The 144,179-nt window shown below is 40.0% G+C and overlaps 2 protein-coding genes and 1 pseudogene across 4 annotated transcripts; 2 read left to right on the top strand and 1 right to left on the bottom strand.

Moving 5' to 3' along the window:
- Positions 1 to 10,019: 10,019 nt before the first annotated feature.
- On the top strand, positions 10,020 to 39,916 carry MDM2 (MDM2 proto-oncogene). The gene is made up of 11 exons (XM_069489596.1): positions 10,020 to 10,391; positions 11,059 to 11,137; positions 14,668 to 14,742; positions 21,646 to 21,779; positions 24,202 to 24,251; positions 27,877 to 27,944; positions 28,073 to 28,169; positions 31,922 to 32,082; positions 35,634 to 35,789; positions 36,441 to 36,518; positions 39,088 to 39,916. The coding sequence occupies exons 2-11, from the start codon at positions 11,063 to 11,065 to the stop codon at positions 39,661 to 39,663; spliced, it is 1,470 nt and encodes a 489-aa protein (XP_069345697.1). The 5' UTR covers positions 10,020 to 10,391; positions 11,059 to 11,062; the 3' UTR covers positions 39,664 to 39,916.
- An 88-nt stretch (positions 39,917 to 40,004) lies between these two features.
- LOC138396376 (probable ribosome biogenesis protein RLP24 pseudogene) lies at positions 40,005 to 41,425 on the top strand (annotated as a pseudogene).
- An 11,115-nt stretch (positions 41,426 to 52,540) lies between these two features.
- On the bottom strand, positions 52,541 to 117,635 carry CPM (carboxypeptidase M). 3 transcript variants are annotated; one of them, XM_069489464.1, is made up of 9 exons: positions 117,448 to 117,474; positions 117,139 to 117,301; positions 72,729 to 72,826; positions 63,328 to 63,500; positions 61,427 to 61,611; positions 60,388 to 60,558; positions 57,073 to 57,225; positions 54,339 to 54,487; positions 52,541 to 52,971 (listed from the first exon to the last, which is right to left on the bottom strand). In XM_069489464.1, exons 2-9 carry the CDS (start codon positions 117,296 to 117,298, stop codon positions 52,729 to 52,731), a joined length of 1,332 nt encoding a protein of 443 aa, XP_069345565.1. In that variant the 5' UTR covers positions 117,299 to 117,301; positions 117,448 to 117,474; the 3' UTR covers positions 52,541 to 52,728. The 3 variants fall into 3 exon arrangements, with proteins under 3 accessions (XP_069345565.1, XP_069345567.1, XP_069345566.1); XM_069489465.1 differs by lacking the exons at positions 52,541 to 52,971; positions 54,339 to 54,487; positions 117,448 to 117,474 and adding an exon at positions 117,607 to 117,635 and having other exon boundaries at positions 57,013 to 57,225; XM_069489466.1 differs by lacking the exons at positions 61,427 to 61,611; positions 72,729 to 72,826; positions 117,139 to 117,301; positions 117,448 to 117,474 and having other exon boundaries at positions 63,328 to 63,376.
- Positions 117,636 to 144,179: the final 26,544 nt, after the last annotated feature.

Here is a 144,179-nt window from a genome sequence, read left to right on the forward strand (position 1 = left end):
TGTGAGCAGTGCTGCGGGAACAGCACAAGGCCAGGACCCCCGCCCCCCATACTAGATACCGACTTGGAGAGAAAAACAGGGATGAGGGAAATCTAAAAGAAAGACTATACATTTCTATTTAAAAGAGACTGGACACTGCCTAAATTGACTGATTAAATGATCAGATCCAACCATTTAGATGATAGATACTAGACAGGCACAGCCTCAGGAATACTCATAGGCAAAATGAAAGTGCTATTTTTTTTCTATTGGCCTGCCTTAGCTGGTGTGAGTTAAATGTGCAACCCCCACTTCTTATATAACAATCAGTTATAATACTGTTTATACGGCCATCTATGGTCACAACCAATGAGAGCTGATAAGGCAGCTATACTGTTTGCTTCAGCCAATGAGGGTAAGTATACTATGTTGCTAAGACTCTCAGCCAATGAGTGCTCTCCTGAGCTATCCTCCTCTAAGCCTGTACTGCAAATGCAAGGTGGGTCATTTGTCCTGCTTAGGCCTAACTTTCTGCTGTTTATTTTGGGTTCTAGGGAACAGATTGACCCCAGATGTCTGTCATAATCTATGTAAGTGATAGTGTTGGTTTAGAATTAAGAGACAAAGACTATCATGGCATTTTTAAAAGAGCAGATGTTACAGTGACCTAAGTTGGGGGACTGCCAGAGGTTAGTTGGCAGTCTTCCAGGTCTAGCCACTGTGGAAAAAATTAAAGATCCATATGCCTACACAGCAGCTCCTCATCAGGGAGGAGGCACGGTGACTTTTTAACCACTTTGAAGATCAACAGTCCAGACACCTGGAGCCAGTTGTAGTAGTTAGAGAGTTCCAAACACCTCATCAACCATCAATAGTGTAAAATGGAGAGGTCAGGCAGAGACTGCTGGCAGGAATTGTCTGACCCCTTCAAGGCACCCACTGAGCGTGGGAACAACCTCTCTAGCTTGCCTGGGGAGGAAGACTTTAATGCTACCAAGGACTGCTCTACAGCCCTGCAAGACAGTACTACTTTTGTGAGATTTTAATTTGAAGACCATGCCAACCTGTCATTCAAAGACACCCATCCCTGCCTAAGCTGTCAGATGTGCCAGTTTCTGAGATGTATCATGATTATTCACTCAATAAAAAATTATATCAATCATGATTCTCAGTGGTAAGTAGCAGAAACCAACTGTATTACTTTTCTAGGACTGCTCCAACAAAGTACCACAAACTGGGTGGCTCAGAACAACAGAATTTATCATTCACAGTTCTGGAGGCCAGGTCTGAAATTAAAGAAACCATGGAAGAGCCAAGGTTTCTCTGAAGGCAGTAGGGATGGATCTGTTTCAGGCCTTTCTTCCTAGCTTCTGGAGTTTCTTGGGATTGGAGTTTGTGGAACATAACTCCAATCCCCTCATGCTGTTCTCCTAGTGTGTGTGTGTATCTAAATTTCCCCTTTTATAAGGACACCAGTCATATTGGATTAGGGGCCCACCCTACTCCAGTATGACTTCATCTTAACTAATTACATCTGCAACAACCCAAATAAGGTCACATTCTGTTATACTGAGGTTAGGACTTCAATATAAGAACTTTAAGGGACACAGTTCAACCTATAATGCACCTTGTGCAATTTAGGGGGAAAAATCTATTAACAGGATATTGGGTCAAAGGACCATTGGAAAGGCTGAGGAAGCAACTTGAAAAGTGGGCAGGTACAGGGGAGCTGGGTGCAGCCAGGACCACAGCTAAAATCATGTCCCAAACCAACCCAGTGAGGATATCCTGACTTCTGCAGGACACTGGGCACCATAGCTTGCACTGTCCCAGCATCTCTGAGTTGCTATGCTGCTACTCCCAGCTACCTTCAGACACCAAATTCAAGAATGGACTTACCAAGATCTTGGCTTTTATATCACTAGTTCCCAATTTTAAGTCTAGGTAACCAGCCCATGTGCTAGCTGCAAGGGACGCTGGAAAAGCAAGTACAGTAATGTGTCTGTCACTTAACAACACAGATACATTCTAAGAAATGCATTGTTAGACGATTTCATTGCTGTGTGAACATCATAGAGTACATTTACACAAACCTAGATGGTATAGCCTACTACACACCTAGGCTATATGACAGAGCCTGTTACTCCTAGGCTACAAACCTGTACAGCATGTCACCGTACTGAATACTGTAGGCAGTTGTAGCACAATGGTAAGGATTTGTGTATCTAAACATACTTAAACATAGAAAAGGTACAGTGAAAATATGGTATAAGATAAAAAATGGTCCACCTGTATAGAGCACTTACCATGAATGGAACTTGCAGGACTGAGAGTTGCTCTGGGTGAGTCAGTGAGAGAGTGGTGAGAGAATGCGAAGACATTACGCTACGTTAGTTTAGACTTTATAAACACTGTATACTTGGGCTACAATAAATTTATTTTAAAATTTTTCTTTCTTTAATAATAAATTAACCTTAGCTTATGATAACTTTTTTTTTTTTTAAAGAGACAAGGTATTGCTCTGTTGTCCAGGCTGGAATGCAGTGGTACAATCATAGTTTACTGTATCCTCGAACTCCTGGGTTGAAGTGATCCTTCCTGTCTCAGCCTCCCAAGTAGTTGGGACTACAGGCATCTGCCACCATGCCCGGGTGATTTTTTTATTTTTTGTAGAGAAGAGGTCTTGCTATGTTGCCCAGGCTGGTCTTGAACTCCTGGCCTCAAGCAATCCTCCCACCTTATCTTCCCAAAGTGCTGTGGTCCCAGCTACTTGGGAGGCAAAGACGGGAGGACCCCTTGAGCCCAGGAATTTGAGGTTATAGTGAGCTATGATTGTACCACTGCACTCCAACTGGGGTGACAGAGTGAGACCCTGTCACTTAAAAAAAAAAAAACTAATTCCTTCATTTTGAAACTTCAATTCATATTTGGTTCAAAGCTTTCCTCCTCCTCTCACCCACCAAAGCAGGCTAGCCTTGTGAATTGGGAAGGGGGTGTGGGATGTGGGGCATGGGTCTTGTCATATCCCATTCCCTCTTCCCCGTTCTTACTTGTGGTACTAAGAATTCCAAGATGACCCCTGTGACTCTTACCCTTGTATAATCCTCTCCCCTTTAAGAGTGGGTAGAACCTGTGACTAGGATGAGATAGTACTCCCATGATTATGTTACGTTACATGGAAAAAGGGAGATGTAGGTTGATCTCATCAAATCTTATGAAACTTTAAAGACAGAGTTTTTTTCTGGCTGGCATCAGAAGACTAAGTCAGAGGTTGGAAGGCCAAGGGGGGTTGACACACTGTTGCTGGCTTGAAGATGGAGGGGGTCATGTGCCAAGGAATGCAGGAAGCCCTTCTGAACTGAGAGCAGCCCCCACGGACAGCAAGAAAAAGGGGATCACAGTTCTACAATCACAAAGAACTGAACTGGAATGAGCTAGAAAGCAGGTTCTTCCCTAGAGCCTCCAGATAAGAGGCCAAGCTGGACAACACCTTGCTATAGACTTTAGGAGACCTGGAGTAGAGGAACCAGGTGGGCTCACCTGGATTTCTGATATACAGAACTGTGAGCTAATAAATTTGTGTTGCTATGAGCCACTACATTTGTGGTAATTTGTTACACAGCAATATAAAAGTACTACATTACTCCTGCCATCCAAGTACCAGGTGTGGCAGGCAGGAGGGAGAGGAAAATTACATTTCTTTGCATGATTGCCCTTGAAAGTTTGTTGCCCTGTTATTAGCGGGACATTACCATGGTGCCATCATGTGAAGAACCCCAACTAGGTGATGGGAGACATTTCTGTCCTTTTCTGTTGGTTGTCCCAAACTTCTCTGATTAATACCAGCTGGCCACCAGTACCCTTCACATGGCAGGTATCCAAATGATAGATCTTCAAAGGGTCCTGTGACATAGTTCTGGTGAGAATTTGGACTGGGGAGATCCGAATGAGGCTCAGCTTCTGTTTCCCCAATTCAGCACATGCTCCCAGTAGACATCCTATAGTCTTTTGCTGCCAGGGTTCTTTTACCCAGCTAGTGGCCAGCCTAGGGGCCTCCAGCAAAACTGTTTGCACTCTTGGGACCACTCAACCTGCGGAAACTCCAGCAGCCCTTCCACACCAAAGAGTGGGGTGCTGTTCAACCTCACTATGTCTCTTCTGCCAGTTGAGTGGCTCGGCACCTTTCAGAAAAGAGATGATCACAAATCCTGGAGTTCGTTGGGGCATATGGGAGATTATAAAGTCTTCATTCCTCTGAAAGGTGACTTCTGTTGTTTCTGGTCCTCTCTTAAAACTCTCGATGGCAAAGTTGTCAAACCAGTTCAGCCTGTATTGCTCCTGTGGGAACCAGAGCCTCAGGCCAAGAGTTGGGCCTTATTTGAATTTAGCCTAAGAGATTTGAGTCACTGTTCTTAACGGGGCAATATTCCTATGAAATCTCTGAAATATTTGGTATCCTCTAAGAGCAGGATCAGTTCTCAGTCATGCTCCATCCTGATATATTATTTGTTACAAATTCATCAGTGTCAAAAAAAAAAAAAGACCTATTGTAACCAAGTAGGGTTTTATGTAATATACGGATGATCAATATTAGAAAATCTATAAATATAATCTCACCACATTAACATATAAAGGAGAGGCCGGGTGCAGTGGCTTACGCCTGTAATCCTAGCACTATGGGAGGCCGAGGCGGGAGGATCCCTTGAGCTCAGGAGTTCAGCCTGAGCAAGAGTGAGACCTCCGTCTCTACTAAAAAAAATATAGAAAGAAATTAGCTGGACAACTAAAAATATATATAGGAAAAATTAGCTGGACATGGTGGCACATGCCTGTAGTCCCAGCTACTTGGGAAGCTGAGGCAGTAGGATTGCTTGAGGCCAGGAGTTTGAGGTTGCTGTGAGCTAGGCTGACACCAGGGCACTCTAGCCCGGGCAACAGAGCCAGACTCTGTCTCAAAAAAAAAAAAACAAAAAAAACATATAAAGGAAAAAAGCCACATGGTCATTTCTGATGCATAAAAAAGTAACATATAGTATAAAATTGAGACCAGGTGTGGTGGCTCATATCTATAATCCTAATAGTTTGGGAGGCCAAGGTGAGAGGATTGCTTGAGGCCAGGAGGTTAAGACCAGCCTAAGCAACATAGCAAGACCCTGTCTCTACAACAAATAGAGAAAAAAAAATTAGCTGAACGTGGTGTCATAGTTCTAGCTCCTCAGGAGGCTGAAGCAGGAGGATCACTTGAGCCTAGGAGTTTGAGGTTGCAATGAGCCCTGATGATGCCATTGCACTCTAGCTCCAGGCAACAGAGTGAGACCATCTCCAATAAATAAATAAAATTGAACACTCATTTATATTAAAAACAAAAACTAAAAAAAACTAGAGGCCGGGCATGGTGGCTCATGCCTGTAATCCTAGCACTCTGGGAGGCCGAGGCGGGTGGATCACTCAAGGTCAGGAGTTCGAGACCAGCCTGAGCAAGAGCGAGACCCCGTCTCTACTAAAAAAAATAGAAAGAAATTATCTGGAAAAAATATTAAAAACAAACAAACAAACAAACAAACTAGAAATAGAAGAAAACTATTATATTGTGATATAGGGCATTACCTAAAACAGCAAACATCAAACTTTAAAAGCATTTTTATTAAAGTCAGGAGTAAGATGAGGATGTCCACTATCATTGCTACTATTCCATAAAGTAATAATTGTTCTAATGGTTATAAGAAAATAAAAGAAGAGGTATAAGAAGGGAAGAGACAAGTTGATAGTTTTTGTAAATGATATTATCTACATAAAAAAATCCAAGAGCATCTACTGAAAAATTAATAGTATATATACACATATTTTGTGTGTTATATATTTATATATAAAATAAAATGCAACAGTATTGCTGGCTATAAGATCAAAATACAAAAATCAATAATTGTCTCATATGTCGGCAATAACCAAATAGAAAATAAAATAGGAAAAGATAAAATTTAAAATAGCAATAAAAGTTATAAAGCACCTCAGAAAAAAATTAGCCAAAGACACAAGAGCTTTAAGAAAAAAATGATAAAACATTATTAAAGGATGTCAAGATAGACTTAAAAAAATAAAGCTATATGTCATAGTCTTATCTGGGAAGAATTCATACTGAAAAGATGTCAAATTAATCAATCCAATTCAATTCAAAGCAAAATCCCAATAGGATTCTTTTTACAAATTAGACAAACTGGTTTTAAAAATAACATCCAAGAAGGGCCAAAACAATATTGAAAAAAGATAAGGAGCGCTCGCCCTGTTAGATGTTGAAACTTACTACAAGGTTTAATACTCTGTGGCCCAGCAATTCATTCCCATTACGTATGCAGTCTTCTGTCCCTACTGTTTATGGATTCATAAATTTACAGTCATAGGTATGGATTCAGTGGACATGCATTAAGTTGAGCATTATGATTGCTTTAAGAGAGGGGAGGAGAACGGGATTAAGAATAACACTGGGCCGGGCAAGGTGGCTCACGCGTGTAATCCTAGCACTCCGGGAGGCCGAGGCGGGTGGATCGCTCAAGGTCAGGAGTTCGAGACCAGCCTGAGCAAGAGTGAGACCCCCCCCCCCGTCTCTACTAAAAATATAAAGAAATGATCTGGACAGCTAAAAATATATATAGAAAAAATTAGCCGGGCATGGTGGCACACGCCTGTAGTCCCAGCTACTCGGGAGGCTGAGGCAGAAGGATTGCTTGAGCCCAGGAGCTTGAGGTTGCTGTGAGCTAGGCTGACGCCATGGCACTCTAGCCCCGGCAACAGAGCAAGACTCTGTCTCAAAAAAAAGAATAACAGTGGAATTTCAACTTTTTTGTTTAATTTTTGAAATATATTTGATGCAGAAATGACAAATGTGAATTTTTGAGCAGTGGTTATGTTGGATATTAATTATTCTGTGAATGTTTCTGAATGTTTTAAACTTGTCAAAATAGAAACAAAAAGTCTATATTTATATTCACTATTTGCTGGGCTTTTGGTTTTTATTTATTTAGTTAGTTATTTTTTTCAGACAGGGTCTTGCTCTTTTATCTGGGCTAGAGTACAGTAGCACGATCATAACTCACTGCAACCTCAAAGTCCTGGGAGGGGATTATAGGCGCATACCACCATGTCTGGCTAAGTTTTCTATTTTTTGTAGAGACAGGGTCTTGCTTTTGCTCAAGCTGGTCTTAAATTCTTGGCCTCAAGCGATCCTCCCACCTTGGCCTTCCAAAGTGCTAGGATTACAGGCATGAACCACTATGCCCAGGCTGCTTTTAGTAACACTATTCAGTTCCAGATGTTTGGAAAGACATAGGGAATTTGAACTACTTCTGTAATTTTGGATAGTCTCATAAATATTGTGAAACTTTCAACATTCTAAACACCATTTCTGAGATAAATCTTGTTTATTTTTCACTGTGTGGTTTTTTTTTTTTGAGACAGTCTTGCTCTGTTGCCTGGGCTAGAGTGCTGTGGCGTCAGCCTAGCTCACAGCAACCTCACACTCCTGGGCTCAAGCAATCCTTCTGCCTCAGCCTCCCGAGTAGCTGGGACTACAGGTGTGTGCCACCATGCCCACTAATTTTTTTTTTTTCTATTTTTAGTTGCCCAGCTAACTTTTTCTATTTTTAGTCGAGATGAGTGTCTTGCTCTTGCTCAGGTTGGTTTTGAACTCTTGACCTCAAGCCATCTTCCCCCCTCAGCCTGCCAGAGTGCTAGGATTACAGACGTGAGCCACCACGCCTGACCCACCTTACTTTAGATATTAGTCAGTTGTCATTATTAAATATAAGTATGAAGTGGCCCTTGGGCCACGATGTTTATTGTGGATATGTTTACAGAGTTTATATCCCAAAGGATATATAGATATTCAAGGTATCTCCACCTCTTGGGCGTGGAGAACAATGCTATGGAAAAAGAGGCAGAAGCTTGCCCCCAGGAAAGCGTCAAGTAAGCACAATGAAGGACACAGGACAATGGTGGAATGCAGGCAAACAGCAGCTGGTCTGCATTTTTTTAATGGTAAAGTCACAAACAATAGAAACTGCTTTTAAAGTAAGCCAATTCAGTTTGCTTTCTTATTCCTCATTTTGACTTCTGCAGTACTCAGTATTCTAGTTTTTGAGACACCACTATACTGCCCTGGCTTGGCTGGCTTTCAGGTGGTTCCTCTTATTCTGTTGCTGCTTCAAGCTCTGTATCGAGCCTGAGCTTTCTATCACTCAACTCTATTCTGAGGTGCATCACCGAAAACAACCCAACTTTTCCATCCCTGCAGGCTTTTTTTGTCAACAGTATCATGGTTCTCTCTAGGTGGAAACTGAGTCATCTTGCGAGGTTCTGTTGACAGATGGGAGCATGACTATCTTGCTCACCACCTGGGGCCGTGGCAGTGCTCAGTACACAATAGTAAGTTGTGAATACCAAGTCTGTGAAAGAGTGAATGCTTGCCTCAGTTTCTCTCCCTAACACTCTAAATCCTATCACTTCTACCTTCGTTTCTGCCCCTCCTTTTCAGTTCCATTAGAAAAGGACTAATCCTATCAGTTCTGCCCTTTGTTTCTGCTCTAATAATTTTGTCAAGATAATTTTTTGGAAGCACAAGGCCAATGAGAATGGGGAAAGTCAGTCCAGTTTGAGTCAGCTCTTGGTGGTCCTGTTAAAACCGTTTGAAGCAATTACCAGTTTATATGCTCCCAATGTCTACCCACTGCCTACTCTGTCCAAAACCCAAATTCCCCTGCTTGGCATTTAAGGAGACTCCCAGTTCTTTTTTTTTTTTTTTTTTTTTTTTGAGACAGAATCTTGCCCTGTTGCCTGGGCTAGAGTGTTGTGGGGTCCTCCTAGCGCACAGCAACCTCAAACTCCTGGGTTTAAACGATCCTACTGCCTCAGCCTCCCGAGTAGCTGGGACTACAGGAATGCACCACCATGCCCGGCTAATTTTTTCTATATGTATATTTTAGTTGGCCAGATAATTTCTTTCTATTTTTAGTAGAGACGGGGTCTAGCTCTTGCTCAGGCTGGTCTCGAACTCCTGAGCTCAAACAATCCACCCGCCTCAGCCTCCCAGAGTGCTAGGCCCGAGATTGTTTTTTAAAAAGCCACATTAAATCCCTGAAGTTGATCATGTTGGCAATTAAATTAAATCAATTGAATGACCACTATGTTTAAGGAAGGTTTCTTTCTAGTAGGCTGGGCCATAGGAGAAGGGAAGGACATAATTTTATAAAAAAGGTTCTTATTTACAAGGAACTAATCACCTCTTGGCCAGAAAAGCTGTTCTTTGCAATGACTGTGCTTTTCGGGTTGAGCCACCTCAATTCTTCATGTCCTCATTAATCTCTGAGACTGCATCAAAACCGCTTGCCACACCTATGTGAGCAAGTAGGTGAGTCTTTCAGAATTGAGCGCATAATATATATATATATTTTAAATGGTAATCAGTGTACAGCTTATATGAACAAACCCAAACATTCTAAAAGCATGCACTCTTTTACCATCACCCTCTTCCTCCCCAAATCTCAACGGTAACCACCGTCTTATTTCTCCAATTAGAACACTTGCATGCACTGGTGTATAAGCCTATATTCCGTGCTATTTTTAAATCTTAAAAAACAAGTCTTAAAATAACTCATTTGTATACAATTCCAGCAGCTGGAGTGGGCTTAATATATCACACAGCTGTTACTTTTGGTTTCTTTTTGGTAGCAGGGGCACTTAGATTCGCACTCATCGGCAGTCTCCAACCCGGTCGTGTGAAGTAAACACATGAAATACAAAAACAGCACAACGGCTGAAGGAGTGTCCCAAGCGTCACGCACCACACAGGCGGGCGCCGAAGAGAGCCGAGCCCCACCCCAGGGAGCTGGCGCCCCAAGCCCCCCACCCACCTGGCGACCCGCCGAATCCAGACGCCCACCGCCCGCCCTTCGCGGAGGCGGTGCGGCCGAGCCCAGTCCCCAATTGGCGGAGGCGGCGGGGCCGGCGCGTGCGCGCGCGCGCGTAAACGCCCAAATGGGCCGCGGCGCCCCGCGCGCTCCCTCTGGGCGGTAGGGGCGCGTACCCTGGAACCTCCGCCAGGTCGGCTCCTTGCGGGGTCTGTACGGCCTGTGTGACCAGAAGGAAGAGGGAGCCAAGAGCCGAGCCTGAGGGGCGGCTCTGACTTTTCTGACCGAGGTCCTGCCCCCTTTCGCCGCCAGGAGCCTCCTTCCTCTCCGGACTAGTGCGTTCGAGCTCCCCGGCGGCCTGGGCCCCGAGAGTGGAAGTGGTCGCCGAGGCCCAGGGCCTGGGGCTTCCGCGCGCCCCGTGAAGGGAACTAGGGAGCCTCAAGGGACCCCTCACAACTCCAGGCGCGAAAACCCCCGCCTGGTGAGGAGCAGGTATCGGCCCAAAGGGAGTAGGTCAGTCCTGGGTCTGGGCCGTGACTTAGGTCCCCTCGCTCGCCTTTGTCTCCAGCCTCTTCTCCGCACGCAGCCTTTGTGTTATTCGTGGTGGGGGCGCAGGGCACGTGGCCTTGCGTAGGTTTTGTTGGAAGGTCGCCGCGGGGGAGGAGGGCGAGGGTTAGAGCTGGCGCTCCCGGCAGTTGGGGGGGTCTCTCCGGGAGCCCGGGGTAAAAGTCACGTGGGCGGGGGGCTGCGGGGTTGCTGGGCTCCTCCGCACCGGGGCTCGGGATGATCACAGGTGCCAGTGCGGTTGCCAGCCTGAGCCGGGAGCTGAGTCTGGGCGAGATTGGGCTGGTTGCGTGAGCAAGTTGACTCAGCTTTTCCTCTTGGGCTGGTCAAGTTCGGACACGTTCCAGTCCGTAGTAAAAGGAGCTAAGCCCTGACTTGTCTCCAGCTGGGGCTATTTAAAGGATACCTCTTCCCAGCTGTATTCACTGGCCATTAGGGATAGACACCTGTGGTCACAGACCTGCAGCACTTTTTCTATACCGATCCAGGTAAGGACCGACTTACTTACAGCTTTAGTTTTAAGAAAGGCAGTATTTATTTCCTTTATATATGGTGTCTTTTTCACAGATGTTTCGTTATTTCCAGGTTTTATCCTGTGTTTATTTCCTACTTGTAGGCAAATGTGCAATACCAACATGTCTGTATCTACTGATGTAGCCGCCTCACAGATTCCAGCTTCGGAACAAGAGACCCTGGTTGGTATTTTTGTCTCAAGTGTAAATTTTAAAAATAATTTATTTTATGTGGTAATCAGCTAAATTTCATGCACCCTAATTGTAGCATGGCTCTTGAAATGAAATTGTGTGTACGTAGCTTAAATTCTGCTCAGGCATAACTCTGGAGTAAAAAATGAACTGTAAGAATGGGTAAGTATATTCTTAGCCCTTTACCACATGGGCTATAAAAATGACTTCCATTACATTTCTTAAGCATAGATGCTGAAGTTATGTTTGTTATGTGATTGATTTTCTTTTCTATTTTGACCTGACAGTATTTAATTTTTTAAATGGTTTCTAAAAGTCACAAAAATAGCGCTTGTAAAGATTTTAGGCATTACAGAAATACATAAAGTAAAAACTGAAAATTTCAGTCTTTCCATCATGTTTCCTTTTAGGGTTTTTCTGTGTACATATTCACATATGTTCACACGTGAATTTAAATATGTTATTGTCCTGTTTGTTCTAAAACAGGATTAAACTAGAGGTGTTCTACAACTTGCATCCTTGTCAGTAAAATCTAGAGAGTCTTTTTGATGGCTGTATAACACAGCTGTACCATTTTTATTTATTTGTGCCTTTACTGATAGATTTTTTTAAAGTTGCCTCCTGTTTTTTGAGTATTACAAATAGTGCTGCTTTGTACATGCATCTTAACACAATTGTTATGTGACTATTTCGGTTAAGAAAGATTTTATAGAATTAGAACTCCTGGCTGGGTGTGGTGGCTCACGCGTGTAATCCTAGCACTCTGGGTGGCTGAGGTGGGTGGATCGCTCGAGGTCAGGAGTTCGAGACCCCGTCTCTACTAAAAATAGAAAGAAATTATATGGACAACTAAAAATACATATAGAAAAAAATTAGCGGGCATGTTGACGCATGCCTGTAGTCCCAGCTACTCGGGGGACTGAGGCAGGAGGATCATTTGAGTCCAGGAGTATGAGGTTGCTGTAAGCTAGGTTGATGCCATGGCACTCTAGCCCGGGCAACAGAGCGAGACTCTGTCTCAAAAAAAAAAAAAAAAATAGAACTCCTGCATCCCAAATTTTACCTATATTTGATTGCTGCTGGTAACTCTTACCAAAACGTTGTAACAGGTTTCACTCCTACCACCACTGAATATTACCAGTCTTCTTTTTTTTTTTTTTTTTCATTATTATTATTATTATTTTTTTTTTGAGACAGAGTCTCGCTTTGTTGCCCGGGCTAGAATGAGTGCTGTGGCGTCAGTCTAAGCTCACAGCAACCTCAAACTCCTGGACTTAAACGATCCTACTGCCTCAGCCTCCCGAGTAGCTGGGACTACAGGCATGCGCCACCATGCCCGGCTAATTTTTTTTTTTGTGTGTGTGTGTGTGTGTGTGTGTGTATATATATATATATATATATATATATTTTTTAGTTGTCCATATAATTTCTTTCTATTTTTAGTAGAGACGGGGTCTCACTCTTAGCTCAGGCTGGTCTCGAACTCCTGACCTCGAGCGATCCACCCGCCTTGGCCTCCCAGAGTGCTAGGATTATAGGCGTGAGCCACCGCGCCCAGCCTACCAGTCTTTAATTATTATTATATTTTTGCCTTTTGCAGAGTAAAAGGTACTGTGCCATTTAGATTAGTATTTTCCTAGTCTCTTGGTGAGGCTGGGCATCTTTCCATTTTGTTAAATCAGTTGTTTCCTCTGGGGTTTGCCTGGTCTTATCTGTCCATTTTTCTTTTGAGTTTTTTGTGTTTTTCTTAATTGGAGTAGTTCTATGTATTTTAAGTGCATATGACTTTTGGTGTTTACTAATGTTTCATTTAACTTTAAGTTTTTTTTTTCCCCTACTGAGAACATTCTTATGAAGTCAAATTTGTAGACTTTTGTTGGCTTTTGAATTTCATATTATGCTTTGGAAGAACAATCCCATCCCAAGGTCTTACAAATATATTCCTATATTTTATTCTCGTATTTTTAATTTTTACATCTACATCTTCACCTGAAATTTATCTTTGTGTTCATAAATGTGAGACCATGAATGGTATTGTCTTTTATAATTATTTTCTTATTAATATATGTTTTTTAAGTCAGTAAAAAACTGACGACTTTCCCTTGTGGATTTTTACTTTGAGTTATTTTATGTAATTTGTCGTTAATACACCATACATAAAAATTTAAGAGAAAAAGTAATTTTTTAATCTTTTCTGAGAGGGTTCATTCGTTAGCCTGAAAGGACATATGTAAGCACATTTTTAAAAAGTGTGTGATCAGAACAATTAATACTTCAATTCTGCATTTATTATGTATTTTAAGTTTTTCAATTAAAGAATATTTTTGATATTGTTGATTAGCTGGGAACAGGCCATTTTTAAAAATCTGGTTTTGAGAGCTCCCAAATGCTGTCAGATTTCAAAGTTAGATACAAGACAGGGGCATCTTGAGAGGTACAGAGCTACCAGTCTGTATGGGGTGACAAGCTGTAAAGATACTCAAGTTTTGCAGATTTTGATTCAGCAACAGGAAGGGAGAAAGGGCATAAGCACATTACATTCCTCCGCCATGTGGGTTATTTTCTCAATACCACTTATAAAACCTCTAGATCAGGGTCAGGCATATAGCCTGTGGGCCAAATTTGGCCTGCTGCCTGTTTTTGTAAATAAAATCTTGCTGGTTTACATGGTATCTATACTTTTGAGTTGGATACTTTTCATCTGGCATGAAAAGCTTAAAACATTTACCCTTAACAAAAAAAATGACTGCTAATCTAGTTGGCAGGCTTCTTGAAATATAGGTCCTATGTCTCATTTGTAATTTTCTTTTTGCAGTATCCAGCACTGTCCAGTGCATAGTAGAAGCTCAGTAAATGTCAAGTAGTTTTTTGAAATGTAGACTCACTAAGAGGCAGTGTGATATAGTAGGAAGAAAATGCTGAGTTGTAGTTGAGGGACATGAGTTGCTGCCTCAAATCTGCTTTCAGTTACCCTTGTCAGTTTGGGTTAGTCATTTTAAGTTCTCTAGCTTTCAAGAACCTAATCTGTAGAAAGTGAAGATTGAGAACAGGACCCACCCTAAAGATGTATTCTTTTCTATTGGATTCTCTAAGTTAGCTTGCAATAAATTCATTGGATCAGTACAGTAAGCTCATCGGATCTCAGCAATTTATGGTTGTTTGCAAGGCAGTAAGCACATGATAAAAATAGCTGGAGGGAAAAATAATCTTCACTATCTTGGGATAGGTACTGTTTATGATCTCAACTAATGATACTTGATAATTTTGTCATATTTGCATAATAATTCTCCCAGAATTTTTTTTCCAAACCCTCTTGACTATCTGTGGTATTCAGTTTACATAGTCTAACCATTACACTTAGTAAAAACATTATAACCTATTTTTTGAGGTCCAACCTTGTGAAATTGTTAAACATAGTACCTGCTACCTTTATTGAACATCTTTATGGGCATGTTTGATTCAGGGCTTATGGTTCTGGAATAATTTGGACAGTATAATAGTAGCTCTTTTTTTCTTTATAGGTTAGACCAAAGCCATTGCTTATGAAGTTGTTAAAATCTGTTGGTGCACAAAAAGACACGTACACCATGAAAGAGGTAAGCTGAACTAAGAGAAAGAGATAAACTAATGTCTTACTAATGGTATGTAGCCATTACAGTTTTTAAGACCCTGGGGATAAAATTGGCCACATAGAGGGATTTTTAATTATCAGCAACATTAAATTTTGTGGTCATTTGCACTATATTTAGAACCTGAAAATCCTAATTATATGTCTAGTTTCATTTCTCAGCTAGGAACTCAAAGGGAAGCCCTGTATGCATTCTTGACCCTTTTATGCTGTGAACCCATTTGTCAGACAGGTAAAAGTCTTCTCAGACTGGTAACTCCTCCTCGGAATCTTGTTTTTAAATGTATGAAGTAAATTTACAGGATTACAAAGGAAAGTTATGTTTAAATATAGTTATCAAAAATAGTAAACAAGTTTGTGATATATGTGCTTTTGTTATTAACACATTAAGTACTAAGATATAGGAACAGATCTAATAAATATAATTTTGATGTAGTGAGGAGTATAAGTAATATTTTGAGATGTTTGCTGTATGCATAGTATGATATGAAAACACTTGTGGTTTTTATTGATGATTAAATCACAGGTATTACAAATGCTATTGATTTGTTGCCTACATTTGTGATTGAAGAAAAAGCTAAATTTCAGTTAGAAGTTAGTGAAAATAAAGATAGAAAAAAATTTTTTCCCATCCAAATTAATAGACCCCCTAAATTCTATCCAAGGACTTCTTGGGCATCCCTGGATCCCAGGTTAAGAACTTCTGCACTAGAGATACATGAGTACAGTATACTGATCTTTCTGGGATAGAGGTGAGCTGATTCATGAACATATGTTCTACTTAATGGATACAACATTTCAATGCATTCTCTAGCTTTCAATTTGTGTACAAAACATTTTCAGTGAGAGACTGAGCCATCTTAGGCAATATTTCAGTGTGAATGCAATGTGCCTATTCCCCATCTGTGCCGCTTACTTTATGGGGCTCAGATTACTTAAAACGGTAAAGTTTCTCTGTCACAACAGAAGGGTGGAGCAGGAAGAGATTCCAGACCCTTTTCCTTTTCAGCTACACTTTTACAAACTTCCTTAAGGGATCTTTGGTAGAAGCAATCTAGGTTCTCTTCCCTTTCCCACTGCCCGTCAGCCATCTCTCCAATTCATAATCACACAGGAATATTCCTGTAGGGCTGACATGCTTAGTGCTTTCAGGGAAGTGCCAGGTTAAATGGTATTTTTAGGGCTGTTAATTGGGAATTGACCTTATTATTATAATCAGTTTGTAGGGACTGTCCCTGGGCAAGAATTGGCTTGAGCCCAGAGTCAGCGAAGCTGGACTTGCTTGTGCTTCTTGGGGCCAAAGGTCAATGGGTCCGGACATGGCCTGTTGACTGCTGAATGCTTCTTGGAGCTAGAGGTCAATGGCCTATTGAATAGACAAACTGTTCCCTATGGCAAATAGCCAAGGGCCTTAGGCGTGTCTCATTGTCCTGCATGCAGGTAATGAGGTCCAAAGATTAAGATGCAAACGACTGCCTTCCATGAGCAATTTGCATAAGAAATGGAACATGTCCCCTCAGGGCTCTAAAGATAGTCAGGTACCAGGAAGTAGCTGATGGACAAAAGGAATATAAAAATAAAGCCACTGGTGCCCACCGTCTTTGTGTGTCTGTGTGTTTCTTTGTGTGTCTGTATGTTTCTTTATGTGTTCATCCCCCGTTCTGTAATCGGGCCACAACACAGTTAAGGAAACAAAGTATGGATTTGGCAGTAGGTAGAAATGAGAAAATTAATCAAAACCATCATAAAGACTTGGAATGCATATGTTAAACTATGTAACTGTAATGTGTAAATTGTCTGATGCTGTTTTCAGTTATAGGCTCTTTGTTCTGGGACACGTATGGGAAAGTGAAAGCTAGTATGGGGCAGTAGAAGGAGCATTGGACTAGGAGTCAAAAGACCTGGGGTCAGTTTCCCCATTTCTGATACAGCGATAACAGTTCTATGAAATATCAGAAGGATGAGATACTCCTTTTTAAAAATTTGTGATGATTATGGGTACATAATAGTTATATTTTTATCGGGTACATGTGATGTTTTGATATAGGCATACAAAATGAATTAATCAAATAAGGGTAATTGGAGTATCATCACCTCATGCATTTAATAATTTCTTTGTGTTAGAAACGTAAGTATACCATAACTTACTGTTGATTGCAGTCACTTTGTTATACTGTCAAATATGGTTAATTCTAACTAACTATATTTTTGCATTCATTAACCATCCCCACTTTATCCCCCCTCCCTGCTACCCTTCCCATCCTCTGGTAACCCTCATTCTACTCTCTATCTCAATGAGATTAATTGTTCTTAATATTTAGCTGCCACGTATGAGTGAGAACATGTGAGATTTGTCTTTCTGTGCTTGGCTTATTTCACATAACATAATGTTCTCCAATTCCATTCATGTTTCAAATGGCAGGATTGCATTATTTTTTTGTGGCTATGCAACATCCCATTGTGTATATGTACCACAATTTGTCCATTTATCCATTGATGGACACTTCGGTTGATTCCCTATCTTGGCTATTGTGAATAGTGTTATAATAAACATGGGACTGCAAATACCTTTTCCATGTACTACTGAGTTCCCATACTTTGGATATATGCCAAGGAGTGGGATTGCTAGGTCATATGGTAGTTCTATTTTGAGTTTGAGGAACCTCCATAGTGTTTTCCATAGTGGTTGCACTAATTTACATTCACATTAACAGTGTGTGAGGGTTCTCCTTTTTCCACATCCTTGCCAGCATTCATTTTTGCCTGTCTTTTTGGTAAAAGCCATTTTCACTGGGGTGAGGTGATATCTTATTGTAGTTTTGGTTCACATTTCTCTGACTAATGATGTCGAGCATTTTTTTTTTTTTTTTTTTTTTTTTTTTTTTTTTGTTGAGACAGAGTCTCACTTTGTTGCCCAGGCTAGAGTGAGTGCCGTGGCGTCAGCTTAGCTCACAGCAACCTCAAACTCCTGGGCTCAAGCGATCCTACTGCCTCAGCCTCCCGAGTAGCTGGGACTACAGGCATGCGCCACTATGCCCGGCTAATTTTTTCTATATAGATTTTTAGGTGTCCATATAATGTCTTTCTATTTTTAGTAGAGACGGGGTCTCGCTCAGGCTGGTCTCGAACTCCTGACCTTGAGCAATCCACCCGCCTCGGCCTCCCAGAGTGCTAGGATTACAGGCGTGAGCCACCGCGCCCGGCCTGATGTCGAGCATTTTTTCATGTACCTGTTGGCCATTTGTATGTCTTCTTTTGAGAAATGTCTGTTCAGATCCTTTGCCCATTTTTTAAGTTGGATTATTTGATTTTTTTTTCCCCATTGAGTTATTGGCGCTCCTTATATACTCTAGTTATTAATCCCTTGTCAGATGGGTAGTTTGCAGATATTTTCTCCTCTGAGTTGTCTCTTCACTTTGTTGATTGTTTTCTTTGTTGTACAGAAACTTTTTAGCTTGATGTGATCCCATTTGTCCAATTTTTCTTTGGTTGCCTGTGCTCTAGTTGTATTACTCAAGAAATCCTTGCCCAGACTGATGGTCCGGAAGCGTTTCCCCCCCATTTTTTTTTTTCCAGTAGTTTCATAGTTTCAGGTCTTAGATTTAGGTTGTTAATCCATTTTGATTTGATTTTTGTGTATGATGAGATAAGGGTTTATCCATTCTTCTGCATATGGATATTCAGTTTTCCCAGCACCATTTATTGAAGAGACTATCCTTTCTCCACTATATGTTTTTGGCACCTTTGTCAAAGATAATAAGTTTACTATAGATGTGTAGATTTATTTCTGGGTTCTCTGTTCTGTTCCATTGGTCTATGTGTCTGTTTTTATGCTAGTACCATGCTGTTTGATTATTACAGCTCTGTAGTATAATTTGAAGTCAGAATGTGATTCCTCCAGTTTTGTCCTTTTTGCTGAGGATGGCTTTGGCTATTCTGGGTGTTTTTTTGTACCATATAAATTTTAGTATTATTTTTTCTGTTTCTATAAAGAATGTCATTGGTATTTTGATGAGGACTGCATTGAATCTGTAGATTACTTTGGGTAGTATGGACATGTTAACAATATTGATAATTCCAATCCATGAGCATGGACTGTCCTTCCATTTTTTTGTGTGTGTACTCTTCAACTACTTTCATCAGTGTTTTCTAGTTTTCATTGTAGAGATCTTTCACTTCTTTGGTAAAGCTTATTCCTGAGTATTTTATTTTATTTGTAGCTACTGTAAATGGGATTACTTTCTTGGTTTCTTTTTCAGATTGTTTACTGTTGGCATATAGAAATGCTACTGATTTTTTTGTATGTTGACTTTGTGTCCCGGAACTTTACTGAATTTGTTTATCTGCTATAATAGTTTTTGAGTGGAATCTTTAAGTTTCTCTAGATATAAGATCATACTGTTTTAAAAACAAGTATAATTTGACGACTTTTCCAATTTGAATGCTCTTTATTTCTTTCTCTTGTCTGATTGCTCTAGCTAGAACTTCCAGTAGTATCTTAAATAACAGTAGTGAAAGTGGGCATCCTTGTCTTGTTCCAGATCTTAGAGGAAAAGCTTTCAGGTTTTCCCCATTCAGTATGATACTAGCTATGGGTCTATCACATGGCTTTTACCATGTTGAGGTAAGCTTCTTCAATACCCAGTTTATTGAGAGTTTTCATAATGAAGCGATGCTGAATTTTATCGAATGCTTTTTCAGTATCAGTTGAAATGATCATATGATTTTTGTCCTTTGTTCTGTTGATATATTACATTGATTTGCATATGTTGCACTGTCCTTGTATCACTGGGATGAATCCCACTTAATCACGAAGAATAATTTATCCATTTCTTCTAGGTTTTCCAATTTATTGGCATAGAGTTGCTTGCATTAGTCTCTAATGATCCTCTGGATTTCTGCAATTTCAGTTGTAATGTCTCCCTTTTATTTTTTTTGAGACAGTGTCTCACTCTGTTGGTCTGGTTAGAGTACAGTGTCATCATCGTAGCTCACTGCAAACTCAAACTCCTGGGCTCAAGTGATCCTCTTGCCTCAGCCTCCCTAGTAGCTGGGAGTATAGACACATGCCACAATACCTGGCTAATTTTTCTATTTTTAGCAGAGATGGGGTCTTGCTTTTGCTCAGGCTTGAACTCCTGAGCCACCGTGCCTGCCCTTTTTGTCTCTGATTTTATTTATTTGGGTCTTCTCTATTTTTTTTTTTCTTAGTCTGGCGAAAGGTGTGTCTATTTTGTTTATCTTTTCAAAAGACCAACTTTTTGTTGATGTTTTGTAATGTTTTTGGTTTCAATTTCATTTATTTCTGCTCTGATCTTTATTCTAATTTGGGGGTTGGTTTGCTCTTGTTTTTCTACTTCTTTGAGATGTATTGTTAGGTTGTTTATTTGAAGCTTTTTGACTTTTTTGCTGTAGGCACATATTGCTATAAACTTGGTGCTGCTTTTGCTGTATCCCATAGGTTTTGATGTGTTTTCATTTTCATTTATTTCAAGAAATTTTTAATTTCCTTCTTAATCTCTTCATTGACCCACTGGTCACTTAGTAGCATATTGTTTAATTCCCATGTGTTTGTATTGTGTTTGTATTCCCAGTGTTCCTCTTGTTATTGACTTTCAGTTTTATTCTGTTGTTAGAAAAAATACTTAGTACGATTTCTTTTTGTTTTTGTGTTTTTTTTTTTTAATTTTTTGAGACTTGTTTTGTGGTCTGACATGTGGTTTATCCTTGAGAATGATCCATGAGTTGAGGAGAAGAATGTATTGAATTCTGTAGCTGCTGGATGAAACATTGCAAAAATATCTATTAGGTCCATTTGGTCTATAGTGCAGATTACATCCAATGTTTCATTATTGATTTTCTGTCTGGATGTTCTGTCCAGTGCTAAAAGTGGAGTGTTGAGGTCTCCAGCAATTATTGGATTGGGATCTATCTCTCTTTTTAGCTCTGAGTGCTCCTTCAGTATTGGATGCATATATATTTAGAATTGTTACATCCTTTTGCTGAATTGACTCTTTTATCATTATATGATGACCTTCTTTGTTTCTTTTTACAGTTTTTGTCTTAAAATCTATTTCATCTAATAGACTTATAGCTACTTGCTTTTTTTGGTTTCCATTTGCATCGAGTATCTTTTTCTCTTTATTTTCAGTCTGTGTGTGTGAGATGGTACTTGTAAAAGTTTGTTGTAAACTGTAAAATGCCATACATGTTAGGTGGCTGTTAATGAGTTTTTATCTGGATATCTTAAAATGTATTGCCAACTTTTGTGTCTCAATGGAGCACATGGAATGTAGTTTAACTTTATATTAATGGCTCAGGGTCATTGATTATTTATTATTGCATAGATTATATTGATATCTTTGATGGTTTATTTCATTCACTGAATTCTCTCAAACTGTTATGTAGATGTCATTGGCCATTTCCTTATCTTTCTCTGATGAGCTCAGAGGCTACTGAGGGTGTATGGTGTTTGTGACTATTTACAAAATGGCTCCAGGTCACTGCCTTTTAGTTGATTTTTTTTTTTTTATTCTGTAACTTTTTATTGCTCTCAATGGTTTTTGTATTTTGCTGTCTTTTCCTTCCTAATACGTTAGCATTTAGATATCTGGGTAGAGTTAAAGTCTGAAAGGCAAAAAAAAAAAAACATTTTAAGGTTTAAGTAAATAGACGAGCAATTATTTCTATTTCCATAAAGGGAAAAAATTTTAAAGTAGTTTCTTTTAGAGTATAAAATGGTTGTTATTCTACATGATTGTGGATGTGCTTGCTGGTGGTTTAACCCTGTTCAGATAAATGGGATATTATTGAATGTATTTGAAACTAACATTTAGTTTTCTTTAATGCTCAGAAATCATTTCTATTTCAGGTTATATTTTATCTTGGCCAGTATATTATGACTAAACGATTATATGATGAGAAGCAACAACATATTGTATATTGTTCAAATGATCTTCTAGGAGATTTGTTTGGAGTGCCAAGCTTCTCTGTGAAAGAGCACAGGTAAATTCTTCAGTTTAGTCTATTGTAAAAAGCCAGCTGGGCAAACATTTCAATTCACCTCCACCCTTACTTCCTTTTATCAGAGAAAAATTGTTGAGAGAGATATATATATATGTATATGTATGTATATATATATATATATATATGATGCTGAAATTTAATTTGTTGGTTCTAGAATATTTGAAAACGAGGTAAATTGACTTAACCTAACTCTTAGTTTCCCATTTATAAAATATGGATTATATCTATGGATATGTATCTCATGTGGAGGTTATATTTCACGAAAGACATTTTATAAAAAGCATAGTGTTTGGCACATAGCATTCAAATGTTAGCTACAGTTATATACTATAAATTATTATTTCAATCACCTTTAGAAATAATCTTTATTACCACCATGTGGTAAAGCTTAAACTTGAGCCTTAGTTACTTTGGAAATCATTTTCTTTGTCATATATCATTATGGCACTTATTTTAACCCAGGTAACATTTCTAGAATTATTCTTCTGGGAACTCAATGTTTTTTTAGTCATTCTTACCTTACATTTGGAATTGTCGTGTTTGATTTAGTGCTGTCAATCTGTGTTGAGCCTTACCATTTGTATCTTAATAAAGGGATGAATACTTTTCACCTGAAACAGTTAACTAGCTTCTAGTATTGAATGTTCAATAATACAGCTAAAAAGATGGTAATTAAATGGGATATTTTAGCTTTACTTTATTTTTTTTATTTTAAAATATTTTTCCAGGCTTTATGGTTACAGATATTTTAGCTTTAAAACAATTTCATTAATATAAACATAATATGTTATTGAACATTAAGAAAAGACAGCTAAGAAAAGTAGGGAAAAAAATGACTGTAGTTTGTCACTAAAAGGAATTTTTAGTAGTCACGTTCATACTATGTACAGATGTATGTTTTAATCAAGTTATGAACATAATACTATATTTAATTTCATCTTCTTAAGTTAACATTATATAAACATCTTTCCATTGACAAACCACTTCTATTTAACATTCATTCATGTTGTCGTTTTATAGTTGGCTTTGGGATATAAGATTTACTTTTATAAATTTAGTAAATATATGTTTTTCATCCTATGAATATTTAATCTTATAATGTTTGGAGGTGTAATTTGTGATAAAATTATCTTTGACTTGAATTCTAAATGTTGAGAGATTAGAAATTGAGGAAATTGCTGACTTGAAAAAGGATATGGGTGGGCCACAGTGGCTCATGCCTGTAATCCCAGCACTCTGGGAAGCCCAGGCAGGAGGATCACTTAAGCTGAGGAGTTCAAGACCAGCAAGAGCGAGACCCCGTCTCTACTAAAAATAGAAAAAATTAGCCAGGCGACTAGGAAAAAAGAAAAAAAAAGCCGGGTGTGGTGGCATGTGCCTGTCCCAGCTATTTGGGAGGCTGAGGCAGGAGAATCACTTGAGTCCGGGAGTCTGAGGTTGCTGTGAGCTAGGCTGATGCCATGGCACTTTAGCCCAGGCAACAGAGCAAGACTATCTCACCAAAAAAAAAAAAAAAAGGATATGGATAGGAGTATTGTGGGGTTTGTTTCTGTGTGTGTGTTTGGTGGGGTGGGGAGGTTTAGATTGCTGTATCATCTTTCCCAAGGGTGAAAAGAGATAGTTGGGGTTGGTACTTTCCCCTTAACACTGAGAATTAGAAATGGTATTTTGTGACAAACATTCTCTAAAATAATTAGTTTAAAAACTTAAGAAAAAGAAAAATGTCTCATGACATCAATGAATACTGGGATAAATGAATTGTTTTCCTATTAGGGTATAAGCTCCATGAGACAGAGGTTTGTTTCTGTTTTATTTTTTGTTTTTCCCCAGTGTCTAGAGTAGTTTGGACTGGTACGTAGTAGATTCTCAGTCTGTATTTATTGAATGAATGAATACTACTTAATATTTTAAGATCAAGAAAGAAAATCCGTTAGATGATTGATCCAAGGTTGATTAGAGTCAAGAATATACCAAGTTCCTCTTTAGTGGGTTTTGCATAACTGACTACTATTTTAGGCAGTTTGCTTCTAAGCACAGAGCTAGAAAAAAATTAATTTCCATTTGAAAATAAATATACTAACTTGCGTCCTGCTTGCACACCCATTTTTGGGGGGACTTTTGGTAAAGTCCAAACAAAGTGCATTTCGGGAAATGGAGACGTGAGGTCTTTCGCCCTGAGAGACCTTAGTGATTATTAAAAGTAGCTGCATGTAATCATTGTGCTACTTTTTACTGGTGCTTTCAAGGGTCTAGAACCTTGCCAATGATGTAATTTGAATACAGTGACTTAAAATTTGGTTTTGAATGTGTGCAGTAGTTCATATCAAATATGCATTTAAAAGTCTGGTTAAATTCAATTTAATTTTTATTTTAAAATCTTTTTTTTTTTTTCTCCTACAAGGAAAATCTATACAATGATCTACAGAAACTTGGTAATAGTCAATCAGCAGGGTAAGTTAATTTTAAACATCATAAATATATACGATAAAAACATTTTAAACACTCTAGGAGGCTGAGGTGGGTGGATTGTTTGAGCTCAGGAGTTCGAGACCAGCCTGAGCAAGAGCAAGACCCCGTCTCTACTAAAAATAGAAATTATATGGACAACTAAAAATATATATATAGAAAAAATTAGCCGGGCATGGTGGTGGATGCCTGTAGTCCCAGCTACTTGGGAAGCTGAGGCAGGAGGATTGCTTGAGCCCAGGAGTTTGAGGTTGCTGTGAGCTAGGCTGACACCATGGCGCTCTAGCATGGGCAACAGAGTGACACTGTCTCAAAAGAAAAAAAAAATTTAAAGACATTTTTGTTTACGTACATATATTTTATAATTATGATTCTCTTTAAAAGTTGCTATAAAAGTTATAAATTTAACAGGAAGAAGTATGTATGGAGCTAAACATAAAACTAAGGTTCTATTGTAAAGCTAAATATCGTATTATATCAGTTTAAGCCTTGAGATATCAGAGTTAGGATTAGATGTGAAAGGTAGATAATTTCAAAAGCTCCTGCTTAATAGAGGTATGATCAAACCTTGAAAAATGTATTGAAAGGCATTGGAAAATAATGCAGCACCTAGGTAGACCCATGGAGGATAGTTTTTTTTTTTTTTTTTTGGTAATAAATGATACTTTGTTTACCAATTTGTGTAGGTAAATGGCATTTTATGTCCCCCGCTTGATGTTCTTAACTAGTCGTTTTTAGACTTGCAGTTCTTAAACTGGTTATTTTTGGGTCACATCTCCCTTTGATAATCTGATGAAAACACTGGGTTCTTGTTTCAGAAAGATACACATATACATACACATTGATATGTTGGTAAATGTTTAACAACCCACTGTCCATGGGAGAAAGCCCTTATTTGTGTGGTTGCTGATTTCCATGGTGTAAATACTCCCATTTTCAGGATACAAACATGGAGTTGGGATGAGATGTACACAGTACTGGTAGGAGCTATATTGAATACACTACAGCCTTTAAGTTCATCCTCAAATTGTAATTAAAAACTGCTCTCTCTGGGAGGCCGAGGCGGGTGGATCGCTCGAGGTCAAGAGTTCGAGACCAGCCTGAGCAAGAGCGAGACCCCGTCTCTACTAAAAATAGAAAGAAATTATATGGCCAACTAAAAATATATAGAGAAAAAATTAGCCGGGCATGGTGGTGCATGTCTGTAGTCCCAGCCACTCGGGAGGCTGAGGCAGTAGGATCGCTTAAGCCCAGGAGTTTGAGGTTGCTGTGAGCTAGGCTGACGCCACGGCACTCACTCTAGCCCGGGCAACAAAGTGAGACTCTGTCTCAAAAAAAAAAAAAAAAAAAAAAACTGCTCTCAGAAGCTTGGTTAGTTCCCAGAATGAACTGACCACTCCCTTGTGCTCCCTCTCTCCATGTTCAGATTTTATTGTTATGTTGGTTTGTTACACTTGTTTATATTTCTGTTGCCTGTGTCTAGTCAGGTTTGCATTGTGTATCACATAGCATAGTGTTTTATTAATACGGTGTTTACTAAATTTGTTGAATACTTATTTTTCCAAAGTTAGAATTTACAACCCAGAAAATTCTATCATCATCCCAAAATAAAAGAAGTTATTAGGCTGGTGACTTGGCATTTTATTGTTTTTAAAGCTCTTCAAGAAATCATACGATGGCAAAATATACAACTATAGTATTTGCAGCAATATTTTGAGTTTTCTGATGTTTCCCTGATATGTTCATTCATTCATTTAAATAAACTTTGGCAGATTTCTAGGAAACTTATATTAATGAGATGGTAACATGTAAAGTACTTATTTCCATTCTGAGTTCGTTGTAGGTTTCAGTAGAATTAACTTCAAAAGTCCTATATCTGTGTTCTCAACCTTGTCACACCTAATGCTTCCTTTTTATTACATCTGTTTTGTATCATCTCCTTTATTATACTAAACCAAAATTCCTGGATAATAAAACCTATCTATATGTGCAATTTAAGAAAATCAATATAGTGCCTTACCCATAGTATAAAAAGAAAATTAATACATGATAATATATCATTTTAAAATGTTAATGCTCAGGCATGACTTCACTATTAAGATGAAAATGTTTCTGAGGGTGTAGTAAACGGTATTTGATTATGATCTTGTATGTATTCCAAATCTGAAACTTTGACTTTTGAGCTCTAATTCTACATATCCAGCTACAAAAGCTAAATCTGTCTACCTGTATAACTCACTTTAGTTCGTTATCTTGCCATCCAAATCTGTTCACTTTTCTGACATTTCTCTCTTAGTGAATGATACCACCGATTTGTTCACTCAAGATAGAATCTTGGAGTCTTAACTCCTTTCTCCTTTGCCTTGTACAGCAGACACCAGACCAGGTCTTGTTGGTTTTTACTTTTTTAATTTCTCTTGAATTATTTTTTCCATGCCTTAATTTAGGCTTTAATACTTTTTTGTTTGTTTTATTGCAGCTACTGTCTAATACTGATTTCCCTGCCATAATACTGGTTTCCTTGCCTGTACCCTCTTTTTCTTCTATTTTCCCAGAGTGATTTGTCATTCTTCTGCTTAAAATTACCATTTAGGGGTTCATTATTGCTCTGGATATACTACCTTCTGTGAGCTAAGAAATCAGTTTTATTTCTTAGACTAAAACCCTTTTTAATGGTGAGTGGCTACAGCATTGTCTTAGGGAAGATTCTGAAGTGTCCACTGGGAAGAATGCAGTAATGCGGGAGTGACATCATGAGTGTTGCTTGTTGACATCCTTGTGCTGTTTGGCTAGACACACAGAATCCTTTACAGTCTGACCTTGCTTACGTTCCAGTAAAAATGAACTACCTGTAGTTCCTTCAACAACTGTTTGCCTCTGGATTCTTTTTCCCATGCTATTCCCATAGTCTGGAATGGCCTTTCCTATCCCTATTTCTACATTGTACTATGAAACCTTTCCTGATTCTTTGCTCCTTAGACCCTTCCCATCCCTACCAAATAGTTACTATTCCATCTTCTCTGTGAATTTATACACACAGAATTTATGTACTACTTTTAATGTGTTTATTCTACTTTTTTTTTTTTTTGAGACAGAGTCTCACTCTGGTTGCCTGGGCTAGAGTGCTGTGGCGTCAGCCTAGCTCACAGCAACCTCAAACTCCTGGGCTTAGGTGATCCTACTGCCTCAGCCTCCTGAGTAGCTGGGACTATAGGCACGCGCCACCATGCCCGGCTAATTTTTCTGTATATATTTTTAGCTGTCCATGTAATTTCTTTCCATGTAATTTTTAGTAGAGACGGGGTCTTGCTCTTGCTCAGGCTGGTCTCGAACTCCTGTGCTCAAACAATCTGCCTGCCTCGTCCTCCCAGAGTGTTAAGATTACAGGCATGAGCCACTGCGCCCGGCCTATTATACTTTATAATTACTCTTTCATGTATCTTCTGTATTAAAATTGAGTTATTTATATCTGTAGTATTTAGCATGGGGCTGGCATCTGGGAAATACATATTTAATGTTTGTTGAAAGGTTAAATTGTGTAAGAGTTTATGTTGGACTGGTATCTATTGAATAGCCTAGTTTGTGATTCTTTGTTTTCATTTTCTCTCAGAATCATCAGACTCAGGTACATCTGTGAGTGAGAACAGATGTGACCTTGAAGGTGGGAGTGATCAAAAGGTAATCTTTAAGTAAATTTTTCATTCCACTATAATATTTCTTAAAAATTGGAAAGGTTATTTAAAACACAGAATTTTAGTTTCCTGACATGTTTAGTTTGTCATACTTGTTTTTTCTTGAATGCTTAGGACCTGGTGCAAGAGCTACAGGAAGAGAAACCTTCATCTTCAAGTTTGGTTTCTAGACCATCTACCTCATCTAGAAGGAGAGCAATTAGTGAGACAGGTATATATAAATATTTATTTGGCACATTCAAACAGCTTTTTGGTGTTCTGTCTTTAATGAAGTTAGTGCTTTTAGGGTTAACGAAATTGTTCCGCTTTTTTGGTTTAGAGGAATGAACTTCTGAGTTTATTTTTTTATTTTATTTGAAATGTATCCAAATTGCCTTTTTAGCAGTATTTTTCCTACTGACTACAGCAGGCACTGTTTACTGTGCTCCACTGGAGTTTGTAGTTAGCCAGCTCTCTAATATGAAGATAATACAGGGCAAGGGTATAAACTCTTAGCCATTATTCTTAGTTAGCTTTGCAGTTAAAATTTTTAATAGTTTTTAATAAATGATAAAACATACCAATGTGTTTTAAAACAGAGAAATAAGTAGCATCTTAGAAATGAAAGAGTCCAACCCATGGAGAAGAGGAATAAAAAAAAAAAGACAAAAAGAAAAAACAAATAAAAAAATGAAAAAGAAATGAAAAAGAGTTAAAATAGCTGAGAACATTTTTCTAGAGAAAAGATAGCGGAGGAGAAGACTGTAGCCTGATGAAGTCACAATAGCTAAAACTGTATGATTCAGGTGAAAGAAGGATCAGTGAAACAGATAAACCCAGACCAGGATTTTACACATGAGGGCAGAGGGCAGAAAGGCAGAGGATGTTTTATTAAATATGTGGAACTAAAACAAATGAGTAGTTATCTGCAGAAAAGATGAAATTACATCTGTCCTGTATGTCAAAATCAATTCTAAATAAGTTTAAAAGATTTATGAAAAAAATACAAGATATTTGAAAGATAGTCACTTTGTTTTTTAAAAACTGAGTGGGCCTGTGGAAGAGATAGTCACTTTAAATTTGACAGTGTTTATCTTCATTACATAAAAAGTTCCCAAAACACAATACAGAAAATATTAAAAATTCAAATAGCAAAAAAGACAAAAAATGAACAGAAATTTTTCACAGTAAATGCAAATAGCTAAATAACTATGGGAAGGGGGTGAATTTTGGTGATTTTAGCTTTATAGATAAAAATACAAAAAAGGCCAAGTGTATTGGCTCATTCACACCTGTAATCCTAGCACTTTGGGAGGCAGAGGCAGGAGGATCACTTGAGGCCAGGAGTTCAAGACCAGCCTGAGCAAGAGACCTTGTTCCTATAAAAAATAGAAAAACTAGCTGAATGTGGTGGCAAGAGCCTGTAATCCCAGGTACTCGAGAGGCTGAGGCAAGAGGATGGCTTGAGCCTGGGAATTTGAGTTTGCAGTGGGCTATGATGACACCACTGTACTCTAGCCAGGGATGACAGCAAGACCCCGTCTCCAAAAAAAGAAAAAATACCAAAATGGATGTCTTTTGGTCTGTCCAGTTAACAAAGATAAATTTTTTACTCATCCTTGCAACTTGTGTATTGGCACTGGTACACTATTGGTGTATCATTTGGTATAAATTGGTTAAATCTTTATGGATTATGAAAGCTTAGAGTTATTAACATCCTAGTAATTAAATAAGTGAAAACCAGTGAGTTATGACACTAAAATATTAATAGTCTCTCAGTGGTAGCATTACAGATGATTGACATTTCTTTTTCTGTTTTCTTTAGATTTCTACAGTGAGTAATGTATTACTTTAATCAGAAAAAAGCCCCCAATTTTTTTCTTTTTTGATGGAGGGAAACAAACATGGTTAAGAATTTATATCAAGAACTTGTGATCGGCCAGGCGCGGTGGCTCACGCCTGTAATCCTAGCACTCTGGGAGGCCGAGGCGGGTGGATTGCTCAAGGTCAGGAGTTCGAGACCAGCCTGAGCAAGAGCGAGACCCCGTCTCTACTAAAAATAGAAAGAAATTATATGGACAACTAAAATATATATATAGAAAAATTAGCCGGGCATAGTGGCGCATGCCTGTAGTCCCAGCTACTCGGGAGGCTGAGGCAGGAGGATCGCTTGCTTGAGCCCAGGAGTTTGAGGTTGCTGTGAGCTAGGCTGACGCCACGGCACTCACTCTAGCCTGGGCAACAAAGTGAGACTCTGTCTTAAAAAAAAGAAAAAAAAAAAAAAGAACTTGTGATCTAGTTATGGAGATAAAACACAGTATAGGATGTAAGAGTGTTTTGGGAATTCATAGGAAGAAGAGATGGCTTTTTTTTTTTTTTTTTTATGACTTCTGACTAGGTAGGTCAAGAGACGGAAATGGAATGAGCAAAGGTGTGAGAATTGTACTTGTTTCAGGCATACAGATTATATTTTAATCCCATAATCCTATTGAACCCCCTTGCACATACATTCTAAATAATTATGTAGGTATTTCTCTAGATAGAGAAATTGTTCACAAAATGTTGCAGTATTTTATATTCCTATGAACAGTGTATAAAAATGCCCTTTCAAATCTTCTGTGATAATTGTCTCTCCTTTTAATTTTTGTCATTTTCATGGGTGAAAAATAATACATTTGAATTCTCATTTCCTTGATTCCTAGAAAACAGATTTTTCATGTGTTTGTTAATCATTTGTATTTGTTCTCTTACTTGCTGTATGTAATTTTTGATTTTTTAAAAAAATTGAGTTTATCTTGATTTGTTAGGAGGACTTTGTATAATTAATATATATGAAGTCTGGATATTTAACCATTATCTATTATATGTTGTGTATATTTCCTTCTAATCTGACATTTGCCTTTTTTTTTTTTTTTTGGACAGAGTCTTGCTTAGTTGCCTGGGCTAGAGTGAGTGCCGAGGCATCAGCCTAGCTCACAGCAACCTCAAACTCCTGGGCTTAGGTGATCCTACTGCCTCAGCCTCCCGGGTAGCTGGGACTACAGGCATGCGCCACCATGCCCGGCTAATTTTTTCTGTATATATTTTAGTTGGCCAGATAATTTCTTTCTATTTTTAGTAGAGACGGGGTCTCGCTCTTGCTCAGGCTGGTCTCGAACTCCTGACCTTGAGCAATCCACCCGCCTCGGCCTCCCAGAGTGCTAGGATTACAGGCGTGAGCCACCGCGCCCGGCCTGACATTTGTCTTTTAACTTTTGTTTATGGTGTTTTATTTTGCCATGTAAATCTTAATGTGGTCTAATATTGATAGTCTTTTTTTGAGGGCTTTGTAGTATTATGAAACACTTCTCCACACTAGTATTATAAGAATATTATAGGTACTTGATTGGTTTGGTTCTTTATGTTTGGCTCTTTAATCCACTTGGAATTTATTTTCATGTCTCTTACTAGGTAGGACTGTCATTCGTATCAGACAGATTTGCCTAACATTTTGACTTCTTAAGTCAGAGATAATTTTTTGTTTAAAATAAAATGGACACAGTTTTCACTGGTTTTGATGTCTGTTGAAAATACAGGATACGGAAGAAATTGAAACTTAATAATACCCTCTGAATCTTAAATTCAGCTGATGGAAAAAAAAGAAAAAAGAATACCCTCTAAATAAATTAAACATTTTTGGTTCTTTTCAGAAAAAAAGAAATCTTGTATTGTTTGATTTTGACAGAAAAATCTTAGATTGACTAATAAAAGTTTTAGATTGATTAAATTAATTGTGCTTTGTGGAGATAAAGCTCTAAAGGAAGAATAGAAAGCTTTTTAAGATATAGTTCTATAACTCTCAGTTGGGCAGATTCTATAAAGCAGTGTTCATTTTTGAAACAGTAATAGTAATTCACCATTTTTCTGTTTAATTTTGTTGAAACTAAGCTCAATTTCTAAATCAATCACAGTACAGTAATTTACTTTTTTCCTTTACATATCCAGAAGAAAATTCAGATGAATTGTCTGGTGAACGGCAAAGAAAACGCCACAAGTCTGATAGTATTTCCCTTTCCTTTGATGAAAGCCTGGCACTGTGTGTAATAAGGGAGATCTGCTGTGAAAGAAGCAGTAGCAGTGAATCTACAGGGACTCCATCAAATCCGGTAATGGTCTCATTTTAAGTAAAACAAGAGTCTTATTTTTAAAATCTAGTCCTAGCCATCCTAATGTGGCCTCTGGATCTTTGAGTGCAGTCTTTTGACTGAATCCAAATTTTAAAGAACAGTTTCTTTTAATAATAATAATCCTTTTGCTGCTGCTAAATACAGTGGTGAATTTTACTTTCAAACAAAACTTCTGTATAGATCTTTTCCACCTCCAACCCTGGCTTTGAGACAAATGGTGGGAGATGGTGGAGTAACACTGGTATTGGTAAAAGTAGTCCCAATATTTTATAGTTACTAATGTCACCCTGTGTATTAGAGAATCTTTGTGGACCACTGCACCAATCATAAATTCAAATAAATTAGACTAGCATAGTCTGAGAATTTGGAAGTTACACTTTTTTAAAAATAAGGGAACAAAACCCAAAATTTGGTTCAATTAAATATCTTAGGATTCTAAGACAAATTTGTCTTTAATATTTAGAATATATATTTTATTACAGCTGTCAGCAGATAAGTCAGCATAGTCTGAGCTTAACATTTGCCATACATAGGTCTAGACACCAGGGAAGGCCTTTTTACTAATGCTGTGAAACATGGGTATATTACTGCATGGATGATGGGAGAATATTAGTATGTTCTGATTACTGATACAGAATTTCAAAGTATTAGCCAGAAATAAAACTCTTAAGAGATGTCACTGAAGGAAGTTTGATAAAAAATTTTTTGTTAACAAGAGTGCTTGAAAAATGGAACATTTTCTTTCTTATCGTTAAACATTATGTATGAAAGTTGGAACCTTTTTTTAAAATACGGCAGTGTCTCATCGTCATTATTTCTGGATATTAGTGATCATTTTATATAGTTCTCTAGACGATGTAGGAGAGTGACTCAACTGTGATAGTAACCCTATTCTTACCTTTTACCTATTATTACCTCCTGTATCATCTTTGCATTTTTCTCTTCTGAAGCAGTGATTGTGTGACTACTGACCTGCCTTCTTGAGTTAGTGCTGTACTTAACAGAGCTGTTACTTGTGTAGGCCACTAGATGGCACCGTGAGCTCCTGTGCCAGGTTTCATACAGTGGAGATGGCCTTGGAGATACAGTGGTAGTCAAGGTATTAATAAATATGGTTCCTGCCCTTGTGGGGAGAGGGACCAATAACAATTAAATGATGAAACATTTAATGAATCCTATACAAAATACAGGTTTTGAGAGCAAATATGTATGATCTGAAGATTGACTCCAGTTAAAGAAAATTTGATTGGATACATAAACTACAAGTTTGGTTAATTTTATTCTTTACAAATGGTTTAAAAAAGAGAATTACTTCACCCCATTTAACTTAATGGTATTTATTTATTACAGCTAGTCAAGTGAAGCAGTGGGTTAACTTTTACAGTCTTTTTAAAAGTTGTATCAGAATTCTAGCTAAATGATATTTAGAGTCCTTGTTACTGCTTTGTACCTGGGACACTGCCTTGTTATCAAAACAGAGTATAGAAGGGTATTTCCGTTTTGATGTTGTCAGTCCTGTCCCACACTCTTATAAAAATCCTAATAAAAAATTTGTTGTTTTTTAGGTTCAGTCCCTAGTTGTAAATGCTTTTGGTAGGGCCAACTTTTTTTCCTTCATTTTAGTTTGCTTCATATGAGAATGTTATAATCATCATTTAGTGTCATTATTCACCAATTTATGAAGAGAATTAAAGTATATTCTTCTCTCATCTTCTTTCTTTTATGTTTAATAAATTGGGAAGCTATGTTGTAAACTTAGTTACTAGACAGTTTATATTGCATTTCAACATCTCAGCAGCCTCAAACTTCATTTACAGGTGGGAAAATTAAGATTTGGGAGTTTTAAAAAAACTTGTTTAAGGTTCCTACAACTAGTAATTGTCACAATTGGAATTGAGACAAAACCAGCCATCTTTCCAGATTAAGCCTATCTGATAATTTTTAAATGTATAGTATTTAACAATTTCTGAGTCATTCTTCTTTAAACATTAGCCAGAACTTCTTCAAACTACTCCCAGTTTTGCAGTCTTCATTACACCTTAGAGTAGGGGTTGGCAAACTTATGAGCCAGACCGTTAATTATTGGGCTCTGTGGGCCATAGGATTCCTGTTGCAGATGCTCAGTTCCACTGTTGTGATGCACAAGCAGCCATACACAACAAATAAACAAATGGACATGGCTGTGTTAAATAAAACTTTATAAAAATAGATGGGCGATGGGCTTACAGTTTGCAGTCCCGTACCATAGAATATGCTTTCTGAGACTTAATTTTTCTTGTGATGTATTCTAAAATTAATGCACTGAAGACTTTAGTTAATTGAAGCATCTGGTTTTTTGAGTTAAACTTTATTAGAGATGTTACTCTATTCTAGCTTGATGTGTCATTCTAACCTGATTGCTAATAGAGCCCTTGTTAGGAATTAGAGCTGCATCTTGATGAATGTTGCTTTTACTACTGCTTCTCTAACATCACTCTAAAAAGGTATTTTGACCTCAGAGGTCATAAAATAATATGCTTTGTTTTTATTTTTAGAAATGATGGAGATTGTTTAGAGATCACTTAATCTAAACTCCTTTTATAGGTGAAGTAGTTGTAGTGTTTAGAAGTTAAATGATATGTCCACAGTTAAGTAGCTACTTAGTGGCAAATCTAAAATAAGAAAAGCGTGTATCCTTACTCCTAGGCTTTTTCCAGTTGTAGCCTTCTGCTTAGTATATGGGCCCACCTATAGCCACTAACAGCAAATATGGGCCTGAAGGTCTTCCTGGGCTTAAAATCCTAAAAATGAGGTGTCAGATGAGCAGCTACAGAATTTTAAAGATAAATTTTAAAAAATTAAGTCTGAAAACTCTTCAAAAGAAATTATTTTCGAAGTTCATTAAAAAACAAATATCATAAATATGTCTTGTTACTAGCATTCTACCAATTTTGATATGTAAAGATGGTTATGACAGGTCTTAGCTCTCAAAGTACATATAATTCAGATGAGAAACATGCATGCAAAATTGTTTTGCATAATTTTTGTGAGAATATATAATCAATATCATACAAGTAGTAAAGATAATTAAAGGCGGAAGATCTCTTTCAATTACGGTATTGATAGAGGCTTAGCTAACGAAGGATTAGTAAGATTTAGACACTTACGGGTTATTCCTGTTATAGGGTGAAAGTGTGGAAGTTGAAGTGCCAAGATTAATTTAGGAAGCAATCTAGATCTTGCTGGATTGTCCATATTTAGTAAAGGAGGAGGGGAGGGGGTGTCTAGTTGAAGATAAGATGAAGATGTTAATGTAATCATACTGTATGTAGATTCAGTGCCACAGGGCTGTGGCCCTTTTCCTTTATGCAGTGGGGTTTTGAACAGGGGAAATAATAATGTATTAATAGTAGTGATAACCTTGAACCTCAGTCTAGTGTCAGTGCATGGGATGGATCTGAGAAGAAAATAGAAGCACAGGGATGAATTAGGAGGCTGTTACAGAGGCTAAGAGGTAATGTATATTGAATCATGTTTTTTTCTTATTTTAGGATCTTGATGCTGGTATAAGTGAACATTCAGGTGATCGGTTGGATCAGGATTCAGTTTCAGATCAATTTAGTGTAGAATTTGAAGTTGAATCTCTTGATTCAGAAGATTATAGCCTTAGTGAAGAAGGACAAGAACTCTCAGATGAAGATGATGAGGTAGTTTTTTTTCCTTCCAATTATATTAGAAAATTGTTAAATATTTTCCATGTTCATTCACTTTGATGAGTTTGAAATAATATATTCAGAGCATTTAGATTTCACTTGAAATCTTTGCCCCTTGATTTGTTCAAATTAGAGTATTGGATTGTAGACTTGAGGCTTTAATAATTCTTATCGTTGATTTATATATTCTTATATTCCTGCTGATGCCAAGAAGTCAGTAGGCCTTAATGAACATTCTTATAATGGTCTGTTCATTTTTTAAAATATTCAATTACTCTCTTTTGATATTAACTTTCTATAAAAGTGAAACATACACACAGTTAAAGTCAAATAGTACCTCAGATCTATTTTCTGGAAGTGGCTGCCTTCAACATTTCTAGGTATTTCCCTTCATATTTATAACATAAAGCCACTTATGCTGACTGTTTAGTTTTGTTTTAAACATCTATCTATTGACTTTTCCCAGGGTGGGTGAGGATTTCACTGTCCTCCATTTATTCCCCCTTTATTCTCACTTCATTTGACCATTGTCTCAGAATTTTTCATTTATAGTAAATACACACTGTTTAGGACCTATCACTAAGAAGCCTTCTTTGTTGAAGGAAAAAAGGTGATGAATTAATGCTAATGAATTTGTTTTATTAGGTATATCGAGTTACTGTGTATCAGGCAGAGGAGAGTGATACAGATTCATTTGAAGAAGATCCTGAGATTTCCTTAGCTGTAAGTATATATCTGCTTTTTTAAGGAATCAAAAAATAACAGTGGGGTCAAGATTAGGAAACTATGTCTAAAAGTCTTCTCTCTGAAATCAGGTGGTTTTTATAAAGTTAAAATCTAAATGATTTAAGGCATTTTTCTTCTTTTATTTGTTGTGGTGAGATCTCTTGCTATAATCTTTATTTTTATGTGCTGGAATTTGAACTTTTTAAGATTTTTAATATGGAAAATACCAAGTATGTATTTAGAGAGCGGTATAATGTATCTCCAGTGTACTCACCCAACTTTAACAGTTACCAGCATTTTGGCAATCTTGTCAAATGTAAACTTTCTTTTCTTTTTGTAAATGTAAACTATTTTTTTTTTTTTTTTTTGAGACAGAGTCTCAGTCTTGCCCAGGCTATAGTGCCGTGGCGTCAGCCTAGCTCACAGCAACCTCAAACCCCTGGGTTCAACCCATCTTCCTGCCTCAACCTCCCGAGGAGTTGGAACTACAGACACGCACCACCATGCCCCGCTAATTTTTTCTATTCGAACTCCTGTGCACAAGCTATCCTCCTGCCTTGGCCTCCCGGAGTGCTAGATTACAGGTGTGAGCTACCGTACCCGGCCTAAACATTTTTAACATTGACTCATATTATAGAATATGGTAGAATTTGCCATTTAAGAAATTAAGATTTAAATATTTACATCTCATGTGTGTTTCACTGGGTTCCTGAGGTATTAGAAGGTTTTTGTTTTAATTGAGTATTACTGCTTTAATTTTTATTCTTAATACTGCCTTTTATTATATTCAAATGAGAAATACCATTTTTTCTGAGTTGGAAACACTAATTATCCAAATGCAAAAAAGATGAAGTGTTAAGATCTTTTTCAAAATTTTTGCTGTATTAGTAGAAAATAAGTAATTGACCCACATGATGATATCAAGTTGAGCAAAATATTTTAGATGTAGATCTTGCAATTTGTTACACTTTTTGAAGCATTTTCCGTCCCATATCGCAAGACCTTTGTCTTTGGTTTTAGGGGAACCACCTGTGATAACTTGAAAGAACCAATGTGGGAGAATAACCAATCTCTGCCCTTATTACTACTGTCTTATGTCACTTGTCAGGCAGTTTCAAAATGGTTACATTACTCATGTCACAATAGAAAGAACCTCTCATGGCTGTTTTACCTGTAAAGTGTCCTCAGACAAGAAACATGCTTCAGTTAAGGCAAGGAGATAAGGATACATTCAGTAAGGAGGCTGGAGATGTGGGAGTTTATTATTCAAATTGCATGGTGGAAAGGTTTGAGAGAGAAAAAGCTGGGATAAGGAAGCAGCACTGAGCAGTTACAGCTTTGGAACACAGGAAAGGATAGATAAAAGGGCATGCATACATTACGGATAGTGACCAAGGATGACAGGTTTTGCTGAGAAGAATGTTGTAGCATTTCCCTCGTGAGTGGAATTAAGGAGCACTCAGTTGAGCCATGGTTTAGAGCATTGCTAAGGTAGTCCTGGCCACTGGTGGGTTGGGAGGCTTTCTCTAGGAGGCACGTTTCATCTAGATTGATTAGGTGGATTCTAGGGGTGGTGCCCAGGGTTGAGGCTTTGAGGGAGTGGGTGCAGGCTTCTTTACAGAGTAAAATACCCCGTAGCACTTGCTTCAACTAAATGAACTAACTGTATGTGTGTCCTGAAACAGATAACTTTGTAGGTATTAATATCACAGTAAATATATTTTAAGTTTTAGGATTTTTCAGGCTAATATGGCTGGAAAAAAATGTGCTTACAGTCTTACACTTGTGGAGAGACTGTTACATGTTGACTTTTTAAAATCTTTGTTTTATTGTGTGTGTGTGTGTGTGTGTGTGTGTGTGTATATATATATATATATATGAGGCATACAAGTGTGATGTTTTGACATACATATAGTGAAATAATTGCTACAGTCAAGCAAATTAGGTATCTGTTTTCTCTAATAGTTAACCTTCTTTGTGTGTGTGGTTAAAGAACCTAAAATCTACTCTTAGTACATTTCCAGGATACAATATTATTTTTTATTTATTTATTTTTTTTTTGAGACAGAGTATCACTTTGTTGCCCTGACTAGAGTGAGTGCCGTGGCATCAGCCTCGCTCATTGCAACCTCAAACTCCTGGGCTTAAGCAATCCTACTGCCTCAGCCTCCCGAGTAGCTGGGACTACAGGCATGCGCCACCATGCCTGGCTAATTTTTTTTTTCTATATATATTTTTAGTCGGCCAGATAATTTCTTTCTATTTTTAATAGAGACGGGGTCTCGCTCTTGCTCAGGCTGGTCTCGAACTCCTGACCTCGAGCGATCCACCCGCCTTGGCCTCCCAGAGTGCTAGGATTACAGGCATGAGCCACCGCGCCTCGCCTAGGATACAATATTATTAACTATAGTCCTCATGCTCTACACATTGACTATTTTATATAAAACATGAAATGCTGAAAATTGAGCTGTGTGATACATTTTACCTTAGACATATAGAAGTTGCTAGTATTGGTATGACTAGTAAAGAGTTACAGAAACTAACTCTGTCTCTTATTTCATTGAAGGACTATTGGAAGTGTACTTCATGCAATGAAATGAATCCTCCCCTTCCACCACATTGCAACAGGTGTTGGGCCCTTCGTGAGAATTGGCTTCCTGAAAATAAAGGGAAAGATAGAGGGGATATCTCTGAGAAAGCCAAACCAGAAAACCCAACACAAGCAGAAGAGGGCTTTGATGTTCCAGATTGTAAAAAAATTACAGTGAATGATTCCAAAGAGTCATGTGTTGAGGAAAATGATGATAAAATCACACAAGTCTCCCAGTCACAAGAAAGTGAGGACTATTCTCAGCCATCAACTTCTAATAGCATTATTTATAGCAGCCAAGAAGATGTCAAAGAGTCTGAGAAGGAAGAAACACAAGACAAAGAAGAAAGTGTGGAATCTGGCTTTCTCCTTAATGCCACTGAACCTTGTGTGATTTGCCAAGGTCGACCTAAAAATGGTTGCATTGTCCATGGCAAAACAGGGCATCTTATGGCATGTTTTACGTGTGCAAAGAAGCTAAAGAAACGGAATAAGCCCTGCCCAGTATGCAGGCAACCAATTCAAATGATTGTGCTAACGTATTTCCCCTAGTTGACCTGTCCATAAAAGTAGAATTATGTTTCTAACTATATAACCCTAAAAGTTTAAACAGCGTGAAACTTATTTTTATTTACATATATCAAAGTGAGAAAGTGTCTCAATGCGTGAAGATTTCTTCTCTTTAGTGTAATTTACCTACTTTGGGAGGGGAATAGTGACTATTTATTTCCTTTTAGGAAAATTTCACTTCTGTTTATATTTGGCTTTTAATGTAATTTGAATGGGATATATAGCTCCATCCCTTACCCATACCCCTCATTTTAAATAATTTCTACTTTCTCTTAAATGAGAAGTATCTGATTTTTAAAAACAATATATGTAGGACATCTAAATGTAACTTAGTACCTTTCATGTAAGGAGAAAATGTGTGGACAGATTTGCATATTTAAAATTTTTGATACTTTTAAATCTTCTGATCTTTAGTTTTTCTCTTTCTGAGAGCCGTAAAAAAAATAGCAGTTGTATTTGGTGCTATGTAAGTAAAAATGTACTTCTTATTCTAGCCTCTGGTTATACTATAGTAAAGGGTAGGTGGTAATGACATCGTCAGTGAGAATAGCCATCATTTACTCATAAGACAAAACTTTTTTAAGGCTCCCTAGTAAAATGTGGAATTGTCTTGGAAGACTAACCTAGTACACCAGGCCCTTTGTCACAAAAGATCCTTATCAGGATTTAGTGGAATCTATTGTTGCCCCTGCGTTGAAAAACAGCTCTAAGATGCTTTGAAGGACCTTCGGCTGGGTTATGTGGTTCCTGGTAGTTGCCTAGGTTTCGGACCTTTTCTTAAGGCCAGTTTTAGAAACCTGTGAATTCAGAAATTTGATAAAAAGAATTGCTCATTTTAAAACTAGCTGAAAAGATTGTAAGTTCTCTCTGAATTGTGCCGAAATTAGGCATCACTTTCCTTCAAGAAAGGATAGGGTCAGAACATGGGATTCTAAAATATCTCTTGGTTTCCTCTCAAGCTTGGTGTTGGTCGGGAAGGACCATGCATATTGAGAAGTGTTAGTTCCCTTTGGGGCCTGTCTTCCCTGGCCATGGCATGATGTTTGTCTGCGGCTGTTGTAAGCTGTTCAGATTCCATAAGTCCAAATGTCATAAAAACTTTAAAATGCAATCCACACAAGGTTAGGTAGACTAAAAAGCATTCCGTAAAGCAGCTAGCATAAAGACCTAATTCATTTGAATTTGGAAAACATAGAAATGAATCTGTCAAATACCAGCAAGAGCTACAGAATAAAACTGATGACGCAATGAAGAGATCAAACAGAAATGCCAAGCTCAAGTTATAATGAACAAATTGAAGAAAAATAAAGAGCAACAGAAACTTCAGGACATCAAAGAAGTCAAGCAGAACATCTTATCTGGGCCCCTCTTGCAGTGCAGGTAAAGGAAAGCAGCTGAAAGAAAAGCTACAGCAGGATGTGGACATGGAATATGTTTTTTAAAAAAATCTCGTAACCATTTCTATATGTACATTTAAAAATCTTCCTTAGAGACTGAGAACTTCTAAATTATTGATTTATTTTTTACATAAGGTCACTCAAGGGTGATTAAAAATACATTGCTAGTTGCAAAACGTGCTATGGATGTTAGATTGTGTGTCAGTGTTAAATCTTTACTGATAGATGTGTGAATCGTGAAAATTCTGTAAATACAGAAATGAATTATGGACATAAAGTGGTTATGTCCTTTGGGTAATGGTACCAGGTAGCATTTATGTAATAACTAATGGCAAAAATTCATGGCTAGTGGTATATAAAATAAAACGTTATTTGTAGTAAGATGTCTTAGAAGGTAGGATACAACAAGGAACTAACAATTTCTGTGACAGTGAGCCTCAAATAATATGTTTTAATTTGATTTCAGTATTTCCTGTTTGGGTTTATTAGCATCTTAGAAGAACATAATGGCCTTATATAATGAAGCCTGGTTATGCTGGACTGTTTTGACCTGGTTTCACTGTTCTTATAGGTAGTTGTGGACATTGGAGATGAAAGCTGAATACTTTCGCCCAAAATGGCTCTATGTAATTTCCACTTTGGCAATTACTCAGTTCTAACTTGTGATTCCTAGTAGTAGAGCAAGGTTTATTTTTCTAGCCTAGCAATTAAATCTAGAAGCAGAGGAATCCCAGTGCCTTTTAAGATTTATGTGGTTTTTCCTTTAAAAAGCTTCTGCTTCTGTGAAACAGAATTTATGGGTAGAACATCTGTCCATTATTTGTACTTAAAACTCTTCCTAATGGGTAAAAAGTTACAATTAGGAATAAGTTGTGGTGTTCTATTGCACAGTAGGGTTACTATAGCTAACAATAACGTATTGAATATTTCAAAATAGGTAGAGGAGAGGATTTTGAATGTTCTTACTACAAAGAAGTGATAAATGTTTGAATTGATGGATCTGCTAATTATCTTAATTTGATCATCTCACAGTGTATACATGTATCGAAACATCACATTGTGCCTCATAAATATGTACAATTATTGTAGGTCAATTAAAAATTCTAAAAAATTTCTAAAGTAAAAAGTAGACTGTGTAGATTAACTTCTTAATTTATATTTAAATAAGAATCTTCAGCAAAGTATTGAAAGTAACCGCCTTGATTTAAGGTGCCAGTGTTTTCCTCCTGTGTGTGAGTTGTTGTACATCCAGGTGAGGACAATAAAATCAACTGAACTGTAAGTTTAGACTCGACCTGAGGGATGATTTTGCATAGCAGCTTTATATGCCAGTTACTGTACATTTTGTTTCAAAGCCACATACACACATCACGCACACAGGACTTACCCACTGTGTAAGTAGGACAAATGGCTGAAGTGATCAGTACAGCTCTGGAGGTCCTCACATACAATAAAGCTTTATTTGGAATTTATAATACTTCAACTAGAACCAAGTAGTAGCTATTTTTTCTGAGGAGAGTTGGTAGTAGAAATGAGATTATAAATGAAGTACATTTAGGTTTTATGTCTGCAATGACTGCTATTTATACAACACTTTAAATTTGCAAATGGAGTCTCTACATGCTTATGGATTACTAATGATTGTCTAAATTTTTAGGTTTAATATACATATATTTGCAAATAAATGATTAAGAATTGTTTCAAGAATGTGATTATTGGTTCTTAGAAACAATTTTCTCATAATGAGTTGTTAAAAATAGAAATTGTGTGAATGTCATATTTGGGTAACTAAAGACACAAGTCTGAATGTGTTTCTTTTTTTAGAATGGTCATGCCTGCCCACCCTGAAAGCACACTTATCACTGGGTAGCTTGATGTAGTCGGGAGCCTTGTAGGCATTGAATAAGACCAACTTGAGAGAATAATGGTGCAGGTTAGTAGGGCTAGGAAATGCTGTTTTCTCCCTATCCTCACTTGGGTAATCACATGGCAGCTTGGCTTAAGTGGTTTCCTAAGTGATAGTGAATGGTCTAGAAGGGATATAGCTGGGAGCAGGGAAGGGAATTTAGGCTAATCATCATGCCACTTGTCTGCATTAAAAGCACTATTATAGGTGTGGCTCGACCCTGTAATCTAGTACTTTGGGAGACCAAGGCGGGAGAATTGCTTGAGGCCAGGAGTTTGAGACCAGCCTGGGCAATATAGCAAGAGCCTGTCTTTACAAAAAAAATTAGCTGGGTGTGGTGCTGAGTGCCTATAGTTCCAGCTATTCAGGAGGCTGAGGTGGAAGGATTGTTTGAGCCTGGTAGTGGAGGTTGTGTTGAGCTGTGATTATAATTGCACCACTGTACTAGCCTGAGCAATAGAGCAAGACCCTGTCTCCCAAAAAAAAAAAAAATCCCTATTGTAATTATGTCATCTTTGACACTAAATTCCAATAAGCCAAGACATCTTGATTATGAGGCACATATGTAGGTGTTTAATAAGAATTTATTAAATGAATAAAGGCATTGGGACCTGAGTCTTGAAGCTGGCTTTAATGCAGGAGCCTGTGGAGACCCCTAAGCCAGATGAGAGTTAGCTCTTGGCATCATATAATTTAGATTTTTTTATGTTTTTTAATTAGGGCTTTAAGGATACTAGTGTATAGGTCTGTAAGTTTATGATGGTAACTATAAGTTGTTATGGCATTGGATTGTGACAGGTTTGTAGTCAGTATTTTCTGGTTGGATGCAGAATTAGGTTTTTGATTTAGTATTTGCAAAAACAAATTTCTTCAACTTAAAGATTACCAATTATTTAAATGTTTGTGACAATATTGTCTATCATAGCTGACTTTCAATTATAAGCTCATTAAATATGAGATGTCAGATTTCAAATCAAAAGTATAGTTTATTATATCTCAAATAAGCAGTGTAATTAAAGTATGTGCCTAAACTATCAACACAGCATTGCCTTCTTAACAGTAGCTTGTTTATGCCAGCAGCGAAGAAACCTGGAGAGCAAGTGGCGATGAAATTGCAAAAGGTGTCTTCCAGAGCTTGTTGAGAATTATTTTTCTTTGCAAGAAGTGGTCCAAAGCCTGGAGGAAGTGGTAGTCAGTGGTGCAAAGTCTGGTGATTACAGTGGATGACAGTGTTTCCAAGTCCAGGTTCTGTAGTTAGAGAGCAGCGTTGTTTGTGCAACATGGGGTTGAGCATTGTCTTGCAAGAGGATTGGCCTGTCACGTATTGACCAATCTTGGCTGCTTAATTGCAAACATCCTCATCATTTCATCCATTTGGTTGTAGTAGACATGTGCTGTAATTGATCGATTGGGTTTCATGAAGCTGTAGTGGATAATACCAGCACTAGACCACCAAACAGGCACCATTAGCTTTTTCTGATGAATATTTGGTTTTGGACTGTGTTTCAGCACTTCGTCTTTATCCAACTGTTGTGCCAAATGCTTGTGATTGTCAGAAAGAATCCATTTTTCATCACGTAACAATACAGTGCAGGAATGGTTCGCTTATATGTTGTGACGGCAAAGAAAGGCAAGCTTCCAGAAGATGTCTCTTCTGAAGCCTATTTAATTCATGTGGAACCCATCTATCCAGCTTCTGTACCTTGTCCATTTGTTTCAAATGGTCCAATATTGTTGGAATAGTAATGTCAAACCTTGCTGCTAATTCACACATAAGTTGAGATGGATTCATTTCCACTGTAGCTTTCAGCTCATTATTATCCACTTTGGTCTCAGGCCGCCCACATGGTTCAAGATGAAAATCGCCAGAATGGAGCTTCTCAAACCATCGATGTACTGTGCATTCATTAGCCACATCCTTCCCAAACACTTCGTTGATATTTTTAGCTGTCTGTGCAGCATTGGTACCTCGATGGAACTCATTAGAAAATAACACAAATTTTTGACTTATCCGTGGTTTCACAAAAATTGCTCTAAAAAATTTTTGAAAGATTAATCACAAGCCAAAACATGCATTTGAAAAACTGAGGCTGTACCTTCACAATAAAAATAAAACAAGAAGTGTCAATGTGACCTGTCAGAGATATCAGTGGCCAAACTTAGTACTTAAGGAGATCAGACATTTCGTACTTAATAACCTCATAGGGTATTTTTTTTTTTTGACATTTACAAATAATGGTCTAAAAAGATAAATATCTGCTGGGCGTAATGGCGTGTAGTCTCAGCTTTGTGGGAGGATCCCTTGAGCCCAGGAGCTCAAAACCAGCCTGGGTGATATAAATGTGTGAAAGCACCACCATATAGTAGGTGTTCAGAAGTAACATTGTAAAATGGACAGCTAACAGTGGAACTAATGAAAAGCAACATAAAGCAGAACAAGAGCAGGAAAGTAACAAGCAGAGGGAGACTCCCCATGTGTTCAGTCATTTATACATATGCATCTGAAATTGCTGTCTTTAAATACTGTTACAGTAACATTATTTTGAATAAAAAACTGTAATTGATTGTTTTGGGGAGAGGGCTGGTACTGAAGCATACTTGCATTCTTCCTGTTTTCAAAGCTCTCTCCTTTAAAGATTCGTATTTTAAAAAATTGATAGATTCTTCTGTTTCAATCCCACATCTCTACTGCCCTCAGAATACTACTACTTAGATGTCCTGCCCACAGCTTAAAGTCAGTTGATCAAAACAGTATCTTTCCTGATTTCAAAATTTCACCTTTTAAATTTTTTCCATTACTATCATGTTCTAGATGAATTCCATTTATTTCTCAGGGTTAAATTTTAGTACTTTTGTGTGTATCTATTTTTGGTTCAGACCTTCCCAGGCCACCATCCTGTATTAAGTAGGCCTTACTTCAAGATCACGGTAACAGCTCCCTAAATAGACTGTACTGCCTTTGGTCTCCCCTGTTTTTAGTTTATTTATAGATAATTTACAGATATCATTTTGCTTTCTTGATTTAAATACTGAATTGGATATTTGTTGGATATCCTATTTGTTGGTATTATGTCTGATGTTTTGCTGGGTCATTTTAGACCTTCAGGGCTCTCTATGAAACGGATGCTTTCTTTTCACCCTTTCTTAAACCATTTTTGCTGCAGCAAAGTTCGTAAGATGTAGTGGGAAGGGCTAAGTTCAAATGAGACAATACATGTATAGAACCTAGGAAGTAAGACTTCTAGTAAATGGAAGTTTAATAATATTCTCTGCATAATTTATGACCATAACCACTTCCAAAACCCAATTTAGGTAGCCCCCTTGAATTAACCTTTTTTGATACATTGTCTGAACTCTGAGACACTCTATTCACACTGATAAGTTTCTTTCTATCTTCTCTCCACATTATAACATCCTTTGTATCTCCTTCCCCCAACTGCCAAATATGGTGCATTGTGTATACAGTAGGCATTCAGTAAAGGATGTTGATTGGCAATGAAAGCAACTATGCAGTTTTCTCTGATTTAGAAGAGGACAAGAATTTTTTAAAAACATCCTGGGCTGGGCGCGGTGGTTCATGCCTGTAATCCTAGCACTTTGGGAGGCTGGGGAGGGAGGATCTCTTGAGACCAGGAGTTTAAGACCAGCCTGGGCATAGCAAAACCCCGTCTCTACAAAAAATTAACCAAAAAAAAAAAAAAAAAAAATTAAAAATTAGCTGGTGTGGTGGTACATGCCTATAGTCCCAGCTACTCGAGAGGCTGAGGCATGAGGATGGCTTGAGCCCAGAAGTTTGAGGTTGCAGTGAGCTATGATGATGCCACTGCACTCTAGCCTGGGTGACAGAGCTAGACCCTGTTCCCCTTTTTCCCCCAACCCCCCACCAAATAAAAAACATCCTGAAAAAAATACTGCGTGTACAGTAAATGACAAAAATATCAAAAAGTCTTTAAAAGTTGATAAGGTGTCAGAATTGTGACAATTGAAAAAGCTTTTCTTTAACAAAATCCCTCCTATAAAAATAATTTTTCCACCTTTCTCACATTTGTTTCTTTTTATAGGAGGCTTATGAGAAAACCAAGTCTCTTCAGAGTTATACACTTTTTAACCACATGGTGGAAGCAACACATTAGGAGAACTCAAGGTATCCACTAATGGTAGACCCCCTAACAGTGCTGAGAGAATACTTCAAGAGAAATTGCTGGCCTAGAGAGCAAAGAAATGTTGGGAGTTCTATTCTAAGTTGTTAAACAAACAAACAAACAAGCAAACCACTTCACATTCTGGTCCTAAAATCAGAGATCATAAGACAAATACTGCACAAAAGTACTATGCTTTTTCATCCCTTTTTTTTTTTTTTTTAAGAGATGGGGTCTTGCTATGTTGCCCAGGCTAGCCACGAACTCCTGGGCTTGAACAGTCCTTCGACCTCAGCCTCCCAAGTAGCTGAGACGTCAGGCATGTGGCACTGTGCTGGCTCAAAAAATACTACGCTTTAGTGTTGAAGGATGAATGTCCATAACTTCATTAATTAGGAAAAAATTATTACTTTTGATATTTTAGTATAAACTCTGAAAAACTTTAATATGTAAGAAGGTGTAGCAATCATTTATGTAAATTGGTGATTCTAAAATTTGAGGTTCTATTCTATAAACCAGTTGCTTTTCTTCCATTATAAAAGTAGCAGTAAATAGAAAATCTCAAAAATGAAGGAGAAAAAGCAAAAGCACATAATTCTGCCATCCAGAAATGGACTAATCACTTATTTATACACTTACTTTTCCCCTGCATATCTAATATTTGAAAATTTTAGTTCATTTTAAAACTGTACCTTGCTTTTGTGGAAGGGGGTATTGTAATGGATGCTTTAAAGAGCTGCAAATTTAAATATTGAAGTCTAGTTAAAATTTGCCTGTGAGTTCTGCCTAACGGGTCCCCGTATCATGAATTCTTTTGAAAATAGAAAAACTGTTCCAAGTTTATTTTCTAAAATGAGATATGTATCACTTTCAAAAAAATCAGTATCTGTACTTTAGCCGTTTCCTACTCAGCCATGTCTCATTTAAACTATTATCTGTGTAGTTTGTTTCAGAGGGCAGATGTAAACTTGAGCCCAACCTCTGTCCTATGACTAGGTTGATACTAGCAGGGGATTGCATTTGACCAGGGTTAGGCCTGTTAGTTTTCCAGTTCTGACTGGAGGCAAATTCTTTGTTCACAACTGTGCTCTGTGGTTCAAAAGCACTTAGAAATCAATAAAGTTTGTTATTCAGAACAAAAGACTTCTCTATCAGTATTTCCCAAAATGTGTTTGCAGATTCAGGAATGTTAGTTCAAAGAGCTGGTATGAGGCTAAATTATTTAAGAAAGTGGTTCCATAGCTACGTATGTTTGGGAAATCCATTTATTTTCTGCATAGTTTCTCAGACTCTTTACTACAATAATGTAATTGTGAATTTTCTAAAATTTTTTTCTGACCAGAAAGCACACTTTTCATCCATCATCTTGTCCATGGCACAGACTGCCCCATGATACAAATTAATTTGGAATATATTACATATAATATAAATAACATATGGCATATATAAAATGTTCTAGAGGCACTATCTGGACTTTGAAGAGTTGTTGCAATATTATTGCCTCATAAAAGGTCATTAAATCTGATCTCTAGGCTTTATTTGGTGGCAATCAGTTCTCTCCAGTGGACTTTGTTACACTTGTATAAGTATCATTTTCAAGGTAATAGAAAGAAACAGCATTCATTATTTTATGAATAATTAGTTCTTTATTAAGAATCAGAAATATTCTAAATTTACTAAACTAAGAGGTAGTTGTGGCCCCTCCCCAATAAACTTTACAGTCTTCGACAACTTGTGCATTTTAATAAATTCTTAATTATAGTACAAAAGAAAGTCACCAAGAAAACTTGTAAAATCAGCTATGAAACATCTATAAAAGCCTGTGGAGTAGTTCATATGCTAAAGTAGTTCATATGATAAAATGGTCTGTGAGCAATACAGTATAATATCTGCTTATTAGTTGGTATAACATAAAGTCTGTAACAAACCCAAACTTCTATTTTAGGTACAGTATTGTGAACATCTGGTGCTCTTTAACCAACCTGGCCATCGTTATTTTCTTCCCTTTTCCCATCTAAAGTCATGAGGAAAATATAAAGTATCTGTTATAAAATAAACATCAACTGTATTATTCTCATATAGAGTAAAACAACCAAACTTCTCAATAAGCAAGTTATCCTGTTGTAATAAGACAATGTGCTATGCTTATTTTTTCTGGATTTCCTAGGAAAATATATTTCCAACCCAGCACCAGACATTTTTACTTTCTAAACATAGCGCTAACTCATACCATTTTTAGAAACAGATCACAAAGACAAATTTGCTTTTCGAACAAAACACAACATTGATTTCTTAGAAAGACTTTCAAAAATGTTGAGAAGAGGCTTTTATCATTTCTGATACATCCAATAGTTCAGGTCTGAATGTGATAAGCACCAAAATCAACACTGACAACTTGCCTGCAGGGACTTAATATTTTTCTAAAATATTCCCCACTATTTGTATTCATTCATGTTAACATTTACCAAAATTTGAACAGGTACATGAGAAAAAGCTATAATACTTTATGAAAATTTCCTTAAATATTAGATGATCATTCCAGCTAACCATTGTTTCAGTTTTCAGGTCAATTCCGTTCATATCTGAAGCAACAGATTTGGTCTTTAATAAGGTGTATTATACTACCTTCCAAACATTTATCAACCTGAGTGTTAACTATCGTCCCTCCACTGGGACAAGCACCAAAAATGGTACCAAAAATGTGACAGATCCTACCACTGTTTCTGACAGTCACAGAATCACTGATGAGTAGGGATCTTCATTTTACAGACAAGGAAACTGAATGTATGGTGGATTAGAACCCAGGGCTCCTGCCTTCTAGTTATCATTTGAAAACTTTTATTATGTTGGTGTCTTTCTAAAAGGAATTATGCCCACACTTGGAGCCCCAGGAGCATATGGCTGCCAGTCTCAGAGGGTGGGGAGCAGTAGGAAAGGTGTTAGGCAGGGAGGTTTGGGGACCCGGTCTGACCACAGTCAGAATGCTGTGGTTGTGTTTTGTTTAGTCTTTATATGATTTTAAGTTTGATTCTGATACAAATGTCTGATTTTAAAAACATTATTTCAATAAGAAATTTACATTCAGGCTCATGAACCAATTCAGATTTTAGTTCATGTCCCTTCAAAAACTGCTATCCTAAAGGAAAAGTTACAATGCCCGGTTGAAAAAATTGGGGGATGATGGCAAATCAAGTTTAGTTTTATATGCTTTCATTTGTAACATACGAAAATCATTTTCTGCAATATTATATTAATATTAATACATACTTTCAAGTCTAAAGTACTGCTTATTTAAATAAAAATGATCAAGATATTCAGGTTATTGCCAGATTTTATAAGTGGTTTAAAAAAAGAGTACAAATTCTGTTTATATTAACATGTATGATTTTGTACATGTAGAATAAGCTTGGCACAGAAATGCCTCCTAAATGCCTATATTTTTACTCATTCCTGTACGGTTCTCAAGCACTCACCATGTACAAGCCCAGTATGGTTTTATTTCTGGATCCTTTGAACTTTCCATTTAAAGTAAGAACCAAGGCAATTCACTTTCCGTGAGTGATACACAGCACTTAGAAATCTGCTGACCAGAGTTGCTATTGTTTTTTTTCTGTTTAATGACTACCCCCCTCCTCCTCCCTATTTCTTACATGTAATGTTTTAAGATAGGGTAACTCTCATACCCGAGAACTTGAAAACTTTTAGTGCTTCAAATTGAGTACTAATGGCAAAAATTTTGTTTTCTGATAAAAAAAAAAAAAAGGTAGTTTGTAGTGCTGTTAATAGGTAACATAATACCTTTACTACCAACCTTAGGATAAATTCAAGGTCGAGTAAAAGCAATGTATGTGGAACTTTTTCTTGATTATGTACATGAAAACACTCTTCTGTCAGTGTTACTAACGAGCTGAAGACTGCTCAAAGCATAAGACCTAGTTTCATAAAATGACTCAAAGCCCTAGACAGTTTCTGGTAGGGACTAGGAGTAACAGGTTTCTGGAACCCCCTGTTCATTCATTCATTCAGTACCTACTATGTTCTAGGTTCTGAGGATACAAAAATGAAATTTTTAAACAAATTAACAGATCTTGGCCTTGAAGGGCTCATGCTCTATTAGAGAAGGCACACATGGAAGTAGAAGATCACAGCACAGGGTTGTAAATCCAATAATAGAGATAACCAGTTTACTGTGGGGAGCAAAGAGGAAGGGCCCCTAACCCCACAATGCCGGGAGGAGTGGAATGGAATTGAATGGGACGGTGGTCAGCCAAGACCTCCTAGTGGAGTTGATTCCAGCACTGAGTGTGAAAAGGCGTGAAAAAGGAAATGTAGTGAGTCAGGATGGCATTCCAGATACAGGGGACAGAAACAGCATGTTATTTTTTGATGAACTATTAATACAAGCAGTTGCTGATTTTTGTTTCAAACAGCTCCCCTTCCCCAGGGCTGGGTGGAGGATGGACTTGAAGAGGAGAAGGCTGGGAGCAAGAGGCTGAGAAAGCTGTTGCAGCGGCGCAGGGGAGACACGAGGGCACCTGTGGGCGTGTAACGTGAGTTACACCTGTGGCAGTCGTCAGCGTAACAGAGGACTGTGGCAGCCAGGTGCAGACAGGCAGGGTCGGGGCTCTGCAGGGAGAGAGACTGACTTGATCGACCTGTTGCTCTGGGGCTCTGTAGACACATCCCATCAGACACATCCCATATTTTCTTGGGCCACTGAGACAGGGTTGCCTATTTTCTCTCATTAGAACATTTACACAACTAGTCCCAGTCCTATGATCATTTCTCCCTTTGCGGAGAACTAATCATATATGGCACTTACTATCTCTCCACATGCGGCACTCATGGCAAGGTCCTGTACATAGTAGGCGATCAATAAATGTTCATCTTTATTGCTTATATTCTTCTGGCTCTCTGTATACAAAATTAGCTCATTTTTTTCTTGCAGGAACTTTTTTTTTTTTTTTTTTTTTTTGAGACAGAGTGTCGCTTTGTTGCCCAGGCTAGAGTGAGTGCCGTGGCGTCAGCGTAGCTCACAGCAACCTCAAACGCCTGGGCTTAAGCAATCCTACTGCCTCAGCCTCCCGGGTAGCTGGGACTACAGGCATGCGCCACCATGCCCGGCTAATTTTTTTTTTTTCTATATATATTTTAGTTGGCCAGATAATTTCTTTCTATTTTTAGTAGAGACGAGGTCTCGCTCATTGCTCAGGCTGGTCTCGAACTCCTGACCTTGAGCGATCCACCCGCCTCGGCCTCCCAGAGTGACTAGGATTACAGGCGTGAGCCACCGCGCCCGGCCAGGAACTTCTTTTTTGATTCTCAGGTTTAACTTCTTAAAAATTCTAAGCTACTTCAAGATTAAGTGTAAATAAGCAGTACTTGCTAGGTAGGTGTCTTCCGTTCATCATCAAGACTGAATCATTCCTTTCATTATCACCACGTGTCACGTATTGCAGGGTTTGGAAACATCCATTTCTCTTCTTCGGGAAGACCATGGAGTTTATCCAGCTGAGATCCCACTAGAGGGAGTCAGGGCTGTAGTAACCTGGTGTGAGTAATCCCTGATTCCAGGAGGTGACGGGGTTGAGTTTCACATTTTACTTTATTTGAAAAATATGTGCAAAAGAGTCACTAAAAATAAGAACAAACTAGGCTTTGTTGCCACTGAGCGGCTTGGCAAATTTCTGTATAGAGGAATCATTGGGCATGAAAGATTTGATACTTGGATAGAATCCAATTGCCCTTGGAATGGAAGTTGAATATCCTTTTTAAGAGCACTGAAGTTCTGGGATTTCTCTGGAATAACCACCTTTGTGAGGTGTGGATCATGTCCAGGAACTGTAACCTGAGAAGAAACAGGAAACAATTGTATGAGTGATTTCAGCTGTTTCGTGGTGCCAACTCTGAAGACACTGATATCCACCACTAAAACGCAGCCTTTGTGCAAAGCTTGTCACAATCTGCCAGGCCTCCTGGGCTAGTACCAGATTTGGTCCTGATCACTGGGTTACCCAATGCCTGTTGATAGAGACCATTGTTGTTAATGTTGTTGCCAAGAATTACAACGTGAAGTAAAGACGGAGACAGGTACCTTGTCTGGGGATGGAAGTCAAGAGGAGGAGGCAGCAGAATGATTCTGCCACCAGCATTTTTCATGGAGTGCAAAGGTGAAGCGTTAGCTGTTTCCCTTTGTCCCATGTCTGTACTTAATATCCTCACTGGATATTCCAAGATTATTTATAAGTAGAATTATTTCCTCAATTTACTCCATTTTCTTTGCTGATTTAAGTGTACAAATCTAGTGTTTCCTTAAAAAGGTTTGATTTCACCTAGTTTTGTTCACATGAGTTAGAATCTTCAGCTAGATTTGGTTTTTTGGTGGTAGAAGTGATCAAGAAAAATAAGACAAATGCTAAACTAACTATAGGTGATGTCTACTGAGAAATGCTTTCATTGTATATGGTGGGGAGGGAGAAGGATGCGGGAGTAACATTGACATAACCATTCACTGGCGTGTGTTTTAGCCGTTCATTTCAGCTTCTTACCTTCAAATCTCGTCCCTGACCTAAGACCTATGGTCAACACCACTGCGGTAGTCTAACTAATGGTAAATGAACAATTCATAATTTTATTCCATAAAGGTTGGCTTATTTATGGGACTGCATAAAAATAATTTAGATTCAATACATGGAAAACTCTTTTTTTTTCCCCCATAGAATGGAAATATCACAGCAAATAGAAGAAAAATAAAGGGCTTTGTAGGCAAAGATTCACAGTGAGTTGAGATTTTTCACGCCATCTTCTCAGTAGGAGTGGAAGTTCCCAAGAAGAGGATTAGCAGTTGACAAGCCCTCCTGCCAGGCACTAAGGGGAAAAGCCATGGAGCTTGACATTGTTTTCATTTAGGATCTTACAGAATCTACCTGATGGTAATGTGGCAGTACAGTTTGGTGATTGAGTGAACAACTCAGAAATGACAGCAATGGATCTTAGATTGTCATCTTTGTTCTCTCACTTTGATAATATATGCTATTAATAAAATACTCAACAACAAATTTCAGCTGTAAATCAGATTAGTAGCTTGCTTGTATTTTAAGTTACATCAAAAATAAGTTTACTTTCCCTTCTCTAACATTTTGTTAAATCAAAACAGTAATAAATATTGGGCATATGTTTCTTAAATATATACAATAACTAGTGTTACATACTTACATTTATTATATAGGACCCAGGCAAGAGAAGGAGATAATACTCTCCGAATTTGTTGGTTCTATAGGGGCAGATATGTTTTCTGTCTTGGACTTCTACAATTACATTGGGCAAAGGATTTCCATTCTGATCAAAAACTTGACCCTTTACACCTGTAAGATGAAAAGAAAATTAAATATAAATACCACGTTTTATGGCATATGAAAAAGATTCTTGTATATATTTAAGACTAGCTTGTGCCACATAGCAAGACCCTGTCTTTACAAAAAAATTAAAAATTAGCCAGGCATGGTGGTGCATGAATGTAGTCCTAGCTACTTGGGGGGCTGAGGTGGGAGGATTGCTTGAGCCCAGGAGTTGGAGGCTGTAGTGAACTGTGATCGCACCACTATACTCTAGGCTGGGCAACAGAGTGAGACCCTATCTCTAAAAAAATAATAATTTCCGGGCCGGGCTCGGTGGCTCACGCCTGTAATCCTAGCACTCTGGGAGGCCGAGGTGGGCGGATCGTTTGAGCTCAGGAGTTCGAGACCAGCCTGAGCAAGAGCGAGACCCCATCTCTACTAAAAATAGAAAGAAATTATATGGACAGCTAAAAATATATATAGAAAAAATTAGTCGGGCATGGTGGTGCATGCCTGTAGTCCCAACTACTCGGGAGGCTGAGACAGGAGGATCGCTTGAGCTCAGGAGTTTGAGGTTGCTGTGAGCTAGGCTGACGCCACGGCACTCACTCTAGCCTGGGCAACAGAGTGAGACTCTGTCTCAAAAAAAAAAAAATAATAATAATAATTTCCTTAAACCACTGCAATACCAATAAAGGGATGCTTGATCCCATCATCCACAAACGAAAATACTCTTTGGCTCCTGTGGGGCACTAATAGGAAAAGAACCTTTCTATTAAGTAATAATAACCTCACTGTATCTGTATTTTGAAATATGGTTTCATTATTAAACCATATCATGCCTTTGTTTTAGACCACAAGGGGGCAGGGTTGATGTGCTAATATACGTGTGTGTGTGTGTGTGTGTGTATGTGTGTGTGTATGTGTGTTAATATATACATTTTTAAGTGAGTCATTTACATCTGATTGCAGAGACAAGTAGATTAATATTCTTTATGAAAACTAGTGTAAATGGACTTGTAAGCCCTCCAAATTAATAATAATTATGCTGCAATTTATCTGTTATTTATCAATTCACAAAGCTCCTTCACTGGCACTTCTTCTATCAACACGATACTTCAAAGCCCACCTTAATTCAGGGCTTGGCAAATAACCTTTACAGCTAGAATGAATTTCTGAAAATAGCAGTGCAGGTACATAAAGCATATTTTACATCCAGTTGCACTCCCAAGTGATACCGATGAAGGATGAATTTCAAAATGAACAGGCAGAGTAACCCACTAAAGACCAACACGAGTAGAAACAGAATAGAAAGGTTACACCAATACGTCATACCTCACGAGGAAAATCTAATGGAGAATGAAATACCAGATACTAAGCAAGAGAGGAGACAAAACAAAGTCTGATGACATAATGAGAAAGGAGAAAGACCCAAAAATAAGTTTATAAACTTTATCAAGATGCTGGTGAAAAAGAAAGTTGACATTTAAAAATATCCCCTATCAACCTACTCCACGAATGACACAGCCCTGTGAGTTTACCAATCATCTCGTGTATGTCTGCTCAGGCCGGGGGACGCAGGTGGGGGATACAGGCACAAAAGAGGGCAGAGGCCTCCGAGTAGCCCAGGGAGGGTCCCAGTTATCTCCATACTCAGCCTCTGGCCCTGTGCTTCCTCTCTTACCCTTCTCCATCTCCTTTTTAGCAGGTGGAAAGCTTTAGTTTGAATCATGAGAAAATTCCAGAAATGATGCCATTATGCAGTAGGCCCATGCAGCAAACCTCCTAAATGCGTATGTGTGCAAACGCGCACGCGCACACAGTTAATAAACGTGACCTGCGGGGGATTCCATCGTCATCACAGGTGGTGAGTTTCTCTAGTGCAATGGTTTCTAGGCGTAGTGCCTGGGCCAGCAGCATTGGCAGCACCTGGGAAGACGCTGACAACTCAAGAACCACTAAATCAGAAATTCTGGGCTGGGGCAATCTGTTTTAACAAGCCCTCCAGTAACTGTGCTGCACGTGTTTGAGAGCTACCACTCTTTTGCCACATTTAGTTTGCCCCTCTGTGATAAGAGCCAGGCAGCTTTCAGAAAACAGGCTGAGAAGATTCCTAGCGCCAGGACTTTTGGTAGAGTTCAAAGGTGTGAGAGGCTGAAGCCAATGGTGTTAGGTTACCACCCCGTTGTGGAAAAAGTGCTAAATGGTATGTCCAATGTTCCCAGGCTCTTGGACACGTGGCGAGGGACAAGCAAACATGGCAGTTTTCTAAATGGGAAATGATGTAACACAGTATGGCATCCTGTTTTCCTAATCTTTTGTCAGATTTCCAGATCATTCAAGTTGCAAAATTAGGGATACTCTGGATTTGTACATCCCCACGTTAAAGTAACACGCATCGCGCTTTCCCTTCTACGAACAGATGGGCGCTGCCTTTCTCACACACTGCAGATATTCACGCAGAGACAGTTCTTAACCATCAGTTCCGGTACCGAAAATGAGGCTGTGCCCAGAAAACATAAACAGCGGCTTGCATTTGCTCAGCCCAGAGTTCTGGCCAGGTGCTGTACTTTGTATTACTAACAAGGAATTAATAAGAAAACCTTACAAACCTAGGTGCACCTGTTTCATATATTCAATGAGCGAGGCTTTGTTACTATTCCAGAAGGATGGAAGCTTCTCCTCACGAGGGTATTTGCAGCATGACAGCTCCAACGTGATTTCAAAACACTGGGCCCAGATGTAGTTGTAATCTTGCATTCCACCTAAACACAAGCATATTTAATTTTTGTTAAGGTCTAAAATTGGAGCGGAGCCAAGTATCATATATTGGGGACGAGTGAATCAGACAGTTGCAGGGAAAGTACACGTAAACAGGAAAAGATGAATCTGACATACTGGCGTGTAAAATCGGGGCTCGACATTTTACTACCCAGGCATGACCAGGCAACGCTAAATAGTCCCATATGGATAACTGGGTCAGAGCTGACTGAAGTTTAACTGTGCATCAAAGTTAAGTGAGGGGTGAGGGAAGGGTCCTTTTTTATTTGTATTTTTTGAAATCCTACATTACAAAAAAGATGCTTTAAATTACATTTTAAATGGCTGTAAGCTAGAATAAGATTTCTTTAAAAACATTTCTACAAACCATTTATAAATATACTTATTATGTAAAGCTAATTTTTCACTAATTTGGGGGATAATAATGGCCAATATTTACTGAGGGTTCACTATTGCTAGATACTGTTCCAAGTGCTTTGTATCAACTCATTGACTCCTGACAGCAAGTATTACCCCTGCTTTACAGATGAGGAAATGTGGTCACAGATGTTTTGTGGGGTTTTTTTGGTTTTGTTTTGTTTGTGGTTTTTTTTTTTTTTCTTTTTTTGAGACAGAGCCTCGCTCTGTTGCCCCGGCTAGAGTGAGTGCCGTGGCATCAGCCCAGCTCACAGCAACCTCAAACTCCTGGGCTCAAGCTATCTTCCTGCCTCAGCCTCCCAAGCAGCTGGGACTACAGGTGCACAGCACCATGCCTCGCTAATTTTTTCTATTTTTTAGTTGGCTGGCTAATTTCTATTTTTTTAGTAGAGATGGTGATCTCGCTCTTGCTGAGGCTGGTCTCGAACTCCTGACCTCAAGCAATCCTCCCACCTCGGCCTTCCAGAGTGCTAGGATTACAGGGGTGAGCCACCATGCCTGGCCTGTGATCCCAGATGTTAAGGAACGTGTCCAGGGATTCCAGCTAGTGTGGAACTGGCACACAGGTGACCTTGCACACGCCCCATCACGCCAAAGGGCTCCTGGGCCCGAAAGAAGGGTGGCTGCTGACTCTCGGGGCGTAGAAGGCCCAGCCCCTTGTGGCTTCTGGGGTTGCCACGGCTCAGGCTTGCTTTCCAGTCCTTACCTCCGGACCCCCACTTTCAATAATTTCATATTTTCTAAAATGCAAAACTTTTCATATTTTAGTATCTCTGAATTGGGATGTCTTAAAGTTTATGGCTGGAAAATAGCATGTTTTTAGTTTAACTAAAAACTATTTTTTTCAGCAATATGTGGTGTGTTGCAATCAATAGCTTCCTGGATTTGGTGAAATACATTAACTTTTAAGGAAGTAGTTTCTGGCAGATTTTAATTTGTTACACTTGATATCTGCCCAAGAAAATATGTATTATCAATTCTATGAGAGTATTTAGGAAGTACTGAAGGAGAAAACAATACTAATGCTAAAAAAATGGTCAAATTATCATATCAAAATATTATTTAAATACTAAGTAATCACTATGTAGGCTCAGGTTCCAACCAGGAAGAATTTCTCTGTCCCATTTCCCTTACTTACCATATAGGTTTTGTATTTCTCTCTGACCTCATCTTCACCAAAAAAATAGAAGGAAAAGGAAGAAAGAAAAGAAAACCAAGCCCGTGGCTAGATAAATATGTCTCAGGTAGAAAGAATGAAAGTGGCAGGCTGGGCACGGTGGCTCACACCTTTAATCCTAGCACTCTCGGAGGCCGAGGCAGGAAGATTGCTTGAGGTCAGGAGTTTGAGACCAGCCTGAGCAAGAGTGAGACCCCGTATCTACTAAAAATAGAAAAAATTAGCCAGGCGTGGTAGCGTGCACCTGCAGTCCCAGCTACTTGGGAGGCTGAGGCAGGAGGATCCTTTGAGCCCAGTAGATTGAGGCTGCAATGACCTATGATGATGCCACTGTACTCTAGGCAGGGTGACAGAGTGAGACTCTGCCTCAAAAAGAAAAAGAAAGAACTTTAGTGGCAAAACAGGTGTGCATTATTGATCCCTGGCAAAGGATTGAGGATGCCAAGTGTGGAGAGTGTACACAGTTCTGGAAAGCCAGTCGGGCCTAGAAACAAAACATCCAGGCTGGGCCAGACACTGTGCTCTAGGCTCCTCAAGGCAGCTGGCTATGCCTGCTTTTTGTCTGAGAAAAATACACAGCTCACACACAGGCACACTTGGGAACAATTCCCAGCAGCAACTCTTCCTAGCTAATTTCCTACACATCTGGATTTGTCTTGAAAGTTACAGACAGTGAGCATAAAGATAGTTCTGCCACTGGGCAGGAGGGGCCCCTTCCTAGCTAAGAAGAGTGGAGAGCAGGGACTATGCTGGAGCCCTAAGTGTGGGTCTGGGGCTGTGTCTTGGCCAAACAGAGGGAGGTTTGGGAAGCTGTGGTGTCCAGCTGTATCTGCTGCCTATCAATGGTGGTCTATGTTTATTTACATTACCTGCAAAACTGGCAGAGAGCTGCCCAGGCACAAAAGTACTATATCAACTTGTGCAAGATTACTTGACAGCCTGCGCATCCAAAGTGATGACGGGGAACGGTGCCTTTGGAAGTGGCCTGCATGCAGAAACGCAGCCTGCAGCCTGCTCTTGGCAGGGTCAGGCTCACCAGGCTGGAAGGGAATGCTTTCCACTGGGCAACGAAAATGCAGTTCCAGCCCACTGTCTCCCCTCTTGCCCTTCTGTCCTAGGTGCCTCCTGCCCCTGAGCATCTGTTTATATTATTCCTTCTGATAATCTCTCTCCTTCCATGTTCCCCATTGCTAAAGCAACACATGACTGTATTTATTTACATGTCTTTCTCCTCTATTAAACTTGAGGGTAAGGTCTCAAGTTTAATAGAGGTTTCTGTGTCTCATTCATCTTTCTTGGCACGGTTCCTGGCTCATAGTAGGCAGATGCTGAATAAGCATTTGAATGAATGAAGGAGGCCCTTGGCAGTGAGGAACATGTCTGAGCATTTTTTCAAACTATCAGTCACCTCCACTGCTCTTGTGATGCTAGCTGATGGAGACACAAATGAAGAGACTGCATTGTGCCTAAAGATCTTTTGACAACCGCTGGGTCAATTGGCACCTCTGGGCGAAGGCAATAAGGAGAATGGAAGAAACGAAGAGAAACTCACCTTGGAGTGGATACCAAGAATATCCATTTGTAACACCATTAGGAAAGTTCATTTTATTTTTACACTGATCTCCTTTTCTCATGTTGATGTTTCTTGAGGCGTAGGTATATGCGAGGTATTGAAAAACATCATCATCAGGAGTTAAGCTTCGGGAGAGTAATGCCCCAGTGGCTGCATTTGAAAAACAAGCCAAGACCTTTCAATTGACGTTGGAGTGAGAGGAAACACAAATACTACATTAGGAAATACATAATCACATCGCACACAAATGCTCTCATGTCCCTGGAGAGAAATCCTCTACCTATTTCCATAAATGCTTCCTCTTCTTTCTACTTTTTAATGATACATACAAGGTGGTAGTTCACAAAATAAGTCAGATACCCGTTGAATATGCTTTATCCAAAATGCTTGGGACCAGAAGTGTTTCAGATTTGGGATTTTTTTTTTTTTCAGATTTTGGAATATTTGCATTATACTTACCATTTGAGCATCCCTAATCCAAGAATCCAAAGTCCGAAATGGTCCAATGAGCATTTCCTTTGAGTGTCATGTCAGTGCTCAAAAAGTTTTGGATTTTCAAGCATTTCAGATTTTGGATTTTCAGATTAGGGATGCTCAACCTGTACGTACCCAAACTCCTCCTAAATCAGCTTAAAAATTAAATATCCTCTTAGTCACTCTTGCTAATTTCTGGAGGTTGGTGAACTTTCCTTAGGTACTGCAGGGATTAAATGGAGCCACTGTAATATTTTAAGTCCTTGGTACATACCTCATCCCACAGAGTTCTAAGAGGAGCCAGCAATTATTGTTCATATAATTAGCAAAGAAAGGTGAGTTGTTCTAGCTTTATTTTCTTTTGGCCATGTTGCCTCCTGTGAGATAATCGAAATCTGATTTCACTATTTCACTGAGACAAGTCAAGCTGTGTGCTGTCAGCTGGGCCACACTGCCCATCTACTGTGTAAGAATCACAGGTAGGACAGCTCAGGGTTGGGAAGATGAGGCTCTTTCCGCCCCTGCCTGGGCTGCGCTTGCTTACCTTGAACGCCATTATCAAACGGGTAACTGGCCACGAGGGCACCACCGTGCATGTTTGCAGAGAGGACAAATGTCTCCGTTTTCAGCCACTTCATGACTGCCACAGTTTCAGGCTGCCTTGAGACATTATTAAATTCAAAAGCATCGGGGAAATTTCTATTCAGGTCATAGTTGTTATAATTTTCCCTTTAAAAGAAAGAATTTCTTAGGGTTATTGTTGGTGTGTGAGGGAGTGAATTCGCACACCATACAGACCTTTGGTTTGGGCTCCAGGTGTTTTCCCAAATGTGAATACAGGTATGGAGAAGGTTGCCTTGGTGGCCTCCAGTGAACCACTCCTAGCATTCACACCCTATGTCGTCCCCTCCCATGTGACTTGCTGTCCCCAATGCGACATTAGCTATTATGACGCAAGCAGAGGTTTGATAAGTGTTTGCATTTGGGGACTTTGCTCTTAGAACACTCTCTTTTAGAACCCCGAGACCCCAGTGGTAGCCACATGGAGAGTCCACATGGAGAAATGACGAACCCAGGTGGCAGCCAGAGCTGAGACTCCAGACACAAGGCCCAGGCTAGTCGTCTCAGACAGACCGGAGCTGAGGCCCCCGGACCTGTGGCATAGAGTTTAGCCATCCCTGCTCTGCCCGGCCCAAATTCCTGACTTACAGATTCGACAGTCAATAAAAAGCCTGTTGTTTTAAGTCACTAAATTTTGGGGTGTTTTGTTACATAGCAACTGGTAACAGAAACAACAGTAAACACACTACTTCATACAAACGTATTTCTTTTTTTTTTTTTTATTTTCCAATTTCTGCTCAGTATGAACAAACGTATTTCTGAAAAGTGGAATGGCCTTGCTTAAATATGCTAGAAAAACTTAACATTGGGGGGAATCAAGGGGTTAGATTTCATTTATTTATTTTTGGCAAAGAAAACAGATTTATAAATTGTACACATTATAAATGTATAGTAGACATTTGAGAAATTCTAAACTTCCCAAGGCAGCTTGAAACAAAATAAACTGTTTAAATCAGAATTACTTCAAGACTCGTTCTTCTTTGTGGTTAGTTCTTGGACTACTGGCTTAATCATCAACTAGAGGTTATCAAGGGCCCGGGTACCATGGTAGCACCAGGGACTTAACACCGATGGACGATGGGACACAAGGGACAGAATTACTGCCCTCAGGTAGCTTGCAGTTGAGTGGGGAGAGAGACATTAAATAAGAAATTAGACATTAAAAATCGTGCTAGGAAGGTAAAGTGCCAGGTAATGTGAGAGTATACTGGGGACCTAGTAAACGATGGGGCGGGGAAGGCGTCCTTGAGGAAACGCTAGGTAGGCAGTGGGAGGGGGTGGGAAGCGCCCATGCACCTGGAGTTCCAGGAGGTGGAGGCAGCCGGAGGGGCTGCAGCAGGGGCAGGCGCGTGAGTGGCAAGCGAAGGCGGAGAGGAGAGGTGAGGCGGGTACAGGGGCCAAGCAGCCTTATTCAGGATTTTCCATTCCAGCCCCCAAGCCACGGGCAGCCCCAAGGATCAACTCATCAGCAACATGACAGGCTCTGAGGTCTTGCACTATTACGTAACTCCTCTTGCTGGGGCCAAGAGGTGCCTGATGGGAGCCTTTGTGCTGTTTTGTTTTTATTTTATTTACTTACTATTTTAGAGACAGGGTCTCACTCTGTTACTCAGGCTGGAGTGCAGTGGCGTGATCATAGCTCACTGCAGCCTTGAACTCCTGGGCTTAACAATGATCCTCCGGCTACGGCCTCCTGAGTAGCTGGGACTACAGGTGCCACCAAACCTGGCTGAGTTTTTTATTTTTGGTAGCGACGAGTCTTGCTCTATCGCCCAGGCTAGAGTTGTTTTGTTTTTGAATAAAGATAGATCGGCCTATCTTTACCTTCCGTTACTGTAATAACAGTCAGGCTTTTTGACAGCTTCGAATCCATCTGGGTTCATGGAAGGCATGATGTGGATCCGGGTACTGTCGATCAGATTTGTGATTTCAGGGTCTTTCCCGTCACTGGTCACGAGATAGTCGATCAGATGCAACAGCAGTTCCCGCCCGACAGTCTGCGTGTGTTAAAGAGAAAAGGGGAATTATCAGGGCAGAGGCGATACGGAAATTCCCCAACAGGGGCCTCGGCATGTGACATTTTAGACCCCAACTAGTTTTTAAGGCCACTGCTTCTCAAGTACACAGACACCCTGGCAAGTGGCAATCATGGGGTGTGCTGAAAATTATCCCTCAGTAAAAGTTAAAGTACCAAACTTGAATTTGAAATTTGAAACGAAATTAAAATTTGAAATGTGTCACAAAAAAAGTTAAAGTACCCATTTGTAAATACTCTCTGAAGAATGGATTAGTGCGAAGTAAAGGTTCTTCTTATTACAATGTTTATCACTTGTTTGCCTTCCAAAATATTAGTACTTTCTAGAATGGTAAAGAAAGAGGTGGAGTTACAGAGAGGGCATGAGAACTGGTATCTCCATGAGAACGCATGGTGGGTATGAAAGCCATTATGTATGTCTTGGTGGGTAACAGATGGAGAACCACTGCACTGTAGCTTTTAATAAAGAAAAATACAAGTTTGTAGTAAGCATAATTTAAATAGATTTCTGACTTCTACATTCCGCTCTTTCCAAATTCCCCTATTTCAAAGTTCTCCTATTGCACATTTGTGCAAATTTTTGTCATATTTTGTGTACTTCTGAGTTCCACATTCTCTTGTTTTTGAAACTTTTAGTCATTTGCCCATGATCCTCACAATTTTTTTCCATATCTGCATATTATCCATAGGCTGTTTTTTACTTTATATTTTCTTTAAATGAGTTCACTTTTTACCTACATTAAAAATGAATCTTTGTATCATTACCACTTTGCTAGATACATATTTCTAATACATAATAAGTAAAAGCAGGACTATTAAAATTTTAAAAACTATCGTACCCATCTAAAATTATCTTATGTATAAGACAGATTCCCAATTCAAGGACTGGGAAACTGAAGGCCTGAGAAAGATCTTGTTTTATAATCCCCAAGAGAGAGATTGACTATTTTTCTTATTTTGTAAAAAGGTAATTCACATTTTAGCCTTAAAGGATGATTTGATTAGACTGTATCAAGTTCTTCCTGCAATGCTGGGTTGGAGGAATCTGCTTCTGAAGACCGGATGTTGTTGAGGGCTTAGTAAATGGGAGATCGCTGCAGCAGGTGATTTGAATAAGGAGAGTGTTGCAAAGAAATTAACATAGACGCTGCAAAGGTAAAGATTTAGCAGACCTCAAAGGAGCTTTCAGTTACAACTCCGCTGGAGGAATTAATTCATTGTGTGACAAAGGGTGTGTAATCCTTGAAGGGTAATCCCTCCCTTTATCCCCCTCGTTGGCATGTAAAGAGGCCAAAGTTTATAAATTTGTTATCCAAATGAACATAGAATAATTGAAATTGGGATTAAGAAAATTTGAGGATATGTGAATTATATGTTCATAGGTAGCCATAAAATTTAAAGTCAAATTGTAGTCAATTCTGACTTCAGTTTTTTTCTACTCATTTTTCTCCTCTTCTACTACATGGATTTTTGTTTTTACAGTCAGAATTATCACTGGAAAAAGTCCTTACAAGCTAATATCCAAAAAGTCACACATGCCCCACACCTGGTTCCAATTCTAAGATATAATACAAACTCAACCAGCTACTTACTGGCTTCCCTAATGCCAGCAGGGGAGGAGCTGGGGACTTAACTATGTGAAAGGTGACTTTAAATGTGAAAAGAGTAATTGGTTTAAGGAGCTTTCTCAGAAGGAGGTTGAGAAGGAGAAATAGGTAAAGAAAAGGGAGGAGAAAGTGACCAGGAGTCCCTTAAATATCTAAATGCTGGTAAAAGACCATAGGACGGTTTAATCAGGAAAAATCCTAGGCCAATCTGAGTCCTGAGTCAAGTACAGAGGAGGAGAGATATCAGAATCCCCACGTGGTTCTAAATGTCAATTTCTCTCTTAACTACTGGAACCATACATTCTTGAACATGGGAGAACTCAAGACATGAGTTCTTGAGTTGAATATGAGAACAGAACTTAATATGAGAGTTAAGGTTTACCATTAACAGAGGGGGTAGGGTCTGGGGGAGAGGGAAGAAGAGGGAGGAATTTTCAAAGTGCCAATTTCTTTACTTTTCATAGTAAGGAGTCATAAGAAACTATCAAAAGTTAAAATGTATATACTTAAAATGACTACAATCTCAATGTTTCTCATAATCTTTTTTCTTCACTTTAGAAAAATCTTCTGATAATTTCTTATTTTGAGAAAATATCAAGTTCACCGATCTGGTTTCATTTCAGTTTTATTCTTGTTAATAAATTCAAATAAAATTAAATTTTATACCTCTTATCTAAAGATAATATATGACACACACATTTTATTTTATATTCTTTTAATGCCTCTCATTCTCTTACTATAGAAATATATGTCTAGCAAACATTAGTGATGGCTATTTCTTGGTGAGAGTATTCTGAATAATTTTTATTTCCTCTTATTTATCTAGTATAACTTTTTAAATTAAAGAAAACCTGTGTTGTTTTTACAAAAATAGTAATTTCAGGGAAACAAGTGTGTAACCAAAGTATTTTCTGTTTGTCTCAATATTACACAACAGATCTCAAGTCCTTAACTGCAGGGGCAAATAAAATCTTGGAAATATGATCAAGAACTAACTAAGAGTCAGATAATTTAAAAAATGCTGAGGTAAACAGATGAAATTTCAAAGGGAGTTAAATAAAATCCTCTTTTCTTGTTGGGACATATTTTGCTGCCTCTGTAATAGTAGATTTATGCTGAATATTATTCAAATTAATTCTTCCCAACCTTAATATAAATATCTCAAACACTCATTCATGTTTTATGTATAAACTTCCCTTCACTTAAAATTAATTCTTTGAATAGGAAACCTTGGATTGCCAAAGGCTTAAAACATTTTTAAAAAGAATGTGGTCCAAATAGTCTCCATTGGCTTAACTGGCCTTTCATTTAGCAAACTCACTTCCTTTTGTGTGGACTTAACGAAAGAATCCCTAATTAGAAGACTGAAAGGCCTGACCAATACACCAGCTTCTAGAGCCTTTCACTGATAATTCATCCAGTAGTTAAATGGCAATAACCCACAAAGCAGAAAATACTTTCTCCCTCTGTTTTAGCTCAATTCAGTCAAGTTGGAATTTGCCAGATAGGTAAAAGTGAGTGTTCTAGCTCTTCAAAGAATGTTTATAAACAATAGAAAAAATTTTGAAGAAACAAGCCACAACAAAACACACACACACACACACACACACACACACATACACACACATTCAGCTATACTAACGATAGCTGGGATATGAATTGATAGATTGCAGCTTCTGGGGGAAAAAATAAGTCTGTCAGTTCTGGGGTTCCGCAATGATATGTTAACAGATTTAATTAATTTGTCTGACTGCCCAGCTAATCCTTCTTCTTCAAATATCAGCCTAAATGTTACATTATCTAGCATACTTTCCCTGCCTCCCCAGTCTGGAGTCAGTGACCTGCCTGCGTGGTTCCGTAACACGCCACACCTGTGCTAACTACCTGTGCGTGCACATTGCAATCACCTGACTGACCTTGACCGGCCACTCCTCCCCCCCATTCCACCACCTGAGACTTGCAGGCAGGGATCCTAATAGCTTTCCTCTGTCTCCCTGTGTTCCTGGTATATCTTGCTCAGCTCCTGGTGTATCATATATTCAATAAGTAATTGTTAATAAATTACTACTGGACAAATCCATTAAAAGGTCAAGATTATTCTGAGGAAGAACTTTCTGAAAACATGAGGACTTAAGGTGCTTTGTAAGGGGAACTGTACAAATAAATGTTTGAGTTATTTTATTTGAAGGGTTTTCAATAGTGAAAATTGTGCTAACAATTGTGCTAATGTCAGGGACTCAGATATCTGGTCACCCTGGCCCAGCCTCATCAAAAAGGGAGATAAAGAAAAAGGTAGTAATTTGAGAAATTTAATACATGCTTAAAATGAATTAGACACTTCACCTGGAAAACAATTAGCTCAGTCTAAATCCAGAAAGGCAGAATTTATCCAAAGTCATCCTGCATAAATGAGGACATTTTGCTGTCATCTGGGATACTGGTGGAAAAAGGAGCTTGGGAAGTGGCATTTGGAGGGACAACCTTTAATTTTTTGATTTGTTCTAATGATAAATTTGTAGTCTTTATTGCATGTGGACTACACATCCCAGATTTTCCAGGACAGGCACAATTTCGGTATTATGTCCCGTTGTCTGTGTAAACCATTAGATACCCTCTAAATACAAACATCTGGACATACAAACTACATCTCATAAATTGCCCCTTACACCTAGCAGGTGTGCAAAAATCATTTATCCTTTATTTTTTACTTTTAGGTTGAAACACATGGTATATTTTATGTATCCTTTATGGAATAGAATAAACTATACACCAATGCTACTGAATGTAGAATTTTAAATGTGATGTGGATTTTTAAAAAGTCAAAACCCAAATAAACTATCATAGTAGAATTCATTGATGTTTAAGAAATGAAAGCTTTAAAAAAATTCCTAGCAAAAAAAATCAGAATTGCAATTCAGTTAAATATATTAAATGCCTACTCCCATGTACAGTATTTAAGACTATGGGCCCTGACATCAAGGGAACCTGAGTTCGAACTTGGGCTCTGACCAGTACTTTGCCTGTTACTGGGTTAGATTAAAACTCTAGGTACCCAGTTCTTTAAGCACATAGCAATACCTCGCTTCAATATTTCCATTAGAGAGGAAGTAGAGCTGTCTTACCAACCTAGTGTTTACCCAGGCAAAATAATTTTTTCTACAAAATTTAAAAAATATCTGATAAAAGGCACAAAACAAAGAGTGGGGAGGGCTCAAGGAAGGAGCAAGGGGTGGAGATTTTCCCAGGCTTCTCTCCTGCACCCACAATTAGGTTGAGGATATTAGATGTTCTTGGTTTCAGGGCATGGTCCCCGTTGTAAAACTCTGATTTTCAGATTATCAGTTGCAATTTACTACAAAGCAAGGCAGTAGCAGAATGAGGTGACGAGGGAGGGTGAGGGGGACAAACATCCCACCCTCAAACAATCCGAGTAGTAAGGCAATATGTGCATCAGCCTCTCCAATTAAAGAAAACTGATTAAACTTCAGGTGTGTCAAATGCTGCCAATTGAGAAGTTGCATAAATTAAGCCTAGAATTGGGGCTTCTACTATTCAACGTGCCAATGCGTGTGCCTGGATGAACTAGAGAAACACCTACTGGCCTTATTAAAATGAAAAAGGGAGAACCTCAGAAATGTTGCTCCCATGCTGTTCTGAAAACAGAACAGGTGACAAAGGCTCATCCTGAGTGCTTGGTCTGTTAGCTCCCCAGGGTGATCCCACAACAGGCAAGGAGAGAAGGTGGGGAGAAGGAAGAAACAAGGGACAGGGGACTTGGAGATATTTATTCCAGTGTTGCTCTAAGAGCTTTTCACTCGTTTACATGGTCAGTGAGCACAAATCTCACCAAATGGTGCTGGAACAACTGGGTATCCATCCAAACAAAACTAATTTGAGACAGATCATAGATCTATACGTAATAACTAAAACAATACAACAGAAATTCCAAAGACAAGGAGACAGAGGAAGGGGCAGGTCCACAGCTGGGCGAGGCTCAAAGTCCAGGCTCCGGGTTCAGACAGCTGAGGGTCAAACACAGACCTGGACTCCCTCCTCGGTACACGGGACTAATAAATATGCCTTCTGCAGAGGTGATCAAAAGAAACAGCGCCCACAAAGCACTTGGTGTAGTCCTGGCTCCATAAATGTTAGCCATTGTGATTATTTTCTCATAGAGCACTATACAGAGGATGACTTAGCTGGATTCACGTGCATGGTGAGTCAGTGTCATGAAAGGATGTGAGCCAATGGCAAGGTCACTGAAAACAACAAGGAGAGTATCTACGATGTGGGCCTTGCCCCAGTAGAACAATCTGACCTTTGTAAAAATAAGAGAATACGTGAAATTCATACAAAAGAAGGAGTGGGTTTAACTTCACTTCTTTTGCAACAACACATGCCTGCAAATCGGCCGTTTTAAGTTCACTTTGCTACCCATTTGCTTTTTGCATTCCTGAATGTAGTCACACGAATTAGCCTAGACCCTCAGCATCAAAATAACTTATCTTTACAACTCCTAAGATGTGTATTAACCAAAAATGTTTCACCCAAATCCAGCAAACATTTTAGACCTAACTTCCAGTCTGAAGGAAATAGAGTGACTAGAGGCACAAGCTCCATGATACTTAGAAAGGAAGAGAACAAAAAATCCAGAACATGGGACATTCTGCAGGACAGACAATGGATTGGGTCTCTTTACTAAGTTGGGTATCATGAAAAGGTACTTTAAAAGCTAGATTAAAAGAGATCCAAAGGATCCAATGTATCAACCAAATGCAAGGTTGTAGACTGAATCCTAATTTGGACAATTTTAGGCACATTTTGGGGACAATTTGAGGACAATTAAGGAACCAGAGAGAGGAAGATAAGATACAGACAGGATAAACATTCATTGACCCAAGAAGGTAGCTGGTATTAACTTTACAAATGTTACAAATATCAAAACAGCACAGTCTCATTTGGTAAAAGTACACACACACAGACATCTGGAAGGAGAAATAACAAGGAATTAACAGTACTAATTCTGGGAAGGTCAGTATATAATGTTCTCTTTTTTTGTTTATATTTTTTTCTGTTTATATTTTTTCTGTTATTACAAAATAAATGTATGTTGTAAAAATTTCAAAACATGTAATTTTTAATTTTAAAAAGGGCCCAATTCTAAACAAACAAACAAAAAAGCATGAAGAGGTGAAATAAAAATATAAGGGGGAAGATGGCAGATACGAGCACCAGCACTGGGCCTCCTGATGCTGCGGTGCTCACTGTCATCTGGCCACGGCATTCAGTGCGGGAAACACACACCAGCGGGGTGGGTCACCGGGAGAGAGGAAACACTTCAAGAAAAGTGTGGTCAGGCCGGGAGTGGTGGCTCACACCTGCAGTCCCAGCTACTCAGGAGGCTGAGGCAGGAGTACTGCTCGAGCCCAGGAGTCTGAGATCAGCCTGAGTAACACAGTGATACCTGTCCCTAAAAAAAAAAAAAAAAAAAAAGCACACATACACATACACACACACACACACACACACACACACATACACACAGTGCAGTCAATTCTGTCCACCATGAGGTCCATAAACTCCTAGAAGATCCAGAGACTCTGAGGTCTGAGGTCAAGTTTATACCAGAATAGCAAGGAGTACATTCAAAGAAGCTTAAGAACCACTGCCCTAAAATGTTATCTGTGTTGCTTTTTAATAGGGGGTTCTTGAAAATGCTTTCAATTTCAAACCGTGTAAGGGAAGATCAAGGTGGTGGCTAGACCCTGTACTCAGAATGACTTCTCTGCTCCTAGGTCAAGCTATCACTTGCTCCAGCTCCTAACAGCACTGGGAGTACAGAATATTCAAGATCTCAAATTCAGATTAATACATTTCTTAATAGGCTCATAAAGCCCCCAGACAGTGCTACCATCTGGGACACGTAAGAGGGTAACAGTGCTTCAGATTCCCACCCCAAAATATACTGGGACTTCTCCCCCTGCTAGTCCTCAGCATTCCTTAAGAATCAGAGTGAAGTAGGCAGCCTGGTTTGGTGGGATACTCCGACTACCCAGAGAGCAAGGCACCAGAAATTTGGGAAAGTGCCTGGAAAGAATAAGCAAATTCGTGGGTAGGTGAGGGAAAGGACTCTGGGTTTATCTTTGGAAGTTTCAATTCTGAGGACTAATTTCTGAGTAGCAGGCTGCAACCTCTGAAATGCCAGGAATTCAATAAATACACTACTGAAGACAACGACTGCCATATGTTTCTTATTAAAAATAGATTCTAAGGGACCTTGATCAATAGACTAGATAGCAAAAGGGAAAGGAAGTCTGGGCTGCTGTAACAGTTGTTTTATTAAAAGCAACTTTGGTCAGATTCCCAGCAATGTAGTCTTTTAAAGAAACAGCCCAGTAAGCTCAAAAGTCACAGATTGAATTTCCACCCGCCCAATAATCGCATTCAAAGACCTGTTTCTTTCTTAGAGGCAGGTGCTTGCATCTTAGCTACGACTGCAAGAAGTACCCTCTCTGCAGGACAGGTTGGGCAGCATGCCCAGCAAGGGCAGGCTGTGTGTCATGAAGGGTGGATCCAGTTCCTACAGAGCCCGAGTCTGGGGAGGGCTAAGGCAGAACAGGAAGCTCGGCCTTGATCAGAGCATGCCACCCACGCTATTGCAAATCCGAAAGTGTTTTAACAAGTCAGCAGGATATACTTATTGGAATATGCATTTACCTTGGGATTTCTTAAAGTTAAGTGTGTTTCATAGGGTTATTACTCATATTCCTATGCAAACTTTCCTTTCTGTATGGCTGGGAGCTATTTGGTTGCCCAGTTGTATGGAGTCCTGATAAACCGAAAATGCAGCAGTTGTCATGTCCTTAAAATATTCAGAGGAAGGAAGGTGAGAACTAGAGGTGAACATCTTCACCTGCCTGGCAAGAATAGTTGGGTAGGGAAGACTGGAAAAAGGTATTTCGCAGGATACAAAATAAAAATAGAGTTTATCTCTGCTAAGGTAGAAAAGAGGCAAGATATTAGCAATGAACTTAAGAGTGTCTGTTGATTAGTGGGTATGAGAGAACCCTAAGTGTGATTGTCTAAACTGGAGCATTGGAAACATTGAGTGTTAAATTAAAAGAGAGAGTGAAAAAGCTTTCAAAAAAGCCAGATAGGAGGAGTTTAGATAGCTATTTGGGATCTCCTGATTGTTTTGAGATCAAATATAATATAGCTCCTTTGCTGGGTCACCTTCATGCTGACCAGGAGGTAGGAAAAACCAAGCCAGGAAGGAGTGCAGAGATTAGCTGGCAGCGTTCAGAGCTGGCTGCGCTTGTTCTTCCAGCCCCCAATACAGAAAAAGCTCAAGCTACTCTCACAGGGCACTGGGCACACAACCAAATGGCCATGATGGTTGCTGGACCCTGATTTCTTAAATTCTCTCGGAAGGCCTCCCAGGAAGACCTTTCAGGGCCTTGCTTCTTTGCTGCCATGTATGCTGAAGGCTTCTCTGTGCTTCCTCTTTAGCATTTAAGAGAACTCAAGAGACCTGAGAGGGAGCTTCTCTGGTGACACTCCAGAAATTCAAGCCACGTACATACCTCATCTCCATGCATATTTGCCACGTATTTGAACTCCGGAATCCCAACTCTGTGTGTCTTTGGAAATCGCCCCACAACAAGAACCCACAGGTTTCTACCTTTACAGGAAAGAAAAAGATAGAAAAATAAGGTATTTTTTTTTTCATTCCTTATAGACATCTAGCAGTAAGTTATCTTTTAAAATGACAAATGAACTCCGGGAGAATGAGAATAGGAAACAAACACTGTTTTAGCATTTCACGGTGACTTAAATTCATGTGATTAACACTTCCGTGATTACAATGTTTCTCATTCACTGCTAGAATTTAAGGAAACCCTTTCAATTTGGCACAAATATTTAACTTCTTATTTTAGAATGTGATTTTTTTTAAACTGAAGACTTGGTAGGTGATGTAGCTCTTATTCTTCCAAATGTGTTTATACTTTGCTCTGAGATTCTAGAGCCTCATAGAAATGATGTTGCTAATTCACACAATTATACAAAGTTAAGTTATAGCTGATGGTTGACTGGGAGGGTTTCCTAACTTGCAGCACAAGGAAAGTGAAAAAAGCAATAGCAATAAAACATGTAACTCAGAAGGGAGATTATTTTTAAAGTAAGAAATCCTGAATCTTGTATTTAAATGCTGATATGACATAGCCCTTTTGCAGCATCCTTCGTGTGCCTGAGTCCTGTCAAGTAAACTGGGAACCACAACCCATCCTGATAATGGAAGGAAAACTAAGTCCCAGCTCTGCCATAGACAATGTGATTTAGGCAAGAAAGGGCAGAGTCTAAAGATCACTGAGGATTTGCTTTGTGCAGATATTACAGGTGCTAGTCTGGTTCACGTAATCTCAAGTAATCCCTTGTCATGATCCACTGAAATGGATTATTAACCAAGCTTTACAAATGAGAACACTGATCTTCAAAAATGTTAAATAAACTGCTTATGATCACACAACCAGTAAGAGGCTGTGATTTGAGCCCCAGAGCCAAGAATTGAACCCTGGTCTATTTAACTTCAATTTTGGCGCCCCTCCCACCAAAAAAACTGCCTGTCTCTCAAAAGGCTTGATTTCCTAACCAGTAAAAATGAAGTCCCTTTCAATTCTAATTGTCTGGCACTTTTGGGGGGTAATTTTGTTTTTGTTTTTTTTCTTTTTTTTTAATGTTGCCCAGGCTGGATTTGAACTCCTGGGCTCAAGTGATCCTCTCGCCTCAGCCTGGCACTTTTAATACAGTTTAAAGTTAGAGATTGGGGTATGTTTGATATCTATCATGTACGTACAAAGTTCAAATATCTGTGATAACTAAGCCTTCTATGGAATTTAAGAGCCCAGGAAAGGAATTTAACAGCAACTAATGGGCTAATGTTGAGCAGATTCTGCAGAATTTCAGATCTAGCTCCTTAAATCAGGCTGGGGAGCATTCAGTTGCCATGAGGGACCCAGGGAGAAGCAGATGTGGGACTTATCTTTTCCCACATTTATTCATAATTTACTGTAACAATATTTTAGGGAAACTGGTTAGGATAGCGTGATGTATTAAATTCAGTAACTGCAGGACTTCTCAGAAAATACCCACAAAATGCAGTTTATGTGATCGATGCCCCTGGCCAGTGCAGAATTCTCACTCAGTCACTCATACATCTATTTATTGACTACTATGATGGACAGGCATTGAACCGGATCAGACGGTACAAACAAGTCACATACTCTATGCTCAGTGACTTCCTAATCTAGTGGAGAATAGTAACACGCAAACACACAATCACACTGGAGTGTGACATATCACAGATGAGTGTGTAGAGTACTGTTGTGGGTGCAGAATAAAAGAAGAAATGGTTAATTTTTCCCAAGGAGGAGGATCATGAAAAGCTTCCCGTATGTAGGGTTTAATATAATAGATGATGCTTGTGAACAGGGTCCTGAAGCATGATTCCGAGTTTGCCGTGTAGACAAGTACACTCTACCTGCTGATACCCTACCGGAGCATTTGATTAACCAGAACCCTCCATCCCCCAATGCTATCAATTCTTTGTCATCTGGAGCTTCACTTCCACACAGTTGACGTTTTCACGTGAAACAAGGAACTTTTCACACGTGAGCTGTTAAACTCGGCTTTTTAGGTTTGCTTCTGGAGAATTCTTTTCTGTAACTAGGAATGCTTTTAAAGCTAGAATAATCGCAGATTCATACAGAATATGGTGTAGTCCCCTCACGGGCAAAGGGAAAGTTCAATATCTTCTCAATATTTACCAATTGTTATTTATAACTCTGCATCTGCAACAGCTGGCCTGTTACATAAAGGATCGTGTAAGACAACAGAAACCTGACTCGATATGGATATCCAGTATTATTTAGTTGAAGGAAGGAGGGAAATCAAACTGATACAACCTAAGGGAAGAAGTACTTTGATGGGTAACTCAATCTCAATTTTAGCATGAATGGCCCCTAAGTGAACTGCAAGATGAGAAATTTACCTTGCACGACCTCAAAGGCACAAAGTCTGAGAATGAAAACCAACCAATAGGTCTGAAGAACACACACAATCCTTTTGGAATGACAAACCTCTTGAAGGGTTTTAACCACCCTCTCCAGCTAATACTGGCTATCTCTGGCCTAGACCAGAGTAAATGCACAAAGGACAAACTATTTACTTTTCACAACCTGATTGCCAAGGTAAGAGTAATTTAAACAAGCTTTTTTTTTTTTTTCCTATCAAGGTGAGAAAGACTACCTTTATTTCCAAAAGTTCTTGTTAATAACAGATGTGCTAAAGAGTTCTGAAGTGCTCAGCTTCTCTCTTGCACACAAAGTAAACGAAATTTGGTTTCTAGATATCTCAGTATCTATAGTCAGCAACACACTTAGGGTCTGACACAAATCTGGGGCTGTGACATAGGTACCCAGCTGGGTTTGTTTGAAGGCTCATGAAAAATTTTACAATTTTTAGAGGGATTCACTAAGATCTATAAGACAAGAAAGCAGACAAGTGCTACAAAGCACTATAGGAGTTCAGGAGAAAGTAGGAGGAGAAGCTTGGAAAATGAAGTATAACTTCAATGGGTAAAAATGGGAGAAGTGTCTTTTCCACAAAAGAATCACCTGGGATCCTTGTAAAAATGCCAATTCCTGAGGCCCAGCCTCCATCTCCTAAATCCAACTCTCAGGGGTAAGCTTGAAACCAGCATTTAACAAGCTCCTTTGGTCATTGTGAGGTTCATAAAAGTTTGAAAGTCACTGAGACTGAGATAGTGAATGTCCAGACAGATTTGGGAGATAGTCACTCTTCATATGTAAAACCATTTCATTTTACATATAATCCTGAACATGTTTCTATGTTAAGACATATACTTCTACTACACTGTTTTAAATGGCTGATTAATATTTTATTACATGAATATGCTACCACTTATTCAACCAATTCTGTATTGTTAGGTGTCCAATAATAAGTAAATTTGTGTAAATTCCAGCATATCCACAAAAACTATGTACAGAATTTATAACATTAAAAGTATTTTATAAAAGCCAGGCACGGTGGTGAACACCTGTAGCCCCGGCTACTCAGGGGTCGAGGCAGGATTGCCTGAACTCAGGAGTTCAAGGCTGTAGTGCGCCATGATCGCACCTGCAAATAGTCACTGCTCTCCAGTCTGGACAACATAATGAGACCCTACCTCTGAAATAAAAAATCACACTATGTGCCAGGCACTATGCTGAGCACTTTATGTTATTCGATCTTCACAATACCTCTGTGTGATGGATGATATCCATAATTTATAGTTGAGGAAACGGAGTTAAGTGGCAGAGCCAGGGTTCAAACCCAGGTCTGTCTGATTCTAAAATTTGTCTTCTAGAGACCTCAGGCTGCTTCAATCTCCCTGAAAATACTACACAGGCCAAAGCCAACCTCACTCTGGGGAAAAGGTTCTAGGCAGTTCTTTCAGCACCACGTTGCTATGGTTTGCACCTGGAGCAAGATCCAGCCTGCTACCTGGCTGTGACTGATTGATCCAGGGCAAGACAACTGAATCGAAGGCTACCCTCTAGGGACATTCCATTCCGGGTGTTGATATAACAACTTTGCGTAATGAAATATTAATCAGTCATTTAAAACGGTATGGTAGAAGTATATTTCTCAACATAGGAACATGTTCAGGATTATATGTAAAATGAGATGGTTTTCCATACGAAGACTATCTCCCAAAGCTGTCTGGACATTCACTACCTCAGTCTCAGTGACCTTCAAACTCTGTGAGCCCCACAACTCTCACGTTGAGAGTTTTAGTGGGACATGCCCAGAGAGAAGCAGAGACTCTGGGTGGCCCGGGCACTGGAGCAGGGCTGCAGAGATGACGAAGCATGTTCCAGTTCCTCAGGAAGCTTGTTGTATGTATGGGCTGATGCATACAGTTCTGGTATCCAGAGTAATGGATCGGCTGCTGGTTTCCCAGACTGGCACGTTTCTCTGTGTGTCCTTACAAGGACGCTTTGACCTAAGTCAAGGCTGGAGAGAGCTTGCACAAGGCCCTGGGTTTCAGTGTCCTCACCCATGAGTGGGAGTAACGGCCCGCCTGGCATGGCTGTTTCACAAGGCTGCCCGGCAGTGGTTCATACAGTGTCAGTTCCTTTTCCCTTCCCTAAGAATGATCCGCGGATATGACAGCAATTTCACTTAAGCGACACAGAAGCTTATCATATGTAGCACACAAAGCCCTACATTAAATAATGGATGAGTCCACAGAAGAGTTGAAAATCGCACATTGTTTAGGTCAGTTTAAACAGTCTCCAAAGTTCACACGCCCTCTGGATTTGAAGGAGAGGAAACTAGGTCCCTGGCTAAGTGGTTCACGACAAAAATAAAACAAAACAAACGGACAATAACAAACAAAATTGGGACAAAAAGCACGGACGAAGTTTCAAGATTGGCTATGCTTATATTGTATCATTCACAGCTCGAAGCATTTTAAGTGTATTTGTTCATTTAACCCTAATAACCGTAAGCGGTAGGTCTAACATTATCCTTTCATGAAAAAGGAAACCGTCTTAGGTAACCTAACGAGGCAGTGGTTCTCAAAGTGTGGGCCCAGGACCAACAGCATCAGCATCACCTGGGAACGTGTCAGAAATGCACAGTCTCGAGCCCACCCCCCAGGTGCACTGAATCAGACATGGGGGCAGGGGACGAGCAAGCTGTGTTTTAATAAGTTTTCCAGGTGATTCTTTTGCAATGGAAGTTGAAGAAGCACTGTCACAAGGGCCAGGCAGTCTACCCGGAGAGTCTGTGCTCTGTTCTTAGCCACTATGCTGCACTGCTTGTCACCGAAGAGATGGAAAATTCCAAATGAAAAAACTCAAAGAAATGTGAACCTGTGAACCAAGCTTGATGTGTACCAACTTCTGCTGTTGAGATTATTTTCTTTCTCTATGGAGAACTGGAAGTGGAAGGAGGAAGTCGGGCACAACGAGGGTTGCTCTCAACGTAAGGACTACAGGCAAGCCTGAGGGACTTGCACCAAAGCTGTGGGATCTGGAGTGGCTGTGCTTTTGGGTGTTCTGGTTGCTGGGTGTTCTCCCTGCAGCAAGTTTGAGTACTAGCCAGCAAACAGCACACTAGCAAGCAGGGTGGCTGCAGTAGCAGGATAGGAAACACGGACAAAATCCACCTGCTCTGCCCATACCCTGTCTCTGGGACATGGTTCATGCACACGCCCTCGTTCGTGGCAGGCCACCTAGCATGCATTGGGGGTTTTGTACTGTGGCTTTAGGCCAGGCCACAGGAACACCCAGGCCATCTGTTTCCACACTTGTGAAGCAGAGAGCTCGTGCAGATGTGATGACCCCCGGCCAGCCACAAGATTCCAGTGACGTTTAACTGCCATCTCCTCCTCTGCAGTGGGCTGAGAATTGCTGACTTTGTTTATGGACAGAGGAACCTGCCAAGGAAGGAGCTCTGGGATTTCAAAAGCAGTCAGGTGTCCAGGTCAGGTCAATGCTATGTGATAAGAGCAAGCGCTCTGGCCTGAAGCAACGACAGGGCTGAGCTGTTTCTTCTGCCTCAGGCAACTCTAACTTCTACTTAGAGCTGAGTTTTGTAGCTCAGTGTAACACAGGGCTGTATCAATTCTGGGCAGACTTTAGGAGCCAATGCATGGTTTGCTATCTCTTTCCTTCTGACACAAGACAGGAAATGCTTTGATAGAGGGTGCTCTGTCGGCTTGGGTGCTGGATGGGAGATGACAGGGAGCAGAGCTACAGCCAACTGATAACAGATATGTAATATAAGTGAGATTTAAATTTTTACTTTGCTGTTATAAACTGTTAGGATTTGTGGGGGGCTTTCTTTTATTTCTGCAGTATAGTCTAGCCTGTCCTATCTGACATACCTCCTACAACCAACCCAACCAAAATAATCTTTCCCTCCACTGAATGTTCATTATACTTATTGCTGGTATCAGCGCTTTTTCAGACAGGGGTCCCCAGAACCATAAGATTTTGTGGATCTGACCCAGAAGTGAAGCAAGTTCAGAAACTTTGTTTTAAAACTACTTACCTGGGCCAGGCGTGGTGGCTCATGCCTGTAATCCTAGCACTTTGGGAGGCCGAAGCCGGAGGATCGCTCGAGGTCAGGAGTTCGAGACCAGCCTGAGCAAGAGCGAGACCCTGTCTCTACTAAAAAAAATAGAAAGAAATGATCTGGACAGCTAAAAATATACATAGAAAAAAAAATTAGCCAGGCATGGAGGCACATGCCTGTGGTCCCAGCTACTCGGGAGGCTGAGGCAGAAGGATTGCTTGAGCCCAGGAGTTTGAGGTTGCTGTGAACTAGGCTGACGCCACAGCACTCTAGCCTGGGCAACAGAGTGAGACTCTGTCTCAAAAAAATAAATAAATAAAAAAACCCCAAAAACAAACTACTTACCTGGCACAAATTGTACACAAGCCTCTGATAATGTAATATGCATGTCTTACCTCTCAATCTGAATTATCAACTTCTAAACATGTTGTAGTTTTGTTTTTATAGCACCAGAAGGTGTTGTGCATATTAACAGTTTCTGTTGATTGATAGTGGACAGCCAATAAATCAATATTATTTCAAGGCACTGAAAACACTGTATTAAAAATGAATTCCATAGGAAGACATCACTAGCAAAGCCTATCTCTTGGAATTATTTCATGGGTAATCTTATATCTGCCTGCACCATCAAATAATATTTGTATGTGGACAGACATGATTCCAGAGCTGAAGTCATGCTTTGAATTCTAGTAGTATAAAGTTGGGCATGGATAGAGAAAATAGGACAACAAAAAGACTTAAATGATTGCCATGTGGTCAGTAAAGGGGCAATCTCAAGCAAGGTGAGCAGAAGAGGCCCATGTAGGACGTATTGAAACACAGCTGTAGACAAAATGGTAGTCGGTAACTTGCTGAAACTCAAGGCTGCCTGACGTTAGGAAGCAGGAGCTGGACAGCAAAGATTGTGGCTAAACCCCAGGTATGATACTACGCTGAGAGCAGCAGTCAGCACTGTGGCCTGCGACTGCAGCCCAGATGGGTCCAATGCAGCTACCCAACGTGACAAGATGCACTTGTAAATCCTGGTATAAATTTAGAAGAAAATCAGATACAACTTCATTGTGTAAACGACTCTCCTGTACAAAGGCTTAATCTTTCATTTTCTCATTTATGCATGCAAGAAATATTTGTAGAATGCCTATCCTGAGCCTGGCATTTAGTCAACTGAAACAAATGTCAGTCACTGATTCTACTGTCCTGAAAAACACTAATTTTCTATTCTGACATCACTTTCATCATTTGAAAAAAACGAAGTCCAAATGAAGCATACTGTTTGGTAAACTTCCCATTTTGGGGGGGATTAATCAAGTGTGAATTGGATCCCATGGCTCCACTGCTTTTCCAGCAATGGGTCCCCACAGCATCGAGACAGAACCCAAGCCCTTCGGCATGGTGTGCCAGACCTCTTGGTATCTGTCCCTTTCCTGCTGTGGGTCTCCCACTCCAATCCCATACACCAGGCTCCAGCTATTCTTTGTCACACATAGTTCCCAAAGGAGCTAACTATCTGCCTTGACACTTTTTGCTCTTCCTTCTGCATGGATAGTCCTTAGCCTACCTGGTCACTGTGGCCAACTTCCACTTGCCTTTTCAAGGCTCAACTAAAAGCCTCCTCCCATCCAACACCTTTCTCACCTTCCCGTGCTCAGCCCCATCCCTCACCAGCCGGAGTAGAACGTTCTTTTTGAACTCTCATAGTACCTCCTACCACTTACTGAAACCACTGGTTTTTCTGCAGGTAAGGGATTGTGTGTCCACGAGCTCGCAAAATCTAGTGTAGTACCTGGCACATATGCAGAAGATGATGGATAAATGTTTGCTGAATGAATTGATGATTGGATAAATTAACAAACAAACCTGAGGAAGTCCAGTTGGAGCCTAGGTCACCCCTGGTCCAGAGACTAGATAGAACTGTTTCCCAGTATTGATGGAAAAGTCTGTGGCTAGTCTATGAAGCGCCATCTTGGGTGGGCTCTGGAAAAGAGCCAATTTTCTAGATCAAATCCAGAGTAGATGGACCTTCTTGGAGTATTTCCACATAAGAAAGAACAGAGATCCACACCAAATATCTGGCTTTGAGAGCTAGACTCTTCCCATGTCTTTGGCAGATGGGGTTTCATTTGCTTATATATTTGTCCCCATGACACTAAAGTTTTGATATTATACCCAAGAAATGTACATGTTAGGTTCCATGCCATTTCTTCCTGAACAGGTAAATGAGAAGGTTCAGGATTTTCAATTTCTCTAAATTAGGAAGAGCTCGTAATTTAAAAAAGGAGAGGAAAAATACAAAGATGCATTGGGTTGAAATAAATTTTCTTTTTTGATTTCAAGACAGTTAAGACTCCCAGAGAAACAGGACAGCTCTCCTCATTAATCACCAACCATCAACCAAAACAGGAAGATCGTAGGCAATGCCTCTGCCTTCCTCCTCTTGCAGCCCCACCTTCCCTGTTCCTCCCACTCCATTCCCAGGTCAGAGGCTGATGAATCTGTTCCCCTTCCTCTAAACATTTTAATTTTTACACTATAAATTATAAGAAGTTTTTAAAAATGGAGTTTTAAAAACTAGACATAATTCTCATGTCCTAACCATCATACTTTTTCTATGTTCTTTTCTAGTCTTTTTTTCATAGACAGACAGGAAACTTGTTTTTAAATCCCCGAAGTGAAAACCTCTAGAGGCCTCATACTATAAAAAGCTGAGAACTTCCCTTTTTGGTCCCTTGGGATAGAGGTCAACAATGATCAGATCATCTTTCTAAAGGGCAGTTCAGCAATCATGACAGTGAGATGAAGCATAATTATATCAAAGTACAAACAAGTAGTTAAAAAGATTTCTTAAATGTTATTGCGAAAGATGAAGTCATTACAGTTAGTATTGTACATTTATTGTCTATTTGAGCGTTCTCTCTTCCAGTGTGTCAGGAGCATCCTGGTTCAGTGGTGAGGTTTTGGCTCTTCCTACCCCACTGGTGTTCTTATTTCTTATGAGTGCCTGCAGGTGTCACACGACCACAACTCATCATGAGGTATTTCAGATCCATCTGACCCAAAAAGAGACAGTTTGTTGGAGATATGGTTATCCTTACTGTCTATTTATTGCTACCATAAAAACTCATCTTTTAGTGGTAAGGAATAATGGCAATTAATTTACTAGTTTTCCCATGAGCTACTTTGGAGAAGAGACACTTTTATTTCAGGAATCCTATGCCCTCAGTTTGTACTCTGAAAGGCTTTCATTCTAAAGTGAAGCAAGCTAGAGTCCAGAGTGAGCTCCCAACAGCAGGAGGAGTCCTGAAGTTGCCAGAATTAGGCTCCTTCAAGCACTTAGCTTGACCTAAACCTGGGACATCTGATGGATTAACAAAGGCAGACTTTTCACTAGTATCACCATTCTCACATTTCAGTCTCAAAAATGAATCTGTAGTGAGGACACCAAAATCAGTAATTTCTGTGACACATCATCTGCCTCAAAGCAGCATTTGAGATTTCTTAGACAATAGCAGTATCCCTTTAGCAGCACCTTGTATAATGAAGTGTGCAGGTTCTAGAATCAAATTGCCGGCGTTTAAAACCCAGTCCTGTCACTTACTAAACATGTGGTATTGGGCAAGTTGATTAATCTCTCTGAGTAAATCAGTTTTCTCATCCGTGTTATGGGATTAATGGTACCTACACCCCAAGGGGTTTTCGTGTTATTTAATCATCACAAACTTTAAAACCAGTGCCAGAAATACAGTAAGCGTATGTTTGTTTGGAGGCCTCAAGTACACACATTGGCTGGTGACAGACTATAGGCTCTAGCAGATGATGCAGCATCAGAGCAATGAAAGAAAAATGTCGAATATAAACAGTGTCCATTACATAGGAAGAGAGACCTTAGCCCAACACTCAGCAGAAACGTATGCTCCAGAAGATCTGCAGACCAGTTCAGATAGACCAATACTCATTGAAGTTACAAAAAAAAAATTGGAGTGTGAAATTGGAGTGTGGATTCAGACAGCGGAAGGCGCTATTTTGAGAGAACATGTCCTACAGAATGTATTAGCACACACACTGCCATGAATATTCACATCACCACGCAATAGGTGAATTTGCTTTTTAAGTCCAAGGACTGAATCTCCTTCAGAATTCCCAGCACATAATGCCAGGGACCAGTGCCGAACCTGGAAGCAGCATGCACGTGTTGCCATGAGGCAGGGCAGGAAGCCAAGTCACCCCTGCTAACCAAGTTGAACCATTAACCATAAACATGTCTTTCACAACATTTTCTTACATGGCCTGTGCCCAGAGTGACTTAGGCCATTGTACAGATTCCAACTATCTCAGTGCTAATGAGACTGGAAACCATGTTAAGAATTTCCAGTCTGGCCGGGCGCGGTGGCTCACGCCTGTAATCCTAGCACTCTGGGAGGCCAAGGCGGGTGGATCGCTCAAGGTCAGGAGTTCGAGACCAGCCTGAGCGAGACCCCGTCTCTACTAAAAATGGAAAGACATTATATGGACAACTAAAAATCTATATAGAAAAAATTAGCCGGGCATAGTGGCGCATGCCTGTAGTCCCAGCTACTCGGGAGGCTGAGGCAGTAGGATCGCTTAAGCCGAGGAGTCTGAGGTTGCTGTGAGCTAAGCTGACGCCACGGCACTCACTCTAGCCTGGGCAACAAAGTGAGACGCTGTCTCAACAAAAAAAAAAAAAAAAAAAAAAAAAAAGAATTTCCAGTCTGGCTCTTTCGTGGAGAGACTTCAACTCATCATTATGAGAGGGTAACCCAAGAGCGTGAAGACAATCAGTGACATAAAATTGGTTCAATGTGAATGTCATACCACTGCCAACGAAAGGCAAGGAACTGCCCCAGATTATAAGACTAAAGGGACACACACTGCATGCACTGTGTGAGCCTTGATTTGATGCTGGGAGAAAAAAAGTTTTAAGAAGCATTCTTGGAACTACTGGAGAACTTTAAAAATGTAGTATGTTGTTTGATACTATCGATAGATTATTATTTTTCTGAGTTTAATAATGGTGTGTTGTGATTGGGTAGGAAGAAGTCATACGAGGAGACGTGTCCGGGGTGGTGTGGCATGCTATTTGCCACTTCCAACGGTTCAGTAAAATCAACAGACAGAGCTCATGGGAGAGAGAAAGCAAACATGGCACAACCTATATGAAGAGTGTGTGGGTATTTATTTTACCATTTTTGCATTTTTTTCTATAGGGTTGGAAAATTTCAAAGTAAAAAGTTAGAAGGATCAAGAGGATGGAAAGACAAGCCACAGATAGGGAGAAAATATTTGCAAAAGGCACATCTGATAAAGGACTATTATCCAAAATACAGAAAGAATGCTCAAAACTCAACAATAAGAAAATAAACAAGGAGATTAAAAGGTGGACAAGAGGTGGGAACAGGCACCTCACCAAAGAAGAGATACAGATGGCAAATAAGCATATGAAAAGAATCTCTGAATCACATGTCATCAAGGAAATGCAAATTAAAACAATGAGATACCACTACACACCTATTGGAATGGACAAAATCCACAACATTGACAACCCCAAAAGCTGGTGAGGATGTGGAACAACAGGAACTCTCATTCACTGCTGGTGGGAATGCAAAATGGGACAGCCACTTTGGAAGACAGTTTGGAAGTTTCTTACAAAACTAAACCTAAAACCTCCTCTTGCCATATAATCCAGCTGTTATGCTCCTTGTTTCAAATGAAATGAAAACTAATGTCTACACAGAATCCTGCACACAGATGTTTATAGCAGCTTTATTCATAATTGCCCAACTTGGATGCAATCAAGATGTCCTTCAGTAGGTGAATGGATAAAGTGTAGTACATCCAGACAATGGAATATTATTTAGCATTAAAAAGAAATGAGCTATCAAGCCACGAAAGACATGGAGAAAACGTAAATACGTATTACTAAGCAAAAGGAGCCAATCTCAAAAGGCTATATACACTATCATGATTCCAAGCATATGACATTCTGGAAAAGGCAAAATTACAAAGACAGTAAAAAGATCAGTGGTAGCTGGGGGGTTAGGGAGCTGGGAGGAATGAAAAGCTTGTACAGAGATGATTTTTAGGGCAGTGAAACAACTCTGTATGATGCTATAATGTTGGATACGCGTCATTTTACATTTGTCCAAACTCCTAGAATGGATAACACCAAGAGTGAATCACAGTCCCAGTGTGAAGTATGGATTTTGAGTGATAATGATGTGTCAATGTAGGTTCATCAATTGTATCAAATGCACCACTCTGGGGGCAGCATGTGAATAATGGGGGAGGCTGTGCGTGCGTGGGGGCAGGTGGTATATGTGGTATATCTGCACTTCCCTCTAAATTTTGCTGTGAACCTAAAATTGCTCTAAAAAAATAAAGTCTTGAAAAAGAAAGCTGGTAGGGAGAAAACGGTTCTATAAAAAAGTAAAGATAAGAAATCATGCCCTGATCCACTGGCTTCTGCAGCTTATAAGGGCGGGATGCAGGATCAAAAGAGGTCAGAGTTGTTCACCTGAAAGGTGAAGCCATGAGGAGGGAGATGGAGGCCCCAAGGTGAGGAAGGCACAGGCTGCCTCTTTCTGGGGAAAACACAGAACTATACCAACTATACTAGAAAAAGGGTTAAGAAATTACCATGTATACTACCCAGAAACTGGTCAAGCACATCAGGTTTATTAAATCTCCATATATATTCAGAAAGAAAAATCATCTTTATGTAAATGTGAATGTTAACTAAGGGACAAACATGGAAAAATGTTTATTACAACCAGAAAAAGCTACAAAAATATGTTTAAATCATATGATTTAGGTGATCATAGAGACTTCTGATCACCCTGTCATTAATCTAGCAAAGGCCAATGATTAACATAATAAGGAATCAGTAAAGTTTGGATATTGGACAATTTTAATCATGACCTGCATGTCTTCCTCAAGATTGGGTTTTGGATGGGGCCGGGAAAGGCAGGTAAATGGTTGGAATTATTCTTTCTGCCTTGATTTGGTCACCACTCCCTTTCAGTCTTTGAACAGAATAGAGTAGCAGGATATCATAGGAGAGGAAGGGGAGAGAGGAGAGGGAAGGGAAGGGGTGAGTGGGCAGGGCCGGGGGCTGCTGGGAAGGAGAGTCTGAGAAAGAAGTGCTGAATGTCACCCAGCCTGTGAACACGGACTGAGGGGCTCTACTTTATTTAATGGGCACCAATGCAGGACCATACATTTGTCACTTTTAAGAATCCTTTCAATTTATCCTTTGACAAAATCATAACACATATTTGTTGTCAACAAGCTTAAGAACTTACATAGCAATCACTCAGCCTCTTTCCAAGGAGTGGTAAATATGAGATTTATATTTGTTTCTATTTATTTTTTAAGATAGCCAAGAAAAATATGCACATACTTTTATACTATAATACTAGATCAAAACATGCACTGGTGCTAATTAATTTCTGTAACAAAGTAGCATGTTAAATTTGCTGTACCTACTGTTGCAAAGTCAATACAAATATAAATATTTGCTTTAAGAAACCCAAGAATCAGTGCCCAAGCCCTCACACCATTGCAACACCCTGCCTTCAGAAATTATCAACAGATTTCTCAAGCTTATCAAAGCAACTGATGCTCATTGAGAGCATCAGTTAACAATGATAATTGTTAATGTCCCATGAGCAATTATCATTCATTGAGGGGTATTACACAGTAATCTGCGTTAGTAGGAATTTCCATTGCTTTTGGATTTTTCCAGTGTTTCCTTGAGATTTTGGCTACTAGGATTATACACAGGGTAGCATATTTGAATGATGTCATAATCATAGAATCAGAGGAAGAACTCAAAGATTTCAGGAAATCATACCTGCTTATAAGACTGACATATTACATAATTTCCAAAGTATCTTCATACACTTTATCTTATCATTTAATCCTCAAGAGAAACACTGTAAGCAAGGCAGGTATTATTATCCTCATTTTACAAATGAGGAAATAGGTTCTTAGAACCTGGGCTTCAAACTGGGTTGTTTATTTGTTTTACTCTAAGGCTACCACCTTAGAAGCAATTGATATTCATCCTTCTTAGAACAAAGAACTTGAGGCATCTAACTCCCAAAACAAAGCAAGAGCTTCACCTCCGGTATTCCTCTCCCCACTCTACAAAAGCAATAATAAGTCGCTATTAACAAGTCACTTCTCCAATAGTGGCATTAGTTAGACTCAAGAATGAGAAGATGCTTTCTGGAATGTCATATGTTTATTTTCTTCTGTATAAGAGCTTTGAGACACTAACTGCTTACAATTTACAGTCAATGTTATCTGTAAAGCAGGCCTGTGCACACATAAGACAAAGAAATCTGAATTTATTTTTGAAGTCAGTAAGTTTCTCAACTGTTTCTCAGGCTGTGTGTTTACAGTTGGCTGATCTAAGTCTTTCCTAAGCTGGAGACTGTAGTTTTAATAATGCCATCTTGTACCCATAACTGCAACTTTTGCTCAATATGTCTAAAGGAGCAACATTGAATGTTAAGGCTCTGATCTGCCAGAGCAGACCCAAGACTACATGGGCCACCTCCACTGAACATTTTTTTTTGATCAGCGTCTCACTCTGTCTCCCTGGGTAAAGTGCAGTGGCACCATTGTAGTTCACTGCAACCTCAAACTCCTGGGCTCAAGCAATCCTCCTGCCTCAGCCTCTTCAGTAGCTGGGACTACAGGCCTGTGCCACAGACACCTGGCTAATTTTTTCTATTTTTAGAAGAGACGAGGGTCTCGCTCTTGCTCAGGCTGGTCTTAAAATCCTGAGCTCAAGCGATCCTCCCACATTGGTCTCCCAGAATGCTAGGATTATAGGCGTGAGCCACCACGCCTGGCCACCACTGAACACTTTAAGGTCAGAAAATCTCCAGGCCCAACTCTGGCTTCATCAAACTGTATAATTAGCTTGCATCTCAAATCAGCTCCTACCTTGAAATGTGGGCGGAGAAATGCCCATTTCAGAGGGAGCATGAGGAAATACAGTTGTTAATAAGCCATCTGTGTTTATTTGCCCATTAAAACATATCTTATCTTGATCTTAGTTTGTATATTTTTAATTAACAATTTGTGCCCTGCCAATTTCACAAAGAACATGAGACAGCTTGGTCACAGAGCACATTGCCCACTGGCAAACTAGTCTCAAGAAAGCAGTGGGCCAGATGCCACGTCCGAAGGCCTGGAATCGATCTCATGCGCACACACATATGATACAAGTCAGGCCTCTTGAAAGGTACCTACTCTCCCTTAGGCTGTGACCCAGAAACCTTGGTGGAAAGTCCAAATACTTATAAGGAGCCATTCCAAAGATACTTTTTGACTATATTAGATACCTTCTCACAATGAATCGATGTAGCCCTGGTTCAGCTCAAGTCCGCTGGGACAATCACAGCTCTGTACCCATCATTTGCAGTACATGGTGGCCTGTGTCTTTATCCTTTCTGACAATGTGCCTCTATTTCCCTCAATTGAGATTAAGAAATTTGTAGACAGGGACCTTATTCAAGCTGTCACCCACTTCATTTCACCACTTAATTGAATGGCTGGGCTGAGGTAGATTCTTAGGGGAGGGTGGCAACAAGATTTGCCAAGGTTTTCTTGTTGCTCAACAAGGCAGCAAGGCTCAGCAACAGAATTACAATACCTTGGGACATGCCCAGCCATCACCCAGAATTAGATGAGCTCTTAAAGACTAACTATGAGGTATCGTTCAAACTACCTTCTCCATTTAACACACAGGTAGGTGGTCATGACAGGGTATGACAAAGGCCCAGTGAGCAAGCTGGAAGCAGTGTGAACCACAGCTCTTGCATCTGGTTGGAGGGGGAAGAAGAAGGAGTGGAGGATGTACACAGTGATACAGTCATATATAGATGATATCTTTTTTTTTTTTTTGAGACAAGGTCTCACTCTGTCACCCCAGCTATAGTGCAGTGGTGTCATCATAGTTCACTGCAACCTCAAACTCCTGGGCTCAAGTGATCTTCCTGCCTCAGCCTCCCAAGTAGCTGGGACTGCAGGTGCACACCACCATGCCCAGCTAATTTTTCTATTTTTTGTAGAGACAGGGTATCGCTCTTTCTCAGGCTGGTCTTGAACTCCTGACCTCAAGTGATCCTCCCACCTTGGCCTCTCAGAGTGCTAGGACTACAGGCATGAGCCATTGTGCCTGGCCTAGATGACTTCTATCTAACAGAGATAAACTTTGGTAGACTAGAGCCTAGCATTTATTCTCTTTGCATTAAAATACAGAAAGGTTTTTTTAAATTTTTTATTGATACATAATAATTGTACATATTCAAATAGAAGGAAAAAGTTCTAGTGTTCAATAGTGCAATAGGGCAACTATTGTTAACAATAATTTATTATATTTCAAAATACAGAAAGTTTTAAAACATCTCTCATTATAGGTATGAAAGGGATTCAGAGAGAGTTTGTTGCAGGCATTTTATATAGTGTTTCTGCATTTTTGTGCATTTAAAAAAATCATGAATGATACATGTAAGGCATATCCTTATTCCACGGTGAGTAGGTATATAGAAACCTACCTCCAAAAGCCAAGGGAGATGAAAGGCTAAAGACGCTGACAAATCCAGTTTCTCAGAAAGGAACATTTAATAGGGACTTATGAACAGAAGCCATGTCTCAGGCAGCTGCAAAAGGGTGGATCCTGGCACCTGCCCTCCAGAAAGTATCCTTTATATAGCAAGCTTTTTTAGGGTAAAGACTCGTGTAGCTGGTCATATCTTAGACCACCTTGACTGGTGACCACTGGGAAAGTTAGATAAGCATCTTTACGAGGGGTTATCTATGCTACAGGCATTGTTTCTTGACTTTGCTGTGGGGAACCTTGGTATCCAGGAGTCAAACATCAGTCATTAAGGTAGTTTTCAAGATGGCATTACTCTTGCCATGCAACAGGCTGTTTTCCTACAATCTGATAGTGCGAATTTAGTCATTCTCTAATTATTCTTTTGCTCTGCTTATGTAGTCCTGTTGATGCCCAGAGTTAAGCACATCATCAACAGACTAGGTCAGTAGCTTTGCTGTGTTTCTTACAAGTATATCTTTGGATGACCTGCAGCAAAATTACCTGAAGTATCTGTTGAAGTTGAAAACTCCTGGACCTTACCCGGAGCAGGAATCTCAAGGCATGAGTTCAGGAGTTTGCATTTTACAAATACCTCATGTGACTCTAATTCACACCATTAAAAAAATTCTTTAATGAAAAACAATATACTGCACATTGAATCCAGCACAATGAATATATAGAATACAATATACATAGAAAACTGTACATTAAACAGCTCATTGTGGATTTCTTTTTTTTTTTTTTGAGACAGAGTCTCACTCTGTTGCCCAGGCTAGAGTGCCGTGGCGTCAGCATAGCTCACAACAACCTCAAACTCCTGGGCTCAAGAGATCCTTCTGCCACAGCCTCCCGAGTAGCTGGGACTACAGGGATGTGCCACCATGCCCGGCTAATTTTTCTATATATATATTTTAGCTGTCCATATGATTTATTTCTATTTTTAGTAGAGATGGGGTCTCACTCTTGCTGAGGCTGGTCTCGAACTCCTGAGCTCAAATGATCCACCTGCCTCAGCCTCCCAGAACGCTAGAATTATAGGCGTGAGCCATCGCACCCAGCCTCGTTGTGGATTTTTATAAACTAAACACACACTTGTGTAGACAACACCCTAGAAGCATCCTTGTGCCTCCTTCCAGGCACTGTCCCCTATTGTGGATCCACACACGCTGCTGTATAAATGCAAATCATTCATTCTCAGGGCTGTATGGTATTCCATTGTGGAATTCCAAAGTGAAAACCACTGCTTTCCAGAGTGAAGCATAAACAGAGATTATCTCTGCATGGACATACCACGTCTTACACCTGAAGGCACTCTTCTCCTTTTTTTTATTTAATCACATGGCTAACCTTTGCCAGAACTGTAGAATTCACACTGTAACTGAAGTCAGAGAGTGCAGGTGGTGGTCTTATAACCATTGAGGTAGAAGTATCTTTTCCTGACACAAGTTTTCAGCTCTGCCTCATCAGAGTATAATTCTTTCCCGACCATTGCATCTGCTGCAATAGCCAATTTGGAAGCAACATTAGCATAGTGGTTATGCTAATCTGAAGCCACACAACTTGGGTCCAAATCACAATTCTGCTACCGCTTGTGTGACCCTGTGCACCTTATTTATAATTCTTTGGAGCCTCAGTTTCCTCATGTGTAAAATAAGCCTTATAACAGTATTCCAAGGGGTTGTTATAAGGAGTAAAGGAGCACTTTGAAGAACATACATAACAAGCAAACAAATGTGTTTGATAAATGAACTGGTATTTCTAAACTCATTGTTGTAACATGAACACTAAAGGATCACGTGGGTCTAATGCCAAAAGAAGAAAGGTACTGTGGTGATTTGGGGTGGGTTAGCCCAGAGTAGCTCCCACTCCACCCCCCTTTTACAGAATTATCTACTGAAGGCTTGCTCATTTGTTACCCATATTTCTGCCACATAGCATTCTTTTTCTTGAATCTAAAAAGTGTTAATTAATGTGCCTACACACTTTACTAGCCCACTTTTACTAACATTTGCTAGCCAGAACGAATGGGAATGAAGTCAGTCATTAATCCAGGGATGGATCATTCTTAAATAGGGGATTATCTCAAACTCATTTTTGTTCCAGATGCTGGATTAAAAGTTCTATCACAGGTAGAAATGCCAAAGTATCCAACTAACCTCTGATTCATTCTGGCTTGTCTTCTGGTTCTTGCAGGGCTGTGACATTTCATGTATTTCATGTATTCCCTGAGGTGCTGTAGCTCCCAGGACACAAGGCCAGCCAGGGGCTCCTCTTTCTGCCTCGGTCCCTACCTAGAACCATTATGACCCAAGTCTACTCCACAGCCTACAGTCTTCTTTCCTCATTATTTTCCCTTTTTTCCTGAAGTATTTGCTAAAATTGCAAACTCCTGGGCCCCACCCAGAACAGACACCTACTTCCTGAGTATCTTTTCAAAATCTACATGGCTTACAAAAGTCAAACATACTTTTAAAAAATTTTAACACTTAAAAATATATACTGTAAGATGTGAAATCTACCTATATACCACTCCACTCCCCAAAATAGATTCCAGATGGATTTAGGTGCTAACTGTAAAAAATGAAGCTACAAAAATAGTTTAAAAAAAAGTATAGAATATATTTATGATGTTCGGGTAAAAAGGTCCTTTTAAATGAGACACACAACATAAAAGCAAAAAGAAAAGGACCGATGAGTATGACCTTATAAAAATTAAAAACTTCTGTAAGGTCAAAGATATTGAAAATAAAGTTTAAAAGACAAGCCTCAGAGTAGGTGAAAATAATTGCCACGTGTATAACAAAGAATATGCAAGAAAATATCTAAGAAACCTATGAATAAGTAGAAAAATAGGCAAATGGCATGAGGAAATAATTGGCCGATAAACTTTGAAGGTAAGTTTCACAGGGGCAGGGCTCTGTGTGTTCACTGCCGTCTCCAGCATCTGCAGCGTACCGCAATGTTTATTTAATGTTAAATAGATGTGAAAACACACTCCTTATGATTGTCAATCATGAAAATGCAATGTAAAATGGAGATTTTTTTTTTCTTTAACCTATTATATTGGAAAACTTTAAAAGTGTTGGTTGGGATGTGGAGAAACGTAGGTACTCATGTGGTATTGGGAGTATAAAGAATTCATCTTATGAAGGGTAATTTGTCAGTATACACCAAGTACGAAAATGCATGCACCTTTTGATTTAGCAATGCCTACCATGGGAAATTATTGAGCTATATATTGTATGGCCCAGGTCCCAAAGCGTGCTGGCAGGAACAAGGACAACCTAAATCTGCAGCTGTGGCTGGAGCCAAGTTCTGTGGACTTGGAGTTCCATCCTGAATCTGCCAGGTACTTGCTGTGTGGCCCTGGGCAAGTTACTTAACCACTGGCAAGGCAGTCTCTAAAGCTGCAAATTGGTATTTACCTCATAGGGTGTTGTGCAGATTCAATGACATAAAGCAGAACACTGCCTAGCTCTGTGCCTGACACCAAAGATGCCCTCAATAAATAGTAGCTTTGAGGGTTTTAAATACAAACATGTAAGCGCCATGCTTCAAAGCTACCAAATATTCCAGTTAACAGCCATAATAGTAGCACATACTCCTATAGCATTTATTATGCGCCAATCACATTCTGAATACTTTATATTTATTAACTTATCTAGCCCTCTAAACACCCTATGAAGTAAATACTGTTATTTCTATTTTACAAAAGAGGAATAGGCACAGAGAATGTAAAACACTTTGTTCAAGATCATAGTTACTGAAATACCAGAACCAGGATTTGAACAGGCAATCTGTGTTCTTCAGGGTCTGTGTTCTTAACCACTTGTTTTTTTCAAGAGACAGGGTCTCACTCTGTTACCCAGGCTGGAGTGCACTGCTACGATCATAGCTCACTGTAACCTTGAATTCCTGGGCTCAAGCGATCCTCCCACCTCAGCCTTCCAAGTGGCTAGGACTACGGGCACGTGCCACCACACCTGGCTAATTTTTTTTTAAATGTTTTATTTTTTATAGAGAAGGGGTCTTGCCATCTTGCCCAGGCTGGTCTCTAACTCCTGGCTTTAAGAGATCCTCCCGCTTTAGCCTCCCAAAGTACTGAGATTACAGGCGTGAGCCACCGTAAACCAGCCAGAAACCTATTTTTAAAATGACTGCCAGCTGATAATTTGTTATAAAGGCTACATAAAAAGAGGAAGCATAAGAAAAGTCATCATTAAACTTCTCACTGGCCACTTATGACCTCTAAGATCACACCGTGACCCAAGAACCTAATGTGTTTTACAACTCAAATCCTAGGAGAGTTACCTTGTCATACTGGGTGGTATTCCATTCCATTAACTTACTCTATTTCCCTAGAGTGTCCACCTCAAAACTGAATGGTTTCTCACTAGATCGCATGCACTGTTATACTGGCTCAGAATCTGTCCCTTAGGGGAAATACAGTTTGGATCGCTGACTGAGCAAGCCTCAGTGTTTTGGCAGCCTGGGATTCTGTTAATTTACCCAACGTAAAAAGTTATTTTGTTTCCCTCCCTTAATTTCCACCTCTATTTCCAACTTCAGCACACAGTGGAAAGCCTTCCCTCGTAGCTGTGGGGTCCCCGTGGTGAGGAATGCCGTAGTCACTGGCGTGCCCTAACCCCCTAAGCCCGGGATGCACAGGAGCAGTTGGGGCCGGTCTGGGCAGGCTCGGTGTCCCTGTGCTACACCGTCATCTTCTCCTCCCGGATGCTAAGGTCCTGCAGTCCTAGCATCGAAGCTATCTCTCTGCTCACTGAAGACCCAAAGCTCCAGAAGACAGACTCTGTCCCCACTCTCCTACTCTCTCCTTGTCCCTCTGTGGAGTCTGCGTAAGTCCAAATCTCGGGTGTGAGAAGGAGGCAGGCTCCCAAGCCCAGGCAAATCAGCAGAGGTGCTTGCGTGTTTCTGAGCATTTTGAGATATTCAGAGTGACAGCCTGCCCAGAGCATAGCAAGGACGTGGCAGTGGTGAGTGTCAAGAGTGGCATCTTCTTCCTAACCCAACACACAGGTGGTCATCTAAGACACCCTGTCATTTACACATGCTCCTAGTATTTGGCTTGATATACAGAATATATTTGATATTTTCTAACAGATACAATCTTATTGTGATCAGTTTCAGAGGGCTCTGAACCTTTGCAAAGCATCATGCGTACATGTCTCAACCAGAACCCAAGGGACAGGGACCCGTACCCTCTGGCATCCTCCAGAGAGCCCAGTGCATTAACCTGCTCAGGGCACATCCTCTGTCTACTCTTGTAGAGGTGCCATGGTCAATGCAGTAGATTCCATGCTATGCACCGTTGGTAACAGAACCATCTTTATTCCAATAAAATCGAATATGGAAACCCAAGGTAAAAAGTTAAAGCTCAGCTCTGGTTTAAAGAATGGGGCCCCATGTGGTCTTCTGTCTTCCCACTTATTGAAGTAGCCCAGGTCACCTCCACAGGAGCCTCCAGGCTCTAGAGACCCTTTTGAAAACTGGCAGAACTGGGGCTTTGCATCCTGACAGTCCTGGGTTTGAATTCCTTGCTCTGCTCTTACTTGCTAAGCTGTCTCTGGCCAGTGATCCTTTCCCTGAGCCTCAGTATCCCATCTCTAAAATGAGGATAACACTATCTAATTTATAGGATTGGTGTCAGGATTTAAAATAATACAGAAAAGTAGCTAGTACATAGTAAGCATTAAATAAAGTATACAACTTTTATTACTAATCCTCAAATACCACTTTTTATTGTTTTTTTTTAAGCATAGTTTCCCAAGGACAGTGAACAGAATGTCCTAAGGAAACACAGTTCCCATGGGGCTATGAATATTGCCAATTTTAGTGAGAAGTTACGTGAGTCAAAATATTTTCCCTGTTTATCACTGTTCTTTGAACAATCTGTTTTTTTTTAAACCCACAATGATAAGAGCCTTCTAAAACTGTATATTTTCTAGTGAGCACAAATTAAGAGACCTAGAGGCTAAGATACCATTAGAAAAGGCCACCAAATTCTTATCCTTGACTGTATGTTGGAAGGGAGTCCCATCTCCTTGGCTCGCAAGGCTCCAGCTGCTCTGGCCACACAGACTCACCATGCTCCACGTCACGTGTCTCCCATTCATTTACCTGGGATTCCTCTCCCTCATCTGTCTGCCTGGCAACATCCAAACCCTTGCTCAAGCATCAGCTTCCCTGATTAAGCCTTTCTCAACTTTACCAAGCACCCTGGAGGCCAGGCCTTGGAAGAAAGCCCTCTTACAATGCTTTTTCTCATTATGGTGATGGGGTCCAAGGTACCCTAGTTCCCAAAGGGGAAGGTCCAGATCTTATTCTTTTCAGACCCCCATAAAAGTTCTGGTAGACAGTAGGAGCTCTATAAATATTTATTGAATGAAGACATAAATGAATTACTAAAAGATGAATTTGGGTTAATGACCCAAATCTATTGGCTACCAAGCTATAATTTTGGGTCAATTTCTTTATCAATAAAATCTATTTGCTCTCACCTATAAAATAGGAATGTAAATAACTTATCACAGAGTTTTTATATAGCTTAAAGGAGGAAAATCTGTAAAGGGCCTAGCACCGTGCCCGGCACATAAAAGGTATTCAATAATCAGCAGTTGTATTTCTTTCATTTTTCCATCCTCTCTGCTCTTCTTGAATAGCTTACCTAGAAAAGGAGACCCAGGTGAACTTCCGCCTCATGCTCCCTCTCACACACACAGCACGTGCTGTTACATACTGGCTGGAAATATAAATGGTTGTAACTTATAATAATCATAGCATTCCAAAATTATTTTTAAAGCTCAGTATTTGTTCCTAGGAACCTTGGCGTTTCTCTTTAAATTCTAGATAATTGATATTTACCAGTTTATGTATAAGTTTGGTATTCACAGAATTTGTCTCTAAAATTGCCAATAAAAAATCATTCCTTTCTGTATGATCTGTGCTCTGTTGAGGAAAAAGAAAAGAGACGGTATAATATACCACTGAAATGTTTCTAGTAAGTTCTATATGTAAAAATACAGTAGCTTTAAGGTTTAAGTGAACAATTCCACCTACTTATGGTATTCAAATAAGAATTTTTCACACCATTAGTTCTTTGGACCTGTTATTATTTTTACACATTTAATATTACACTTTGTTGGTACTCTGGTTTATTCATCCTGGTGTAATTGTAGTTTCTCACTAATTTTTCTTCCAGAAATGGCTGCTCCACCATATATCTTAAAGGAAATGTCTACTGTAATGCAAAATTAATTATAAAATTACCCAAATTTTCCAATGAAGAAAATAAATCTGTCATTTTTCTATCAGGCATAAGGCCTTAGGATGATTATATCTCCCCTTGGATGAGGCAAAGTCTTTCAGAGGGTATATAAGGTCCTCCATGATCTGTCCACACCTCCTCTCTCCGGTCTAGGCACACTGAACTTCTTTTGCTCCTCAACATCAATATGTTCCTTCATTTCCAGGACTTCACACATGCTATTGGTTGCCTTGCCTTCCCATTTTCTTTTTAATTTTTTTTAACTTTTTTTTTACTTTTAAGTTTATTTATTTATTTTTTTAGTAGAGACGGGGTCTCACTCTTGCTCAGGCTAGTCTTGAACTCCTGAGTTCAAGCGATCCTCCCACCTTGGCCTCCCAGAGTGCTAGGATTATAGGCATGAGCCACCGCTCCTGGCCGCCCTTCCCATTTTCATCTGGCTGATTTCTCTTTATCCTTCAGGTCTCAGCCATGGTAAGTCCCTCTGTTCTATACTCCCACAGAGCTAATCAAAGCTGTAATTACCGGATGTCCCTTTCCTCCCCCGTCCCCAAGATTGTCACCTCCATTAGGGTGGAGCCATGTCTAACTTTTTTTACCTCTGTATTCCTATGCTAGCACATGCCATGAACCATAGTAGGTGTTCAATAAATGTTTGCTAAATAAATTGACAGTATCTGTCTAGAGAGAAATAGAATTTAACTATATTTTGGGACATATCACTTAACTTGATGGTGTTCAGTTTTGATTTCCATCAGCACTGAACATTAACCATGACCTCACGAGGAAACAGTTAACACTGCCAGCATGTTTTACTCAGCTCTTGCTTATCTCTGGGAGCACCTGTAGTCATAGCAATGACCCTGAACCAAACTCTGAGCACTAAACTCCTGAAATGTTCACTAACTAGTTATTTTGTACCTCCAAGGTCAAGATCTACCAAGCCAAAATTGTTGTTTAAAGTAAACATGAAGATTCCTGATATTCCCTAGTACCTAGTTTGGGGTCTGCGCCCTGGTTGGTCACAGAGCTTCACGACTAGCTCCCTTGAAGAACCCTAAACTCCCAAGACTTGAATGGGCTATAACCGGCCACATGAATAAAACAGGATGAACCCCCATACATGTTTACCCTGTATCTTTCTCATGCTTTGGATTCCCAAGCCAGTAGGGCTTGATGACCAGAATGCTGTAACTTTTAACTAAGTACTTGACCTTTTGAGTTGTTTCCCAGAAATGGCAGAATTTCTGCAAGATAAAGGGGTTGAAGACTCCTGCCACAGACTTCCTGAAGCCAAAACTAAACATCCCTCACTAACTTGTAACTTCTGAATCAAACTGCCTACCTGCATTAATTTCAACACAACCTGCTCCTAGGCATGTAGCCCCTCGTTAATTTCCACATTTTTAACCCCTTATATAAGCCCCTACTCTCTGTTAGTTGGGGAGACAGACTTGAGGCTGCTTCCCCTGTGTCCCGGCTGATGTGGTTCATATTAAAAATTTCTTTCTTCTTTGGCAATCTTCATTGTCTCAGGAACTGGCTTCTGTGCAATGAGCAATTGCACCTAGGCCGAATCCTCTTGCAGTTTCGGTAACAGGGCTTCCCAGGGTGGAGGCATTTTCCATGTGTCTCTGCAGTTCACAGCTGGAGAGAAACATGCATCCCAAGAAAGGTGTGGGATTCCTGCAGAGGGTGGACAAGAAAGCCTACCCTGACCTTTCTAGCTTTTGTCATTGTATATCTTTAAACTGCTCTTCCTGCACTGTATCCTTTGCTGTCATAAATTGTAGCCTTGAATGTGACTTTATGTTGAGTCATGAGTGAGTCCTTCCAGCAAATCAGTCGTGGGTGATCGTGGGAATCTTCAAAACATTCTCTTTCTTGAACCACTTCCTTCCTTGACATCTGAGACATCGCTCTTAGTTTTCCTTTTACCTCACTGCCAATATTCTCTCCATCTCCACTGTTGGCTCTCATGTTCTACCAGGCTCTAAATGTTCCAGTGTCCTATAACTCTATTCTGGCCATCTTTTCTTTATCTCCACTCTCTTGCTAGATTGTTTTATTAGTCCCATGGGCTTCAATATCATCTATATGTCGATGACTCTCAGGTTTGTTTCTACAACCAAGTTTCTTCCCTGAGCTCCACTTATATACTCAACTGCCTACTGGTCATCCCCACTGAATGTCTCATGTCTCCTAAGGATTTCAAAGTTTCTAAAAAACTATCTAAATCAGAGTTCTTCATTTCACTCCATATTTGTCCTCTTCCAGTTTCCCGCTCTAGGTAAATAATACCTCATACACTCAGTTGCCAAGCACAAAACCTAAGGATCATCCTTGATTTTTCTTTTTCCTTCACACTCCCTCCTCCCCCAATCCAATCCATTAGCATACACTGTTGTTTCTATTTCCAAAACAAAATTTTAATCCCTCTGCTTCTCTTCATTTCTAATACAGCATCTTAATCCAAATCACCATCATTAACATTTGCCTGGATTATTATAATTGGATTATTCTCCCTGCTTCTGTACTTGCCCCTTTCTAATGAATTCTCTATTAAGCAGCTAGTTATCTTTTTCAAGATATCAGACTGCATCACTCTCTGCATAAAACTCTTCAATGGTTTCCCATTACTCTCAGGACAGAATTCAAACTCTCCATGGTAGAATTAGCTTATAAGGACTCTATATCTGTCCCCTGCACTCCCCTCCAACTTCCTCAAAGACCACTCTCCACTTGCTCACTGTGCTCCAGCGACCCTGTTCTCATTTCTGTTGTTGGAATACAGCAAACTCTTTCCTCCCTGAGGCCTTTGCATGTGCACTTCTCTGTGCACTTTGAATCAGGCTATAAGGGCTACTTGATCTCCCCATCAGATCTCAGCTCCAAGCTACCATCTTGCCCCCCGCCTTCTGTTGTTGGTTATTATTAAAATATCTTCTTTCCAAGTGTCTCAGTTCTAGAGAAAATCTACCATCTTTTCAGGCAGGCCTCCCATCATTCTTTCCATGCGACATTCTAGAAAACAATAGCTGCTATGTTTTAGGCACTAAAAATACAGCGATAAACAAGACAGATTCCATACCTTCATGGAACTTACGTTCCAGGGTAATTGTTACTTTCCATTACATTAAACTGTTTATTTGCTTCATGGCAATTATCAAAATCTAAACTTGCCTTGTTTTTTGTTTGCCTCCCCCACCAGCATGTGTAGGAAACATCAGAACAGAGACGCGGTTTGCTCACTGCTGTTTCCTTTGCCTAATATAGTGCCCAGTACAGACAGACTGGCGTTTTCTTCTGAGCAAGAATCATTTGACCAAAGAGCTCTAAGTACCAAACAAGTCTGAAAGTCTCTGCAATTGGCTGGCCTGGTGTTGTGCCAGGATCGTATGCCATAGAGTCTGAAAACACACCTCACACATTTAGAAGTACATGTTCTTAAAACTCAAAAGATGATGAAGTCTAGCTAAAAGGTTTGTTAAGGCTAGAATGTGGCATTTCCCGATTTGTCTTTTTGTTTCTTCATAAATAGAAAGGAATTTACTTACAGTAACAAATGATAAACCAGCTAGGCTTATGTCTATCACAGTAAGACTGTTCATCTGAGTCCCTAACAATGGTAGAAAAAAATAAAATGTCTTCCCCAATTGAACAACCTTTATCTGAAGTTTAACCCTGTGTACATTTGACATTATCATTAAGGTGTAAATAGATCTTTCTATTTCAAAAATAATGCGAAAACTCTTGTGGAATCGCCACACGTTAAAATGATCCTGTGCCTCCCACGTCTCCAGGTGTTTACCTTTTCACAAGAGCTAATACCCACCATAAAAAGGATTTTAATGAGTGGGCTTGAATGAGTTACCAATGATGGACAAGGGATCAATATTTAACAAGGACTAAAAACTAAAGTTAAATTAACTTCAACAGTTTCTCTGTGTATTTCTCAAACCTGTGCCTTTATAAACTACCCACAGCAAGAATAATTAAATATGTCATCTGCCTTCACCTTAAATCTGTACATTTATGAGTATGGAGGAAAAAATAGACATTTAAAATTTTTTTTTTTTTTTTTTGAGACAGAGTCTCACTCTGTTGCCCAGGCTAGAGTGAGTGCCGTGGCGTCAGCCTAGCTCACAGCAACCTCAAACTCCTAGGCTCAAGCGATCCTCCTGTTTCAGTCTCCCGAGTAGCTGGGACTACAGGCATGCACCACCATGCCTGGCTAATTTTTTCTATATATATTTTAGCTGTCCATATAATTTCTTTCAATTTTTAGTAGAGATGGGGTCTCGCTCTTGCTCAGGCTGGTCTCGAACTCCTGAGCTCAAACGATCCGCCCACCTCGGCCTCCCAGAGTGCTAGGATTACAGGCGTGAGCCACCGCGCCCGGCCTAAAATTGAAAGGTTTCATATCTCTGCTTAACTTGTGAGAGAAAAAGCCTTCTTCACACGATTCCTTTCTCTTTTTCAAAATTCCCTATATAGATCCTTGAATTGTTCCTGCACTGCTCAAATAAAACCAGAGATATTTATTTAAACTCTTCTTGATGAAGGCAGGGATGACAGTTGGGGTAGTGAATCTCCTATACTTACTCTCTCCTCTTAATAAATGTTTGGTCAGGGTTTGGGGGACTGAGGGCAAGGGAGGGGGTGGACCTACTTTAGGCTTGTCAAGGAATAATTCAATTATGTCCTTTGCTGCTGGAAAATCACTAACTTTTCAAAGGCCTCTCTTACCTGCCAGTGACTTATCTTGAGCTGAAGCATAATTGTGATCCTCCAATTCTACCTCTCTAAGTCATCATATTATTTACCATACAATTAGTTTTAGCAAAAAAGTTTATATTGCAAGAAAACAATTTCATTTTCTTGAGGGACGGAAGTATAGTATATGCAACTATATAAAGGTGTACACAGAGGAAGATAAGATCAAGATGGCCAACTGGACACAGGTGGTTTGTGTCTCCTCAATGGAGAGGAACAGAATAGTAAGCAGAGTCTCAGCTCGAACAAATCATCTCGGAGAGAATGCTAGGCTTCACCAGGAAAGTGATGGGAAGCACCACAAATGGGTAAGGAGAGAGTTCAGGGCAACTTGCCTGGCTGGGGACTGGCTAAGGGCCAGGAGAGGCTCCTGGACACAGCGAAACAGTAAGAAAGAAGCCCCCAGGGCTCCACTCTCTGAAATGAGCTTTTATGATCTTGGCTACGAGAATCCCCCAGCCCATGCAGGTCGAAGGCTTCACTGAGGCAGCTGCTTGGAGATTGCACAGAGACATTGATCTGGAAAGGGAATGCATGCAGAATCCCACAGGTGTCCAAGCCTAGAGCAGTGTGAGCCAGGCGCCATTCTGAGAGCCTAGATACCAGGGAACCACAGGTGTGTCTGCAGCCACTGTGTGGCTCTGAGGAGGGATAGAGGAGCCCAGGTGCCCCCACATACCCCTGGGAAGGTCCCCACCACCCTGCTGTAGGCTGCCACTGAGAATGAGACATGAGTAGACAGCATTTTCCATAGTTTCTTGCCCACGCTTCTTGCCTGGGTAGGGCCCCAGCCTTTCTGGTTGTAGGCCCAAGGTGCCATTTTGAGAGTGTAACATGGGGCTGTCCCCTGCCCTTGCACTGAGTTTGGGCTGACATGGCTGCAGCTGCTGCCCAGCTAGGGAGGAATGGGGAAACCAGACTTTCCAACACATATCTAGGACAATACCCACCATCCTGCAATGGGCCACTGTGAGACTGAGTCCTGAGCAAACTGCACTCCCCACAGTTTCCTGCCAAAACAGCCTACCTGAGAAAGGCCCCACCCTCTCTGGTCACAGGCCCAAGGTGCCATTTTGGGACTTTAAAGCTGGGTAGTACCCTGCCCTTGGGCTGAGTCTGGGCTAATGCAGCTGCAGCCCCACCCAGCTGAGGAGGGCCAGAGGAGCCCAAGCTCTCCTACATACGCCTAGGACAATTCCCACTGCCCTGCTACAGGCTGCTGTGAAACTGAGATATGAGCAGACGGCACTGCCCCCAGCATTTTGTTGTTTGCCTGGAAGAGGCCCTGCCCTCTTTGATTGCAGGCCCACATAGTTAATTGCTTGGCCATGCCCCACCCTCAGACCAAGTTCAAGGTGATGTGGCTGCAGCTGCCAATCAGCCAGGAAGGGACAGAGGAGTCCAAGCTCTCCTAAGCACACTTAGGACAATATCCACCTCCCTGTTACAGGCAGCTGTGGGATGAGGACTAGCCTGCCCAATCCATTGCAGCTACCACTAACAGCAATACGGACCACTTGGGTCCTAGTGGGTGGCTCCACCACAGCTACTGCCACCTCCCACATCTCACCAGCTGCTCAGGGACCTAAGAACCCACCCACATACCTGGACATTTGCTCCAACTATGAGCTTCTGAGCAAGTCACTTGAAGGCCCAAGAACTGGCCCCCTGCAGGACACACTAAGACCACTGCCAGTGGAAGCTGCTCTGAGACCCAAAATCAGGCAGACTCAGCCCACTGCTGCAACCACTGGGACTTGAAGACTAGCTTGGATGATGTTCAAGTCCCCAGCAAAACTTTACCACAGCCTCAACTAATAACTCTTCTGTAAGCCACCAAGGAAATCACAGACACCACTGACTCAGTGTACTACCTAAGAAATCACACAGAGATCACACTACTGCAAGCACCCAAAATCAAAGCCAAAGTGTCCTACTCCACCAACAACATACATACATCTTCAGGAAATAAATTCTCCCCTTGGAAAGCAATTTCAAAAAATCAGCACAAGTGACTGCTACATCCGATGCACATCAATGCAAGGACACAGGAAACATGAGAAAGCAAGGAAATATGACACCAGCAAAGGACCACAAGAATTGTTCAGCAACAAATCCCAATCAAAAAAGAATTCCTCATCATGCCAGAAAAAGAATTCCAAATATTGGTTCTAAAGAAGCTCAATGAGATGCAAAAGAAATCTGAAAACCAATACAAAGAAGTGAGAAAACCAATCCAGGATATGAATGAGAAATTTACCAAAGAGAAAGCTATCTTAAAAAAAAAAAAAACCAAACAGAAATTCCAGAGCTGACAAATTCATAGAAGGAAATACAAAATACTTCCAAAAGCTTCAAGAACAGACTAGACCAAGCAGAAGAAAGAATCTCAGAACTTGAAAACAGATCTTTTGAAATGATCTAGTCAGACAAGAATAGAAAAAAAGAATTTTAAAAAATGAGCAAAGCCTTTGAGACATCTGGGACTATATTAAGTGACTGCACTTAAGAATTATCAGTATTTCTGAGGGGGAAGAGAGATCAGAAAGTATAGAAAACCGATTTAAGGAAATAATTGATGAAAATGAAAACTTCTCAGGACTACCAAGAGAGTTAGACATTCAGGTACAGGAGGCCCAATGATCCCAGACAAAGACACTACAAAAGGGGCTTCACTGTAGCATATTATAATGACTAAATATTGAAGAGAAAGAGAGAAAAGCATCCAGTCACCTATAAAGGAAACCCCATCAGACTAACAGCAGACCTCTCAGTAGAAACCTTACAGGCCAGAAGAGGATGGGATAGGATTTTCAAGGTGCTGAAAGAAAAAATCTGTAAGCCAAGAATTTTATATCTTGCCAGAATAAGTTTCATAAATGAAGGAGAAATAAAGTCTTTCCCAGACAAGCAAACACTGAGAGAATTCATCACCACTAGACCAGCTCTACAGGAAATGCCTAAATGTATCTTAAACATGGAAATGAAAGGTCAGTATTCATCATTATGTAAACACACACAAAAAATAAAACTCAAGGGTCTAATAAAACAATCAGACAAAGGGGGAAGAGAAAGGAATTAAATGGCAACGTGACAGAAGTTCAGCAAACCACAAAGACAGAAAGAGAAAAAAAAACAAAGAATTTATAAAGACAGCTAAAAATCCATTAACAATATGACAAGAGCAAAGCCTCACATATCAATATTAACCTTGATTGTAAATGGATTAAATGCTCCACTTAAAAGATACAGTATTGGCAGAATGGATTAGATATCATGATCCAACTATATGCTATTTAGAAGAAACTTGCCTTGCCCATAAAGATACATACAGACTGAAAGTAAAAGGGTAGAAAAAGATAGTTCATGCAAATGGAACCAAAAGTGAGCAGGAGTAGCTATACTTATATTAGATGAAACAGACTTTAAATCAAAAACAGAAAAAAAAAAAAAAAAAGACAAGGACAGTCACTATATAATGATAAAGAGATCGGGCCGGGCGCGGTGGCTCACGCCTGTAATCCTAGCACTCTGGGAGGCCGAGGCGGGTGGATCGCTCAAGTTAGGAGTTCAAGACCAGCCTGAGCAAGAGCAAGACCAGCCTGAGCAAGAGCAAGACCCCGTCTCTACTAAAAATAGAAAGAAATTATCTGGCCAACTAAAATATATATAGAAAAAATTAGCTGGGCATGGTGGCACATGCCTGTAGTCCCAGCTACTCGGGAGGCTGAGGCAGTAGGATTGCTTAAGCCCAGGAGTTTGAGGTTGCTGTGAGCTAAACTGACACCACGGCACTCAGTCTAGCCTGGGCAACAAAGCGAGACTGTCTCAAAAAAAAAAAAAAAAGAGAGATCAATTCAGCAAGAAGATATAATGATCCTAAATATATATGCACCCAACATCAGAGCACCCAGATTTACAAAACAAATATTACTAGACCTAAAGAAAGAGACAGACAGCAATACAATAATAGTGTTAACAGCACTAGACACATCATCAAGAAATCAACAAAGAAACATTGGACTTAAATTGAACTTTGGACCAAATGAACTTAATAGACATTTACAGAACATTCCACTCAACAACTACAGAATATACATTCTTTTCATCAGCACATGGAACATTCTCCAAGATAGACCACACTTCAGGCCACAGGACAAGTCTTAACAAATTTTTAAAATCCAAACTCATGTCAAGTATCTTCTCAGACCACAGTGGAATAAAGCTAGAAATCAATACGAAGAGGAACTTCAGAAACTATACAAATACATGGAAATTAAGCAACGTGCTCCTGCACAATCACTGGATCAATGAAGAAATAAAGACAGAAATTAAAAAAATTTTTGAAATGAAGGAAAATGAAAACACAACATACCAAAACCTGTGGGATATTGTAAAAGCTGTGCTAAGAGGGAAGCTTATAGCATTAAATGCCTTCATCAAAACAGGAGAAAGATCACGAATTCATAACCTAACATTGGAGCCTCAAGGAACTAGAAAAACAAGAAAAACCAAACCCAGAGTTAGCAGAAGAAAAGAAATAACAAAGAGGAGAGCAGAACTAAATGAAATAGAGATAAAAAAATACAAAGGATGAACAAAAGAAAAAGTTGGCTCTTTTGAAAACATAAACAAAATTAATAGGTAGACTAACAAAGAAGAGAGAAGATCCCATTAAACACTATCAGAAATGAAAAAGGAGACATTACAATGGATACCACAGAAATACAAAAGATTATCAGAGGCTATACACTTATAAACTAGAAAACCTAGAGGAAATGGATGAATTCCTGAAAACACAGAACCTCCTGAGATTGAATCAGGAAGATATAAACTCCTGAACAGCCCAAAATGAGTATTGAGACTGAATCAACAATAAAAAAATTCTCCCAACAAAAAAAGCGCAGGACCAGATAGATTCACAGCCAAATTCTACCAGACATAGCAGCCAATCCTACTGAAACTGTTCTAAAAGATTGAGGAGGGAATCCTCCCTAATTCATTCTACGAAGCCAATAACACCCTGATACCAAAGCCAGGAGAGGATGCAACAAAAAAAGAAAACTACAGACCTATATCTCTGATGAATATAGATCCAAAAATTCTCAACAAAATACTTGCAAACCGAATCCAACAGCACATCAAAAGGATAATTCACCATGATTAAGTGAGTTTCATCTCAGGAATGCAAGGATGGTTCATCATATGCAAGACAATAAATGTAAGTTACCACATAAAGAGTATTAAAAACAAAAACCTTTTGATTATCTCAGATGTGGAAAAAGCATTCGTTAAAATTCAGCATACTTCCATGATAAAAATCCTCAAAAAACTTGGCATAGAAGGAACATATCTCAAAATAATCATGCATGACAAAAGCCATGTATGACAAACCCACAGCCAACATCATACTGAATGGGGAAAAGTTGAAAGAACTGGAACAAGACAAGGATGCCCACTTTCACCACTTCTATTCAACACTGTACTGGAAGTCCTAGCCAGAGCAATCAGGCAAGAGAAAGAAACAAAAAGCACCCAAATTGGAAAAGAAGAAGTGGAGTTATCTCTGTTTGATGATGACATGATCTTATACCTAGAAAACCCTAAGGACTTCTCCAAAAGACTCCTAGATTCAATAAATGGATTCAGCAAGGTCTCAGGTTATAAAACCAATGTATAAAAATTAATAGCATTTCTATACACCAACAACGACCAAGCTGAGAATTAAATCAATAACTCAATTCCATTTACAATAGCTGCAAAGAATAAACATAAAATACCCAAGAATAAATTTAATCAAGGAGGTGAAACATCTCTACAAGGAGAACTACAAATCACTGATCAAAGAAATTATAGATGACACAAATGGAAAAACATCCCATGCTCATGGATCAGAAGAATCAATATTGTTAAAATGACCATACTGCCCAAAGCAATCTACAGATTCAATGCAATGCCTATCAAAATATCAATGTCATTTTTCACAGAATTAGAAAAAATAATTTTAAAATTCATAAGGAACAAAAAAAAAGAGTCTGAATAGCCAAAGAAATCCAATAAAAAAGAACAAAACTGCAGGTAGCATATTATCTGACTTCAGATTATACTACAAGGCTATAGTAACTAAAATAGCATGCATGGTACTGGTATAAAAGTAGACACGTAGATCAATGGAACAGAATGGAAAACCCAAATATAAAACTATGTACTTAAAACCAACTGATCTTTGACAATGCAGACAAAAACATACACTGGGGAAAGGACACACCCTTCAATAAACGGTGCTGGGAAAACTGGATGGCCACATGCAGACGAATGAAATAGGATCCCTATCTCTCAACATATACAAAAATTAACTCAAGATGGATTAAAGCTTTCAATGTAAGACTTGAAATCAAAAAAATCCTATAAGAAAACCTAGGAAAAACTCTTCTGGACATTGGTCTAGGCAAAGAATTTAAGACTAAGATCCCAAAAGCAAATGTAACAAAAACAAAAATAGACAAACAAGACTTAGTTAAACTAAAAAGCTTCTGCACAGCAAAAGAAATAATCAAAAGAGTAAATAGACAACCTACTGAATGGGAAAAGATATTTGCAAACTATGTGCCTGACAATGGACTAATATCCAGAATCTATAAGGAGCTCAAACAACTCAGCAAGAAAAAACAAACAACCCTATTAAAAAGTGGGCAAATGACATGAACAGGCATTTTTCAAAAGAAAACATACAAATGGCTAAACATATGAAAAAATGGTCAACATCTCTAATTATCAGGGAAACGCATATTAAAACTACAATGTGATACCATTTTACTCCAATTAGAATGGCCATAATTAAAAAGTCAAAAAACAATATACATTTACATAGATGTGGTGAAAAAAGAAGATTTATACACTGTTTGTGGGCATATAAATTAGTGTAACCTCTATAGAGATCATTATAGAGATTTCTCAAAGAACTAAAAGTACATCTACCATTTGATCCTGCAATCCCACTACTGGGTATTTACCCAAAGGACAAGAAATCATTATATCAAAAGATACCTGCACTCATATGTTTGTTGCAGCACAATTTACAATTGCAAAGATATGTAATCAGCCTAAGTGCCTATCAACAGATGAGTGGATAAAGAAAATGTGGTATATATATTTATATACTATGAAGTACTACTCAGTGATAAGAAAGAATGAAATAATGTTTTCTTTGCAGCAACTTGGATGGAACTGGAGGTTATTATCCTAAGTAAAGTAACTCAGGAACAGAAAAATAGATGCTGCATGTTCTCACTTATAAGTGGGAGCTAAACTATGGCTACACAAAGACACACAGAATGGTATAATGAACACTGGAGAATCAAAAGCAGGGAAAGTGGAAGGGGGTGACAGATGAAAAATTACCTGTGGGGTATAATGTACACTATTTGGGTGATGGGTACACTAAAAGCTCAGACTTCATCACTATATAATATATACGTGTAACAGAATTCAACTTGTACCCTCAAATCTATTAAAATGAAAATAAAAAGTGTATACATAAGGTTATATACCATAAATGTAACTATATAAATGATACATTAAAATATATACCTTATATACTTTATAATAATATACTATACAACAATATATTTACATTCATATGTTTCATATAATAAGCATGGAATCACTCTTCAGCTTTGTCCCTTAGAGTGTTTGTCACATTTAATGAGCACACATTAGGGCTGAGGATACAAAGCTGATCAAAGCCTGGTCACTGGCCTCTAAGTGCAACATAGATAGAGCTACTGGAAGATGCTTAGGAAGAGGAGTGCAAGATTCCATCTCTGCCCAGGAGAATGGAAAAAGGCTTCTTGGGGGAAGTAACATTTTGAACTAAGTTTCAATCAACTAAATAAATGATCAAATGGTCTCTAACATCCATTCCTGCTCTAAAAACATGATGTTATGCTAAATTTCACTTGAGTATATGCATGTATCTACCTGTGCATTCTGTAGGAAAGGAGGCTGAGTTTTGTGTTGGGGGGACTGTGAGTTCATGCGACTTTAGTTGTTATCATTAAATGTGGTTCTAGTTTCCACAGAGAGATTTACATCAGAGAAATGTAAAAACTGGATAAGCAACTAATTGAAAGCTCTTTAAACAAACAGGATTACTTAATTGGCTTCTTCTACAGAACTCTGTGACAGGGTAAAGACTTTGCATAGGTAAGCACTATCATTAATGTCTTTGTACCCCTATCATGAAGGCAGTTATCTCGAACTCTGGGTAAGTTCATGATAACTCTGTGAAGCCAGTTTGAAGGCAACTTGTTTGAAGTTGGTGGCCTTTTTTTTTTTTTTTTTTAGTGCAGTGGAGATTAAACCCTCCAGTTGAGTTTGGCAAAGGTATGTATGTGAAAGGTCACGATCAGAAAATTTATACTTTATTTATTTATTTCTTTTTAGAGACAGGGTCTTGCTTTGTCACCCAGGCCGGAGTGCAGTGGTGCAGTCACAGCTCACTGCTGCCTCATACCACTGGGCTCAAGTGATCCTCCTGTCTTGTAGCTAGGACTATAGATAGCTACATGCCACAGTGCCAGCTAAATTTTTTTTTTTTTTTATAGAAATGGCCTCACTATGAGGCTGGTCTCAAACTCTTAGCCTCAAGCAATCCTCCCACCTCAGCCTCCCAAAATGCTGGGATTACAGGCATGAACCACCGCTCCTGGATGGAAAATTTGTACATTTAAATACCTGACATACAGCAAGCAGTCCTCATAAAATAGAGATGAGAAAATATTTTTAATGTGTAATTTATGTCTGTTTTGTTTTAACACAAATTAGGACTTATTAACCTCTTAGCACACTACTTACTGTACTGTATTATATTTAATTGCTAGGGAGCTAGAAAGAATGTCAATTGTTTTAAATCACTAGACAGGATTTTTTTTTTAAAGATGGGGTCTCACTATGTTGTTCAGGCTAGCCTCAAACTCCTGGCTGAAGGGATCCTCCTGCCTCAGCCTTCTTAGCAGCTGGGACTGCAGATGTATGCCACCAAGCCTAGCTGTAGACAGGAAGATTTGATTAGATTTGATTTAATCTCCTTCCCCTAACCCAAATGCATATTAGTATTTGCTACAAAATTTTTTTTTTTTTTGTAATTTCACTTTAAGATTTTTTTTATCTTACTTTCTTACTTTGTACTCAAGGAGAAAGGGACATTCGACATTCTAAATATACAAACTGAAAGGAGGAAGCAGAGCTAATGGCAGTTATATCTCAACTCTAGATACTGCTGTTACCACAGTGTTATCAACAGACACACATAATCATGGATTAAGAACAAAAATTAAGCACTTTTTGGATGTTGGCTACATGAACTTGAAGTGGGTCCTTATCAGCTCTTTATGTCTGTGACTTTAGACCAATAGTTCTTAACTCCATGAGATAATGCCTCTTTTTTTCATGTTCAATATTCTGCAACTCCTGCTTTACTATAAGAAACAACACATTTACATACACAATTTCAAAAAGTTCAATATAATGTTCAAACTATATGAAGGAGAAATAAAAAAGCAATTTACATAAAATATGGTATCCGTATGTAACAACTTGGGCAGGACGCCACTAAAAGACAAATGAGGAAGTCACATGCTTATACATCTATACTCAAGGGTCTCCTTGAATACATACATTACACATGCACATTGATTCAGCTCTGTGGTCGCTGGTGTCGGGATTTTCCGAATGTGGAAATCAAGTTGAGAGCAAAACAAAATATAATTTCCCCTCAGTTTATATACAGTTACATTCCTGGAATGTATTTGCTAATATATACTAAAATTGTAGGAAAAAAGTATTTTGTATTTGCACATAGAATAGTTTGGTTTCAGGTTCAGATCATTGTAATCTGGTCTTTCACTTATGGAGGACATTAGAAAATCGTGGGGGATAATTTTTTTACTATGTATGACTATTCTGTGCATTGCTGACAGCGGGTATCAGAAGAGAAATTCTCCCCCTTCCCAAAAACTTACAAGTTATCATCTAAACCTCTCCCTCACTTTTCCAAAATTCTCCCTAGGGGCAGTACTGTCCTTAATGAGAACCCTGTTTCCAGCTCAACCTCTCAAACTCAAGATGGCCTTTTGGTGGGTGGGTGTCCCATAAGTGTGCAAATCACAAACTCAGCCATCTCCTTTTGCTTCATAATCAAAGAGCTTTGGCATATAGGAAAATAAAAATCTAACTCTACACCAAAAGATGGAATTCAAACTGCTTTGGATGACATTGTGAATACCAAAAGGGGATCAAGGAATTCCACAGGAGATCAATTAACACATAAAGAACATTTGACACTGGCCTTTTCTCAGATGATAGAGGATTCCTGTCAACTCTTTCAGAGACACAGGGGCCAGAGACAAGGGGGAATGGGTGGTGGGGAGGACAAGAACAGAGAAAAAGCTATCTAGAGAAACTTTTCTCTACAGCAAAGAGGTTAAGGATTCAGTCTTTGGCACAGGACAGACTGCTTCCCGTCAAACCTGTGTCACCCACTAACAATCAACAACTCATTTAATCTCAATTCTTTACATGTAAAGTGGGAGATAATAGTATTTCATATCATTGTTAGGATGATTAAGTGAGGCATATATGTAAAGAGCCCCAGGCAAACAGTAAAATTCACTTAATGTTGGCTGTCATTATTTTTTAAAAGTTTCAGGGCCAAGCGAGGTAGCTCACACCTGTAATCCCAGCATTTTGAGAGGCAGAGGTAGGAGGATCACCTGAACCTAGGAGTTGCAGTGAGCTGTGATTGCATGACTGCTCTCCAGTCTGGGTGACAGAGCAAGACCTTGTCTCAATTAAAAAAAAAAAGTTTCAAATGCTACTTGCACCTAGAGTATTGCTGTTTAGATACAGTTGAGATTTGGAATAAAAAAGGTTACTAGATATAAGAAGCAAATTAAAAGTCTGTGTTACTTTTTGGATATTCTGTCTCAATTTCATCTTAAAATATCATATCACAAATATAGGGGAAATGGAAATCATTTCCTTATAAGAAAAAAGGCTGGGCGCAGTGGCTCACGTCTATAATCCCAGTACTCTGTGAGGCTGAGGCAGGAGGACTGCTTGAGGCCAGGAGTTCAAGACCAGCCTAGGCAACATAACAAGACCTTATCTCTAAAAAAAAAAAAAAAAAAAAAATTAGCCAGGTATGGTAGTACATGCCTGTAGTCCCGGCTACTTGGGAGGCTGAGGCAGGAGGATCACTTAAGCCCAGGAGATCAAGGCTGCAGTGAGCTGTGATCCTGCCACTGCACTCCAGCCTAGGCAACAGAGCAAGATCCTGTCCCCAAAGAAAAAACAGGTCAGAGGTGGGGGGGGGGGGAGGCTTGCTAAAGCCATATAACTTTAAATCATAAACATGTATATTATATTACAGGTGAAATTCCTAGGTTTTAGTTTTTTTTTTGACATTTAGTCCTCCATAGGTCAATATGTGCATCATAATGAACATTTTATACAAGATCTCAAGCAAACTGGTTTTATGAGCATATTTGGGAAATGAGCAGAATGTGGTGGAAAACCAAGTGTTGTGCCAACATTTTACATGCAATGCTCTTTTCTGAGGTTAAATCACCAGCTAAAATCTACTCAGTCAAGGGCAAATGAGAGACCTGTGTACATAAATACAGAATGTGCCTCTTAGGGGCAAGAATCTTGGCCTCAAGGCCACGTGTGGCCCTCCAGATCCTCAGGTTCGGCCCCTCGACAGAATACAAACTTCACAGAACAAATCCTCTTAATAAAGGATTCAGTCAAAAGACCACACTCAAGGATCCAGAAGGCCACATGTGGCCCCAAGGACTCAGGTTCCTCACCTCTCTAAGCCAATGCCAGGGAGATTTCTGAACATCTGAAATGGTATGAAGAAGACTTCTGGCAGAGGAAGCCAATAAATATCTGTTGAATGAGTATGTGGAGGTCAGAGGTTTTGGAGAAAGAAGCATGAGAAATAAATTCTCCCTTATACTTTAAACATAACAATGAGAAATAGATATTACAGTAATTTTTTAAACCACTAATGACAGTATTGATTTATGACTGGTATAAGTTTTAGAAGAGGTTTTTTTCTTAATATACATTTCTCAAGAGATTATAAATCAATACAATCTTTTTGGAAGTCAATTTGGTTGTATGTACCAATTGCTTAAAACTGCTTTAGACTCAGTAATTTCCTTTTTGGGTATATATCCATAATAATAATAGTAACGGCAGCTCTTATGTAGGACTTACTGTGTGCCAGGCAGTGCTCTAAATACCCAGGGTCACAAAGCTACAAAACTGAGAATCTGGAATTTGAACTTGGGCACCATGGTTCCAAAGCCTGTGCTCAGACAACTTTTGTTGTGTCAGCTAAGAGGATGTTCACTACAGCATATTGCTCATAACAGGAAAAGTTTAGAAACAAAATAAATATCCACCAGTGGGGTGTAAGTTAAATAAACGATAGTATGCCCATTGATAGGACACAAAGCAGGGATTAAAAATCAAGTTTTAGAAATAACATGCTTGCATGAACAAACTAAATAGGATATTTGGCTAAGAGCAAGTAAAAAGGCCCCAAAACAGTGCAGAGTATGATTCCAATCTACTAAATTTTTCTTTTGGATGATGAGATTTTTTTTTTTTTTTTTTGAGACAGAGTCTCACTCTGTTGCCTGGGCTAGAGTGCCACAGCGTCAGTCTAGCTCACAGCAACCTCAAACTCCTGGGCTCAAGCGATCCTATTGCCTCAGCCTCCCGAGTAGCTGGGACTATAGGCGCACGCCACATGCCCGGCTAATTTATATACACATATTTTTTTTTTAGTTGTCCAGCTAATATCTTTATTTCTTTTTCTTTTTCTTTCTTTTTTTTTTTTTTTGTAGAGATGGGGTCTCGCTCTTGCTCAGGCTGGTCTCAAACTCCTGACCTCGGGCGATCCACCCACCTCGGCCTCCCAGAGTGCTAGGATTACAGGCGTGAGCCACCGCACCCGGCCTTGTAGATTTTTTCAATTCATGGAAATATGTAATAAAATGATGTGAAATGGAAAATAAAAGCAGAATATAACCCATTATTTCAACAATGAAAATATATATGATATGCATTTATAGAAACTAAAAATATATTTGGCCGGGTAGGAACATTACTTTCCCTCTGGGTAAGGTTGCCCATGTTAATACATGTAATATAAATAAATAACTAACACATAAATCCTGTTTGCTAAGCAAACTTATCCTACACCAGAGGGCAGAATGGCTAGGGAAAATTGCCTGTCTAATGCTTCAACGAAGGAGCACCATCTCTCAATTATCACGCTAATATGCAGGGACACTTTGGCAAGTGACTCCCAGTTACTGGTATACAGTTTAACCTACCACTTGGAACCTAATGGCAGATTTGGGATTTTTCTTAATCCGAGTAATTATTCAGAGCAACACACTCAACACAAACATTTGACTGCTAGTGTCAGATTTTATTTTCACATGATAACCCCTCTATCCTTTAACCACAAGAGTGCACACAAGGTAAAAAAAAAAAAAAAATTAAGCCTGCTGACTTTCACTGTTATTGTGGTTTGATTTCATGCAGGATAGATCAGAATAGCTGATTCACATAGGAAAGAAAGTCCCCAATTGTCTTTCACAAGCACCTTGTTTTCGAAAACATAAAAACTTACCAAATCATTTAGTACTTAAAAGTAACAACATCCTCATCATCTAGTGGTTTAAATGATGACTGAACAATAACTCAAGCTAGTTGTGTTCTATATTTCCTTTATTAATATAATTAGTATTCTTAGATCTTTTTAAATTGCTCTACTCTAGCCCTACAGGGGAACGATTTCAAAAGGCTGAATACATACACTGATTCAAGATATGATTTCTCACACATCCGCCCTCTATAATTTTGGATTACAGAGCAATAGAGTAATTCGGGCACCAACTCTTTGGCAATGTTGTTTAAAAACAAAGGTACTATTACACACAGCCTAGGATTTTTATTTTGCATTGCACATCAGTATATTTATGTAATACTTTTTCTTTAATACAAAAACTGTGACCGTAATTTTTTTGAAAAATGATTCCTTAAGAATATGGTAATTATGAGACTCCTAATTGACTCAAAAGCTCAGAGCTAAAATCCAGGTAGAGTTTGAACACACCCTACAAAGAGTTGAGATTCAAATTGCATAAACTTTATGAAACTTTCAATTTAAGTCTTAAGTTTACTAGTAACCTCTTTGAAGGTATTAATATAACAAAAGAGAATTAAGAAATAATTTGATAAAATCATTTGCCTTGTCCAAATGATCTGGGTGCCAATCCCGGCTATAAAGTTCACATCTGAGTGATCTTGAACAAAATATACATAGTTTCTGAATTAAAACAATAATTATAAATGATAAACATGAAAATGCTAGGAAGAGTATCAATCATTGCTAATATATTACCTAAGAACTGTCTTCTTCAAATGGATACATTTTATATACAACCTTCAATCATAGAGACACTTTTTCACATAACTTTAAGCCATTGGGCTAATTATACATGGCACAAATCTTACTAGGAGAACTGTACTATTTAAGATTAAAAGAAACTTGTAGAAATGACAGTTTTTCATAACTTTAAGCCATAGGGCTAATTATACATGACATAGAAATCGTACCTACAAAACTGCACTATTTTAGTTTAAAAGAGACTTGAAGAAATGATACTAACAGTCCAAGTCATATTTAAAGAAGCCAACAAAAAGGTAAACTGAGATGGATAAACAGCCTTCTTTGGGAATTTATATTGAGAAGGAACTAAAATACACATTCAGGGTAACCGCTATCTGAAAGATCCAAAAAGACAGAACTCCAATAACGCAAAAGATAAGTGACACTGAATTACAATGGAGAAGTTCAACAAAATTCAGTTCTTCCTACCATTCCTCCCACAAAACAAACAAAACAAAACAAACAAAAGCAGAAAACAACCAACACGCCAGGTACTATTTGGTTTACCTGTTTGGTGACCCTCAGAGTAGCTTCATGGACCGGGACATGAAGCTGCAGCATATTTAATGAATGAAAGGGAAGACTGGGGACTTGGGAATGTGTGCAGGAGACGGACCCTACCTTCCACAGATCTCCCAATACTGTGTAAATGAGTGATAGAACTGTAGCTTTGGGCAACGGTCTTCAAAAACTCTTCCATCCCTTCCTGGTGGTGGTAGTTGAAATCCAGCGCAGCTACCAAAGGCAGCAGCAGCCCTAGCCAGAGGCACGGGAAGTCCATGTTCTAGAGATGAACAGAAATAATAATAAAGCTGAGAACAGATGAAGGCAGGCGAGGGCATTACTAGCTCCGGCTCGGCACTCTAGTCCCAGGGTGTCCTGACACTAACGCTCCCCGCTTCCGAAGGAGGCAAGAGTTGGAAGCGACACCTTCGGGAGTTGGCAGGGCACGGGCAACTCGGTGCCCTCGAACCAGCCGGCCGCCCCCTCCCTCTCCTCCTCCTCCTCCTCCTCCTCCCTGCGCCTCCGCCGCCCTCCGCCGCCCGGCAGCTGCAGCAGCTGCGCCGGCCCGCGCGCCCGCAGCCTCACCAGGGCCCAGGCGCGCACCCCGCCCGCCCGCGGCCGCCCTGCGGGCCCGGCGTTATAGCCCGGTCAGGGGGCGGGCACGCCCGGGCCCCGCCCCCACAGTCCCACCGGCCCACTCGGGCGCCGCAGGGCCCTCCTGGGCGGGGCCTCAGCCGCCTGCGCACCTGGGCCGGCCGGCGCCCGTGCAGCGCGGACTTTCGGGGCGCGGCTGCCAGTGCGGGTGGGCGGCGGGGAGCCGCGGGAGTACCCGCCGCCGCTCGACGGCCTCTGCCGGCGCCCCAGGGTGGAAATGTGTCCTCCTTGGCCACAGCTGCGCCCGAGGCAGGTCCCACCCGGGACGCTCCGCCGAGGAGCACTCGCTGTCGCCGGCTGCAGCCACTTTGGAGGCGTTCAGGGCTCGGCGGGTTTCCCGCAGTTGGAGGTGTGGGGCCCGCCTGGAGCCGGGGACGCACCCCGAGCCCGGCACGGGCTCCTGCGAGCTGCGCTCCCAGCCGTGCCTGGCTCCGCAGCCCTCCTACTCTGCGATCGCGAAGAAGAACGTGTGTGTGTGTGTCAAGTTTTAAATGCCATCGAGTGTGGAGTCCAGGAATTTTTCCGGCAAATTTATGTGGTGGGTGGGATTTGACTAAATCTGAGTTGAATTACAACTGGCAGTCACACGGAAGAAAGCAGATCCACTGTTGTGAATCCGATGCTTCCTCCACCTGCGTTCCCTGGGCCAACTTCAGTTCTCTCTTCCCAAATAGCTTCTCTCTGGGAGGATGAGATGGTGTGTGTTTGCCCAAGCGGGAACAAAGGCTTCACTTAAACTTGAGAGGTGGTTTGCGGCGCGGGCCACCTCTCTCTCAAAGACACACACATGCACATACACACTATCCGATGGATTTTAGGAGCCCTGTCAGAGTAATGAGGGCCCGTGCAAGGGCCTGGTTAATACAAAAAGTTTGAAACCCACTGATTTGAGGTAACGTTCCTCTTTAACGGATTAAAAATACTGATGCAAGGGCCTCACTCCAGACCAATCAAACAGAATTTCTCTTGTTGAAGCCCAAGAAAAGGTATTTTTTAAAGGGCCTCGAGTGTATCTCATGTACCTTCAAGAGTTGAGACCATAGCTACTCATATGGCTTGGGGGCCAATCCCTCCTCTGACACTGGGGGCTGTCAACTCCCTGTGCCTTAGTTGCATGGTCTGTAAAATGGAAGTCTTAATTGTACCTACCTAAATAAGGTTGGCAGGCACATTGTAAGAATAAATCTGTAAGGAGAATTTTCTAAGAGTTGGAAAATCTTAATATCACATTGGGTTTTTGAGTAGATTTTTTAAAAAGTGTGCAGCAGTTACCATGCTAAATGTGATTTCCACTAGATGGCTTGAAGAGGTTCTCTTTTCATTGTTTCTTTCACTAAGAGGTCTGAGAGAGGGGTCTGGGACTTGAGATTAAATTTAGGCAAAGTTGCTATAAGGAATGGAAAAGGGAACTGACTAGGAACAAATGAAGGATTGCTGATCTACTTTAAAAATCACACATTTGAGGCCTGGTGGTGCACACATGTAATCCTAGCACTTCGGGAGGCCCAGGTGGGAGGACTGTTTGAGGCCAGGAGTTCCAGACCAGCCTGAGCAACATAGCGAGACCTTGTCTGAACAAAAAAATTAGGAAAAGTTAGTGAGGCATTGTGGTGCGTGCCTGTAGTCCCAGCTACTTGGGAGGCTGAGGCAGGAGGATGGCTTGAGCCCAGGATTTTGAGGTTGCTGTGAGCTATGATGATGCCACTGCGCTCTAGCTGGGGCGACAGAGCAAGACCTTGTCTCCAAAAAAAAAAAAAATCACATATTTATAATAGAAGTAAGTGGAAGCTGTGTGATTTCCTGTAGTGGTGCTGTGGCTGGAGACTGGAAAAAATGGTGGCTTCATCAATACTGGGCTGGAAATTGCCAGGATTGTTGTTCCAGAAAAATAAAGGGGTGAGATATAGTTGAAATTGCTGCCCTTGGAGTTCACACTAGGTAGGAAGGGAAGCAAATTCAGGATAGAGCTAATCAGAGAATGGAGGTAGGGAGTACAGAGGATTGAGGTCTGAAGGACCTAGCAAGTCAAAGTGTGGTCCAGGCACAGCACTGACATCACCTGGGAGCTTATAGGAAATGCAATATCTCTTGTCCCACTCCGAGCCTGCTGATTCAGAACATGGATTTTAATAAGATTTCCAGATGATGTATATGTACATTCAAATTTGAGATGCACTGCTCTAGAGGGCAAAACAATGTAGTGTTGGAGTATGAAAGATACAGAAAAATAAGCCTAACAGAGTCAAATACTAAAGTTTAAGATTTCAGAGGTGATCTTTCTAAGCATGACACCATTAAAGGTAAAACCATAATAAAAAGGTTGATAATTTGAAAACATAAGAATTTATGTCTCTGTACAGGAAAAGCCAGCATAAAGGTTACAAGAAAAATAACATATTGGAAGAAAGAATTAATAGCTCTTACAAAATCAAGAATGGGCAAAGGACATTAATAGGCAGTTCATAAAAGCAGTAACAAATGTCCAATAAATGTAGTGAAGGTTACTAACCTGGTAAGCAAAGAATTACAAGTTAAAAGGGTAAAGTAATACTTTGCTTTGCTTATCATTAAGAAAGATAAAAAGACTGACAATACCTGGAAGTGGACAGGATCTGAGGAAATGACATTTATGCTATTTCAATGGTACTATAAATTGATACAACCTTTCTGGAGGGCAATCTGGGAATAGACATCAAAATTGAAATGTGGGCCGGGCGTGGTGGCTCACGCCTGTAATCCTAGCACTCTGGGAGGCCGAGGTGGGCGGATCGTTTGAGCTCAGGAGTTCGAGACCAGCCTGAGCAAGAGCGAGACCCCATCTCTACTAAAAATAGAAACAAATTATATGGACAGCTAAAAATATATATAGAAAAAATTAGCCGGGCATGGTGGTGCGTGCCTGTAGTCCCAGCTACTCGGGAGGCTGAGACAGGAGGATCGCTCGAGCTCAGGAGTTTGAGGTTGCTGTGAGCTAGGCTGATGCCACGGCACTCACTCTAGCCTGGGCAACAGAGTGAGACTCTGTCTCAAAAAAAAAAAAAAAAAATTTAAATGTGCTATTCCTTGCTAGGAATTTATGCTGTAGAAGTTATTTGAAGATATGCTGAATTTTTATATGTTAGGAGCTTCATAAGTGCCGCTGCTTTACATTGTGACAAAGCAGATAAAACCTAAATGCCAAACAGTAGCAGACTGATTAGATCAGTGGTTCTCAACTGGGGACATTATTGCCCAAACAAGACAATTGGCAGTATCTGGAGACATTTTTGATTGTCATGACTAGGGGGAGGGTGCCACTGGCATCTAGTGCCGATTCAGAGGACAGGGAGGCTATTAAACATTCTACAATGCACAACACAGCCTCCCACAACAAAGAATTGTCCAGCCCAAAATGTCAATAATGCTGAGGTTGAGACAGCCTGGGTTAGGTAAAGAATGTTATAGCCATATAATTAATTATTTTTCAGCCATATACTAATGATAAAGGTCTGTATTTATTGATTTGCAAAGAGAAATTGTTCAGTGGAAAAAGCAGAAAATAAAAGTAAAATGGGGCCAGGCAAGGTGGCTCACGCCTGTAATCCTAGCACTTTGGGAGGCCGAGCCGGGAAGATCGTTTGAGCTCAGGAGTTGGAGACCAGCCTGAGCAAGAGTGAGACCCCATCTCTACTAAAAAAAGAAAGAAATTAGCTGGACAACTAAAAATATAGATAGAAAAAATTAGCCAGGCATGGTGAGGCATGCCTGTAGTCCTAGCTACTTGGGAGGCTGAGGCAGGAGGATCGCTTGAGCCCAGGAGTTTGAGGTTGCTGTGAGCTAGGCTGACGCCATGGCACTCTAGCCTGGGCAACAGAGTGAGAGTCTGTCTCAAAGGAAAAAAAAAAAAAGTAAAATGAATAGTAGGTTACTGTTTAGGTAAAGCAAGCAAACAATAAAACCATTCCGAGCAAAATGTTTCAAAGGTTACAAACATGCTGATCAGTAATCCCTGGGGTGCAGTATTTTAATTTTCTTTTTTTAATCTTTTTGAATTTTCTGAATTTTTTTTATAAACATGCACTACTTTTAATCAGAAAAACAGTGAAGGCATTTTGATCTAAAAGCAAAGCAGAGCAAAAGCACACAAGCATTAGAGTTGAACAATTCTGAATGAAGACAGGATCTAAAATATCTTTTGAGTAAATTACAAAAGTGAAGAGGAGGAGGTAAAAATCACTGGAAATGAGAGATTAAGGAATTGAAAAGCAAGGGTGTTGGATTGGTCTTGCTTAAGGACTCGAAGTTCCTGAGATAGCAGGAATTGGAACAGAGGGAAAAACTATAGTCAGGGCTAAATACCTCAACAGATGTCAACAAGAATGGAAGAACAGGATAGCTAGACTTTGTGACTTTCAAACTTTCTTTTTTCTTTTTTTCAAAAGTGTCAAAAGGAAATATGAACAAGATTAAAGAAAATTTAAAAATCTACAAATTTTATTTACCCAGAAACAACCATTCTTAAAACACATAGAGGTATTAAGCAATCCCCTAATGGTGCACACTTGTTTCTGATATTTTACTACATAGCACATCCATAAACATGCTTAGAGCTAAATCTTTGAGCATATCCTTATCTCCTTAGGATAAATTCTTAGGCATGCAATTGCTAGGTAAGAAAAGCATATACATTTTTAAGACTTAAGATATTTGGCCAAATTATACACCTATAAAAATGTCAAATGCATAATTTTCAAAATGTTAAAACATAGTCTCATACAAATACAGAGTAAGCCCAGGTCAAGTTTTTATTTTAACTCATTAATGAGGAAATCATCAGGGTAACAAATCTGGTTCAGAGAAAAATATAAGAAATTATGTACATATATATCAGTGTAGGAAAAAAGAGAATACTGCAATCATCCTAAATTATTGCTATTAGACATAAACCTGATTAATGTCCTACAGATCAATAAACCATAACTTTTGGTGCTATCTTCTTACAGAGCAGAAATTACTTTTATCAGTGAAGGACAAAAATTATATCTATTGGACAAAAGTATTAGCATCTTACCAATTTTCTAGAAGTTAAAATCTAAATTTACAGTTGTAAATAACTAATGAATCAAGGTTCAATTTACCTTGGGTCAATTGACCCTTAGGTGGGCTTGTTAGGCAATTCCCCAGCATAAAAACAAAGGCTACACAATCATAATTTTTGACTTCCAAGTTTTGGGTAATTTTTTTCTTACCAAAAGTCATCCCAATTTACAGTCCTTACTAGTGATACATGCAAGTGCCCATTTGGCCCCTCCCCATTACTATTATCTCTTTTTTTTAATATTTGCCAATTTCATAGATTAAAAAATTGAATTATAATTTTAAGTTTTATTAAAGTGACTGAACACTTCTCTCATATGCTCATTGACCATTTATTGTTCCTCTTTGAAGAAATGGTCTATTCATACCTTCTGCTCATTTTTCCAGTGATGTATTAGTCTTTTCCTTCTTGATTCATAGATTTTTGATATACTACCATAAAGTTTGTTATTCTTAAATTATGTTTATTAATCTACATTTTATTCTAGTTCTTGGATTTTTTATATTTACTTTTTCTTCTATTTTTAGTCTCATTTAAAAAAATTAATTTATCTTTTAGAGCAGCTTTAGGTTTGCAGAAAAATTGAGCAGAAATAGAGAGAGTTCCCATATACCCCTTTCCTGCCCCCATGTATACAGTTTCCCCTATTATTAACATCTTGTATTAGTGTGTACATTTGTTATAATTGATGTGCTGATATTAATACATTATTATTAACTTAATCCATAGTTTAGGGTTCACTTTTTGCGTTATACATGCTATGGGTTTTGACTAATGTATAATGACATGTATCCATCATTATAGTATCGTACACGGTAACTTCCTTGCCCTAAAAATCCCCTGTGCTGCACCTATTCATCCCTCTCTCCTTCCCCAAGATTTATATTTTTAATCCATTTGGAATGTATTTTCATGTAGTGTGTGAAGTATGCGTTAGTTGTGTGAAGACGTTGTTGTGTCGGATATTCCAGTATTCCAAATCCTTGACTCCCCACCCGACAAGGGTTCTCCTGAAGTGTGTGTGTCTAGAGAACCAGGCCAGGCAACACATCCTCCTTATTACCAGCCGGGGCTTTGGTCTCAAACCCTTCAGTAGAACCATCGTCCCAGTTTCCCAGCAGGACTGGGAAACTTGGCACTCTGAGGTTCTTTTTGCCGAGGCGAGAGATTTCAAGACACTGAGATTTTTAGCAGTTTTTACTGAAACAAAAAGAGAACACTTTAATGTGATGGAATTGGGTTGCAAATTGTCCTTTATTAGAAAAGCCTGCTCTTTATTCTGAGATCATGTCCTTCCTACATCTTTCTTAAAATTATTTCGGTATAAAACATGAAATTTACTATCTTTACCATTTGCAAGTACAGTGCATTAGTGTTAACTCTATGCACATTGTTGTGCAATAGAGCACTAGAACTTTTTCAAATTTTGCAAAACTGAAACTCTGTACCCGTTGAACAACTTACCTTTTCCCTGTCTCCCCTGCTCCTGGCCTCCATCATTCTTTCTGTTTCTAACAATTTGACTACTGTTATATTCTACTAACATAAGTGGAATCATGCAGTATTTGTCTTTTTGTGACTGGCTTATTTCACTTAGTATTATGTCCTGAAGTTCATTGATGTTGTAGCATGTGACAGGATTTTTTTCTTCTTTTTTAAGGTTATTAGTCTATTGTATGCATATGCCATGTTTTCTTTATACATTCATCCATCAATGAATATTTAGTTTAGTTCCACCTCTTGGCAATTATGAATAATGTTGCAATGGACATGGATATGTAAATATCTCTTCAAGATCCAGTTTTCAGTTCATTGGGATATATATACCAGAAGTGGGATTGTTGGGAAGTGGGATTGTTGGGAAGTGGGATTGCAGCCTTTGCTGCACAGAAGTTCTTAAGTTTAATGCAGCCCATTTGTTTATTTTTGCTTTTGTTACCTGTGCTTTTGGCGTCATAGTAAAGAAATCCTTGCCAAGTCCAATGCCATGAAGCTTTCCCCATGTTTTCTTCTAGTTTTACAGTTTCATATCTTATGTATAGGTCTTCAATCCATTCTGAGTTAATTTTTGTATATGGTATAATGTAAGGGTCTAGCTTCATTCTTTCTGATGTAGGTACCCAGTTAACCCAGCACCATTTGTTGAAGAGACTATTCTTTCCCCACTGTGTAGCCTTGACACCTTTGTCAAAGGTCATTTGGCCGTATACACAGGATTTATTTCTGAGCTCTCTATTCTGTTCCATTGGTCTATTTCTCTGTATTTATGCTAATACCATCCTGTTTTGATTACTGCAGCTTTATAATACATTTTTTTTTTTTTTTTGGAGACAGATTCTCACTCTGTTGCCCAGGCTAGAGGCCGTGGCGTCAGTCTAGCTCACAGCAACCTCAAACTCCTGGGCTCAAGCAATCCTCCTGCCTCAGCCTCCCGAGTAGCTGGGACTACAGGTATGCGCCACCATGCCCAGCTAATTTTTTCTATATATTTTTAGTTTTCCAGCTAATTTCTTTCTGTTTTTAGTAGAGACGGGGTCTCGCTCTTGCTCAGGCTGGTTTCGAACTCTTGAGCTCAAATGATCCTCCCACCTCCGCCTCCCAGAGTGCTAGGATTACAGGCATGAGCCACCATGCCCGGCCTGTAATATGTTTTTGAAGTCAGGAAGTCTGAAGTCTCCAACTTTGTTTTTCTATCTTAAGATTTTTTTTTTTTTTTTTTTTTTTTGAGACAGAGTCTCACTCTGTTGCCCAGGCTAGAGTGAGTGCCGTGGCGTCAGCCTAGCTCACAGCAACCTCAAACTCCTGAGCTCAAGGGATCCTCCTGCCTCAGCCTCCCGAGTAGCTGGGACTACAGGTATGCACCACCATGCCCGGCTAATTTTTTCTATATATATATTTTTAGCTGTCCATATAATTTCTTTCTATTTTTTTAGTAGAGATGGGGTCTCGCTCTTGCTCAGGCTGGTCTTGAACTCCTGAGCTCAAACGATCCGCCCACCTCGGCCTCCCAGAGTGCTAGGATTACAGGCGTGAGCCACCACGCCCGGCCTATCTCAAGATTATTTTAGCTATTCAGGGTCCTTTGAGATTCCATTTGAATTTTGGAATTGTTTTTCTACCCGCGAAAAGTATCATTGTGATTTTGATACGGATTGCATTGACTATGTACATTGCTTTGGCTAGTATGAACACTGTAACAGTTTTAACTCTTTTAATCTATGAACATGGGATGTCTTTCCATTTATTTGTTCATTTCTACATCTTTTTGTTGTTGTTAATATGTGTTTGTGTGAGTGTGTGTTTGTATGTATGAGAGAGTTTTAATAGTTGTTAATGTAGTTTAATGACTGTTATAGTAGTTTGTAGTCCTTTTTTTTAAAGTTCACATTTAGAAAAATGTTGGCAAACCTATGTTTCCCATTTTAGGGACTGAATGGGTGAGGTGATAATTTTACTTGACTATTACGTTCCAGTGTCAAGGACACATTGCCTAGACTTTAGAAGTAAGTGAAGCCTATTGAAAGCAGCCAGGTGGCCCTCTGATTCTTCTTAGCCACATATAATCCTTAATAGATATTACTACTCTAATGTCAAGAAAATCTGAGCCTCAAGGTACACAAAGAAAAATAAAGATTACTATTTATAGCTAGAGATATGGAAAGGGCATTTGCTTAAAAAGAAAAGGTTATTTATCTTCCTGCTAAAGATACTCCTCGAGAGAGTCAATATAATGAGTATTTAATATCTAGATACAGATAAACAAAGTTCAAATCCCAATTCCAACACAGTCTAAACATGGGCAAATTATTTAAGCCCCCTGAACCTCAGTTTTCTTGTCTGTAAAATCTCTCTATAAAATCAGGAAAATCATAGTACCTACCTCATAGCATTATTAAATGAAATAATATATGCAACAGTACGTCACATAGTAAAATCTCAATAAGTATCACCTATTTTAATATTATATTATTATTATTTCACCCCACACCAGCTCATCAATTCATCAAACATCTAAACAGCACCTGTTCCTTCTGCTAATTCAACTGTTACAACTGTCAGGAACAACAGGTTACATTTATTACTTACTTTTTCTGTCAGATATAGCTAACTTCTTTCAAAGCCCATTTCCACAATTTTGGAATAGATCATCTCATTTAATTCTCAGAATATCTCTATGAGTTAGATGCTGTTATTATCTCTATTTTGCAGACGAAGAGTGTTGGGAGAGGCAGTCCACCAGGAGCCCTGAATGTCCCCTGTATGTTCTTGCTGGGTATGCCAAGAACGTGAGACCCTGATAGCCATTTCTAAGGGTTATATTTACCATGAGCAGCCTTGAGGAGAGATAACATCTTCCCTTAAGAGGAAGAGTAGGCTGGTCTCTGCTCACTATAAAAGCAGTGGACTCCCAGACTCAGTGTTTTTCAGCTATCACGCAAACCCACTGCCTCTGCAGCATCCACCTGGCCCCTTTGCATTGCCCCTGCAGGACTTGGGGGGCAAGAGGAACCAAAGTGAATGTGACACTCATGCTGCTTGCTGTGCAATGAATAATAAAGTCCTGTGTCTCTGACCCAGTAGTCTCATGTCTTCTGCCGGCATCTTTGAAGCAGTAACTGGCTAACTTATTAGCTTGCAATAGGGTAAAATCTCAGATTCTGACAAAGAAGTAACCTGTTTATTTGACAGTGTTCCTACTAGATTCCAAGCTCTGCAAGGTAAGGAACTTGTCTGTTTTCTTCATTCTTGTATAGTGAGAACAGAGCAGAGTACTTGATGTACAGCAGCATTTAGGAATTACTTCTTGAATGAATATGTCAGATGATGTAAGTGATTTACATATGTATCTCATGCCATCCTTATAACAACCCTAGAAGTAAGGATTAGTATTTGCCTTTTTACAGATGAGGAAAGTGAAGCTCAGAGAGCTTAAATAACTTGCCTTTGGTCACATTGCTAGAAAATGATGCAGTGAGGATTGAAACCCAGTCTTGCCAAATTTTAAAGCCTAAAGTTATTTTTGATGGTTTTAAAAGACATTTTCTTGAAATTTCACACGTCGAATACAATGTCTTTTACTCATTTCGCTCAATGATTCTATTGCCTGCTACTTCCCATGTATCTGAGAGGGTCTGGGTATTTATTAATAACTTACATCTGACTCTTCCACCTCCCCAGTGCTGTAACTACCTCCCTCCTCACACTGGCTCCCCCAGGTCAGCTCTACACCTCCACCAAAACTGGATTTGTTAGTTCTTGATAAAAATAAAAGAGGAAAGTGACTTCGCAATGGCATAAAAGGGAAAGATTGCTGTTTATACCAGAGATATGGAAATGGTTAGAAAAAGCTAGATGGTTTTCATTAAGGTCCAAAACTCTATCCTTTCCCCTAAACATGTGAAATTACCATGGAGTGATAGCTAAACAGTGGGACCCAGAAATTAAAGAACGCAATTCAACTCAAGCGCTCTCTGTTTAAAACAAGAGCTCTGGGCCGGGCGCGGTGGCTCACGCCTGTAATCCTAGCACTCTGGGAGGCCGAGGTGGGCGGATCGTTTGAGCTCCGGAGTTCGAGACCAGCCTGAGCAAGAGCGAGACCCCACCTCTACTAAAAATAGAAAGAAATTATATGGACAGCTAAAAATATATATAGAAAAAATTAGCCGGGCATGGTGGCGCATGCCTGTAGTCCCAGCTACTCGGGAGGCTGAGACAGGAGGATCGCTTGAGCTCAGGAGTTTGAGGTTGCTGTGAGCTAGGCTGACGCCACGGCACTCACTCTAGCCTGGGCAACAGAGTGAGACTCTGTCTCAAAAAAAACAAACAAAAAAAAAAAAACAAAAAAAACAAGAGCTCTGTAGTCTGTGCTATTTGTCGTTTAAAAATTGTTCCTTTATTTTTTTATTAATAGACTTTGTGCTTTAGAACTGTATATCTTTCTTATAAGCATGTCTCTAGGATTTGTGACTGTGTTTTCTGTTTATTATACAAGTTGTCTGTCAAAATCCAAATAGAATAGTTCTTTTATTTTGGATGTGCAACTACAAATACGTTGGCAGTGCTTTGGGGAATTTATAAAGGATTTGGGGACACATTTGTGTTCATGATAAATTTCTGAATCCTATAATTTTTGGTGGCACAAAGACAGAAATAAAAGGACTAAGAAATGCTATCTAAGTCATCAAAAAGTACACCATAGTTCCTGCAGGAATATAACACTATATAGCAGTGACCATGAAATCATCCTCCATTGTCACTCTTTCTATTGTCTGTCTTCAGCACTTGCCACTGTGGGAGTAAACCTATTTCTGCTCTGCCCCCCTCTCTTATATTCATTCATTCATTCATTTCCTTGTCGATTGTTTATTGCTTACTCTGTGCTCGGCACTGTGGTAGCTCCTGGGGAACACAACTGTGAACAGAACAGGCCAAATCCCTGCCCTCGTGTAGCTTACATTCTACAGGAGCAAAAATTCTCCACTAGAGAATCTCATATATTTTAAGAAACGTATAATCTTTCTTGGAGCCTGGCATAATTTACTTTCTGCCCCTATGTTTTATCCCCAGTGGTTTGTACTGCATAGCCTGACCTTCTTAGCTCAACATTCTATCTACTGACAGTGCAGCCAAATTAAAGGTTAATCAGATCCAAGTTTACTCTCCAGTATGCCCTAACGCATCAGCTGAGACTCAACGTCAGGAAAAATCTAAACAAATGTGAAATTTAATTTAGTTCAGGAAGATGCCACAAATTGAGTGATGCATCACATATTACATTTTTTTGTTTCCCCCATGGCATCTAGGTCAGTGTTTATATGTACTTGCTGATTTACAAATGTTACTCTAGGAAGAATATAGCACCAATAGATCATACATAATAACCAGAATAGAAAATTGTGAAAACCAAAGTCTGTGGAACCACACTGCCTTAGTTTAAACCCCAGCTCTTTCACTTACTGTGGGGCCTTAAGTAACTCACTTAACCTCTCTGTGCTTTCATGTCCTTATCTGTAAAATGGGGTGAAATCATGGTATTTATCTTAGAGAGTTACAAGGACCTTTAAGGGTAGAATATATATGCAAAGAGCTTAGAAACAAACAGTGTTTGGCATATTATAAATGTTTTATATGTCCCAAACTGAAGCCATTATTATTATGGTTATCATTATTACCACCTAGTGAAAATAAATAAGAGAGAAAAGGATACAATGGATAGTGTATGTTTATCTTTCTCTCTCCCAGCTTCTTCCAACATATTTCGAATAGTGGAATAGACCTTTATCAATGATAAATTTGTGATAATTTGTTAGAGCAATTGTTAGAATAATGACTTTTTCTCTTAAACCCATGGTCTTTGAGTCCACAAGTAATGCTCACTTTTCCTGTTATACTTTATTTATATAATAAATTTGAGAGAAAGCTTCCTGGGCCTAATCAGGCAAATTTCCAAAGCCAAGACAGTAATATTTAGCAGCACTTTAAAATTTTTTATTTATTAATATTTATTTATTTTTGAGACAGAGTTTCACTCTGTCACTCAGGCTGGAGTGCAGTGCCTGATCATACCATGCTGTAATCTTGAATTCCTGGACTCAAGCAGTCATCTGGCTAATTCTTTTATTTTTTTGTAGAAACGAGGTCTTGCTATGTTGCCCAGACTTGTCTTGAACTCTTTGGCCTCAAGCGATCCTCCTGCCTCAGTTTCCCCAAAGTTCTGGGATTACAGACATCGGCCACTGTGCACAGCCTTTAACAGCCTTTAATCAGGTCAATAGATTATGTGGATGTCAAACCATCTGACTCAAGAGCAGATGAAAAATGTACTCTTGTCTCTTCAGGAAACAGTGTAATCCCTGAATTTCATTTCTTTTCTAGCTTTGTTTTAAATGTTGAGAAATAACTGTTTTTGGCTTACTTTTAAAAAGCCTTTATCTCTGAGAAAGGGTCCACTACCTTTGTTAACACCCCATATCTGCAGTGAAAGGAAAATAGGTAGCAGAGACAGGCAGAAAGAAAGAACAAAATGTGTACATAGCAGAATGACAAAGAAGAGACTACTTGAATATAATTCATATTTGCAAGTTCATCTAATCAGTTACTTTTCAGTGACCCTTTTGAAAACAGCCTACATCATGTCTATTCAACAATAACCTCCAGAAAATTGAATTATAAATATACTCAGACAACATCCCTAACAGATTCTTGTCTCCTCATGACTGATTAATTGATTCATTCATTCATCTGTTAATACTTATTTAATGAACATCTAATAGTATGCTAAGCACCGTGAATACCATGATGGAAAAGGGAAACATGGTCTGCGCTTTGATAGAGTTTATATGCTTTTAGGGAAGATACAGAGATAAGTAGCCACTCAGTTACCATTTTGATGCTGATTACAAAAATGAAATTACAGGATTTTATGACACATACTAGAAAAAGGTGCTTATTGAGTTGGAGTGGGCTTACGTGGAGATCAGAGAAGGCTCCCTGAAGACGTGTCTGTTTAAGTGGAAACTCGAACAATGGAGGGTTCAGGGAGAGACAATAGTATTTATTTTACATAGTCATGTCATTTTTATTACATTTCTTTACACACATTAGAAACAATTTGTAGGCAATGACTACCTTCATTTTTTAAATACTTTATACTACTGTCATAATTTAAACCCATTTCTAGCATCTCCACTCTCCAAAAGCTCTAGTAGCTGTTCCCCATCCCAAACCAAACTCTCAGGGTACAAAAGAGAGTCTAGCAAACAAACAAACAGACGGACAAACTAACAGGACCCAAACGTTTAAGGACCTTGAGCTTTGCTGAGGTAGGCTTTTATTTAACTCCTATTTTTTTTTAAACTCCTACTGGGAATGCTCTTCAGACTACAGACGAGTTATTTTAGCTTCACCTTTCCAGAATCCACAGCAACATTGAGACTTAAGTTTTATAATCATCCCCTTGATCTCTGCCCCCAAACACCCTGGATTTTATTATCTGACTATAAACCTGGAATATAGGTCAGATAAATACTGCTGACAATTTGTTTTCTGGAGTTTACATTGCACGTGTGAAATTATGTTTCATGACCTTACGCTATCGTTCACTGGGGAAGGGAGAAGGGGGGTGATGAGGGCCTGATGGGGTAATTTAGTAGGCCTTAGGGAAATGAGAACTTCTGAAGAGAAAGGCTGATATAGAAAGGGAACCCCAAAATATTCAGTCTATAAAATCAATAAATTATTGATCATCCTATCAGGATACACACTATTCAGTTTCTAGTGGCTGTCTTTTAAGGTATATAGGGGGTTGGAAAGGCTTTGGGGTTTGGGGGGGGGGTAGGGCAGGAGGTCCCTCTATCCCATGCAGAGCTGCAGAACTGGGTTGTGAAATCCAAAGAAGTGTAATCCCCAACCTGAATTAAGAAGCTTGGTTTCCTGGCGTGCAGCAGCAGGGTTGGGAGGAAATAGTCTCAGTGCTTCAACTCTCATCCTCCCGGTAGTAAAAGGAATTGAACAAAGGGCAACTCAGTAGGAACTGAGAAGCCTGCAATTGCTCCAGAAGTAAAAAGGTCTTGCTAGAATCCCACATCTTTTGGTTCACGGGCCATTTATTGCTGACACATAACTCAGTGAGTGTGCCAATGTATATTATGGCCAAAAGCGATGCTCTAACCTTGGAACCATCGCTCAGTAGCCAGAGGAAGATTGAAAACGGAGGCAAAAGTGCTCCTTACTTGGTACCCACAGTTGTTTGTGGACATACATATTTCTTCCACTAAATGGGAAGTTCCCTGAGGGCAGGAAATACACTTTATTAATTTCTTTATCCTCCTTCAGGCCTAACACAGTATTTTGCACATAGTAGGAGCTATTCTGGTTGTTACAAGCACAGGTTCTGGGGTTTAGAGAGATGAAGGTTCAAATCCTGAGAGCCAGACCTCACTGTGGGTTTGGTGTGTAGAGCTGGGATTGGGTATTCACCACTAACCACCTGTATGACCTGCGTCCTCCACCTGGCCTTAACTCTTCAAAGCTTCAGTTTCTTTCTTTAGAAAGGTAAATAATTGATAGCAAGCACTTCATAAGGATGTTGTGAAGGTTAAATAAGATTGTCCACATAAAGCACTCAGCAATGTGCATGGCATTCAGTAAATGTCACTAATATCAATGGAAGTTGTGCAGCGGCTACTCAAGAAAAGCATATTAAGTTGCTGAATTATTGAACATGCTGCTGGTGCCCAGGCAAGAGAACACAGTTGAGGCACAGCAACTGAAAAGGGAAGGCTGGCTCCAGGGCGACATGCCCAGGGACTCAGATGGTGGCACCAGGACCTGGTTTCTTCCATTTCATGTCCTGGCTTTGCTTTCACTGTGTTAGCTCCATTTTCAAACAGGCTGTCTTCTCCGGGCTCAAGACCTGAAAGAAAGAGTTTGCTTCTGTCGAAGTTCAATCAGAGTTTCAGAGCTGGGTCTTGCTGGCTTGGGCTGGGCTGCTGGTCATGCACTGTGCCTGAGCCCATCGCTGTGGCCAGGGGGTGACACTGCCACTCACTGGCTCGGGCCTTCTTCAGGCGCTCACTCCTGGAGCCAGGGAGGACACAGCTGTTCCTAAACCAGAGTGACTAAGAGTGGAGCCAGAGCTGGTTCCTCAGAGGGAAATTGAGGTGCATATTCTAGAAGGAGAATAACTACTGTGAGGAAAAAGATAGATGCCTGTTCCCACCCTCTAGGTTGTCACAATTCCAAATTCCTGATTGCAGTGCTCTGAGGGCTTGTTCCTCTTTGATTAAATCCAAGTTCTTTAGAACTGCTTTGAGAGAGTCAGTTCAACTAGGACAGCCACTTCAAGTACTGTAGTCATTTTGGTGGTGATGGTGGTGGGTGTCCCAGGAAAACCAGACATGAGATCAGACAGCTGACCTAGCTATGCCCCTGCGCCTTCAGAATTATGGGAAGCAGTTGGCAATGGAAAAATTATTGAGAGTATTAGTATAATAATGTTATATATTAATGTTACAAATATTGGATTTCTGGAAATGGAAATCTCATGTTGTAACTTGGGACAATAAAGCAACCAGGAGAGGGAAGTAAATCTACATCCTGTCAATTTAGCTAAGCTGGAACTGGGGTTCCCGGAATTCCTTTCCCTGCAGAGTTGTGGGTTGATTGGGCCACAAGAGGTGCTTCACCCAGGATGTGGAAGGTGGGAGTTAACAGCCTATTCGTTTTACGCTCAGAAGGGCACCAGGGACATTGCAGCTCACCATTGTGCTAATAGCTTCTTTGCTGGCTTGCCTGGTGGGCGTGGGGCAGTGGCTGGGTCCACCAGCTCCTGCGATCCTGCCAGGTCTCCTCCTTCAGCTTCCGTGACCCCCAGGCCAGGCGTGTGTTTACCCCCGACTGAGGTGCCGCGGCTCCTGGAAGTCGTCCTCGAGTGGAAGTTGGAGGTTTGGAGGTGGGGAGATGCCATCGTGGGTTCCAGTCTGTCCTGGAGGGTTCTGGGTCCTCCTCAACAGGCTCCAGTTTGTCCTCACTTTCTCCTGCTTCATGAGCCTCTTTCCTTGTCACCCTCCTGCCCTGACACTGCAGGCCCGAGCACTGGTACAGAGGCATTAGCCTTACACAGACCGTTTAATAAACTCCCACAATTGCATAAGGTCCTATCCTTCAGTCAAGTCCCTTACTCTACCTCCCTCCTGGTGGTTCTGCTTCTCTGACCAAACTCTGCCTGGCACAGGGAGTTAAACATATAGACTTTAAAGTCCAACAACCTGGCCGTACCACTTCCAAGTGACTGACCTTGGGCAACTTAACCTCTCTGAGCCTTACTCTCCTCATCTGTTAAATGAGAACACTAATCCTTTCCTTCTAGGACTGTTGTGATAGAATAAATGAAAATCACTTAACAGTGCCCAACCTTCAATAGCATTCAACAAAGTTGTGGGCTGTCAGGTTTTGAGAATAGAATGGAGAACGAGGCAAGCCGGTCCCTGTCCTGACTATGCTTAGGGCTTAGTGGGGGATACAGGCACGTTAGCAAGAGTGTGGTTAGTATTCCTACCAGGAAAGAGTAGCATGGCAGGACTGGCTTCATCTTGGTGAGTGGGCGAGAGGGGCATATCAAAGAAGGATTCCCAGAGGAGGTGGTTTCTCAACTGAGACCCAAGGACAGGTGGGCGTCTTCTCTCATTCCAGGAAGAGAGCACTGTGTATGCAAACCTGAGAGGCAGCAGAGAGCCTGGTGGTTCTCACCGTTGTTAGAGTTCATAATGCATATGGCAACCCTGCCAGCCTGCCCCACCAGTGGGCCCTGTGCCCAGAGCAGGGAGGAGGCGTGGAGGCTGGGGGGGTGGGCAGAGCCCGGGACAGCAGAGTGCAGCCTGGGGACCCATCCAGAAGCCAACTAGCCTGGCTGTGACAGTGCCCCTACACTGGAGGTGGAAATATAAAGCTATTCTGTGTTCTAGCAAGTAAATGCAACTTTGTAACATGAGGAAAAGGAAGAAGGGCAGGAAAAAAGGAACCAGATGCTACGAGTTATACAATGTGCCAGTGAAGACTGTGGGGGCTGCCCTGTGAGGAGAGGAGGAAGTTGTAATCCCGTGGGTGGGGATTTGCTGAATTAGAGCTTCCTCTCTCTTCTCTGGGACGCGTAGCGCCCCCTCCCCCCATTGCTACAGCATTCGAGGCTATTTGGGAGGCCAGAAGAACTTTGTATCCAAGTGGTAAAAAGGGTAAGACTTGTTGAGGCATCAATAAATTACTCAAAGGTCGATTTCTGGGGAAAAAGCCTATCTTATTTTTAAAATGTATCTACATATTTCATGGAACGGAATGCAAATATCATTTTTTTTTTAAGGATAAAATGTGAGCCTTCCAAGAACTGTCTCAGTTGGGGACAGCTGCTTCCTGCTTGTCCCTCAGACCCAGGTTAGGCAGTACAAGGTCCCTTTGTTCTGACATTGGGAGGGAGGAGAAGGCCAAGAGGCTTCAAGAAGTTTAAGAGAAGTTAAAGGTCCAGGTGAGAGTCAGGCTAAGCTTGCTTTCCCTGAAGGCTAGGTCTTGCCAGCCCTCCCCTGCGGGACTGGCTATATAACGTGTGGGGCCCAGAGCAAAGTGAAACTATCAGGAATGTCAAGACAGTGACAGCAGAGCAGGAAACCAAGCACAGGCCCTTCTGAGCACAGGGCCCTGAGTGACGGGGAAGGTCCCACACCTGTGAAGCTGGCCCTGCCCACTCCTTACCCCTCTTCCCAGCACATATCCAGGGCATCTCCGAGGCAGAGCAGCCGCTGAATAGAGGAGAGGGAGAGACTTTCGCTTAGTTTGTCCTATTTGTAATCTTCTCAGTTCTCCCAAATAGCCTCTCCGTTTTCTGAATTATTAGGAAGAGAGTAGACAGGGCAAGATTCCACCTTGTCAGTTAGTCCTGCAGGAGTTCTTGATGGCTGCCTCAGTTTCCCCTTGAAAGTAGGGAGGGAAACTATTTGTTGCTATCACGGGTACTTCCTCTGCGCTTACAGGTGGGTCTGGAGTCTGAGGCTTGAGCTGTGCTGCCTGTGTCATGTCCTGGTCTGTCTGCATGATTCCGGCTGAGGCTGGATGGCAGATTATCTTCATCCAAAATGTACAGGTGACCTAACCCAAACCGCTGTTTCTCAAAAAGGTAAGGTCAGGCAGGAGAGATAGGTACTGGCTCACAGAAAACAGCTTCCGCCATAAGTTAACACCGTGGGACCCGGCCCAGGACATTCACACACATTGCTCCAACGGAACGTCTGACTCAACACTGGATGACGAACTCAAGGCAGCAGGCTTCGCGAGACTGGATAATAAAGAGCCTTCTTCAGCATACATGTTTTTTTCTCTTTCTCTTTAAGCAGGAATGGAAGAAGAACCTGAGGATCTCCTTTTGTGATTAAAAATATTACAGAAACAGTTCCTTCTTATTTCCATGCCTGGAAAACTTTTCCTTCTGACTCTACCTGTTAGAAATCTCTCTAGCCTTCGAGACCTATTTTAGAAGCCACAATCTTTTCAATAATATTTTCCAACAGTCCTAGTCCAATATCCTTTGTTTGTCTTTTTCCTACGTATTTTGTAACATATTCTAAGATGTTTGGTCTACGTGGGTATTTAAGACATATACTTATCTTTCTCTATTTTGAATTCATTTATTCACAAATATTGAGTTAAGTGCCTTCTCCAGCCAAGATACACTCAGTCCCTGCCCTTGTTGTGGCGCAGCTGGTGGCAGACAGTTCTTGTTAGCTTTTTGAAGTCAGGGACTGCCTGTGACTCATGCCTGTGTCTCCTTCAGTAGCAAGGACAGCCTCTTCCCCTTACTATCTGCTCAATAAAAATATTTGTTGAATTAAATGGAATGTGATACGATTATCAGTAGCACTTTGTGACAAATGAAAGAAAAAGCTGTCACAATTCTAGACAAATGTTTTGCTAGTTGTGGGATTTGTTATAACATGAATGACTTAACCCCGGGAGTCATGGCCGTGTGTTTATGGTGGCTTTGTTGGCATTACAACATTGAAATTCATCAGGCATGAGTTATCCCCAGCCACAGGTTTTCTGTTTTTGTTAGGCTTTTTACAATTGTTTTATTGGTTATTCCTTCATTATGTCCTGGAGAGCCACCCCATAAAGTTATTCATGCTGGTTTTTTAGGAGCTCTTTCATGGCATTTCAAGATTTATGAGCTGTGTAGGTGGTGATGAAAACGTCACAGCATTTTTTTGTGGTTGTGTATTTTCTGTGTGCCACATTGTTTAGAAAAACTTAAAAACCTTTAAGACCATTGTACGCCCCTAGTCCAGCCCAATTGTGGGTGTTGTCCAGCTTGGGAGTGTATGGCGTGTGTTCCTTCAACCCCCTCTCTGCGTTCCCATCTCTCTGAAACTGCCCTGTCCAGGCTGCCAAAGACCTCCAACGATCACGTGTCTGTCTGCCCTCGCTGCAGCCTCTCATCGGCACCGGGCACCGTTTACACTCCCTCTGCTTGAAATGTCACCCAGCCCCATGGCTTTCTTTAACTTCCATCTGTCCGCCAGTGACTCCAGATTTAAATTTTTATCCCCGACCTCTCCTCTGTGCCCCAGACTTACATATCTAAACGCTCACTTGATATTCCTACTTGGATGTCTAATAGGCATCTCAAACTTGACATTTTTCAAAAGCATAACTCTTGATTTTCCCCTCAAAATCATTCCACCCCATCCCCCCCCCCACCCCCAGCTTGTCCATCTCAGGAAATGGCACCACCTCACATCGCTGCTCACACCAAACCCCAGGAGTCACCTTTGGCTATTCTCCCCCAAGGCCCCACGCAGAATCCACCAGGAAGTTCTGTAGGCTCTGCCTCCAAGGTATCTCCTGAGCCTGTCTGTGCTGACACCACCACGTGTGCCATCCTGGCTCCAGCCACCATTGTCTCTGTCCTAATCCCTCCCTGCTTCCTCTCTGGCACCTATAGTCTACTCACAACTCAAATGGCCAACGATTGTTTTAAAACATAAGCAGAACATGCCCTTTCCATTCCAATGACTTCTAATCACATGCAGAATCAGACCCAAAGCCTCTTCCTGGCCTCTGAGACCCCACTTGAACTGGCCCTGCCTGCCAGCCTCATGCCCTTAGTAACACTGCATTCTAGCCACAGTATGCCCTGGGCACATGGAGCCACCTCTGGCAAGGGCCACTGCTCCTGCTCTGTTTTGTGCCAGACACATTCTTCTTCTAGACCATCCGTGTCTGGCTCCTTCTTATCATTCAGGTCCCTACCTCAGTGCCACCCCCGCAGAGAGGCCTTCTTTGACCACTCAGCTACAGCTCCCAGCCTGTGCCCCAGCAGTCACTTCCTCACATGTCATCATGTCTTATCTGCATCACAGCACTTAATATTACTAAATATTTTCTTGTGACTTATTTATATACCCCAACCTTCATCCCTAGAGTCTAACAATTTCCATGAGAATAGGGACCCGGTCATTTTGTTCGAGGTCGTATTCCCAGAACCTACAGGAGTCCCTGGCACAAGGTAGGTCCTCAGGACATGTTTGATGATTGAAAAAAATGAATGAATTAATATCTTTTAGAAAGAGCCAATCTTGTACATAGGCTGCCACCTAAACTATGACACTTAGAGGTGTTTCAAATCTCCAATTGCCTATGAGAAATTCTAGACTCTCTCCAGTGGCCACTGTCTTCAGGTATCAGTTATTGTAAAAAAATATTACCTTAAGGAGAATAGAGATCTTGGGCTACCCTGTTAATACTCTAATTCATTAAAACATGAGACTGAGTTAGTTTTCAGATTATTTTTGTCTTGGAAATCAGACGGCCCAAGACCAAAGACAAATAAATTATAATGGAAAGTATGAAAGGGAGAACATGAAGAGTTGGCCACATGGGGACACTACCCAATCAAGACAGATACGGAAGGGCCAGGCAAGGTGGCTCACACCTATAATCCTAGCACTCGGGAGGCCAAGGCGGGAGGATCACTTGAGGCCAGGAGTTGGAGACCAGCCTAAGCAAGAACGAGACCCTATCTCTACAAAACATAGAAAAAATTAGTTGGGTGTGGTGGCTCACACCTGTAGTCCCAGCTACTCAGGAGGCTGAGGCAGGAGGGTTGTTTGAGCCCAGGAGTTTGAGGTTGCCGTGAGCTATGATGACGCCACTGCAGTCTAGCATAGGCGACAGAGCGAGACACTATCTCAAAAAAACCAAAACAGATACAGGTAAAACATTATGAGGAAGAAAGAGATTTTTCCCTGAGGGGCCAAAATTGGGAAAGGGTGAAGAAAGGTTTGGTTAGTACTTGCTAGCATTGCGTTAGGTGCTTTTGGGATAAGGCGGAAGTGAAACACAAACTCTGGACCTCAGAACCTTCTGAGAAACCTGACTCTATAGTGATTTCTGGTGAGGATGAGCGTGTTTAATAAACAAGGCACAAACATTCAGCTCTGCTATAGCTCTGGTCTTCTCTCCCAATAGCAGTTTATTTCTTTACTTTACAAGCAAAAGTCAGTTAGCTTCTGGGTTTATAAAATTCACTAAAACATACAAATATAAAAGCAAATTTTACCCTGCTGATTTGCAAGGGATTCTGGTAAGAATTCTCAGATAAAGATACAAATACATTCTTTGTTCATTACCATGAACGGCCTTTTTATGGCTTTTGAAACCTAGTCTAAATCAGTAAAAGTAAGAACTCGTGTTTCTGATAGGTGTTGGCCTTGTAAAACTGGAAAAAAAGAATCACATTTTCTATAACATATGAATGCACAAGTGATCCATTCTTTGGCTCAGGCTGGAAACATTTATTTTTGGCACTCTTGCTTCTTCTTTCTGCATTAGCTTCACAGATTTTTCTCAATGAGATATAGACATTGGATGAGTTTCATTCACAAGGAAACACCAAGATAAATGGGGTGACTAACGTCCAACTATTTGAAACTTGTAAATATTTATGAGAAAATTATAACCATCTTCGGGGGAATTTCTCTCTGAAACTGGGATGTAACTTGTGTGCTCTAGCTTCTCTTTAAATGGTGGATTAGTATTGCAATGCTACATGGCAAAATCAGTATGAAAATGTTGTATAAAATAGCTACATTGAATCTCGAATAAAAGGGACAATGCTTCTTCTCTTCTTGTAGGACCCTTCCCCCTGCTGAGCCTAGAACATCATATTATGGAATCAGTGACCTAAGTCCCAGACCAGCTAGATGATGTGCAGGGCCCAGTGCAAAATGAAAATATGGAGCCCCTCGTTAAAATTCTTAAGGATTTCAAGAAGACAACTACGGCACATTAAACCAAGCAGAAGGCTCTTCTGAGACTGTGGGGACCTATGCAACCGCACAGGTCTCAAGCCCAGGAAGCTGGCGCAGCCTAAGTCCTTCTTTTAGACCCTTTTAGCGTGACTTGTTCAGATGAATCAACCATTCTGAACCTACCTTGCCCTGTCTGCAGAACAGGTGAAAAGAATGGTGTCTTTTTAATTAATCATGCTGATTACCTATAAACAACTGAGGGAGGAAATCAAATTATTTATGGATTATGATCTTCAAGTAAGAGAAAATAAAACCTTAAAACAATTTCTCCTGACAAGGATTTCTAATTTAAACTTGGAGCTCTTTTGGTAGGAGCTTCAGAATCACTTCCGCATATTAGTGCCAAATATTTCCAAATATTTACTGGCCCGTGCAAATATTTTAATGATTCCCCTCTAGTCTGGTGCTTTCCATGTCTGGAAGATCATCATAAATAACCGGGGGAACATTTAAAAATACATATTCCTGGGTCCACTGCAAACATATGTAATCAGAACCTCCTGGGCCTGGGTTTCCAGTGGGAAAGTATACAGGAAAAATAAAACAAAGAAAACATCCCTTTTGGCTTACTCATCTTGACTTTTTGGTATACCCAACCAAGGAGGTGATAAAGGCTATGCAACTCAGTATTGGGTACCATCATCCTCAGTAAAAATTAGGCAAGTTGGTTACTGTCGACGTACTGGGATGATACTGTAAATTGCTACCACTCCCAGATGGAGTGCTCAGGACAGTGGCCTGGAGGATTGGAGTAGAAACATCAGGATGAGAAGAGTTACGAGAAAAAGAATGAAAATACCTACACTCTTTTAATTATTTTATTTTATTTTATTTTAGATGGAGTCTTGCTATGTTGCCCAGGCTAGCATTGAACCCCTGAGCCCAAGTGATGCTCCCCTCAACCTCCTGAGTAGCTGGGACTACAGGTGCACAATACCGTGTCTGGCTTATGTATATTTCATTTTTAAAGCAACTGTATAAGCTGGAAAGCCACCATAAGTATACTTAAATCAGTGATTTTTTTTTTTTTTTTTTTTGGAGATAGGGTCTTGCTCTGTTGCTCCAGCTGGAGTTCAGTAGTGTCACCATAGCTTGCTGCAACCTCAAACTCCTGGGCTCAAGCTGTCCTCCTGCCTCAGCCTCCCGAGTAGCTGGGACTACAGGCGGGCACTACCAAACCTGGCTAATTTTTTTTTTTTTTTTCTATCTTTTGTAGAGACAAGGTCTTGCTCTTGCTCAAGCTGGTCTTGAACTCCTGACCGAAAGAGATCTTCCGTCCTTGGCCTCCCAAAATGCTAGAATTACAGGTGTGACCCACCATGCCTGGCCTAAATCAGTAATTTTTTAAAAAATATTTACATTAAGTGTTTAAAGTGTTTCACAGTCTTTTTAAAGTAGATTTTTAAAAAAATTGTGGTAACATAGGCCTGGCTCAATGGCTCATGCCTGTAATTCTTGTACTCTGGGAGGCCGAGGAGGGGGCGAGGATTGCTTGAGCTCAGGAGTTTGAGACCAGCTTGAACAAGAGCAAGAACCTCGTGTCTACTAAAAATAGAAAAATTAGCTGGGCATGGTGGCGCGGCTGTAGTTCCAGCTACTCGGGAGGCTGAAGCAGGAGGATCACTTGAGCCCAGGAGTTTGAGGTTGCAGTGAGCTATGATGAGGCCACTGCCCTCTACCCAGGCCGACAAAGCAAGATTCTGTCACCAAAAAAAAAAAAAAAAAAAAAAAATTGTGGTAACATAATGTAAAATTTACCAACCATTTTTTAAGTCTACAGTTCACTGGTGTTAAATACATTCACATTCTTGTGTAACCAATCTCCAAAACTTTTCCATCTTGCAAAACTGAAACTATGCCTATTAAACAATTCCTCATTTCCTCCCCACCCCCAGCCCCTGGCAATCACCATTCTACTTTCTGCCTCTATGAATTTGACTACTCTAGATACCTCATACAAGTGGAATCATACGGTATTTGTCTTTTTGTGGCTGGCTTATTTCACTTAGCATAATGTCCACAAGCTTCATTCACGTTGTAGCATGTGTCAAAAATTTCCCTTCCTTTGTAAGGCTGAATAATAATGGTCCATTGTATGCCACTGTAGAGGAGGAAAAAATTTTTTTCCTCTACCTTCTTAGGTTCAGTTTGTGGGGCCCTGCAAATTAGACTGACAAAAGACAGATTAACAGGAAGAAAGTTTCATTATTACGTATGTACCCAGAGGCCTTCATAGAAAAGGGAAGGTGCAGAGAAGGTAGGCCTAAGAGGTTGTACAGCATTTTGACAGTGATAAATTGTAGACACGTGACAAGACAAAGGACCAGGGTGGGGGTGGGACTGTTTCTTGGGTGGTAACTCGTGGGAAGGGAAATATATGTACAAACTAATGGAACAGAAGAATGGTTTAGTCGTGTTTGTCGTGTGTATTCCTCTCAGTGAGGTCTTTGGGCTGATGAGAATCTAGAGTCCTCTCTAGTGGTTGAGAGTCGTTCTCTTTTTCCTGGTAAGGGACAGGGTGACACCTTTACAAATGGGAATTCATGTCCTGCTTTTAGCCAGATAGGGGAGGGCAGAGAGCTTTTTTTCTGTGTCTGCCTTTAGTGCAAAATAATACTTATGCCAAAGCGGCATGTTTTGGGGTGGTGTATTCTGGCCCCTGTCACCACATTTTGTTTATCCATTCATTCACTGATGGACACTTGGGTTGCTAGTCTTTTTTGTTTTTATACTTCCAACAGGCCTGTTAACAGAAAGACTTTAGACAAATTACATTTAACACAGTTTAACCGAGCAAAGAACAATCTGAGAATCGAGCAGCCCGGTCCTCCCCCAACCAGAAGAGGTTCAGAGCCGCTCCAGCGCTGCTGCGTGGTTGGAGAGGGTCTGTGCACAGAAAAGGGACAGTGACTATGGAAAAGTGAGGTGCAGGAAAGCCGGACTGGTTATAACTCGGCTTTGCCTTATTTGAACACAGTTTGAACAGCCGGCAGCCTGTGAGTGATCGAGTACATTTCTGTGATTGGCTGAGACTTGGCTACGCGTTACAAGATTAGGTTCCAGTCTGTTTACACATCTAGTTAGATTACGGTTCACTATGCATGGAGAACCCCTTAGGCCAAACTTAAAATATGTAAGGAGGCAGCTTTAGGCTACACTTTTAACAGGCCTTATGAAGACATACCTTTGAAACAAGTGCAGTGCCCTCCCCAAACGGAATTCTGCTGAATAAATTTTTTCCATTGTTACCAACAGCATATTGTGTTTTGGCTGCCAGGTTAAAAAAAGCAAGTCAAACAATCATTACGTAAATAATCCAAAACAATAACCTGAAAACTTGTTTGAGAAAGGCGTCATGACCTCTCTGAGAGTTGCAGGGTCCCCATCTGTAGATGATAGCTAAATAGTGGTCTTGACTTATCTTTGCAACTCATTTGCAGCATGGGAGCTTGGAACCGGAGGAATCAATGGAAGGCCCAGCAAGGAAGGACTTGATTTTGAAGACCATTTTTCTTGCCAATATGACTTCATGGAGAAATGACGTTCATGAAACTCAAATGGAATCTTTACATACA

Source organism: Eulemur rufifrons, chromosome 16 (genome assembly GCF_041146395.1).
Source record: "Eulemur rufifrons isolate Redbay chromosome 16, OSU_ERuf_1, whole genome shotgun sequence".
Lineage (NCBI taxonomy): Eukaryota > Metazoa > Chordata > Mammalia > Primates > Lemuridae > Eulemur > Eulemur rufifrons.

Coding starts and splice junctions, on each gene's coding strand:
- MDM2 (XM_069489596.1), top strand. CDS start 11,063: ATGTGCAATACCAACATGTCTGTATCTACTGATGTAGCCGCCTCACAG. Junction 11,138..14,667: donor CTTCGGAACAAGAGACCCTG/GTTGGTATTTTT, acceptor TTTTCTTTATAG/GTTAGACCAAAGCCATTGCT. Junction 36,519..39,087: donor ATCCTGAGATTTCCTTAGCT/GTAAGTATATAT, acceptor ATTTCATTGAAG/GACTATTGGAAGTGTACTTC.
- CPM (XM_069489464.1), bottom strand. CDS start 117,298: ATGGACTTCCCGTGCCTCTGGCTAGGGCTGCTGCTGCCTTTGGTAGCT. Junction 63,501..72,728: donor CAAATATGCATGGAGATGAG/GTATGTACGTGG, acceptor TAACACACGCAG/ACTGTCGGGCGGGAACTGCT. Junction 61,612..63,327: donor TGTTATTACAGTAACGGAAG/GTAAAGATAGGC, acceptor TTTCTTTTAAAG/GGAAAATTATAACAACTATG.